Raw genomic sequence first — 121262 nt, 5'->3', positions numbered from 1 at the left:
TATCCCCTTCCCCCTACTTTCCTGTGGGGTGAGATACCCAATTGAGTGTGTGTGGTAGTCCCTCCTCAAGTCAAATCCAATGAAAGCAAGATTCACTCATTCCCCCTCTCCTGCCCCCTCTTCCCTTCCAACAGAACCACTTTTTCTTGCCACTTTTATGTGAGATAATTTACCCCATTCCATCTCTCCCTTTCTCCTTCTCTCAATATATTCCTTTCTTACCCCTTAATTTTATTTTATTTTTTAGATATCATCCCTTCATATTCAACTCACTCTGTGCCCTCATATTCCCTTCGACTACCCTAATACTGAGAAAGGTCTCATGAATTATAAACATCATCTTTCCTTGTAGGAACATAAACAAAACAGTTCAACTTTAGTAAGTCCCTTTTGATTTCTCTTTCTTGTTTACCTTTTCATGCTTCTCTTGATTCTTGTGTTTGAAAGTCAAATTTTCTGTTCAGCTCTGGTCTTTTCACTGAGAAAGCTTGAAAGTCCTCTATTTTATTGAAAGTCAGTATTTTACCTTGGAGCATTATACTCAGTTTTGCTGGGCAGGTGGTTATTGGTTTTAATCCTAGCTCCTTTGACCTCCAGAATATCATATTCCAAGTGCTTTGATCCCTTAATGTAGAAGCTGCTAGATCCTGTGCTATCCTGATTGCTTTTCCGCAATACTCAAATTGTTTCTTTCTGGCTGCTTGCAGTATTTTCTCCTTGACCTGGGAACTCTGGAATTTGGGTACAATATTCCTAGGAGTTTTCTTTTTGGGATCTTTTTCAAGAGGTGATTGGTGGATTCTTTCAATTTCTATTTTACCCACTGGTTCTAGAATAGCAGGGCAGTTTTCCTTGATAATTTCTTGAAAGATGATGTCTAGCGTCATTTTTTTTATCATGGCTTTCAGGTAGTCCAATAATTTTAAAATTATCTCTCCTGGATTTATTCTCCAAGTCAGCGGTTTTTCCAATGAGATATTTCACATTGTCTTCCATTTTTTCATTGCTTTGGTTCTGTTTTATAATTTCTTGATTTCTCATAAAGTCACCAGCCTCTCCTTGCTCCAATCTAATTTTTAAGGTGGTATTTTCTTCAGTGATCTTTTGGACCTCCTTTTGCATTTGGGTAATTCTGCCTTTTAAGGCATTCTTCTCCTCATTGGCTTTTTGGAGCTCTTTTGCCATTTGGGTTAGTCTGTTTTTTAAGGTGTTATTTTCTCCAGCATTTTTTTGAGTCTCCTTTAGCAAACTGTTGACTCATTTTTAATGATTTTCTTGCATCATTCTCATTTCTCTTCCCAATTTTTCCTCTACTTCTCTTACTTGCTTTTCCAAATCCTTTTTGAGCTCTTCCATGGCCTGAGACCAGTTCATGTTTTTCTTGGAGGCTTTTGATGTAGGCTCTTTGACTTTGTTGACTTCTTCTGGCTGTATGTTTTGGTCTTCTTTGTCACCAAAGAAAGATTTCAGAGTCTGAGTCTGAGTCTGAGTCCTTTTGCACTTCCTGGTCATGTTCCCAGCCAACTACTTGACCTTTGAGCTTTTTGTCAAGGTATGACAGAGTAGAGAGTACTTTATCCCAAGCTTTAGGGGCTGCGTTGCTCTTTTCAGAGCTACTTCTACTCCACTGTCACAGCAGTGCTTTTCCTCCCCCCAAACCTGCCAACTGGGACCACAACCCAGATCCAAGCAGGGTAAAGAGCTACCTGCACTCCTGCTCTGATTCACCACTTGATTCCTCCTACTGCATGGGCCTCAGGAGCTACCTGCTGCTGCTGCCACCACCACTGCGCCACCTCACCACCCCCAAGGCTGGGGCCAGACTGCTCTTACCCCCATCCAGCAGTTTTCCTGTTGCGGGCCGAGTTAGAGCTGAGCCCTGTCCTCCTCGGACCTCCAGGCCCAGGGGCCTGCTGAGATAAACTCAGGGCTTTGGGATGTAGGTGGAGCCAGGAGGAGGGGTCTCGCCTTTGTTGCCTCCCTAGCAATCCCAGGTCTTTGCCCGGGCCTGCCTGACCACGTGGAACTTCCGGCTCTCTGGCAGAGCATGTGGAACTTCCGGTTCTTTACCTGGACTGCCTGCCCGCAGGGAGCTTTGGGTAGTGCGGGAAGAGAAGGGGAGGAGAGTAGGCGGAGTCAGGGCGGTCCTAGGACCCAGGTGTATTGAATTTTCACCTGTCCTTCACCCACGTAACCAAAGAACGTACCTGCGTCACTAAAGCTATAAATGTGCTGCTTGCTGAAATAATAAACGGAGTCATTTCACCATCTTTCTCGGCTCCCGCCCCGTACATTGTCCGCGAGATCAGGTCCTTTGCTTAGGCAAAGGCCTGGGGCTTGGGGGGAACCCCGAGCATAGTTACGAGGCTTCGGAAGCTCGTAACATTTTCCCACTAACCTGCTCTGTGGTCTTTGGCGTTTGTGGGTTGAGAAGTCTGGTAACTGGTACAGCTCAATGATTCATGGCCCTAAGGCCTGCTCCAGCTGACTCCTGGTCTGGTCTGTCCCAGTGTGGCCCACGCTGGGCTGTGCTCTGCTCCCAGCATAGTGCGATAGACCCTTCCCAGAGACCATCTAGGCCATCCTGGGCTGGAGCCCTACTTCCCTCTGCTATTTTGTGGGTTCCTCAGCTCTAGAGTTTGTTCATAGCCATTTTTACAGGTGTTTGGAGGGATCTGGGGGAGAGCTTAAGCAAGTCCCTGCTTTCCAGTCGCCATCTTGGCTCCGCCCCTCCAAGTTGTTCAAACTCTTGAAGACAGATGTCATATATTCCCCAACTTTTGTCTTTGTCAAGTTGAACACCTCCAGTTTCTTCAAAAGGCCTGACTTTGAAGTCCTTCACCATTCTGGTTGCTCTCCTTTGGATGTTCTCCAGTTTATCAATGTTCTTCCTGAATTGTGCCCAGAAGTCAATACAATCGACTTGTTGTATTTGTCCTTGGTTTTCGAAGAGGACCATGACATCAGGGAGATGATGACATGACTTGCAGTTGACTTTGATTTGAGTGAGGGAGGGCTGTGTGAGGTCACCAGCCTCATTTTTTCCTCCAGAGCCATCTGGGTCCAGTGACCAGATGTTCATCAGGACGACTGGAGATGGCCCAGGATGCAATGGGAGACCCTGGCCCTTCCAGGCCTTTTCATGTACTCACTTTGAGTGAGGTAATGCCCATTCAGTGAATAGGTCTCTTTAAGAAGTTAATCAAGGGATGGCCCCTTTAATCAAAACTCAAAAAAAAAAAAATCAAACTGGGAGGGGAAGACCCTCAGGGTTCCTGGCCAAAAGAGAAGCAGTTACTATTTGGTACACAGTCCTCCAGGTGTGGTCTTGTTAGGGCAGGTTACAGTGGGACTTGGTCGTTTAGTTATTTCAGACATGTCCGACTCTTTGTGACCCCTCTTGGGGATTTCTTGGCAAAAATACCATACTAGAGTGATTTTGCGATTTCCTTCTCCAGATGAGGAAACTGAGACAAACAGGGTTAAGTAAAGACTTGCCCTAGGTGACCCAGCTAGTGTCTGAGGCCAGATCTGAACTCAGGAAAACCAGTCTTCCTAATTCCAAGCCCAGTGATGTATCCACTGCCCCACCTAGCTATCACAATGAGACTATCACGCCCTCATTAGCAGTTGTGTCTCAATGTAGCCCAAACACTCTGACTCATTTTGATCTCTCAAGTCAATCAGCTGTTAGTCAAGCATTCATTAAGCATCTGCTGCTGGGCATTAAGGATGCAAATAAGAAGTAATCCCTATTCAAAAAGAAGTATAACTAGAAGCACCCCCATCTGACCTCTCTTTTAATCTCCTTTGTGGGTCCCTTCCCCAGGTTCAAGCTAACGAACTCACTAACAGTCAGGCACCAAACTCTCTTCTCCTCTCCCTCTGTACTGCTTCCCTTAGTGATCTCCATCGCCAGTGCGATACCCACAGCGGCTGCTATGAATATGCAGCGTCTTCCCAGGTTTGGATCGAAAGATATAATGGACTGTCTTCATTGGAGACGAAACAAACACCAGAAAGCCGGATCCATCCTAGTAATAAAGAAGTCTATACACATTACCAATGCAGGGAGCACCTCCCAAGCCTTCCCCCATCAGGCCTCCATACAACCCCACAAACAAACTCCCTTAAGCAAAATCACTCCCTCCCTCACTCACACTAGCTGCTGCTCTCTCACTCTGACTGCTCCAGCTCACTTCCTGCTCCACCTGCTCAGCAAGCCCCTGCCACCACAGGCTCCAAATGACCCAGGCTCCTGTGACTCAGGCTTCTATGTGACTCTGGCTCAAAGCAGGTCACCTAGGCCTATTGATGGATGGGAAACATCTTCCCCTTCCCATTAACATTACATGGTCTCAGAAGCTCCCACAAATTTAATTATCACCTTTATGCCCATGATTCCCAAATCTACCCAGCCATTCCTAACTTCTTTGCAGACCTCCAATCTCCAACTGCCTTTCAGACATCTCGAACCAAATGTCCAGTAGATATCTTGAACTCAACATGTCCAAAACTGAACTCATCTTTTCCTTTAAACAATCCCCTTCCTTCCTAGGCTCACCACCCAAGTGCCGTCCTTGACTCTACACTGTCTTTTAACTCCCACATCCAATCTGATTCCAAGGCCCGTCACTTTCACCGTTGCAACATCTCAGTTCTGTCCTTTGATATGATCATCACCCTCATGTAGGGCCTCTTGACCTCATTCAGGCTGAACTATTACAGCCACCTGCTGGTGGGTCATCCTGCCGCAAGTCTTTCCCCACTCCAATACATGCTCCACTCAGCTGCTACAGTGATTTTCCTAAAGCACTGATTCAACCATGTCCCCACCATATTCAGTAAACCACATGAGGCCATGTTACTTCCAGGATCAACTACGAAATCCTCTATTGGGCATTCAAAGTCCTTTCTCTGTCCTTCTACCCCACCCCACCACTCCCCCACCTTTCCAGTTTTCTTACGTATGACACTCCATCAGGTACTTTTCAGTCCAGTGACACTGATCTCTTTGATGTTCCACAAACCCTTGGCTCCAGACATTTTCTCCGGCTGTTCACTCCTCATCTCTTCCTTCTGGCTTCCCTAGCATCCTTTGTCCCAGCTAAAATCTCTTTTTACAGGAAGCCTTTCCCAATCCCTTTCAATTCTAGTGCTTTCCCTCTGTTAACTATTTCCTGTTGATCCTGTTTGTACCTATCTATTCACTTGTCTCCCCATTAGACTGTTGGCTTCTTGACAGCAGGTGGTATCTTTTGTCTTTCTTTGTATCTCCAGTGTTTAACACAGTTCCTGGCACACTGTAGACACTTGACCAACACTTATTGACTATGTATATACATGTAACCTTGGCATGTCTTGGCATGTTGAATTCGCTTAACATGGCACATCTGAGGGGCCTTTGGAGCATGTCCGGATTGCCTAACGTGGAGGCTTCTTTGTCCTCTGCCATGTAAGTGAGCATAGCCTGCTTTGATTGGCTTTGCTGTTCAGTTACTTCAGTCATGTCCGACTCTTCAAGACTCCATTTGGGTTTTTTTTTGGGGGGGGGTAAAGCTACTAGGGTGGTTTGCCATTTCTTTCCCCAGCTCATTTCACAAATGAGGAAACTGAGGCAAACAGGGTTAAGTGACTTTGCCTAGAGTCACACAACTAATAAGTGTCTTAGGCCAGATTTGAACCCAGGAAGATGAGTCTTCCTTACTCTAGCCTGGTGCTCTGTCCACTTCAACACCTAGCTGCCCCACGTTGGGGCTACCTACATTTTTAAAACTGGCAAGGTTGAGCTGGTCACTTTTTTTTCCATCTTTTTTCTTGCATCCATTTCAGCCACTTTCATATGTTGTGTCCAACGGGTGAAGATAACAGCTCACACGCAGCATGGTCTCCATGAATTGAGCTGGTGGGAGAGGGGAGGACTTTCATTCCCCTGCTCTCCTTTTCCGCCTTCTTTGTGAAGCAGGCCTGGGAATGTTTGGGTTTTTTCCTGCACTGTTTGTCCTCAGTTTCAGGTGGTGTAGACATCCCGTAGGACCTGGGAGCCATGGACATCCTTGAAGCTGGGATTTCCCGGATGGTGCAGCCAGGCATCCCAGAAGGGAAATCCTGAGAAGCCAGAGTGCTGGGGACTGGAGCCTGTGGAAGTTTTAGACTTGGAGCTGGGACTGAGCTAAGCTATGGACCCAACCTTCCCTCCTCCCCAAAGACTGAGGTGTAAAAAGGGGAGGGGATTAGGCCTCCTACATGTTGGGGGGATTAAGTTTATATTTTTGTGATTATAACTTTTGAAGTAAATGTTTCTGGGTAAGAGCTAATATGACAGTGACTAAATGGAACTAGGATCTCCCTTTACCCTTGGGGGAACACCATGAGTGGTGGCTGGAGTCATCAGCAGACAGCCCGGACACCAAATCCCCCTAAGGCTAGCAGAGAACTTTAGAGTGAAATGTAACAAATGTGGCCTTTAGGCAGTGGGGGCAAGACAGAATAAGTATAAAGATAATAAATACAAATTATTTAGGGAAGGAGAGTATTAGCAGCTGGGAGAGATCAGGAAAGGCTTCATGTTACAAATAGTGTTTGAGGGAAGGTGTGTGCCCCTTGAAGGAAAAGAGGGTTTCTGTGAGGCCGAAGTGAGGAGGAAATTCATTCTAGGCTTGGAGGACACCTAAAACTCTCCAGATCTTTTTTGTTAAATAATTTTTTATTGATGTCTTTTGTTTTCTATATCAACAGAGTTATTCCCAATATCCTTTCCCCTCCCCCTTCCAGAGAGCCATTCCATGGAATAAACAGTATATTTTCATGACAAAAAAAAAAAGAAAGAAATAGAAGAGGAAAAAATCATCACAACTAATCAGCACATTGAAATAGCCCCCAAACCTGTGGAACGTACAGGAACTGCTGACACTCTGATGGTTTGGGAGCATCTTCTAGTATCTCTTCTTATACATCATGTTTATCTTTATCACTTTGTTACATGCACTTTTAGTTTCTTGGTGCATGGGCTTGTTCTTTCTGCTTATATTATTGTGGTCACTATGTATATTGTGCTCTGCTGAATTCATTCTGTCAGTTCACGTAGATCTTTCCATGCTTCTCTGTATTCATCACACTCATTACTTCTTTTAGCACAGTAATATTCCACTACACTCATGTACCAAACTTTGTTTAACCATTCCCCAGGTGATGGGCATCTTTGTTTCCAATTCTTTGCTACCAAAAAAAGTACTGCTATAAATATTTTGGTGTTGTCAGGATCCCCATGCCAAGACCACCCCTCTTTTTTCACTCTTAGAAGACATCCTGTTTTCCAGAGCTGAGGCCCAGCAAACAAGCCATGCCCCAAGCTTGGCATAATTAACAATCCTTTGTGCTCCCCTTCTGGATGAACTGAGGCACAGCAAAATCCCAGAATTGTTTCACACCAGCACCAGATGTTCTCTGAGCTTTAACAAGCAGCTGTAGTACCCATGTTCTGGTCATGAAAGCCTGCTATGAGGCAAACTTGTTTCGTGGTTGCTGTTACCCCTCATTGTCAGGGCTACAGCTCATTGTGTAGCCATTGGTGTTAAGTACTGAGATCTGCCCACACTAAAGAGGGTCTCCTACTGGGGGGAGGGGGCCCCCTCCGGCACATGCTTCTAGTTTCCCTCCTCCAATGGAATAAAGAAAGCTTTTTGCTTATAATCACTATTAGCTCTTTGGTTTTATTTTATTTTACTTTTATTGTTAACTGTGGTTTTGATAACCTGTGTGAGTTCTCTGGGTTTTTTTTTTTGGTTAGAGTTAACGGCAGTTGCAAAGCTGTTGTAATTTTTGGTCATTTGGTCAGGGGTGACAGCATACATGGGGACTTTCTTACGCATAATTCTAATTAGTTTTCCAAAATGGTTGTATCAATTCACAGCTGTACCCACAATGCATTAGTGTTCATCTCACAATCCTTCCAACACTATCGCCAATTTTTGTCCTCTTTGCCAATTTGCAGGATGTGAAGTTTCTGGATCATTTTTAGACAGACAACCACCTAATTAGGCTTCCTCCATCTTGTATATGGGTTGAAAAACTCAGCTTCACAAGTCTAAGACTTCACATTTTTTCACATTAAAGCTCATCTTAGTAGATTTACTCCAAAGTGTTGGCCTGTCAAAATCTTTTTAGCTCATGAGGCCATCATTCGTCGGCTTAGTTTATTTCCATCTTTGTCCCCTGTAAATTTGATAGATGTCACCTCTGCCTCTAAACAAATCATGTACAAACATGTTAAACAATAGTCAGTAATATTTATTAGTGACCTACTGTGTGTCAGGCACTGTGCTAAGTGCTGGAGACACAAAGAAAAGCAAAAGATAGTCCTTTTCCCTCAAGGAGCTCCCAGTTTAACAGGGCTGACTATATGAAACAAACAAGATATACAGGATACGTTCAAGATCTTAGAGTGATGGCATGAGAATCTCCAACACTTTGCTAAAATTTAGTTGCCGTAATTGGCCTGATTTTTGTTCTTTCTTTTCCAGATGTTCGCCAGCCATCTCTTCAATTAATCAATAAGCATTTATTCAGCTCCTATGTGCCATGCACTTACAAGAAAGACAGTTACTACCCTCAAGAAGCTTACATTCTGCTAGAGGAACACATGTTCTTTAATGAGTAAATGCAGGATATACAAAACAGTGATGTGGGGAGAGCTTTAACAATAGGGGAATCAGGAAAGGGGGAACTGAATGAAGTGGACTTTGAGTGGAGGCTGAAAGGGAGCTGCCAGAAGGGAAAGAAATTCTAGGCACGGGAGACTTCATGTGCAAAGGAGCAGAGGTGGAAGATGGGAACAGCAAAAAGGCCAGTTTGGTTGGAACATTAAGTACACAAAGAGAAGTCATGTGTACCTTCTGCAGAGATAGGCTGGAGCCAGATTATGAAGGATTTTAGATGCCAAATAGAAAAATTCATATTTTTTGCTGCAAGAAATAGAGACACTGAAGCTTTTTGTTTAGGGGAATGCCATGGTTAGGCCTGTGCTTTACGAATATCTGCTTGGTAGATATGCGGAGGATGTGTGTGTCATGAAAAATGGGGTGGAGGGTAAGGTACCCATGGTACCCTGGGCCCCGAACTTAAATGGAGGATCTGGGGAGGGCCTCTTTGATTTCCACCTCCCATACTTCTGTAGTTACAGAGAGGGACGGGCCCCAGGTGCAGAGGGCCCTGAGATGTGCGTTGTCCTCCTTTCAGGAAGATGAATTTCTAGAGATGGGAATGAATGAGAATGCTTTCTAAGATTCTTCTGGCATTTATGTCCATATATGAATCAGAGGAAGTAGGTTCTAGTCACCTGCTTTGACACACACACACACACACATATCCATGTACATTGTCTTAGAGATAGCAATGGCCCTCTCATGTTATCAGGCTGACAAATGACGCCCCCTTTCCCCGGGAGTCACCAGTTTCTACTCCTTTTTTCTCTGACTTTTCCTGGATATTGTTTCCTGATACTGCCAGTTCATCTTCTTTGTTATTCCTTAGATGATAAATGGCTTCATCTTCTCCATAGCATCTGGCTTTTTTTTTTTTCAGGAAAACTCTTTAATTTGCTTTTTAAATGCTCCAAGTGAACAGTAATTCTTCCCCTTCAAAGCAACATTCTTCCACGGGTCATGTTATCCTTTTGCCTCTTCAGGTTGTTTCTACTCCCCTCCTCCCAACTTAAGCCCCCTCTCCACTTTTTTTTCTTTCAGGAATATTTCATTGTTTCTGATAACCAGAAACGTGGAGAAATATTCCCTGACTTTCACCTTCTCTTCCAGTGTATACTAGCCTGAACCAGATGGCATTCATTTAGCTATGATACACAAAATTCACACACTCAGTGAAAGTCACCTCTTATTTGTCCTGCTCCCCATTCTTAATCGTGGTCAGATTTTCCATCCCTGTCATCCAAATGACTTGTCCATATTTACCACTCACCTCTTTATACCCTAAATAGGCCAACCCCCACACCCTCATGCCTTTTCTTTCTTTGATCTTGTATTTGCTTACTTTTCCACACATACCTTGCCTTCAGCTACCTTCTTCACTTCACTTCACTTCTCCTCAACCTTGCCCTGTCAGATTGTGTCATTCTTCAAGTTCTCCCAAAGGTCTCCTCAAATTCAATGCTTGCTCTTCTTCACAAGTCCAAAGTTCGCCTTTTTCAGTTTTCTTATTTAACTCAAGTCCTTCTTTTGGCCCTTTGGCCACACATCCTTCTCATTTAGAAGCCAGCAGAATTTGTTGGAGATGCCACAGAACAGAGATGAAGAGACTTAAAGCCCACTGCATTAAACTGGAAGGTTTAAAAGCAGCTGAAAATAGCTTTTGCGAATTTAACATAGCCACCTATTTCATTTTTTTTTTCAGTAGGCAGATAACATAAATATCCTAGCTTAGAGGATACTCACGAGGTGGTTGTTGCTGATCAGTGTAAGGAAGAATACTCCTTTTCTCTCTAAGCCTTTGCAAGAATGCATTTGAAGAAAGTATCAGGTCCTTCTTGGGAGTTACTTATTATGGATGAGAAATCTGTATAATCTTATGGCTCCCGAGGGATTGATCAATTACCAATAGAGCCGATCTACTGTAATATGAGACTATCTGAGGAAAGTTTCCCTCAGTGGGTGAGAATATGTAGGTAAGATTGAAGACAGACAAGAGGCGGACTTTATGAAACATGGGCAGAAGTGTGTGCCAATATATTTTGGAGAAAAGCCACGCTAAATAATGTCCAAATATAGCGGAAAGTGTTCTTGCCTGGGAAAAGGGCGGGGGGGAACCCAACTAAGTGAGCGCACATCACTAACTTGGTAGGGCCCGGCTTCTCCCATCTTCCCATTCCCTCCTCCATGAATACGTAAAGAATGATCATTATGGCTAAATCTAAATCTTTTACCTAAGGTTTTTTTTTTTTTTTGCTTTCTACCTAGTTAATTTGTATACAGTGCTTTTAAAACATGAAGTGGGTTATATTTGTGTATAAATGTGTATGTACTAATACGTATATAAATATAACAAAAATCCGACATATATATATACATGTATTTATGTATAGATATGTATTAGTATATGAATACATTTTTGGTCTCAACCTGTGGGGGAGGGGAATATTGGATCTAGAGTCAGAAGACCTGGGTGGAAATCCCAGCCACTACCTCTGTGATCATGGACAAGTTTACCTTCTCTTGCCCTCAGTTTACACATTTATAAAGTAAGAGGTTTAGACGATATAACCTCTAAAGTCCTTTATCACTAAAAAAGGGAGTAAGGAATAAGCATTTATATAGCACCTGTATGCCAGGCACTGTGCTGTTTTTTTAAAAAATGTTTCAGTTGATCCTTACAATAATCCTTCCAAACGTGGGCTGTTGTCCTTCCCATCTAGGCAAATTGAGGTTCAGGGCCTTGCCCAGGGTCACACAGCCATTATCTTAATCTGGATTAGAACTCAGGCCTTTCTAACTGAAGACCCAGCACTTGATCCATTTTGCCACCAGCTACCATAAAGCTATGATGCGGATTTCAGTGGTATGGGAACTCCCAGCCGTGACATTCCTTCCTACCTGCCCAAGATCTCAAAGTCAGGAATGTCAGAGAAAGGACTTTACTTGGGTCTTCCTGATGCTAAGGCTAATCCTTTATTTCAGGAATAATGCTTCTCTGAGTGATCTATTCTGACCACTTAAACATAGCTCATGTACTCTCTCTCTTTGCTGTCTTTATGAGAACTAGTATATAGGCTATTTTAAACTGCTAATACTTGTTAGTCATGTCCTTGTAGTATGCTTTCAAAAAGACCTCCGTAAGCTTAGATCAGTAACAGAAAAACCTTAGATTCACAAGGAATCTTAACTTAATGGCATTTCCAATTAAAAAATACTCAGCGAGAGCATCATTTATGGATAAAGCACTGGGAACTATGTAAGTACAAAGTGAAGCACACCAACTCCCAAGAAATATATTCTTCTGACGTCTGCCAGTAGCTACTTAACCTCTGCCTTTTTGCTCATCTGTAAAAATGAGAGAACTGGATTAATCTAAGGGCCCTTACAGTGCCCAAAATCTTTGATTCTACTAATTTTGCAGCTTACCAAGATCCCCACAAGCCTAACAGCTAATGCAAAATACTTTGTATTTTTGTTTGAGTTGTTCCAAAGAGAAACATAGTACATTGCAGTAACTTCCCTGGCCTCATTTTCAGCATCTGTTCAATGAGTCTGATTAGATGATTTCTAAGTGTTATCTCTTTTAAAACCTATGAGCCTGCTACTTCCAGATAAATGAATCAGAAATGCGAACCAGTTTTACCTTTTAAAAAACCAAAACCCAAACAACGTGGTCTTGTTTTACCCTCTAGGGCAAAATAAACTTGGGTTGTTATGCCAACAGTGCAACAGGTCAAGAAAAGCAGCTAATTTCTAGAATTTCTTTTTGGAGCTAAGAGAGGGGTTAGGTAAGAGGGACACATGAAAATCCAGGTCCCTCTATCATGGACTATGCTAAGCAATTGACGGGGGTACCTTTGCTTCGAATGAGTTTCCTAATTGGGAGTGCTTTAATAATATATTCAAGATGATCATAATTTTCTTTCCATCAGTCTTTTAAAAGCTAACAAGTATTTTAGCTACTCCTTTAGTTCAGGCCCTTAATATTCCTCACCTAGATTAATGTGACAGCTTTCTCTGCCAGTTTTTTTCCTCCAATGCATCTCTACATAGCTATTAAAGTGATATTCTGAAAGCCAGATCTGAATACTTTATTCCCCTACTTAGGAAGCTCCAGTGGCTCCCTACTTCCTCTAGAATAAAATACAAATTCCTGTTCGGCTTTCAGAGCCCTTTACAACTGAGTTCCAGTCTACCTTTTCAAGCTTATTCAACTCCCTTTCCTGCATCCCATCCTCCAGCCAACCTGGTCCTCATTCATGACATGCTTTCATATCTCAGTTGAAGTGCCATATATGAGGCCTTTGTTGATCACCACCCCAAATTTCCTTTGTATATACTCACATATGTAGATGTTTGATAGAACATCAACTCCTTGAGGGTAGGAACTTTTGTCTCTGTATCCCTAGCACCTAGCACACAGTATATATTCAATATGATTGCTGATTGATCTTATATCCCTACAGAAGAAATGAAAATCTATGTTTTTTCCCCCAATGAGTGGACAAGTACAGATCCTTCTGATTCAATGATACCACGTGCTGGAGGTCAGTGGTTTGGTTTTTTTTTCCTGATTCTAAGGGCTCTGCAATCTGCAATTCAAGAATACTTTAGATTCCTTAGTAATTTTTGATGTTGCCATTCTCTAAAACGTGTTTCCCCATATATTATGTACACTTTGTATGTTAACAGTTAGCACTTAACATTTTTTCAAAATATACATACATGTTTCTTGACTCCCTAAGTTAACTAAAGGGATTTTATTGCGGGGGGGTGGGGTGGGGTGGGGCGGAACATGCAGCGGAAACACACATTTGAAGTTGTTCTTCTGGCTTTGAATGGTTCACATTTTCTCATCGTCATATTCCTGCAATTATTTGTTTTGTCATAATGTCTTCTTTCTCATTTATTGTCTTGAATCCACCCATAATTTTCAGTTAACAACAATCAATCTTTATTCAACCTCAACATATTTAACTCAGTTATGCTCATGAAAAGTGACTAATAGGTATCCCACTTTAAGAAGGGAATAAGAACATCGCACTCTTTCTATTAAAATACACATTATGGGAAAGAAAAAAATACTGCTTTTTCATTTAAAGTACAATCTTGGGTTCTCCTTCGGATATATGCTTTTTCCACATGTAGGATAATAGTTATTTCCTACTCAAAACACAGGTATACTTAAGGCAAAGTAAATTTGAAGGATCACTTTTCCATTTGAGATCTCTAATTCAAATGTAAAAATATCCGAGTTTTATGTTTATTCAAAAAAGTTAGCAGAACACTAAGAATACCTACTTTGTGGGAAAGGCTTTGTCTACAAAACATTAACTAATATTTCTCATCAGTAAAATGCCAGAAGCTATTTTGCACAGCAAAGAATTTAATATTAATTTCAAAAACAATGCTTTTCTCAATCACTTTGATTTTATACACTTCTACCACACCCATCTCAGAGGACTTCTAATTAATTTAGCAAAGCTATTGTGAAATATGCCTTTGATCTTGCCGTGGAAGCAGCCATAATTACAAATTATCCTGTTTTTCCAAGGTGGTTGGTGGTTATTTCAGGTAACAAAATTTTAGACTAGTCTCCTCCTTTAGACTAGTAGTAACTCAATTTGTTAAAGATTAGAAATTTTAGCGAGACTGAAAACTTAATTAACTCAGGATCATTGGCAACTGGGCTTGTGATTAGCATAAACTTCATGTGTAAAACAAGTCATTCATTCTTGACAATAAATTTCTCTGGTTGATGGTTATCAAATATTTGTATACAGTTTGGACAAAAATCCTGGAGGCTTTCCATTGACTTAAAAAAACAAACCCAGATGTTCTACGCGTGAACCATTCCTAAATAGTATGATATAGAATCTCCCCAACAAAATTTAAAACATCTCACTGAATGATTATCTTAGGAGTGTTACTCAGTAAGCTTCAGCATATTTTTGCCAGGTTATATATTCAAACCTTAGGAGCCCCATTTCACAGACAAGAGTTAAGAGACAGAGCCTTACATGCTGTTTATCCAACTGGCACACAGTCATTAAAAGTTTGTGAAAAAGGTGGCATGTATATATGTATTTGAAAGTTTATTCATTGTATAAATTTTCATTTCTTTTAAAGATTACAAAACCTGACGAATTGTGCCAGGAATACAAGCAATATCTTTCCAGGGTTGTTGATGTATACAATTGAAATAGCTTAGATTACACATTAACAATATGATTGGAAAAATTCCTAGATCAGACTTGGGAATAATTGAATCATTTCAAATTGCTCAGTAATATTTGATCTTTTATGAGCATTTCATAATTATGGCAGTAGTGCTAAGCATCTGATGCTACTTTAACTGCCTAGTAAAAGGTACAATACATTATTAATTTATGATATAGTACCTTGGGCTTCCTGGCATGCCATACTAGAGAAACTAGTATAAAGTATAATTATATAATAGTAGAAAAATATTTATCTGATTTTTCTCTTTTTTAAAAACCGTTAAAGTACATACCCACCCTAATCCCTCCAACCCCTGCAAAACTGCAAAATAATTATATCCCTCATGTATACACCTCCCTTTTTGATTAGGATAAGGGCTAAGATAAAGCTAATAAATTTACATCATTTTTGAGTTAAAACTCATCACCCAATAATTTTTAAACTTACCAAGGAATGGCATACCATGAAGCTTATTGTTTTCTTCCAAATAAAGAAGCAAAGCTTTAGAGGTACTGTAAACTACATTTATGAAGATAAAACAAAACAAGCTATATATTCTTAAGTCTTTGCTTCGTACTTAAAATTTACTTTTAAATACATCAGTTGAAAATGCTCAATATGTGTTTTTGTTCAATACCATAATGATTACAAGAGAAATAAAAATCTTCACCCCACTAGATTACAGAACTAATCTACTTAGTATTCTAGCCAGCCTCTCTATACTCTTTCATACGCTTACATACAATAACTGACAACTTAGCTCTGAAGTTTTGTTTGAGGTTCCTCTGTGAATTATAGCCATTTTTTCCTTGTCCAATAACCTCTACTTGCACTCTGCTAGAAGATCTGGTAGTGATCACCCGGACAAAAACCTGAACTGTTGATCATAAACTTCAAGGTTATGTAGCAGTTATGAGAAAAGTGCCTTAAGAGGTAGAAGATAGGCTCTCATCCCAACCTTTACTATTCTTTTTAAACAAACAGTTAAAAGACTAGTCAAAACAAAGTGATGAACATGAGACTGAGATCCCAGAATTAAGAAAATAAAGTCGCTTGGTTATCTGGATTTCTTTGAGATGCACTGTGTCACACAGGAACCAAATGAAAAACTGCTTTTTCAAAGCACACTACATCCATAAAATTCCAGTGACAGAAACAGCACTAAGTTGTTTCTGGCTGCTCTGCTTGTCTAGTATAGCTATACAGATCCATCAGCTGGGAAAAAAAGTGGTCATGTGTAGATCCGTAGAGTACCACAGGTATCGATAACGTTATTTTATTCCTTCATTTAGAGATTGCCACAAATTCTCATTTAAAATTAGCAAAATATAAGCACCCTGGAGATAAAGAGGGTTACCCTTATTAACTGCAGTCACAATACTGATTTAAGTCATCTGTTAACACATCTAATCTAGTCTCTGAATTTAAAATTACAAGGATCAAAGCCTAAACTTAACCTGTTAGTCATAAGGAGCTCCATCTACCACAGTAACCTGGTAGGACTGAGATTTTTTGGGACAAGCACAAAATCAATCCTGGAAATAGTCATAATACAATTATACACATTTGAATAGAAAATACCTGGATGTGATGTCTAATATCTCTAATAAATCAGAAAAAGTTAAAAGTGATTTGTAAAAACATCTTAATTTTAATACAATCTCTTATAAAAAGAAAACGAAACAAATGATGGATGTGCTCCAAATAATCTTTAGAATGCTGGGGATAATATTTAAATTACCAGCACTTTGGATAGCTAACCAATGCTTTCTAGTAACTAATACTTTAATTTTTAAAAGCCTCCTATTCATTACTGGCAATGCAAGAAGACAAAAGAGGAAGCTTTTCCAAAACAGAATATTACCTTGTAGATTCTAAATGATAGCTCAGTTGGTGAGGGAGGTTAGATTAAATGTCCATGTTAATACAGTAAACTGGAGAAATGTGGAAGAACTGGATTCATAGCAATTAATTAAAAAGATAAAGTCATGAAAAAAAATGGGCCCTGAATTATTCTCATAACCTGCTTTCTAATCAACTGTGATAGCTTTGTCATTATGCGAATTGCTACTTACAGAGTTAAGACAATTTATTTAAATCTAGCAGGTAAGATCACATTTCTTTGATAATACTAAAATTAGATTATCCAATAATACAGAAGATACTTTGTATTATAGTTATTTGTGTACATAGTCTCCCTTATCAGCTATAAGCTCCCTGAGGGCAGGCACTCTATTACTCTGTGCCTCAGAAGATAATAGGTATTCAATAAATATTTGTTGAACAAATGCTAATCCTAAGAAAAATGTAACTCTTAATTTATTTGTCAAGTGGATTGACAAGTCTTAAGATTCTAGGGTTGGAGTGAACTTCTGGTAGGTCATCTAGCCCATCTCCCTCATTTTACAGATAAGGTAAATGAGGCCCAGAGAGGTGACACGGTCTCACAAGACTGACTTCAAATTCATTATACCACAGTTTGCCATCTTCCAAACAGCTATGTGACCTTGAACAGGTTATTTCAAATCATAGAACTTATAGCTTAGAGGGTCTAACCCTCTTTTTAATGTAAGGGAAATTGAGGCTTCAACTTTTCTGAGCTTGTCTCCTCATTTGTAAAATGAAAGAATGGGACTGGATGATTTCTAATGGACAATTTTATGATTGACGATTGCCTTTTAAATTTTAGTCAGTAAAATAACTTTAGTACAAACAAAATAATCTGCCTGAATTATATCTTGTCCTGCCCCAAATCATGAGCATCATTAAAAAAAAAAATGTTAAAGGATGTCAAAGTGAGTCATGCTTAGTTCAGTCAAGGCCAATGAAAAGTATTTCTTCTTTCCAGGCAACGGAGAAAACACGAACACTTTCCCAGATACCAGAATTACCTAGTTTCTTTTGGTGCCCCACCTGTGTTCTATCATTAGATCTTATTCCATTTGATTTGCTGCAGATATTTAATTCAGCTATCATCTTTCTTATTTAGTTTTACTCCCTCTTGTCATTTAACTCACTTCCAATCTATGAGATGTTATGGAAACAGCGTTATTTCTCTTTCATTCGAAATCATTAAAAACTACCCCATCTCTACAGAACCCAGCCTTGGTTTTGTTCTTGGTATTCCTAAACTCAAATCTACAGGACATCAATTAACAGGCTAGCTCACAAATTTAAGGCATGATAAGCAGCTGCCATAAGTCTTGTTTTATAAGCTTATATAGAAATAATTAAAGCTTTTGGCAGGAAAAAAGCTTCTGATTTATATGGCTTAGTGTGTAAGATTTAACTAAGCACATGAGGTAAATTAGCTTACTTCTTTCTTGCACAAGTATCTTTCATGATACTTATGACTGATTAGTTAATAGCAGAAAGGGAACTGAGTTAATTAAGCACTATCGTGGTCTGTCACAGTGACATTTGCAAAACAAGCATATATGACACCTGGTATTCTGACAGACATCTGCTTCAGCCACCTCACACGGGCAATCATGTTTGCATAAATTTCAATGGTGAAACAAAATGGTGACACCCGCCAAACTGTATCTCTCTGATGAACACTGACAGTCTAGGTAAATGTGGTAACCGACTAGTCAGAAGGAAGTATCCTGACTCCAGGTATTCAGGAGTATATAAAATCATTCATTAAGAGGAACTAATTCCTATTTTATCTTTCCAACTCAATACTGGATGGTCAAGAATACTTTTTGCTATAAGATAAAGTTTAAGTTCGATTTCAAATGAAAAGCAGTGATTTATACATCAATTTCAAACCAGCACCTGATATCATAGCTACAATGGACACTTGAGCTTTTGATGATCTTTTCTTATCCAACTGTCTTACTCACAGTTATAACTCCCAAATAAAATTCAAAACGAAAATTAAACTACAAACAGCCAATATTAACCAATACCACTCAAGATTAAAAAGTGCAAGGGGGAAGATTTCTTAACTAAGAAGAAAAAAACAAACCAAACCAACAGGGTTGTAAAGTGGATAGGCTGACTTTCTGGCACATTCTGGCTACCATGCCACACATGCACAACAATGCACTATTTCGACTTGCCCTATCACAACAGCTCCCTAGATCTGCATGACAGTGCACCTCACTTTAAGAACAAAATCAGTGACATAGACACAAGGAAGGGTTTGTACAGGATCATAGTATTACATTCAATAGCTGTTGAGCAATCAGGCAATCTTCGAGCTGTCCAACAATACTGATTAATCCAGGTGAACTGCTTAACCAGATTTAATCGTCAAATTGATTCATAATAAGGTCCAAGTTAAACAAGGCATGTATACATTAAAGAAAGCAGTACAGAAATGTACTGTATATGAATTGTTTACAAAAACATACAAAATGCTGGATGGCACAAAGAATACAGTGCTAATATAAACGGATTGTTTAAGTTAAGTGCTTAACAGAAACTGTCCATCCTTATAAGTAACAAAGAATATTTGGGGGGGACAAGAAATATTCCCTATAAAAATAATGCTATATGGTAGAGAGTACTTTATTATTCAGTGTGTGTATGTATATATGTATATATATTTTATATATATATATATATATATATATACACACATATAAACATATATGTGTATATATATTTGTTTAATGACAGAGGTGGTGTTCATGACTCTTCTGGTTGATTCAGTGAACATATCTTCATTATTTCCATTTTTCGTTCCATCCAAAGCTCCAGAAAAGTCTAACTTGCCAACAATCATTTAAAGCAAAAACAGATGAAAGCAGGAGCAGCAGGAGCAGCAGCATGATGGGTACCAGCTGGGACAGTGTGTGCTTGCAGGTATCTCTCAGGTATGTGCTACCTGTCGCCATGATTGTGCTATCATCTTATACCATGGTACCAAATAAATGGCTGAGGTCACTTTAGAGAGCTGTTGAGGTAATTTTTTTAATACCTCTCCGCTGAGCAAGTGTAGAGCGGCCTACTGGTTCCAAAACTGGTGACTGGTTGCGGTTTAGAGCAGAATATGTAGCTGCCATAGCACCCTAAAGGTGTAGAAAAAAATACATACATATATATATATCTATATATCTATATGTAAGGTGTATGACTAAAATAAACCACCAGGCTAAAATACCTCTTTTGGCTAAAACACAAAGACAACAGACGATCAAGTTTAGGGTGGGAAATGGAGCATATATTTTTTTTGGTGAGATGGCATTGGGAGTTATTTTTGTTGCAGTCACACTGAACAATCCTGACCCTTATTAAGGATTAAGGGCATGAACTCTCTAGAATGTCATAATCTTAGAAGCAGCAGTATGTTGTGGCTGTTTTTTAGGGGAGAACCTGTTATCACACTACCATTATGTGAAGGGAACTGGGGTTTCTTCAGAGAGACTTTCACTGGATAGTATGCATTAACCATCTGAATATGTAGATGGAGGAACTAGGGTCCCAGTAGTTGCCAAGAGTAAAGTTAATGATTCTGCCCTGAAAAGGTTTGGTTTCTATAAAGCTAGGAGCAATCTTTATTATGTTAAACAATCTCATATTCTTTTGTTTACTACAACTAGTAAATGAACCTTAAGCCGCTTTTTAAAAAACAACTGATTTTATCTACTGAGGAATGCTTAAATATAACTATATTAAATTCAAATTTCATTAATTTATAAAATTAACTCTGGCTAGACATAGGACTATTTCATTTCACATGAATCAGATTTAAGCATAAGAAGAATTAGGAAATCCAAAAACATCCACTACTTATTTTAAAATTGAAGTATACCTACTTAGAATTTATAGTGAATTCAGAAGTAGTTTTTTCCTTTTTTTTGGTGAATTTTTAAAAATTCTGAACTTAACCAACAACTATATAAAAAATAAACAGTTCCAAATTTACAAGGCAGAAAAAGAGTTGAAACCCTAAATACGTGAAACCCTAAATCTAATTATACCCAGCTTACTTCTAAAGTAAACAATAACTGTGACTTTCAAAGCTGTCCTGATTGCCTTTGATTCTTTCTGACTTTTCTTCGGTTTGAGTTAATGTTTAGATTAAATGTTCCTATTGATTTTTCTTCCTTATCTACTCATTATAATTTATTGAGATAGTTCCCACCAGAAGGCAGATACTCAACAGCAATGGAAGAGTGGAGGGAGAGGACAGTAAAATCTCTAGAAATCTGTATTTAGTCATCAGTGTCTCCTGGACCGTCTTAAAAATAGCAAATTATATTAGCAAATTTACCTTTACGAGGTGTGGAGCATCTTGTCTGTTTAGCTGGTATTGGGGCAACTGGTCCCAGTGAACTATCCAGGGGTGTCTAAGTACAAGGGCAGCAGTTAATCTTTGATGTGGATCTACATGAAGCATTTTTGAAACAAGATCCTGTAATCATAATAAAAGAAATTTAATGTTGTCTTTTGAGAGTACAAAAAAGAGAAATGAGCAGTGGCCAGGATACAGCCTTGGGGGACACATACAAAATTAGGGGCTGTAATAGGAACAATTACCTAAGAAAGGGGACTGACAAGGAACAGTCAGACAAGTAAAAGGAAAATCAAGAGTAAGAAGTCTTATGTAAATCCAGAGAGGAGAGAGAATCAAAGGGATCAGTACTGTCTATTTTAGCACAGAGGTAAACAAAGATGGGGATTGTATCAATTAGAAGATCATCAATCCCTTTGGAGAGAGCAATTTCAGCTGAACGAAGAGGTCGGATGCTAGACTGAAGAGGGCTGGGAAGTGAGTGAGAGCAGAGTTAGAGGCGGCGACCTTTGTAGACAGGAGGAGAGAGGAACAGGTTAGAGTTCTCTGAGCATTTTGTAAGAATGAGGACATTTAGACCCCAAACATATTTATAAAAATAGATACAGCATAAATATAGAGTTAAAAAGAGTGCACTCTAGGCGTGAGAACAGCTAGTGCAAAGGCACAGAAAGGTTGAAAAGGAACCCATACAAAGAAGGAGATTATTGGATGTATTTGGGTCAGTGAGGATTCCTTCCACGAATGAGTCAGATCAGATTGCTGTGGAGGTCCCTCTAACTCTCAGTGCTGTGATACTTTGATGGACGAGTAGCAAGAGAAAAAAGGCATGACTGTGGGGGTAATCTTTTGGGAGAAGATGGGACAAAAGGAACATGTGTCGGGGCTGGCCTTGATTGAGAAGAATGGCCACCTCATCGTCAAACATTGGAACAAAGGAGGAAATACTAGATATGAAGTGGTTTTAATTCACAGATAAAAGAAGAAGATGGAATTCATGGTGAATGGCCTCTACTTTCTCAGTTAAGTATGGGGGCACTTCTCTACTGATGACTGGGGAAGAGATGAGGTAGGAGGGTTGACGAAAAAAGACAAAGTGTAGAATAGTCACTGTACGGAGTGGGACAGAGTAGCAATTAGAGAGGAATAAAAGGAACAGCAATCCCTACTTAATATTAGATGGATGAATTTCTAATGACACTAGCCAGACAGGTGTATCACTATATAACTAGCTTCATTTGCAAACACGAATAAAAGGAAAAGCAGGCAGATGGTGGCACTAATACGGGATCATGACATAGTTGCAAGCAGGAAATATTTGTGAAATCAAGCAAAGACACAGATACATTTTATAGCTGCCATTATAACATACACCCAAGACTCAATCAACAAGTACTGATTAAAAGTCCACTCTATGCCAGATTCTGGAGCTACAAGTACAAAGAATGCAATAATCCATATGTGCAAGGAGGAAAACAAACAAGTACTTATAAAAAATATAAAGCATAAATATAGAGTTAATAAGAGTGCACAGGCACAGCAATGGGAGACTGAGAGACAGAGAAGGTGCCAGGGCAGGACAGACTGCAAAGTGAAGGAGGGACAGTAATGTTCAATGAAGTGGGAAGGAGAGGTCCACAGCCTGCAAGGCTTTATAAACTAAAAGGAGGAGTTTGTGTTTTATTCTAGAGCCAACAGGAAGTCACTGGAGTAGCAGCATTACTTGGTTGTGTCTGTGCTACAGGAAAATTACTTTGACAGCAGTGTGTAGGGCAGACTGGGGAGGTAAGAGTCTTGAGCCAAGACTATCAATTAGGAATACGTGACCATAATGCAGGTGAGAGACGATGAGGCCTGAATTAAGGGGACTGCTGCATGAGGGAGAGAACGGGTCAGAAGCCTGAGGGAAGGGTGGTTGTGGTAGGCTTGGGGTAAGTCTAAGAAGCCAGCAGAACCCAAAGCCTTGGCTCAGGTGTTTGAGAAACGACAACGGCATAAGATCATGACGACTCGGGAGGAATACATTATTTCCATACACCTTCTCTGGTAAATTAGCTGCAACGGGAACATCCTCACAGATGGTAATGTAGGGCGGTTAGGAGATTTAGTGATTAATTTGAAGACAAATTAATCCACGACACGGACTTTAATGGAACTCAACTCTCCTAAGTACAAGGGCTATGGACCAGAAGGCCATATATCAAAAAGACGAATTCCCTAGAAAGGGGAATTCTAAGTTGGGCATCAAAGGCAAAAGTGGCTGTTTTCAGTAACATTGAAATCAGGGAATTATCAGGGATCCTACTGATTTTAAGGAAGAAAAATCAAGAAGTTGGGTTGATAGCATATGAAACAGGACCAAATCGTGTGAATAGGAGAGAGGATCAAACAGGCTGGCATAAACTGCCAAGTCTGCCATGTAAGGCCCTCCACAATGTGGGCGTGGAGCTCAGGAGATGGATATCATGGGATAAAAGGCTTTTCTGTCACCTCTGTAGAGGTGATAACCACAGGAATCTAAAACTGCCAAGGGGGAACACATAAAGAAATGAGAGAAGTGAGTCAAGGACAGAACCTCGAAAAATCTTCTTAATGGGTGAAGAAGGAGACATTGAAAGAGAAGAAATAGGAATATATAGTTCCTTCAGAAGCCAAAGCAAGAAAGAACATGTAACATAAATATAAAATTACCAATATATAATTACCTTTGCTGTGTCTGAAACAGAATTCCAATAACCACCACTGAGTGAGAACTTTCCACTGCCTATTCGTGCCAGTATTTCTTCTGGGGTATCATCAGGACCATTTGCAAATGGAGTGTAGCTAATTTGAAATAAAATTGAAATGTGACTACATTTTAAAAATGTGGCTTGCTTGGAAATGTTACTTTATAATCAAGGTTAGATATTGCTCAAATGGGAATTACTGGAGACATTGTGTGCTTTGTCTGTATCTGAAGTACTAGAGAAAGAGGACCTCAGCCTGATCTCTCTCTCTATCCCTCCCTCCCTCTCCCTTACTGTATGTATGTATGTATGTATGTATGTATGTATCCATCCATCCATCCACCCGCCCATCCACCCACCCACCCATCCATCCATCTATCCATCCGTCCGTCAAGCAGCTAGGTGGAGTGCCAGTTTTAAAGTTAGGAAAGACTCATCTTCCTGAGTTCAAATCTGGCCTTAGATATTTACTTATGTGACCTTGGGCAAGTCACTTATCTCTGTTTGCCTGAGTTTTCTCATCTGGAAAATGAGCTGGAGAAGGAAATGGCAAACCACTTGAGCATCTTTGCCAAGAAAGCTCCAAATGGGGTCATGACTGAAAAACGACTGAATAACAACATATATCAATCTGTATAAACTCACTTGTGTGACTTGGGGCAAATCACCTAATCTCTTTGTGATTCAATTTTCTCACTTGTAAAATGAGAGATTTAGACTCATGTTCTCTAAGGTTCCTGCAGCTCTAAACACTCACCTAAAAGTAAAGCTTCGTAAATAAGAAGTGAATGTGTAAGTTAGAGGTAATTATCTTTCAAGCAAAACCAACTTTCCTCTTTTATATTAAAAAAAGATTTCATAGGGTCACTTCTATGAAGTTGCTCTTCTTGAATGTTCTAAGATCTCTACAGATCTACCCACTCAATAAACAAAAAAGGTTGGTTGTGCTGCTGGGATATGAAGCTTGTTACCATTAATTAGTATATAGAAGTGAAGGCAGGACATCGCTGATTAAAAAGCTATGGCTGTCTGGTGATTATTCACGGGATTTAGATTTCTTCAGTGTCAAACCAGTTGGTCACGTAACTAGCATTTAGTGAACAGAAAATCCTATGTAATGAGAGAATCCATAGAGCACTAGACTTTAAGAAGTAATTTCATCTATTTTACAGATGAGAACCTGGAGGGGCAGAGAGGCAAAGTGTTTTACCCAAGATCATACAGCTAATATAGTGGCACCCCTGGAACCCTGGGTCCATGTCACCTGGCCCCAAATCAAACATTATTGGTACTACAAAATACTACCTAATAAAACTGGGAACAGAAATTAACATTTTAAAAAAATTTATTCCAAGTTTTCTCTCAATTCTGTCACAGATAAACAACATTATCAATTCAAGGACTTTTCCACATAAACTAAAAAACCCTTTTTGGACGTAAAAAACATTGTAGACTAAAGTACCCTGAAATAGCATATATTTTTTACACTACACTTGTTAAATTTATTCAAGGAAGATTTAACATGCAGTATGTATTTTTAATTAAAGTATGGGAAATTAGCATAAACCAGGTACACATTCCATAGGAAATCATCAATGATAAACCTAATGACAGATGTGATATTAATAAAGATTTAGATCTGACAGATTTCATAAAAAAATTCCACTTCCACAGGAAGATTAAGTCCAAGGTTAAAAAAAAAAAAGGGCCAACATTAAACTTAAAATGTATAACAAGGATAAGGGGCAAAGAAATATTTATGACACAGGAACTCACCCAGTAAGCATCGTATAAAGAAGAACACCAAGGCTCCATATATCACATGCAGCATCATACCCTTGTCTTTTTAAAACCTGTAAAAACAAAGCTAATGTTAATAATTCAGAGAACCCTATTAGATTTAGATATGTTTTTGTTTGTTAAAATTAGATTTGTCATGGACTATTTACCTTCAAACAAAGCTACAAAGAAAAAACACTTGATATGACTAATTAGTCTATTTGCCATGTATTTGTGCTGTCCTTCATCACCACTGTTACAAAGTCTGACATAAATTAATTTTGACTGTAATAGTCAACACATTAAGTTCCAATGTGTACAGAAGAGATCAATCTAGCAAGTACTATGGAAACTGAGGAGTGTATATATGCATACAGATAAATATATATGAATGACTATGTTCTTTCACCAAAAGGCTTCCTTCCTTCTTAGAACTAGAGAGAATTAGACTGTAGCTGGTTATGAATGGAAGACATCCCGGAAGCTGTGAATTTAGGGCTGGGTTTTGAAGAAAGGGAGGGTCATGTATTAGTACAGAGAAAGGCATACAGGTGGAAGAAAGCTAGTAATGTGAAAGGCACGACAAACAGATCTGCTTAGTTGAAGCCGAAAATATATGCTGAGGACTAATTAAAAATTCACTCCACAAGTAAGGGTCCTGAAGGCCAGGCAGAGAATTTGGGACTCGATATACTAGGGAAACATTCTAAGTTCAAGCAGCTGGATGGCGCAGTGTGTAGAGCGCTGGACTTGGAGTCGGGAAGACGTGAGTTTAAATCCAGCCTCAGACACTTACTGGCTGTGTGACCCTGGGACAGTCACTTAACCTCTGCATGCCTGTTTGCTCATCTGTAAAATGGGGTAAGAACAGCATCTTACCTCCCAGGGTTTTTCTGAAGAAAAAAATAACATAATATTGTATTGGTAAAGCACTTTGCAACCCTTAAAGTGCTATAGAAATCCTAGTTCTTGTCTTCCTCCTCCTACTAATATTATCATACCATGGTGGTGGCTCAGTGGGTAAGGATTCTTTGCTCTACTAGTTTTGTGACCTTGGGTAAGTCACGTGTAAAGCTGCAGAAATGCCAGGTATTATTATTATCATTAGCTACTTTTCTTTGTATTCCCAGAGTCTGAGCGCAGTGTCCACAAGATGGTAACAAATGCTTGTTCATTGATTTTATCATGTACCATGCTCTAGCAGCCTTGTGCAGGACAGGCTTAAATGGGGAGACACTAGAGATAGATCAATGGAGAAAGCGTGGCAGAGAACACAAGTGAATATTCTCTGCTGAGGAGATGATGATTTTGCTTAGGATGGTGGTGAGAGTGCCACGGGTAAAAAATCCAGAAATACTGACAAGGAAGAGCTGGTATGATTTGACAATGAAATGGATGTGGGAATGGGAAAGAAATGATGCCAAGTTTTGGCACTGACAGTGATAGAAAAATGGGCAAGGGCAGTCTTTCTAGAGCATGCCATTCAAGTAGACATATTATATAGAAAGTCAGAAGTGTATTGTTAGAGAGAGATCAAAAATCTGTGGCTAGAGAAGTAGTACACTTGGTGGCGGAACAATGGCTCATTGTATTTCCAAAAACAAAAAAAAGGGGCATCATTCTGCTTAGATTACTCATTAAAACATTCCAGTTGTATTAGTAAAAAAAGGACTCTTTGCAACATATATTGAAAATGTTTCGTTAAACTTAAATCATACAAGGCATTAATAAATATCATAATCACCTCTGGAGCAACAAAATTTGCAGTATAACATGGAGTCATCAGAAGACCATTTTCTGCCCTTAGCTGTTTTGCAAAGCCAAAATCACAAATTCGAATAGATTCCGGGTTACCAGATTCATCTACATACAGAATGTTGCTAGGTTTCAGGTCTCTGTGAACAACCTATTGAAATACAAATCAAAATGAAAATTTAAAGTTTTCATTATCATTTCATAAATCCATTCACAAACAGCCAAAAAAGTAGGCTTAAGGGAGTGATCAAAAAAAAATAGATACGTTAATTAATGGAACAGAATAGCTAAGCAAGACCACAAACCACTGAATGAACACTTGTAGCCTTAGTGTCTGATAAACCCAAGGATATCTACTACTGGGGTAAGAACTCTCTATTTAATAAAACTTGCTGGGAAAACTGGAAAGCAGCAGGGCAGAAATTAGGTTTAGACCAGGAATTTGAATTATATGCCATAATAACCTTCAAAATAAGTATATGACCTAAATATAAAAAAGTCAAATCATTTAAAAAAATGTAGAATTGAAGGAGGTAATTATGGGGAGGGCAAGGTTTCTTAACTAAAGGGACAGAGATGATAATTTTAAAAGATAAAATGGATAATTTTGATCACATAAAATTGGAAAGCTTTTGAATAAAAAAAAAAATGATTGTACCTAAAATTAGAAGAGAAATATTTAACTGGGGAAAAAATTCTTTATAAATCAAATATATCTGATAAATGTCTTATAACCAAGACATATAGAAAACTGATACAAATATAAGAACAGAAAGTGGTTAAAGGATATAAATAGTTTTCAAATGAAGAAATGTATCAAAAACATGTAAAAATATACTCCAAATCACTAATAAGAGAAATGTCAAATTGAAGCAACTCTTTGAGGTTTTATCTTACACTCAACAGGCTAGAAAAGATGACAAATGACAAAAATTATTAATAAATGTTGGAGGGGATGTGGAAAGCCTCTGTTGGTTTACCTGTGTATTGGTCCATCTATTCTGGACAATACAGAATTATACTAGAAAAATCAGTCATCTATAACATCCTCCCTGACCCAAAGAAATCACTAGTATATGCTCTAAGAAGGTCAAAGACAAAGGGAAAGCTTCTATATACATACAAATATTTAAAGCAGCAAAAGAACAGGAAGAAAACTGACTGCCTGTTAACTGGGAATGGCAGAACAAATTGTGGTATAACAATGTAATATACTATAAGAAACGACGAACGTGAAGAATTCAGAGAAACTTGAGGAAACTTACAAACTGTTTACAAACTGATGCTGAATGAGGTGAATGACACCAAAAGAAAATGTTTATGTCTGCAATAATGAAAAGGAAAACAATGAAAGAATTCTTTCCTTCTGCGATTCCTCTCTCCAATTTATCCTGTATAAATCTTGTACATACTTCTTTTCATTACGTCTCCTCCATTAGACTGAACCCTTTGAGAGCAGGCACTGTTTTTTATTCCCTTTTTCTTTGTATCCTCAACACCTGGCACATAATAAACACTTAATAAATGCTTGTTGACTGACTTTAGAACCCTCATCAATGATTAATGGTTTCTGCCCTTTTGCATAGATTGGTAAAGAACAGGAGTGGAATAAGGCATACATTTTCAGAGAGAGCGTCAAAGGGTTATTTGCTTTGCTAGGCTGTACTTATTTTTAAAGTTTTAAAGGAGGGTTTTATTGGGGGGGAGTTATTTAAAAAAACTCAAAACCCTAAGTAGTAAATAACAAGATGCTCTGAACTTTCATTTGTCTCATACTGATCAAATATTTCTCTCCTCATATATGCAAAATATTTTTGTCTAGAAAAACTGAATACTTTTTAAAAAGACCAGAATTTCTCCTCTGATTTTGTTCAAATGGATATTTATTTCTTGTATCAAAATAACTTTCAAATGTTGTATAAGCAAAAGAATTTCACACTAAATTTTATGAGATGAACTTGCTCCAAAATAAAATGGTTGCTGTTTTTAAAAACTTGCTAGGGATGGAGTAGATGTTTTTTTCTTCTGATATCAGACTGGAACGTGGAAAACGTTGAAGATAATCTTGAAAGAGCATCCTCCTGCTGAGGCGCAGATTGCTACTGCTGTTCTTACTCTAGTATCTACTGCACAATACATTAGACAACTGATGAATTCTTAGCGTCCCTTGAAATCTAAACAATATCAGAATAAGGAAAAACTCAAATGAGAACAATGCTTTTCTGTGATACTGCAACTATAAATTCAATTTAAGTGTTCTATTCCTCATCATTATTAAGTAATTGAGGTTTTTTGGGCAGCATAAACACCCCCCCCCATATATTGCTGCCCCCTTTTTATGAACAATCCCTTTGGTCTAAACAACATTATTCTCAAGTGCTTTCAATCAAACTGTAAGCCAGACTTCTAGTCAATTCAAGCAAGTGCTCCCTTCCAGCTGCACTACCCTGAAGATTCATTTCCATCAAACCATTTCACTCCAAGTTGATGAAGCATCTTCCTGGGAAGCTCTAAGTCTATGTTCTTCCTGTGTTCCAAAACCGCTGCTATCTCCAGAGGATTTTGATGCCTGGTAAATCTTGCAAACATGGCAGGAGTATGCCACTTTCAACACTGGCACAAACCCACTTAACGGTGGTTGGGGACAAAGAAACACGAATGCTGGCAGCAAGAAGAATGTTGCTTTCAAAAAGTATTTGCCAGTGAGCATTATAATCTATTCTTTTTCAGTACATATTTGTGTATACTGAAGGTCACATATTACCCTGGTTAAGGATTTTAGGTTAGGTTAGGTCAAGATTCGATGCCTTTGGTCCAATCCCAAGTGACTGTGAATTTCAATGGGTGCCTACAGGTTACTTTAAGGAATAGCTTCACCCTTACAATGGACCCACAGTTAGGTGATATACTGTGGTCTAGGGGCGTAAGAACCACAGCACCAGGTTTCATTTCACAAAAACATGACGTTTATGTAAGGAGGTTTTCCCTACTCTCTTCTGGGGCACTGTAATGCAGGTTAGGGTTTCAGAACAGCAATGATTCAACAGCAGTTTTTGCTTTCAGATCAATGATATATACATGAAGAAGAGCAGAACTAGGTGAATAGGGGAGTTAGAACTCTTTACAATCACAGAACAGTTTGGTCTTCTTAATTCTAAACTTGCATATTAAAACAGAAAAGTCAATGAAGAATGTAGGTATTAGAGACATACATAAAATGTTTAAAACACTTACCCCTTGTGCATGAAGATATTCTACAGTTTTGGTTATTGTGAATAGGACAGCACTAGCTTCTCGTTCAGAGAAAAATTTCTGCCTAAGAATTTTATCCAGCAGTTCACCTCCTTTCATAAGCTCTGTTACTACATAGACATATTTTCCATCATCATAGACCTACAAAATACAAGTATCACAATATGAATGATTCTTTGAAGGTTTGGGTCCAAAAACAAACCTCTAAAGTGTCATACTCAAAATAAATTAGAGTTTATTTTATAATCAATGGAAAATTTCAAAAATTATCATGGTCCACAGAGAAAAAGAAATTTACAAATACTGGGCATAGATCATTCTACTTGTGCTATGATCTGATCTCTTCTAACTCATTCTAGACCATGGTCTAGCAATCAATCCCCTCCCCTCTCTCATGATCCTTTCATGTCTTCCCCTCTAACAGCTCATACCCATTTGCATACAGAAATGAAATCTACCCTTAATGATCAAAGCATATCTGTAAAAATACACTCCATTTTCTTAGGTTATTTCTATATAATTCATATTTAAAAGCCTCATGCATGTTCTTTTATTCGGCACCAGTGACCCCCTGTCTCTCCCTCACCAATTTTCCTACCCTTCCGACTAAAACAAAAAACTTCTTAAAAAACCCCCCAAACTCCAAAAAAACCAATAACTGAAAAACCTTCCATTGTAAACAAATCAGAATAGTCAAGGAAAAAACAACCCATCTTACTCTACACCTCTCATTCCATCAGCTCTCTAAAGAGATTAGGATGTGTCATCTTAATTTATTGTTATTCGCCAACATCTATTCTACATTGGAAGTAGCCTGGGCTATTAATTATTCCCTGACTTTTGTCCTGCCATCATCTGCCTGAATACATTACTCAGGCTGTCGAGAATGCCATCCCTCTTCTCTACTTGTTGGCACTCTTCTCTTCAGAAACACATTCAGGATCGGGGGAAGAAGGAAACCAATCAGCCCATGTGCCGTTAGCTCCTCTCATGAAGCCTCCCCAGAGTGCTCAGTTTAAAGTGTCCCCCTCCTTCGCTGTTCGCATACTACTCCTGGTATGAGGACCTTTAATCAGTCTATGATTAACGTTTACACAAGGCCTTGAATGTACATGCTTAATAAATGTATGCTGAATTGGTTTCTCCCATTTTCTCCTCCTGTCTGAGACAAAAGCAGGTCCATCCTAGACCAGCAGTGATCTACCAGACTCCTCCTATGTTGGGCTCTTCTCGTTCATGCTCTTTTCTGTCCACTGTTGATGGAAGGCAGCACTAACCAACTCTACTCGAGTCTTTGCAAACTCCTGTGATTGCACATATGGAACTATACACAGAGTACAAAATTCCTGGTTCTGATCAGAGCTACTCCAGTCTGAATGGTGGAGTCAGGGGGAAAAGTGGCAATAATAAACTTCTGCCCCCCAAACTGAGTAAAAACATCATCTAAATTCTTGACTTATAATCTGTTCTGTGGAGAGGTAGTCTTTGAAATTACTTAAAACTCTTGGAACATAAGAATTGGAAGGGACTTCAGCAGCCATCTAGTGCAACTCATATGCGAACAACAATCCTCTGTACAATAATAACCTCAACGATGGCCATTGGCCTTTGATTTGAGATGCTTCATATACTCTGGCCATACTGCCCTACCTGCTCTTCCCTGGCAGTAACATTCCACCTCCTGTCTCTGGGCTGGAGCATTGGTATCCCAGGTGTTTGAGGTTCTCTTGCATCACTACTGTTTTGTTTAGAACCCCCCAGATTGCTTCTTTCTATAGAATACCTTTCCTAGCCTCTCCAGGTGTTGGTGTTCTCCACTTTCTTCAAGTAAAATTAGTTTGAATATGTTTATCTGTGTATGTGTTGCTTTCCTCCAACAGAACGTAAACACCTTGAAAGTACACTTTCATTCTTCTATTTGTATCACCAGTTTCCGGCAAGTAAGAAGTGATCAGTACATGTTCGCTGAACTGAATCTCGAGCCTTTAACAAACTTGGCTGCCTTCCTCTGGACACTGTCCAGCATGTCCCAGATGTGGTCTGACCAGGGCAGAGGGCAGCAGGGTTATTACCTTCTTCATTCTGCACATGATGCCCTTTTTAATGAAGTCTAAGATGGCATCATCTTTTCTAGCACGATCTCAATAGTGCTGAATTTAATAAAAAACCCAGATTTTCTTAACAGGAATTATTATCTAGCCATTTCTCCTCATCTTGAATTTGTAAAGATGATTTTTAACCCAAGTATAAGACTTTATGTTTTAACCCTATTCAATTTCAGTTTATTAGATTCAGAAGAAGTTGTCAAGATCTTCTGGCCTAGTCATCTAAAGCATTAACAATACTGCCAAATTTGCTGTGATGTGAAAATTTGACAAGTACGTCATTTATGACTTTAAATCACTGATAAAAGTTAAACAGAGACCATCAAATATCTCAAAGGTGTAGCACTATAGACATTTGTGTAAGTTGAAATCAAATCACTGACTACTCTTGGTTTGGCCATTCGCCTAAGAATAGTATCATCAAGCCTGTAATATATATTTTGGTCCAGACTCACGATTTCATTGATGTGGGGAGCTCCCAGTGTGGAAACTCCTTTCACTAATGCAGATTAGCGACTGATTTATTGCTAGTCTTAGTCAGTTGCCAGATGACTTGACAGGGCAATTGCCCGCGATCACACAGCTAACTAACTTGAGACGTATTTCAGTCTTGAGAGAACCGGGCACTCTCTGGTTCTCCTTGATCTTTCCAAGAGAATGGAAGCAAACAAATCCACTGGCTTGGACACATCAAGAACTCATTTTCAATTCCCAATTAGCCAAATAATCCCAAATTATTTTTATTCTGTCTTTTTCAGTTCAAAAAGCATTCTTGGCAGAGAAAATATAAGCAAGAATTGAATAGATGTGCTTTCTTTCCATCATTAGTTATTATGATCTCATCTGTCCTGTAGAGTGGAACTCTTCTTTGACCCACCTTTTAAAAATATGATTTAGCTAATAAATCCCTTTGGCTGTCCTAAGTGAATTTAACTCAACAACCATTTATTCAGCACATACTATGCACCAGACTAGGTGCTTGGGATACAAAAGAGAGTGGTACTGCCCTCAAAGAGTTTATGTCCTATTGTAATAAAACATATTTACAAGTAAGTTCATCAAGATATTTGTCTTTTGTTCTCTAAGAGGACCATGATATCAGAAGGTGATACCATGATTTGCAACTGAATTGCATGAGAGCGGCTTATGTAAAAGGTATGGAGACAGGAGATACAATGTGACATATGGAGAACAGAAAGCAGGACAGCTTGAAAGGGAGTAACTTAAACTGCTGCTGTATCAGCATACTAAATAATCTGGGAAAAAATTTGCAAATGTTATTAAGATAAATCAAGCAATTTATCTCAGAAGGATCAACTCACATCTTTAAGAGTAATAATATTTGGATGCTGTCCATAACGAAGGAGGATTTCAATTTCTTCTGTTGGGTCTCTCTTGCTTTTATCAATAATCTAAAACAGAAACAGTAACACGTTAGGATTTATCTTGTATGAACACTGTAAACACGAGCCTTTGACAACATATTTTACTAGTGCAAGACTAAAATTACTAAGGATTTTTCTCTATTTTTTTTTTTTAGCATTTGCCAGCTCTGTGACCATACTGATTGGAATATTTTTCTTTTCTGTCTAGACTGTGTCAAAGATAGATTTTTACAAGTCTCCAAATAGAAAAAAAAAATGTCAGAAGTGCAATTTTAGCCTTATTTTATTATTACGGGGTTTGGAATTGGAACATGCGATAATTTTAGAATGACAGAAATAAGAGTTCCATAAGCCTAAGGAAAAGCTATATGAAACAGATAAAATATCAATTTCATCACTACTTCTGATTTTCTAAAAATCTGAGATATTGGAGTTAATTTCCCAGTATTTCCTTTCTGTGATATGGCTGGCAGATTATCCAAGTTCCTTCCCTTTTTGCTTTTTGTTCACTATTTGGGAATTTATTTGCTCATTTATAAGATGATGTTTATGGAAAGAAAAAAGTTAAATCAATTCTTCAGTTTTTCTTGTTCCCAGCAGTTCTTTTAATAGATTTGGCTAGGTGAGTGATGAAAACTATTGGTTATGGCGGAACTATTAGGTGATCTATGAATTTAACTTATACATGATATTCCTATCCCCTTTAATAAGTAATCTATATTGAGCCAACTTTCACAGTATCTTTACTATATTAAAGTGATGATTTTTACTAAGCTGAAACTAAAGTTAACCAAAGCTAGCTCTATTAAAATCCTAATGGAATTGTTCAACTCTTAAAAACTTGTGTTTCAGATGCTTGACTATTTTCCTTAATGATTTACTGTGTTTCATAAATATATTTAAACAGAATTTTAAAAAGAATTTTGATTAATTTTCAAATTAAACTTTTCTATTTGCTTTGTTCAAATGCTTTCCTTAATTTGTTTTCCTTTGTGGTCCTTATATTTTAACTGTAAAATAGTTCATTAATTAAGAATTCAGAATAAGTGCAAAACACGTATTAATTTTGGTCACATAAAACAAAACTACCATGTAATTTTCCACATAAACACATTGCTGCTTGATATATGTTTAGCTGCTGTGGAATTCTGTATTTAAAAACTATGGAAGTTAAATATATACATTAGAGGTGCCTTTCTGTTATTTAAATGTGTGTTTTTCCACAGCTGGGGCAGCTAAGTGGCGCAGTGAGTAGAGGACTGGCCCTGGAGTCAGGAGGACCTAAGCTCAAATCTGGCCTCAGACACTTGACACATATACTAGCTGTGTGACCTTGGGCAAGTCACTTAACCCCAACTGCTGCCGCCCCCCCCCCAACCAAACAAACGATATATGGATATATGTTTACACAACTGCCATGGTAACTTAAAAACAGACGACCAGGTGATTACTTGATAGTTATGCCGATTAGACAAATGGCCTAGGGCTTTGTGAAAACCAGAAATTTTCTAAAGTATACTTCTTCCAGAACTTCTAATAGATATAAATACAGCTAGAGCCTAACTGAGCTAGGACTACTACCTTCTCCACCTTGTTATCTATTTAAAGTCACATGCCACCTCCCAACAGCCCGAGGAGGAAATTAAAGGTTTGGGGCTATGCTCTTGATGTCTACAACTCCTAAAAAGGTTTTGACTGCTTAGTTATTTCTGAGTCAGCCGCTTTGGCTGGGTACATCCTAGTTCTTCCAGCTTGAGCCTTACTACTCTTATTTCCATAAAACACAAATTTCAGTTAGAGTAATAGGGTAGATGGGAAATTAAAATGCATTGTTCCCAAGGCTTACCAACCCAACAAAAATATGTCATAAAGTATATAATTAAATAAATGTAAAGAATTATTCGAAAATAAATAACTGGATCATCACAGATGCGGAGCTGGAAGAGACCTTGGAGGTCATCTAGTTTATAGATAGAGACAATTATCGATATAGGGAATGCCCCATTAAGAAAGTTCTCCCTGCCAAGGCAGGTTGGTATGTACAGTCTTACAGAACTGCCTAGGTTACCACAAAGAGGTTAAGCAACTTACCGGAGTTACACAGCCCGTATGTGTCAGAGGCAAGACTTGAACTCCTATTTCTTCCTGGCTTTAAAGTCAGCTCCCTCACACTATGCCATGTTGCCTCTCTGGTCTATATAACATCTAAATACAAATGTGGTGAAAATGAAGACCATCTCTAGTCATTCAAGAATTAGGCTTCCATCACCAAAATGTCTAAAACAAGCTGAGCCAAAGGCTTTAAATCTTTAATAACCACTTCTAATTAGATTGCTCCAGATGGAGAGTTAAAGCCTGCTAACCTAGAGGGGAAAAAGGCAGTAAGTTTGACTATAGCTTCATATTTACTGACTTCAAGTTAAAGGTTCAAATTTCAGAGGTATATAAAGCTTCCTTTCTATGTTTCAGAAATACTAAATAAGCCTCAGTGGTTGTGGGGTTAAAATTCTCAATGACAATAGGTTAATACAAATTTTAATAGTCACTAGATATCCAACTTGATCTTAACCTGCAACAACAAATGTAAGACAGCCTTTTCCAAGGAAGATTATAGTTTTTAATTACTACTGAACTACAGGGAAGAACTGAATACATACCTTAACTGCATATTCCATATTTGTGACTTTATGTATACATCTCTTGCAAATAGAGTATGAGCCAACTCCAATATCTTCTTTTACTTCATATCCATCAGTAAACTGAATACTGTTCCTGTGCAACTGCTACCAAAATAACATTATCAATTGATGAATGCTTCAACAAATATTATGATTCATTTGACAAGTAGGAAATTATTTCAAAAGGCTGCATCTACTGTTTGAGATCTTGACTTTGGGAACTGGATTGTGTTCGTCCTTCATTTTCAAAGAGGATCATGACATCAGGAAAATGATGACATGACTTGCAGCTGACTTTGATTGAGTGAGGGAGGGCTGAGGAACTGGATTGTGCAGCACTTCAGTACTTCAACAGCAAGCGTTTAAATAGCACTAGAGATTTCCGAAGTGCTTTACAGAGATCTAATTTCGTCCTCATGACAACCTTTCCTCATTTTACAGATGAAGAAACTAAAGTAGACAGAGGGTAGGTGACTTGCTCTGGGTTATACAGCTGGTCAGTGTCTGAGGCTGGAGTTGAACTCCAGGTCCAATACTCTCTATCCACTAAGCCACCTGGATGTCTCAATACTTCAAGTCAATGAATTTCAACAAATAATCCCTCTGGAAATGCACACTATACATACATCCAGCAAACTGTACTGCAAAGGATACATTTTAAAATGGGGAATTAAAAGACAAAAGTGAAAAAATTGATGTAAATTAATCAAAAAGCAACAAAAAGTCAGTCTTCCCCAAATGAGGGTTAATTTACAGACTGCTATTGTCAATAAGCAAAATGTTTTACTTATTTTTTTAAAGTAATTCCCAACTAGGCTAACAAATGAGCGCAAGCTATGAGTCAGGAGTCTGGGATTTGTGTTGTCTCTCCCTATTATCAGCTGCAGGAATAAAAGGTTATGGGAAGCTCTTGCTCCTTAGCTATATGCGATGTGCATTATCTTCTAAGCATCTAAAGCCCTTCGTAACGTGAGCTCAATTTATCTTTAGACTCATTATACATCTTCTCATGCACTTTACACTCTAGTCAAACTGGCCTTCCCTCGGTACGTATCTGCCACCTCTTTGTCTCCATGCCTTTGCAATTACTCTTCACATGCCATAAATGTACTTCTTCTCCAGACTTCTGCCTCACAGAGTTCCTCAATTCCTTTAACACCTAGCTCAAGTATCACTGTATACGTGAAGCCTTTTCTGATTTGCCCCAACTGTTAGTGCTCTTTCTCTTTTTTCCCTATCTTGCAATGATTTTGTATTTATTCCAAGTATCTATCTATCTATCTATCCATCTATCTATCCATCCATCCATCCATCCATCCATCTATCTATCTATCCATCTGTATCTGCCTAACTATCCACATGCAAACGTGTGTGTGTGTGTTGTATGTTGTCTGACAGAATGCAGGCTCCTTAAGAACAGAGACTCCCTCCTTTTTTGTGTTCCCAGGGCCTAGGACACTGCATGTTATGTAATAGGGGCTTAAAAATGCCGACTGTCAATACAAGTTTGAAAATTGTACCCTTTGAGTAATACTTGCTGGAGGTTTTGAGCCTTCAATCTAAAGTTGTAAAGACAAGCAAACTGAATTATTACAAAATATCTTTAAACACTGGAAATCAGAATTTTCTAGGATGAAAAATATGCAAATTTATAAAAACCAGTATTAAAAGTGAGCCTTGCTGCATGGCTATTGTGCACTAAGCAGCTATCTACCTTGTTTATCCATAGTCTAATCTCCGGGGGAAAAATCTACCTACAGATCAAATATATGTAAAAAACAATTTCAAAAATAAAAAACACAGAACAAAGTATGATAGCTGGGATGGTTTATGGACCTTATTAACAGTTTTTGCAAACTATAAAACCTTAATTCTGATTCCAAAAATCAAATAAGAAATTGTAAAAAATCAAACAGTAGGAACTCTTTATGTAAGCAGTGAGTTGGATTTTAAGCTGTAGAAGCAAGTATCAATTTACACAAAACAATCTGTACTTCAAAAATTTTTAATGACATCATTTAACATGACAACCTAAATGAATTACTAAAATTCTCACTTTTAAAAGATTTTCAGCTATACTTGAGGCTTTTGGCTTTAAACAATTCATAAATTCTCATTTGTTTAAAATTTCAACTTTCACAATGAAATTAACCAAAATACTTGAGAATGTTAATTAAAAAGCTACAATTCTAACTATGTGCCCAGTTAAGGACATTTCTACTGCAAACTAAATAAATCTTTCTGTTTGTGCAAGTAAATAATACAGGAGAAACGATTAAACGTTAGCAAAAGGACTTTTACACACATCCTTCTATGCTTGTTTACTCATCTATATATGTAAGCTATTATTTATGCTAAATGCTCAGGATACAAAAAAACCAATTAGCACTTAGAACCAGATTTAGACTTAGAAGGGGATCTACTAGTATTCCAGTCTAACCCCATTATTTTGTGGTCAGAGAGGTTAAGTGACTTGTCCCAGATCAGAGGGGCAGCAGGTGGCAGAGTTAAGATTTGAAACCAAGTTCTCTCATTCCAAAAGTAGCGCTCTTTCTACTGACCATGGAAGCACTAAACAATCACAGAAAACAAATAATTATTATGACAAGATAATATGTTAAGAAAACTTTAACATACTTTATACCAAGTAATTCAATATGATTAGTTGTGAAGCTAAATTAAGTGCTTAAGTGTGTGTGTGTGCTTTAAAATCTGAAAGGAAGATGGAGGAGGATTCTAGATTAAGGGAGTTTGGGACATATGTATCAGCCCATATCTAGAGAGACTTATCACCAATGTAGCTCAAAAAAAAGGCCAGTGTTTCAAGTTAAATTACACGTTCATGCTGAACTGGGAATGCCAATCCCTAGATGCCATGCCCTCTTATACATGAATAAAATACACGCTTTTAAATTAAAAAATTTTCCCCTGCACATAAATCACATGCTGATTCATAATACTTCCAATGATGAAAACTCTTTTGTCTTGAAAAACTTGCCTACACTGCACTAATCCTGTGAATAATTTACATAATAAGCAAACAAAAAACACAGCTAAAATTCAATAATAACTTCATGGAACATATACACTATTTTTATGGTGAAATTTTAAGTTAATACTAAATATCATATTCCTAGGCTATAGAACTTGCAGATTAAACAGAATTACATGTGCAATGTTTTGTAGTAAATTATCAAATGGAAAGTGCTGCTTCAAACCCCATAGACAAAGAGGTATTAAGCACGCATATGCAATCCCTTGCTTGGTAGGGTGGGGGGGTCTAAGGTAAGTAGGATTAAGTAAAGTTGACTGGTACTAAATGGTGATAAGCTCCTCAAGTCAAAAGGTGTCCAATAAGCTACTGAGGAAGAGTTCAGAACAACTACAAGTAGCTCCAGTACTGATGAAGCTACTAAGCCAAAGCCAAAAGGAAGCTCAGCTGAGGACGTGTCTAGTGACAAAAGGAAAGTCTAATGATGTAAAGATCAATATTGCATAGGAATCTGGAATTTAGGATCTATGAACCAAAGTAAGCTAGATGTGGTCAAACAGGAGATGGAAAGATTAAATATTAATACCTTGCATGTCAGTGAACTTAAATGGATGAGAATGGTTGAATTTAATTCAGGTGATCACTACATACACTATTGTGGGCAAGAATTCCTTAGAAGAAATAGAGTAGCCCTCATAGTCAATTAAAAGGTGAGAAAAAAGTACTGGCGAATAATATCAAAAATGACAGAATGATACCCGTTCGAATCCAAGGCAAACACCACAGTAATACAACGCTATGCTCTAACCACTGATGCTGAAGAGGCCAAAGTTAATCAGTCCTATGAAGAGCTTCAACATGTTTTAGAAATGATACCCCCCAAAAGATGTCACATTCATCACGGGAGTCTGGAATGCTACAGTAGGAAATCAGAAGGTAATTGGAATAACAGGCAAGTTTGGCCTTGGAGTACAACATGAAGCAGGGCAGAGACTAACACGGTTTTGTCAAAGTGACTTGCTGGTCACAGCAAATACTATTTTTCAACAACCCAAAAGGTGACTCTTCACATGGACATCACCAGACGGTCAACAAAGAAATCCGACTGCTTATATACTTTGCAACCAAAGGTGGAGAAGCTCTACACAGTGAAAACTAGACCTGGAGCTGACTATGGCTCAGATCATGAACTTCTTACTACAAAATTCAGACTTACATTGAAGAAAGCAGGGAAAACCATCAGACCATATAAGTATGACCTAAATAACATCCCTAATAAATAGGAAGTGGAAGTAACAAAGAGATTTAAGGGATTATAATCTGGTAGGCAGACTGCCTGAAAAACTACGGACAGAGGTTTACAATATTGTACAGGAGGCAGCAACAAGAAACATTTCAAAGAAAAAGAGCAAGAAAGCAAAATGACTGTCTGATGAGGCGTAGCTAAGGAAAGAAGGAAAGTGAAAGGAGAAAGGGAAAGCTATATCCAAATGAATGCAGAATTTCAGAGGATATCAAGGAGAGATAATAAGTTAAAGCAACGTAAAGAAACAGAAGAGAACAATAAAATGGAAAAGATATTTCTTCAAGCAAAATAGAGATATCAAGGGAATGTTTCATGCAAAAAATAGGCATCAAAATGGTAGGGACTTAACAGAAACAGAAGAGAGTAAAAAGAGGTGGCAAGAATACAGAAAAGAACTATACAAGAAAGATTTTAACATCACCAATATGGGTGTGGTTACTGATCTAGAGTCAGCCATCCTGGAGAATTATATCAAGTGGGCTTTTAGGAGGCATTGCTAACAATAAGTTGATAATAAAGTGATGGAATTCCCAGCTGAGCTATTTAAAATTCTGATAGATGATGTTGTTAAATGTTTCACTCAATATGCCAGAAAACTCAACAGTGGCCACTGGATTGGAAAAAAATCAGTTTATAACCCAATACTCAATAAGAGCAATGCCAAAGAATGTTCAAATTACCAGACTCATTTCACACACCAGCAACGTTACGTTTAAGATTCTGCAAACTAGGCTTCAGCAATATGTGAACTGAGAATTACCAGAAGAGAGCAAGCTGGTATTTGAAGAGGCAGAGGAACTAGAGACCAAATTGCCAACATTCCCTGGATTATGAAGAAAGCAAGGGAGTTCCAGAAAAACATCTACTTCTGCTTCACTGACTACACTAAAGCCTTTGACTGTGTGGAACACAAGAAAATGTACCAAGCTCTCAAAAAGATGGGAGTACCATCTTACCTGTCTCCTGAGGAACCTGTATGTGGGCCAAAACACTAGTTAGAACCAAACATGGAACAACTGATTGGTTTAAGATTGGAAAAGGAATATGACAAGGTTGTATATTGTTATTTTATTTATTTAACTTATATGCAGAGTACATCATCCAAAATTCCAGGCTGGATGAAACAAAGGTTGCCAGGAGAACTATCAACACTCTCAGATATGCAGATGATACCACTATGATGGCAGAAAGTGAAGAGGAATTAAGAATCCTCTTGATGAGGGTGAAAGAGGGGAGTGTAAAAGCTGGACTGAAGCCTTACATCAAAAAACAAAAAAACAAACAAACAAACAAAAAAAAACCCTAAAATCTTGGCAACTGGTCCCATCGTTTCTTAGCAAATAGAGGGATTAGAAATGGAAGCAGTGTCATATTTTTTCGTAGGCTCGAAGATCACGGCAGATGGTATGTGTAGATAAGAAAGCTACAGCAAATATGGACAGCATATTGTAATATCAATTTGGATTTGAAAGTGTTTCCCACCCATTAATAGGCCATGTGACATAGGAAGCCTAAGTCACATGTGGTGGGAAGAGCCTACTGAGAGGAAAAGGAAGTTGCATCACAGGAAATGCTGAGAGACAGAGCCTTTATGGCTGTTATTGGCCATAGTGATAGTTAGAACTGAGGTGAAGAAAGTTGACCTGTGATGATAGCTGTACTCCGAGTTTTTGGGAAGATCCCAGCAGGGGGTAGGAGAGGTTTTGGGATAACCAGGCTCCCTGCTGTGATACTGTGTTTTAAGTTCCTTGCTGTTATGGTAAAGTGGGCTCACTGGTTGTGGGAGCAGATTGTTTGGTTATGGGATTTGGTCCTCTGGTGTCTGAATAAATGTTTTACTTCTTCTACCTTCTATATGGAGAGTCTCTCATACTTTGCGATACAGAACCACATAGGCATATTCGTGATTATTGCTGATGTCGTGTTTATTGCCTTGCTGTTACACTATTAAAAAGCAAAGACAACACCTTGCCAACAAAGGTCCATATAGTCCGAGTTACGGTTTTCCCAGTAGCAACGTACGGCTGTGAGAGTTGGACCACGAGGAAGGCTGAATGCTGCAGAACTGACACTTTCAAATTGTGGTGCTACAGTAGACTTTTGAGAGTTCTTTAGATAGCAAGGAATCACTTAAATCAACTCAGGGTATTCACTGGAAATCCAAATATTAAAGCTGAATCTTAAAAATTCTGGCCACATGATGAGAAGATGGGACTCACTGAAAAAGACCCCAATATTGGGAAAGATTGAAGACAAAAGGGGATGGCAGTGGATGAGATGGAAAGATAGCGTCAAGGAAACAATGAATGTAGACTTCAAAAGAGAGTGGAGGATACAAAGCCTGGAGCCTTATAGTCTGTGGGGTCACGAAGAGACAGACATGACACAACAACATCTGTAGTCAAACTGAAACTCAGCAATCCTTATCTCATCTCTGATACAAACAGACTTCAGTGAATAAACATTTTTTCAGCACCTAGTATGTTCCAGGCATAGACTTGGGGGTATAATGAAAGGCAAAACAGTTCAAGGAGCTCATAACCAACCTCTTTAAAAGGACCTGAGAAAAGGTTTTACAGAAATATTTCTTTTGAATAGAATTCATTATAATCATTTTCTGGGTAATATTTATTATACAGAGATTTTATAGGAGTACAATGGAGTTTCTTGTTACTGTTAGTGTTGGGAAGAGCCAGACTAACATTTTAGGGTAGTAATGTTATAGAAAGCTTTTATTTATATAGTTATAATAATGACAGTAATACTAACTAAATTTTCCATAGTGATTTGAGGTTTGCAAAAACTTTACATATATTTTCTCATTTGATTATCATAATAAGCCTGTGGTGTGTTTTCTGTTGTTCAGTTGCTTCAGTCGTGTTTGACTCTTTGTGACCCCATTTGAGGTTTTCTTGGCAAAGATACTGGAGTGGAGTGTCATTTTCTTCTCCAGTTCATTTTGCAGATAAGGAACTAAGGCAAAGAGGGTTAAGTGACTTCCCCAGGGTCACATAGCTAGGAAATATCTGAGGTTGGATTTGAATTTAGGAAGGTAAGTCCTCCTGACTTCAGGCCAGGCACTCTATCCACTGTGCCACCTAGCTGCCTGTGACAATGCTATCAATATCTCCATTTTACAGATGAGGTAACTGGGACAAAGAGAAGTCAAGTGACTTGCCCAGGACCACACAGCTAATAAGTGTCTGAGACAGGACTTTGGGTCTTCCTGATTTTAAGTCCAGGGCTAGTAACTAATAGGCCATGCCATCTCTAGTTATATTTTAAGACCACTAAACTGATGAGCATAGGATTTGAACCTACATAATAAACTGGGCTATAACAGGATTCTACTATATTTACTTCTAATAGCTCTAGCTTGTGGCTAATACTAGCATAATACCTTGCATAGGTACTCAAATATTTATTAAAAATAGATTAACAATTAAAAAAATTCTTTAGGGAAATGCTATCTATAATTAGCTAGTTTATTATTTTAAATTTCTCTGTTCAAACAATTGCCTTAAGAAATGACAGCATTACTTCAAAGTCTGAAGTCTAAGTTATATTGCATTTACTTTAAAGAACTGATCTTAAAACTTAAATCATTATAAAACTCAGACTGAACTTCAAATGAAAATGTTAAAGTGAAATACTGTTTCTCAATACTAGTAGCAGTTGAAGTTCAACATGACAACATAAAGAGGAAAAAAAAGATATCATAAAACTCACTTCTTTTAACATCATTCCTTCTATGAGGACAAGTTTTTAATTTATTAGGCTAGTTTCCTATTCCTTTAAAAAAATAAAACAAACTACCACTTGTATTGCCCTTGAGTGTATGGACTGGAGGTGGGGAGGCTTCATGGTTCAGGTACCTCATTCCTCTTAAGGGAATGGCTTCATGTGAACTCGATGACAATCTTGTGCAGCTCATATCACTTACTTTTGGTTTTTGCATAACTTATTAAGAGCAAAGGGACCAGGGGAATTCAGCTAATGAGAATTTTCTTCCTGAGCGTTGGTAGAACAAGTAGAAGTTAATCTAATCCTTAAAAAAGCCTTGGAAGGATGGTAGAGGTAATGCTTGCTGCAATTCTAAAGAAAGTCCACTCTGCAATCAAATATGTGTTTCACATTTTGGCTGGTGTAGGTTCCTACAGGTCTCTCCTATGTTAAATGAAGTATTTCCTGGAGGATGCCAAATTTTTGCACAATTGAAATAAATCTAATTTTAAGCAGCTCATCTTTATTATGAAGGACAAGATAAAACCTAATTTTTATTACTTGTATATTAAATTTCATTTTATCCAAGACTGAATCTGTTATTTAGAAACGCACTTACCTGCACAATTGAATGTACCCCCACTGTCTGCATCGCTTGGCTTTCATCATCTGATGTGATAGCTACAAAACTGAATCCTCGAAAAAGTTGATGTGCATTAGCACTAGGTGGAATGCCAGGTGAATCTGAGGAGGAGAAAATAGTTACTAGGAACATTCTTTAAAAGTTTTAAAATTAAGGAAGAATTATCCTGGGTTTATAGGGTTCTGTGACTAGAACAGGCCTATATAAAATGTTATATGAAAACCACAAAAATCTCAATTGTTGGTTTGGATCAAATTGTTAAGATACATATACCCCAACTCTCCCTTCCTCTCCATCAACCCACACTCACAAATACATAATTTGATAGAGATGGACAGGATTTGCATCAGGGGAGGGACTACCCACACTGATAACATCAGGAATTCATGAAAGTATATTCACCAAATATTTCAATCAGTCAACATTTATTAAGCACCAACTATATGCCAGGCCAGGTACTATGCTAAATGTCAGGGATAAAAAGAGGCAAAAGACAGTCCTTGACTTTAAGGAATTTACAGTCTAATGGATGAGGCAACATACAAACAAACAGAAACATAATAATATATAGGGTAAATAGGAAATTATTAAAGGGATTGGGGAAAGCTTCCTGTAGAAGGTAGTATTTTAATTGGCACTTAAAGTTTGGAGATCAGTGCCCAATGTGGGAGGTGACACGGATACCAAGACAAAAAAATGAAATAATCCTTGTTCTCTAAAAAGCTTCCAAATTCTCTCGGGAAAATAACATGTACAACATAAATATACGTATACAGAATAAATATAAGGTAGAGAGTGAGGATACCAGCAGTTGGGAGACCAGGAAAGGCTTAGTGTACAAGACAAGATGGTGTTTGAACTATATCTTGAAGGATTTTATGCAGCACAGGTGAGGAAGAAGTATATTCCAGGCAAAAAGTGCACAGGCGTGGAGACTGGAGCATTTGTGGGAAGAATGGAGATAAGGCATGTGTGAAAGGAACAATATCTCCCAGTGTTTCCCTCCCACATGAGTCAGACCCCCTCTTCTCCTCCCTCCTGTGACAGAATTGTTTACCCTAAAAGGACCAAATTGACCCAAGAATCATATTGGCCCCTATTTCACTAAAGCAGTTTTATGGTCACCTAAGGGTATAAAAAGGCCCAAACAAATAAAGTCAAGGCCCCTTCCGCTTGGTGGATCTCTAGAGATTGAGTCAACATATCCTTCACAATCCTGCCCTGATGACTAGATGTTCTTCCATATGAAGAAGGGTCCAGAGAAGCTAAGTGTCAGCGTATCCTTACTGCATTATCTTAGTTGTGTTAAGTTCAAGTAAACTTCCTTTTATTAACTGTTTAATGACTTGATGGCGCCCCAATTTGTTTCAACATCAAACATGAAATGAGAGAATGCTGGCGTTCGAGAAGTATGACTGGACTGTAGAACGTGGGAAGCGCAGTAATGAATAATGAGGCTGGGGCCAGGCTGCGAAAGGCTTTATTTCTCCCCACCTTTTTAAATGTTATTTTGTTTTTATATCATCTACGTTTTCATTGGATCAAGAGTGGACGGGGGACGGGAAGAAACCAGTTCCGCTAGAGTACCTAATACAACAAAAAAAGCCAGCATTATGTGCACTGTTCCATACACAGCCCTCACCTGTGCATAGAAGAGGGCGGGGAAGCTGCCTTCTCATAAAGCCAAACTGTGGAGTTAATATTTTATCTCACAGATCTACAGTCTATTGATGGGGAGGCATGGTTGGATCTAGGCTCAAGGAACATCACTTTTGGCATCTGTGTGGTTGACATAACAGAGTGGTCATGTCTGATAACCATGGGTGTCCCTCAGGGCTGTGTCCTGGGTTGTCTTCCCTTCTCTCTCTATTACTTCACTTGATGATACCATCAGCATTCACGAATTCAATTATCATCTCTATGCTGATGATTCTCCAATCTACTTATCTGGACCCCACCTCTCTAACATCTCCAATAGTCTATCGGATATCTTGCAGGCTTCTGAAACTCAACAGGCACGAAATCAAACCCGTTATGCCCTCTCTACCTCTGAAATCTTCCCTATTACTGTTGAGGGTACCATTATTCCAGTCACCCAAGCTTGCAATCTAGGTGCTATCCTCAACTTCTCACTCTTATCCTCCATATCCATCCTGTTGTCAAATCCTGCCAATTTTATCTTCTAAGATCTTTCATACATACCTTCTCTCTGACACTGCTGCCTACTCTCGCGCAGGCTCTCATCACTCCACCTCTCAACTATTATAATAGCCTGCTAGCTTGTCTCTCTGCCTCAAGTCTCCACTCTCCACTTAGACGTCCAAGTTATTTTCCCAAAATGCAGATCTGACCATGCTACTCAATAAACTCCACTGGCTCCCTATCACTTCCAGGATCAAATATAAAGCCTTCTATTTGGTGTTCAAAGCCTTTTATAACTACATTCCTGCCTCTCTCACCTTCCAGTCTTCTTAGACCTTACCCATGTCCTCTTCAATCAAATGACACTAGTCTCTTTGCTGTTCCTCAAAAAAGATACTCCATCTCCAATTCCAGGCAAAGTTTTTTCCCCCATCTCTAATTCTCTCAGCTTCCTGGCTTCTTGGAACTTTAAAGTCCCAGATAAAATCCCACTTTCTACAAGAAGCCTTTCCCAATCCCTCTTAATGCCAATGTTTTCCCTTTGTTGATGTTCTCTAATTTATCCTGTACATAGCTTGTCAGCACACTTTGTTTGTATGTTGTCTCCCCCACTAGACTATGAGCTCCCTGAGAGCAGAGACTGTCTTTTGCTTTTCCCTCTAGAGGGGACCAACTGCAACAGCACAGACTGGACTAGATGAGTCTGGTTCCCTAGTCAGTCCTACTCAGATATCAGACTAAACTGAGACCTTGTTTCTGATCATTTCTTCAATTATCATCTCCATAAGAGATATAAGAGCTTGAATCATTTTAATATGGGAACAAAACAAGATTTTACAGAATTAGACGATTTCCATTGTGTGGAAATGTGTGTGTGTATACATAAATGATACTCATCAGTAAGTATTTAGAATCTATGTAGGGTCTTATCCTCTTTTCAGTGATTAGCATAGTGAAACTATGCATTGAAATAATTAAGAGGGCATGAATATAATGACTAAAATTAAGAAAAACAAATTGATACATTAACCTTCGGGTAATTATCTTCTCTTTGGCACCCATGCTCAAAGAAAGCAACCACCTCTCCCCTCAAACAACAAAAGACAGAACACCTCCAGAGAGAGAGCTGATGGAGTCTGAATGCAGACTGAAGCATAGTATTTTTTTTAAATTTTCTTAAATTTCTTTTGTGATTTTTTTTGGCGGGGGCGGGGGGGGGGGCATCCTAAGTTTTCTTTCACAACATGACTAATATGGAAATGTGTTTTGCATGACTGAACATGTATAAGCAACATCAAATTATTTACCATCTCAGGGTGGAGGGGAGAAATGTTTTTATATTTTTTTCCATAAATTTAATATTTTCCCCCAGTTACATGTACAATTTTTCACATTCAACAGAGTTTTTTGAGTTCCAAATTCTCTCCCTTCCTCCCCTCACTGAGAAGGCAAGCAACGTGAGAGGCAGTACAGGTGCAGTCAGGCAAAACATATTTCCATGTTAGTTATGTTGTGAAAGAAACACACAAAAAGAAAAACAAAGTAAAGAAAAAGTATGCTTTGATCTGCATTAACACTCCCTCAGTTCTTTCTCGTGAGATGTCTAACATTTTTTCATCCTAAGTGCTTCAGAATTGTCTTAGATCATTGTATTGCTGAGGATAGTTAAGTCGTTCACAGTTGATTATCATACAATATTGCTATTACTGTAGACAATGTTCTCCTGGTTCTGCTCATTTCACTTTGTACCAGTTCATGTAAGTCTTCCCAGGTTTTTCTGAGAGCATCCTGCTTGTCATTTTTTATGGCAGAATAGTACTCCATCACAATCATGTACAACAACTCGTTCAACCATTCCCCAATTGATGGGCAATTCCAATTCTTTGCCACCAGTAAGAGTTGCTATAAACGCTTGTACATATAGGTCCTTTTCCTTTTTGGGATACACAGCTAATAGTGGTACTGCTTGGTCAAAGAGTATGGACAGTTTTATAGCCATTTGGGCACAGTTCCAAATTGCTCTGCAGAATGGTTGAATCAGTGTGCCACTTCAATGGTACATTATGGTCTCAAATTTCCCATATCCTCTCCAGTATTTGTCATTTTCCTTTTCTGTCATATCAGCCAATTTAATAGGTGTGCGGTAGTACCTTAGAATTGTTTTAGTTTACATTTTTCTAATCAATAGTGATTTCAATCATTTTTTCATGACTATAGATAGCTTTACTTCATCTGAAAACTGCCTGTCCATATCCTTTTGACCATTTATCAATTGAGGAATGGCTCTTATTTCTATAAATCTGACTCAGTTCTCTATATATTTGAGAGGTCTTTATCAGAGAATACTGCTGTAAAATTTTTTCTATTATGATTACTATGTATTTTTCTCCAACCTATTTTGCCATTGTTTATCCTAATCTCTCCTTTTACCTTGTCCATTCTCAAAAGAAATTAACAAATTTTAAAGAATGAATGCTAAAAATTATTTTTACATATAATTAGGGGAAAAAAATGAAATACTATTTTTAAAAAATGAGTTTATTTAGTCTAGGCAAGGTAAAGCACCTGAAGAGTAATAAGGCATATTCTCGACTTAGACAATGAAGGGCTCTGAATGCTAAAGAGTGGAACATATATTTTATGCTATAAGTAACAAGACAGCCACCAGAATTTTCTGAGCAGGGCAATGACCCAGTAAGACCTGGGGTTTAGTGGTATGACTTTGGCAGCTGTGTGAGGATAGCTTGGAGAGAGGAGAGAGATCAATTAGAAAATAACGTAACAGTCCACATGAGAAGTAATGAAGGCTTGAACTAAGACAGTGGCCTATTAGTTGATGAGTAGATGCAAAAGATGGGGAGGTAAAATCTGAAATATTTAGCAGTGGTTTGGGCATGAGGGATGAAGTGGATTGAAGAGTCAAGGATGATCCCTACTTTCTGAACCTTGGAAAGATGATGACAGAAATAGTAAAGTTAGGAAGAGAGATAGGTTTAGGGAGAAAGGTAATACATTCTGTTTTGGATGTACTGAATTTGAGATACTTATGGGACACAAAGAAATATGTAGAAGGCAGTTAATAAGCTCGTGAGAGAAAGTAGTGGTGGATGAATAGAACTTGGAGTCATCTAGAGAGATTTCACAGTGAGAGGGGAGAGGCTCCAGGACAGACCTGGGCAGGAGGCAGGGGAGAGAGACACACCAACAACTAGGGAATAGGTCATGGATGATGGTCCAACAGAGAAAACTGAGGAAGAAGTGCCTATTATGTGTTACTGTGCTATGTAATGGTAAGCACACAAAGCTACTACTCTTTTCTCCATAGTTTCCATTTATTTTCACTCCTCCCTTGACAAAAATTCTAAGAGTAGTTTAATTTTTTTGGTTGTTGCTTTAAGTGGCTGTTCAAAACATTCTAAGAGGATTTTGTAGCTTAAAACCAATTGGAGAAGCAGTATGGTATAGTGGCTAGCAAGCCAGCTGCAGAACTACGAAGTCATGGGTTCAAATCCTATAGCTGACACATACTGACACTAATCCTCCACAAATTTTTTAAACTTTTCAGTGCTCTGGGCAATTCTCTAAGACAGTAAGGGGAAGGGAGGTTGAGGACCTACCTTGATAGAGATCCATACCCAAGAGTTTCCTATACCAATGAAATTAAAGTTTTGTCCCTATTTCCTAAAATTCTATCATTGAAGCAGGTTTTGAAAGAATCTCTTTCCACGAAGTCACGTCAGGTGGGTTCTGAGACCCAAAACAATTTCTGAAATGTAGTTCATCTTTTAATTTTCACTTCTCAATAAAGCACCGTATAGGCACTTGAGAAATACTGAGAATTGTATTACGATTTATCTTGAAGTTATCTCATCTCAAAATAAAGTTGAAGTAGTAGTTGAAGCTTGAGCTTGACAACTGCTTCCATTTTTAAAAAAATTGACCTATGATTTTATTATTAAAAGGAATTCTTGAAGAAACATCATCATCGCCCTTTGGCACTTGCTCTGTCATTTAGAGGCTCAGAGAGCTGCTCAGGGGACTGGGAAGGTCACAGAAGCAGTATGTTAGAGATGACACAGAACCCCAGTCTTCATGACTCTATTTGCTACATCAAACCTTTTCTTCAAATTATACACTGTTGTTATCATACACATTTCTTCTGATTCTGCTTGCTCCACTCTCTGTCACTTCATGTAAGTCTTCCCAGGCTTTTCTGAATCATCTCTTCCATAATTTCTCACAAAATGATAACATTGTATTATATTCATGACAGTTCAGCCATTTTCCTAATTGATAAGGTAGCACTTAACTTTCGGCTCTGCCACCACAAAAACGAATTATAAATGTTTTTGTCTGTATGGGTCCCATCTCTCTTTGGTCTGTTTGGGAGTACAGATCTGGTAGTGGTATCATTGGATTGTAGGGTTTGCACAGTTTGGTAACATCTGGGGCAAAGTTCCGCAATGCTTTCCAGAATGGTTGGGCCAGTTTACACCTCCACCGATAAAGGACACTGCTATGTGCTCAATTTTTTTTAATGGCTAGAGGTTAATTATCTATGACCAAGTTTTCTATTTAACAGTACCATAGTTTTGGTAACTGAAATACTACAGGTGAGAACACAAGGCATTGGCTGAAATATTTTCCAACCAGTTATTCGTATATAATCAAATGAATAAGGACAAGGAAAGTAAGGCATCAATCAAGCACATTACATATGAATAAAAGGTAAAAAAACTGGTTCTTCAGTACTCATCAAATTTATACAATTGCCTGGGAGACTATTTAATTGCAAATGAAAATAAATTTTGAAAAGAACAAGGCTTGCAGTTTATCTTCTGTCTGTTCCTTCCACATCTTCCCTTTTACCTTTTGGTGTTTTTGCAGTAAATTCAGGATCAAAATAAAATGTATCTTCAGGTCTACCAGTTGCAGGCTTAAAGGGTGGAAGAATTTCTCTTCTATACAATTTCTAGAATAGAAGAAATGAGAATTATACTCATATATGTAGTTAACTACAAAAAATATTTGGAACCACACGACATTAAGAGACAGAAAGTATAGTGTTCAATCTCAATTATGAGTAAGGCAAAGGAAGGTCAAGGGAAGTAAAAAATAGTTCAAGAGTCAATTAGCCCAGTAACAACAAATGACAAAGGAGGTTACATGGTATCATAAAAAAACAAATAAACAAACAAGCAAGCAAGCAAAAACTGGATTTGGAGTCAGGAGAGCTGAATTTTGATCCTAACTCTGGCACTTATTAACTTTGTGACCTTGAGTCATTGTATTTCTCAGGGCCACTTCTATAAAATAAGTGGGTTGAATTAGATGATTTATAAAGTCCCTTTCCAGGGAGACTTAAATGCTATGAAAAATTACTCTATGAGGTCAGTGAAGCGAGGAAGTCAAAGTTCAAACAGGAAGGGCAGTCTGAACCAAGGGTGGAGAACAGATGGACAGGCATGAAGTAGAAAGCTAGAAAGCTGAGATGGTCTAAAAATACTCAAGTGATTCAGCCAGTATTTTTGCAAGGTCTTTTACTTTGAGTACTGCATACTCCCAGTTCAACAAACACTTATTAAGCAACTATTACGTGTCAGGCCCAAATCTCTAGGCAAGAGATACAAAGAAGAAAACAAAACTGTTCTTGCCCTCAAGAAGCTTAGAATTTACTGGGGGTTGAGGTGGGAAATTATATATTGGATAAAGGCACAGAATGGAATGTATAGTAAGGAGGCCAGTCTGGGTGGAATACAGAGTACCTGAAGGGGAATAATGCATTATTAGCCTGGAAAGACAGGTTGGACATTGAAAAGGGTTATAGGAGCCATACAGAGACCCTTGTGTTTTATACTAGAGGCAACAGGAAGTTATGGAAGCTTCTTAAGAAGGGTATTGACATGGTCAGACCCATACTTTAGAAATATGACTTTGGTAGCTCTGAGGAGGATGAGTGGAGAGGAAAGTGACTGCTGGATACAAGGAGACCAATTAGGAGTGAATTAGTCCACACAAGAAGCGATGAGGACTCCAATAAATGACATAACAAAAAGAAGGGGACACAGCCATGTAAGAGATGTTGCAGTGGCAGAATAAAAAAGACAGTAACTGGATAGACATATTATACATATCGTTCTTAAGCTGTACTTATTCTAGTAGAATGTAAGCTCCTTGAGACACATTATTTTATTTTTTGTCTTTCCAGGGCCGAGCACAGTGAATGCCACTCAGCATGTGCTGGATAACTCACTGGTATGTTGAAGGGGGTGAGTGAGAATGAAGAGCAGAAGATATAATCCCTGCGGAGTGACCTGAATGAATGGAAGGATGATGGTGCCTCTGACCTTGATAGGGAAGTTGGGAGAAAGGCTGGATCTAAGAGGAAAGATACTAAATTCTGTCTTGGACATTTTGGTCTTCTGAGGCAATGGGACACATATGTGGCAATGTCTGGGAGACACGTGAAGAAGTGGGATTAGAACTCAGGAGACAGAAGCAGAGTGGATATATAGATTTGGGAGTCATCTACTTAAGTATAATATTTGAAATCATGGATGCTGATATGATCATCAATAAAGAGAGCATAGGGAGATAAAGAAGGCCTAAGATATACCCTTGTGGTACACTAACAAATATGGGGAAGTACAGGGATAATGGCATTGTCATTCTAGTTGATGTGGCGTAAATGTTCTTCACTGAGCCTTGTATAGAACTTTGACGTAATCTATTTCAAACCCCTCATTTTAGAGATGTGGAAACTAAACCTTGGAGAGTCAAGTGCCCTGCCGAAGGTCAGAGCGAGTTATAGCAGACAGTCAAACCTACATTCCCTGACTCTTATGTCAATGTTCTTTCCACTTACAGTGGAAAGTGCACTGTGTTTTCATATTAAGTAAGGTCTTATTAGATACTTACATTCCAGTCTATTGTGGAGAAAAATGAATGCCTTTTAATTTCTTCAACTCCATCTGGCCCCGCTCCTATCAAAAGTCACCGAGATTAGATGCTTACTTCTCATCAAGCAAGTAAAATTTATTTATTATTATTTAGTCAATCAAATGGTTGGCTTGAAATTAACATAAGAGTTTTGAGAAGCAAAAAAAAAATTACCTAATCTGTTTGCAGGATTTCGTTTGAAAAGCATACGTAAAAGACTCTGTGCTTCAGGGCTTAAAAACTGTGGCATTCCAAGTTTGGCTCTAAAGATTCAACAATAATAGAAAATTTTAGTAAATAATCAACTATTGTATCACTCTTTCTCAGAAATTCTTCAAAAGCTACAAGTTAGGGAAATTAATGGCTTTGAACATTTACTTGGACTTATGTAAAGATTTTTCAAATTGTGTAATACCTTTAATTTCAATATCTGGAAAAAGGACACAATTAAATACAATTCTTTCACTTGTTTAAAATACTCATTGCAAGTTACATATTTTTAAAACGTGATTTTGCAAAAACAGAGGAAAAAGTTACAGACACTTCTATTTTCAAGAAGGAAAAAAGGTAGATGCAAGAGTTCCTATGTGAATTAATGCAGAATTTACACTGTAGGGTTTGGGTATGTACTTTACGTACCTTGAACAAATTAATATAATGCTGATTTCTGATTGGGAAGTGTTTGAACTTAAGAATAAAATGGTGAAAAGGTTTTTTAAAAATGGGGCCACACAACAAATTTGTTTTTGGATGGGACCTACGAATTCAAGGATGTATAGACAGCCTTGACGCCAGGGTCAGCTTTCTATATACTATACCATGCTGCCTCCTAACAATCCTATAGAATAAGACAGGGCTATTTTAGGTGTCATTAACAGCACTATAAAGCTATGGACCTTATTCTTACTTAAAAAAAAACCAAAAAACAAAAAACAGTGAATGTAATATTCATTTCTCTGCTTCTTTTTAATATACCAACTGGAATTTTTCTCAATACTTCAAAATTTCCAGCCTGAGGCATTTATTAAGGTAAAAATACTTTAATGAAGTTCTATTATGCAACATTCAATTTGACTCTGGATACTGGAAAGTCTTGCCAGTGGAACATAAACATTTGTAGATCCTATAAAGCAGGCAAGGAGCTTGTATTGTACTGGCCTTTGGATGGACCATGTCTGTTTTATGATGATCACTGTAGCTCAAATAAGAGCTGTAACTCAGAAAGTTGGCTGCAGCTTGATGGATTTTTGGGTGACAGCAATTTCTGGAGATTAACTAACAAACTGTAAAGGAATTACAATTGGCATTAAAGGGAGCGCCCACAGCAATGAAATCATGGACCTGTGAAGTACAAAACATACATTTTAAGCTTATAATGTAGGATAAATAAGAACACTTACTTGAGAATCATAGTCATAGTTTCTTTTCGGTCTTTCCCTTGAAATGGTAAAGTGCCAGTAAGCATTTCAAACTGCAAAAATAAAACATTTCGTTGGATCAATCAAATGCACAAACCTAAGAATGCCACCACGCAAAGAACCAGGAAATCAATAATATAATTATATCTATTACTAGTATACATTTGCTAGCTATCTTAGAGAAATATCTGAACCAAATTTATTAGTCAAAAGTTTTCAAATTTTAAAAGTTCCTAAGTATTTCTGGAGCATTTAGCAGAAAGATTCATCTATTCGATGACTGGAGAATGGCTTGTGATATGGCCAATGTGTGAATTTGTTTTGCTTTACTATACATATTTATAACAAGTGTTGGAGAGAATTAGGGGGAAAGAAACTACATGTGTATGTATAATCATTTCTGTTGTTTAAATACAAGTTCATAATAAATTACTTTTTGCAAAAGTACTTTGTAACCTTATGGAAAAGGAATGTTTGTGATAGAGAATACTACTCCAAGGAAATAGAACTAAGTGATTAAAAAATGGAAAAACTTAAAGAACTAAGAAAAACCTAACATGAAGGGAAGCGCCATGAAAGGAAAATGAGGAAAACATAAACATTATGAGTGTACAGACTTTATTACATGGTGAATGAATAGAGTTGTAAAACAAAGTACTTACTACGTGAGATATAAGAGGAAAAGGCATTACTGAATGGGGGTGACTCAGGGAAGTTTCATGAAGAAAAGGGCACTTGGGTACAATGGGTAAGATGGAGGACAACACTCCAGGCATAGGAGGCAGCAACATGAACAAAGAGGTAACAGGCATGAAAGGGCAGGGATGGGGAGAAGCGAGTAGACTGGTTTGGCTGAAATGTAGTGTATGGGAGGGGAATACTATAAGGTAAGACTGGAAAGGTAGTGCCAGATTATGAAAAACCTACCTTGAATGTCAGGCAAAGGAGTACGAACTTTATTCAGAATATCCCTCTAGACTTTTAAGTGGAGAAATGACATTACCAAATCTATGCATAAGAAAGATTATTCTGACAGCAAAAGGAACGTAGGATCATAAATTTAGAGCTGGAAGACACTTTAGAAGTAATTGTGTGTCCAAATCTCTACTTTTGCAGATAAACAAACTGAGAGTGCATTGAGGACAGTGGATAAGAGAGTAAATTAGCAGGACCATCTGTCTACTAAACTGGTCTAGGTACCTAGTAATAAGAGCATTTATTCTGGCAATAGGTAACAGAGAAGGGGTAAGGATAGGATCAACCTTGTTGAGATGCAATTAACAGGACCTGTTGGTTGGCAATTGATTGTAGAGGGAAAGGAAAGGGCTGAAGCATATATAACCCAAAGTGACAAGCCTGGGAGTTTACGTAAATGGTGACAGAAGTTAAGAGAAAGCTTGGTTTGGGCCATGCTGGGTTGGAGACGCTAGATAATGGGTAGAAATGCTCTATAGGTAGTTGGAAGTGGGAATCTGAAGCTCAGAAGAGAGTTCATTTATGAGACATTAACTCTCACAGTAATTGTAACCACGGAAATGAATGAAATAAGGTGAAGAATAGAACAGGCCCAAAAAGAGACATCTGAGGAACACTCACATTAAAAGGCTGTAAAGAGAATGAGACAGGGAAGCGGCTATAAAGACAAGAAAAGAACCAGAAAAGTATAGCTTTCATGGAATTCAGCAGGGAGGGAATATTCAGTAGAGAATAGCAGTCAGTAGTATCGAAAGACACAGAGATATCAAGAAGATACATCCCAGTGGAATTTGAGGATTAATTTCTTTCTTGTTATACACACACACACCTTTTCAAAGAAATACCTGGTGATTAATTTAAAATACAAGAAAAGACTCCTTTTGCCTCTCCTCAAAAGGAAACGATAAGTCTTTTCATCAGGGTCCTCACAAAAGAATTTTAAAAGAAGAGGAAAAAGCTAGTAATTCATTGGACAATTCCTGTTTCCTGACAGCCTGAGTAGAAAATTCCCTTGTTATATGCTCCTGATAATAAGTTCTATCTGTGTGGTATTGTTGAAAATATTCACACAGTGTAACACAATGGATTGTTCTTTGTTATTGGCTACAGCCATTATTTATAGAGCCTGTTATTACTTATGACTGTCTCTTACCTTAGGTTAAAATAAGGAAGGCTTTTATGGAAGGACTAACTTGTATCAACCTAATATAACAATAAATTTAACTATTAAATCTATGAATACAAGAAATCAAAATATAAAATATTTGGCTTTTAACAAAGTCTTATTCTCATCCCTAGAAGTTTATAACATATTCTTTTGGTATGTTTGCTCTTATTTAACATATAAAACCTTACCATCAAAACACCAAAAGACCACCAATCTGCACTCTGTGTATGACCTCGTCGATTAACTACTTCTGGAGCCATATATTCTACTGTTCCACAGAAAGAATATGCCTTCTTCTCATGATCAATAGATTCTTTACTTAGGCCAAAATCTGTTTAAAAAAAAAATCAACATTATTTTCCTCAAGAACTTGTCATTTGAAACAATCTCCAATTTATATTACTTTCTACTTAGACACATAATTATTTTCTATTTTAGTAATTTTCTTTAAAAAGGCAATGTGAATTAATGGAAAGGAAGTAATATTTTAATAAAATTAGGATTTATACTTACCTGTTAACTTGATGTGGCCTTCTTCATCAAGTAGTATGCTAGAAGAGAACACATAAGTCTAAAAATCTTTTACCACCTTGTTTGCAGAACAAATGAATATATTAAACTAACTTCACAGAAGAATTTGTTATACAGTAGCTAAAATTGAAACTATCTTTATCTACAGAAATAAATGATAAAACTGGGTGGAAAACATCACTTTAAACTGTACCTGGAAGACAATAACCATGAAACCACAAGATTGGGGAGGTAGAGTGGTATTGTGAAAAATAACTTTGGACTTGGAATTAGAAGACCTCAAATGGAATTTTGGCTCCATTATTTACTGGACTGTGGAAGTCAATCAACTTCTTTACCTGCAAGGTGGGAAAGCTTCTTGCACTATAGCCATCTTACACTGTGGTAAGCCAAGGCGCTACACGAATGTATGCTATTACTATTCTAATATAATTTTTGATAAAATTAAATGCCAATTTGGTTACTAGATGCCAAAGGTAAAATTATAGCATTTTACGAATGACCTAGAAATACTTAAAATAGCTATCACTAAATACCAATGCATCTCTGGAATGCTGTTAGTTACACATTCAACTACCAGTCATTTACAGCTAGAGCCCAAAACTTCAGTTCAAAGAGTAAATCTTCTCTAATCATGTGTTACTGCATCTCCTATGACATTGATTGCCAAATTAGCATCACTAGGGCTCTGCAGAAGGGTCTTTAAAGGAGCCTTAGAAAGAGACACTGTAATTTCCTAGTTAAGTCCACAGAGGGGCAGAAAATGGGAAACTTTAAATGTGAAGAGGACTTAGTGCCTTTCCCTACCAAGTTAAATCCATGGCAGCAGTGGGGATAGCATCTCCTAAGCCATAATCTCTCAAATCCCTTTACAGCTAAAAAAAATTTTAACCCCGAAGTCAGTGGCTCTTAGTGCTAACAATTTATGTCTTTTGGACAAAATTTACAATTATTAAGTAATTTGGAATAAGTATTTCTCCCCTATTTAACAGCTATTTTTTGTGAGAAAAAAATCCAACAACTGACTGTGCGATAATGGCTTATGTATAAAGTAATATAAACCTATTCACTGACTAGTCACAATAGACCAGTCCACCTTCTAGGCCTAAAAAAAAAGTACAGTGCCTGTCTACTTGGGAGCCATAATACTTCTGCCTTAATACATTCTACTGCAGTCTTATCACAGGATTGTTATTTAAATCACATCACTAACTAGAATTAAGTACATAAATACAAACTTAATAACAAAATTCCAGCACTGTAAGCAGCAACAAAAATGATTCTGATGAAGCACATAATCTAGAACCAGTGTTATTAACCTGTTATTAAACAGAGCTCTAGCAGGGAATGCTTTGTAAGTTAGTACACCCAGCCTGTGTTGTTTAACAACTGGCTAATAACACAGTGGCATCTTACATGCATAACTGTAATCACTTTTTAGTATTTTGTTTTGGTTCTTAATTCTCGTTGTATTGTCCCTTTTAAGAGTTGTGTTTGTATGTTTACACAAATCAATGGAAGTTAAAACAATTTATCAATAAGTCATGTTGGGAAAATTAATCTAATGAGAATGAAAGTCATTTTTAGCAACTAGACTGTCAACATCCCAAAAAATGCTGACATGTCTATTAAGGGCCACACTGTTACTATGCAGTGCCCCTGGGAAGGATTTCAACCATATAAATGTTTAGTTTTATCTCCTTGGAAATAAAAGTAAAAAAAATTGACAAACTGAGAAGAAAAGGAACTTGTTAAGAGTTCACATAATCTGTAGTGATGTACAAAATATAATCCCAAGTGTTAAATAGATTTGCAGGGTGTATAAGACCTGGTGCTTGCTTGCCTATATATTTTAACTAGCTTACTCCAAAGGTAAGAAAATTTTTGGATGGTATTTGTTTTTGAGAAAGGCATAGTTCGATAGAAGCTGGCAACTAAGGTAAAAAATTGTACAGATGCTGAAGGAATCCTGAGGACTCAGCATTTACTCATGTTATAATCAAATACATTTGGTCATTTGAGGACTTACACCTTTTAAAACCCTTTAAAAATTCTGTTGACATCCTGACAGATTATAATATTTTAAGATGAAGAAAAAAAATGACACATACATTAACATACTGTCACAATAACTAGCCAAGCAATAGCACTTATTAAGTGCTTACTATGTGCTAGGCACTGTGGTAGGTATTGGGGATTCAAAGAGAAAAGTGAAACAAACCCTTGCCCTTGATGAGCGTACCATCCAGAAAAGGGAGAAAATGTGTACATGATAGGCATGTGCAAAACAGACACAAAATAATTTGGGCGGGGGGGAGGTTATTGCCAGGTGGGTAGGATAGAGAAAGGGTTCATTGTATAAAGTTGTAGTTAATCCAAGCCATGAAGGAAGGGATTCTACAGAGTGGAGATTAAGAGGGAGTGAATTCTAGACATGAGGGGCAGAAAGTCAGTGCAAAAGCATAGACGTGAGATGGAGTACTATGTACATGGAACAATAAATAAGGCCATTTTTGTAGGACCACAGTATTTATGAGGGGCAAAAATGTGGAATAAATCTGGAAAAGACAGGATGCTACAGCCATAAATTACTACATGAATCTAATGGTCTTGAAATTCTTCAAAATAATTTCACCTGGGATTTACCATTGTTGGCATAAATGATGATAGTGAATCAAATAAGGATTATTTTATTTGCACTACTATTAAGTATTAACTTATAATTAGCAACAAAAGGAAATTCTAACATAACTGGACATTCTCTCCAAGTGTGAGAAACACCTGTTTGGCACAATGAAAATGTTCTGATTTAACATTTGATTTAATATTTTTTTTTTAGTTCAGACTTCTAATTTAATCAGTGTAGGCTGATGAAGAAATTCCCTCTACCAATGCAGACTGACAACTGTTTGGCAATTTAGTCTTTGAGAGTAGGGGCGCTAAGAAATTAAATGACTTGGTCAGGGTGATGAAGTCAGCATATATAAAAGGCAGAGTAATAAAGCCAGTATGCGTCAAAGGTAAAATCTAAACCCAGGCTGTCCTGACTTCAAGACCCTCTACCCACTACATCAATGAATATTAGTTGAGTATATATGTGTCTGCACACATATGTATATACGTATACATACAATATCTATCTTATATATGCACATATACAGATAACACACTCACACCCACATATGTTCCCTTCTCTCTGTTCATATAGCCACTGGACTACTGCTGCCTTCTCACTGTTCTTCCTAAGTCAAATGTTTTCCCCACTCGAATCCACCCTCCAATCAGCTATCAAGGTGATTTTTCTAAAGTGTAAAACTGACCATATCAGCTACAGGCATGCGTGCGTGCGTGTAAAACTATATCAAAGTGCAGGTGGTGCAGTGGATAGTGTACTGGGTCTAGAGTCAGCAAAACTCATCTTCCTGAGTTCAAATCTGGCCTCAGATACTTTCTAGCTGGGTGACCCTGGGGAAGTCACTTGACTCTGCTTCACCACTCCAGTATCTCTGCCAAGAAAACCCCCAATGGGATCACAAAGAGTCGAAACAACAGGGTTCTTGAACCTTGTCAAACCTTCCCTTGAGCTCCATGACATAAGACCTGTGTTTATGTGATTCTATGAACACAGTCTGCACACAGGCTTTACACCCGAGATATATATATATTATATGTATGTATATATCTTTTATTCAATAGTCTTCTCTTCCTGAATTCGTTTTTCTTCTGTTGTAATGTAGAAGAGTCAAATCTCTCTCCTATGATTCCCAGTGACCTTGTTTATTCTTACCAGAAGTCAAATTTTGTGCTGTCACAATGAGATATTACGGAAATGATCAAAACAAAAACCAACAAAACTAAAGAGATGTTTCAGGAAGTAAACAGAAACAAATGAAGCTCATGTAGAAATAACACGCAGAGAATGAAAAACAGAAAATGCAGAAAACACAATGACTTCTTAATAGATCAGACCGAATCTTCTGAAAAGGTATTACAGAAAATAAGCACTGGGAGGGAACTCAGAGATCAAGCCTTTCATTTCTAAAGATGAGGAAACTGATTACCTAGACATGTTAAATGCCTTGGTCTAAGTCAAACATCTTATTAGGGACAGAACTCAGGTCTTCTAACTGCCAATTCAGTAATCTTTCTATCACCACATACTGCCTTCAAGGAACCTTTGTTCTGTTAGGCTTGTGTTGTTGAAATTGAAGGGATTACTTTTGTTTTTAATTTATTTCTCAAGATGTAGTGAATAAAAAGTTCAGCAGGGGAGTGTCCCCTCCCACACTTCCAGTCACTTCATTTCCCTATTACTGGCTGACGCTGGCCTTCCTGCTGCTTCTCACATACCACACTCCATCTCCCAACTCTGTGCATTTTCACCGGCTGTCCTTCATCCCTGGAAATCTCTCCAGGGGTAAGAGAATCTATTTTGTCATCTCTGCCTCCTGGTTCCCCAAGTTCCTTGAAGGCCCAGCTAAAATCCTACTTTACCACGAAGATTTTCGTAGTCCCCATTAATGCTAGTGCCTTCTGCCTGAGATTATTTCCAGTTAATCCTGTACATATCTTGTGTATACATGGTTGTTTTCGTGTCATCTCTCCCACTAAAACTCCGAGCATCTTGAGAATAGGGACTGTTTTTGCCTTTCTTTGTATGCCCAAAGCTTAGCACAATACCTAGCACATAACAGATGCTCAATAAATGTCTGATGACTTCACTTGACTTTCAAACAAAATACTTTCTACCAAAGCAGAATGGCAGTATAGGAGAAGCAGCATGGTACAATGGACAAGACTTTAGATCTGGAGTAAGAGGACCTTCTTTCAAATCTGGGTTCTTGTTGCCTTATGACCTTGGCCAGATCACTTTGGGTCACATCCTTGGAGCTTTTTGTCACAATTCTCTCCCAAGCTATTTCACTTTATACTGGCAATACTCTTCCCTTCCCTATTTCACAGAGGAGGCCAGCCACTAGACAGCACCCTCCAACCTTCATTCCCTTCCCCCACCACACCACAGATCATGCTTAACCAGACCCCACCCCTGGTTTACTGCTAGCATCTACCTCCTAGACGCCTGTTCATTACCTAGCCTTAATCACAAAATGGGTGTTGCCTCAGTCAAACTGACCTGGGAAGAGGCCAAGGTATCCCACAGCATCTGGGGCCATCTCTAAGTCATTCTGATCTATATCTTGCCACTGGGTCCAGATGGCTCCCGAGGAGGCAAGTGATTTTGCATAGCCCTCCTTCACTTAAATCCAATTCACTTGCAAGTTATGGTGTCACCTTCCTGATAACATGGTCCTCTTCAAGGACAAACAATAAGCAATGTGCTGCTGAATGAAACTGGAGGAAATCACAGAACTGCTGACTGGGGCCATTACAAATGTATATTCTTGAATCCTAGCTGGGTCCTCCCTGTTGCAAGGTAAACAAACGTTCTAGTCTTTTTCAGTTGATTTGCTGTCCCATTTCTCCACAGTGGTTTGGATCAGATGATCTATGTTGTAGATCCTGTAGATTCTACAAGATTGCTTCTAGCTAACTTTCTTTAATGCTTTTTGGGAAGGTGCTGTTTGAGCAATTTAGAAATCATCCCGCTTATACATCTTCCATTTCTTCTCTTATGTGTAGCATTTCTAGGTGAGTTTCCCTTATTCCCATTTACTTTTCAAAACATCTTTTCAAAAAAATTCCTAATATCTATTTAAAAGCTTGTGCTATCTCACCTGGTAATCCTACTGGCACCCATGAGTTCAATAATTTCCAGATCTATAGATCCTGATCTCTCTTCTGATCTATAGTCACAAATGTTCAATTTTATCTTGGAAATCTAGAACTGGAAGGCCCATAGGTATCTCAAACACAGTATGTCCAAAAATATCCATAATTTTTCTCCCTTAAATTCCCTCCACCTCTAAACTTTGTATTACTATAGAGGGCATGATCATCCTTCCAGGCTTTCAAGCTCACAACCTTAGGGTCATCCTCAATTGATCATTCTCAACCATCTCAATGTTTTTAACCTTTTTGACATTTCTCTTATATTTTCCCTTCTCTCTGTTCATATAGCCACCACCATAGTAAGGTCTTTACCATCTTCTTCCCTAACACTGCCTTCTAACAGCTCTTCCTAAGTCAAGTGTCTTCCCACTCCAATCAGCTACACCACGGTGATTTTTCTATGGTGCAGATCTGACCATATTACAACTCTGCTCAATGGGCATCATTAGCTCAGAGCAGTGACATCAAACTCAAATAGAAATGGGGGCCACTGATTTGTACACAAAGATCTCTGTGGGCTGCATACTGACTTGGTTTTAAAATATAATGTCATCTATGTTTTAATGAATTTTTAATTTATTTTGTTAAATATTTCCCAATTATGTTTCAATCTGGTCTGGGCTGCAATAAGGAATGATCACATGCTGCATGCAGTCTGACCTAGAGGATCAAATAGAAAGTCTTCTTTTTGCATTTAAAACTCTTCATAACCTAGCCACTTCCTGCTTTTTAAGTCTTCACATACTTTACAGCCTTCCTTGTACTCTATGATAAAGTGACATTCCTATTTGTAGCTCCTTGAACACGGCACTTCCTATCCTGTATCTGGGCCTTTGCACTGGCTGTGCCTCATGCTGGAATGCTTTGCCCTCCCACCTCTGACCACTGCTTCACAGAACTGCTGACTTCAAAGTTCTCCTTCCTGGGAGCCCTTTCCAAGTCCATGATGGTGCTGATGCCTCCCTTTTTTAGATCACTTCCTACCTTCTCTGTATACAGCTTTTACGTGCCTAGTTTCTTTTTGCTTTTCTTTGTCGCTCCAGAGGTGTGTATACATCAAACCATGTAATAAATGTTTGTTAGGTGACTTAACCTCTCTTAGCTTCAGTTTGCTTATCTGCAAAATGAGAACCAAAATCTACAAACCTGTGACAGTATGAGTTACACACACCAGAATTTTAGATGAAGCCAAAATTGGTCATGTCAGCTACTGTTGACAATTATGCTCTAAAAATTTAAGCTTGAAACATTAAGTCTATTAACTGAAAATTTTGTTCCTGTTTTAACAATATTTTAATTGCCTTATACATGACTATAGTTAAAAAGGAGAACTGCTGAATTTAATACAAGTTATTCTTACTTTTCGGGTTTTAGGTCTCTATAGATTATTCCAAGACTATGTAAATGATCTAAAGCAAGCGCAAGTTCAGCCAAGTAAAATTTGACATCCTCTTCTGTGAACATCACCTAAAGAAAGAAACAGCACTTTGTTTAGTTCTCATTTTTAGTTTGTTCTTATGCATTAAAAACAAACACAAGTGTTTTCCACCCTGTGGCTCTGGTATTAAAAGGCAATTTGCAAACAAGATTACATTACCATTTATCCAATCAATTATCAAGCCTTTATTATGCACCAGGGATGTAGCCAGGGATGGATTAACCTACACTCTTGGTTTTGGAGAAGCTTGGAAAATTAATTCAACTGACCAAATATTTATATTTCTTATGTATCTAGTACTATGTGAAACACAGCAAAGATTTTTATGTCATATATAATTGAACTCTGTGATGACTTAACTGTTGTCCTGTCATTCATTCAATACCCATTATAAAGTTCTTACTATATGCAAAGTCCCTTTCTTAAATAGAAAATCACGTTTGGATTACTGAAATTGTACCATCACTCAAAGATAATCTTTTTGATGTATCTTCCCACCTACAATTGTTTTTTTCCTTGACATCACTAAAAGAAGTGCCAGCAGACAGGCTTTAGTCACTCACCTTTTTAGAGGTTAAGATCCTTATTTTCAGGACAAAACCAAAAAGTAAGAAAATAATTCTGGGTCACTGATTCTTTAATGAAAATCTTGTGTCACAGATAGGTTATAGTACAGTGGAAGAATAAAATATAGACTTACTTACTTCTTTGGATAAGCGTGTAAACAAATCTCCACCCCTGAGAAAATCCAAAATAAGATATAGTTTCCCTTCTGTTTGAAAAGCTGAAAATATTAATTTAAATGAAATAATGTCAATAAACAACAATTGATATAGTTTATATTTTTAAGTATTTAGGCAATTTATTCAGAGCTTTTTGAATAAAAATGAATAAATAATAAAGAAAAAGAAAAATACAAGTCATTAATTTTTCCTGACTGAAATATAAAATTCAGTATTAAACAGGAAATGATAAGAGCTTCTGTTAAGTTTTGCTTCACTGCAGTTCTTGCATTTAATTTTCTGACAGACAAGTTGTGAAATATCAAATTTATAAAATATGATTTTCTTCTGTTATGGGAAAAAAGCTATTCTACTCTTGAAATGAAGAAGAAACACCCATATGTCTAAAATGAATCATGGCTAGATCTAGCCACACATCACAAGAGCCATTATTATTTATTTATAATAAGGAAGCAAGACGGTCTGGAGCTTTGAGAACAAGGTTACTCTGTCTCAACAGTCATCTCTGGCATTCTTATTTTTTGAGACTGTATCAATTTACAGCTATTATTCAAATATTATTGTATCTTTAAAATATCTTCCTGAAACAGTCAAGATGAATTTAAATTTTAATCCAAAATATATTTGGTAACCGAGGTCAGCATAAAGCAAAAAACTAAAACATAATACAAAAACACACAACAAACTTCTCTACATTAAAATATTCCTCTCATTACAAATAGTACCTTGTAACTGGAGTTAGGAACAGCAAACAATATATTAAATTTAACATAACTAAACATAGAGGGAGAAAGAACAGTAAAGAAGAGATCAAAAAGTTGTTCTACAAGAATAATATAAAACAAGTATTTCTGTAGGAAAAATGGTAGTGTAAATTTAAAAATTTAAACATATATATACGCCTCTTACTGCTTACCATTTAGGCACTATATTTCAATTTGTCATACTTTGTGTAGTAAAACATACATATTGGCGAATATACTTCTGCATATATTTAATTTTTACATATTATTAGTTGCATTAAGCAATTGTAAAGATAATTTTCTATTTATAACAAAGATATTTGAGAATTACTTAGAAAATATTTCAGTTTCAGGAAGGATAAAAATAACTACAAGTCTAAGCTTAAGCAACTATAGTTACAGTACAGGCAAATGAAACTAGTTAAAAATCCAGCCTATCTTTAAGTCTGATATATAATAACTTCTCTCATTCCCCCAATAACTTACCATAATGCAACTTAACAATAAATGGATGGTTAACTTCTACCAGGATATCACGTTCCATTTTTGTCCGAACACGATCTCGAACTGTAAGACACAGTCCATATAACTGAATCAGAATAGCTTTGAAATCTTTAATAAATAAATCCTTAATTACTTTTCTTAAAAGTGCGTGTATATATAAATGTGTAAATATATAATCTGTTGCCTTCTGAATTAGTAGAAAGTAACAAAATACATTTAAATACATTCAAGAAGAAGTCACTGGAAGCTTCAAATATGGCCTGGGAATGCTTTTTCCCTTCTTTTAAAAAAATAAGCACATTAAAAATTGGCTTTAAAATTGATTAAAGCATCTCTGGGAGGGATTGTTAACACAGTGAATGACAAGAATCAAAAAGCTTTTGTATGATAACTCTATGTGGTTGGTCAAACCTAATAAGATGAAATTTAAGAGAGCTATATGAAGGTTTTATATACTTGGGATATGAGGAATTTGAAAAAGAACAGCCTTGGTTCACTGACATATTCTTTTACTCTGTCTTATATAGGACAAGAGGGCTGAACTACCAAGTTTTGAGTCCTGATGACTAGAAAAAGTTATGCCACTGAGAGAAATTTTAAAAATCTGGACAACAGGATTACTGTTTTGTGGTGGAAAGAGGGTAGATTTGGTATTAGTTTCGTTGTTTTTCAGTTGTTTTCAGTCGTGTCTGACTCTCTGTGACCCCATTTGGGGTTTTCTTGGAAATGAGAGAAGGAATGGCAAACCACTCACATATCTCATTTTACAGGTGAGGAAACTGGAGCAAACGGGGTTAAGTGACTTGCCCAGGCTCTCCAGCTAGGCAGTATCTGAGGCCCGACTCAAATTTAGGGAGAGGAGTCTTCCTGACTTCAGGCCTGGCACTCTATGTGCTATGCCACTGCAGTAGAAAGCTGCCCTTTCTACTTCCTCTAATTATCCCCATTTGAGTAAAAGCTTCTAGCTCCCACCCTATTTTACATGTGTTAAATTGTTAGTATCACATGTTAGTAACTTGGTTACAGAGGTGACTTGGGAACAAAAACACAGATAGAAATGAGGCAGACTGAATAGTTAACGTCCGAGCCTCTCATTCTGCAACCACTGACCTCGTTTAGGACCACGATATAGTGCTCCTGATAGTAAAGGGCAAACAGGGAAAGAAGACGAGCTCTTCGCTCTCTTTAGACAGCACTGCCATTCACTTGGAAGTCCTGCTGTATCTCAATCTCACTGTATTTAAACCATGGCCCTGCATATTTTCCATTATTCTCTACCCTATCTATCTTTCCTATTACCATCTTTCCATTAGCTTCATTGTCTGAGGTTCTCCTCTTTCACTTCTCCCATTTGTTAACAACAAACCTAGCTGATCTGTTATTCTCTCACATTTCAGCACCACCTCTTGTCCAATGCAACCTATAAAAAAACCTACATCTAGGCCTTTGTTACTTTATGCCAAGATCAGTGCAACAGTTTCACAGCAAGACACGTTTTTACCTCTTTTGATCTATTCTACACAAAGCAACACGTAGCTTCTTCCTCAACATTTATGATCATTTCAGCAGTCAGGAGACAGGTCTTGCCTTTGCTGCCAATTAACTGTGTAATGCCGAGAAAGACATTTAATCTCTCTGAGCCTCAGTTTCCTCATTTACAGAGAAGGGCGAAGGGGTTTGTCTAGATATTTCTACTCTTTCAGGTTTCGACTGTTGTCTTAAAGTCTTATTTTCCACATTTCCTTATATGTAACATGAGGAGACCTTGTTTATACAGAGAGTTGAAAATTAGCAGAGTCTCATTCACTGAAGTCTTCCTTTACTTCTTCTGATGTAAGATTGTATAAAAATTCTTTGACCCAGTTTCTTTTGCTTATGTAAAAGTACTAGGAGCAAATATAAATCACCCTATGCTCAAGAATTTTAATTAGCATACTGGTTCAGAATAGAATAAGAGCTCTCTTTTGCTCTGGTAAACTACAAATCCTAAAATGGAATTTGTTATACTGATCTATGCTGGCAAAGTTGCTACATTCTTTTGAATACATTTTTCCTATGTAGTAGTGAAAAATCTAAACCTTGCCTAGAATAAGGAAACAGTTTTAAAGCCTTATAGTTCAAAAATAGTTTATATTAATGATTTTAAAATTTTTTTAGAAATACATGCCACTCAGGACAAAAGATTATCACGGATCTTTAATTTCTACCAAATTAATGAGAAAAATGGTGCAACTTTTGATGAAACTTCAAAGAGAAATACAATTTATTCCAGAAACAAAAATGAAGAAACCATCAAATTGTAAACATTAATACAAGAGACCAACCTATAGATCAACAGAGCATATATTTTTTTTTGGAGGGGGGAAGGCAAGGCAATTGGAGTCAAGTGACTTATCCAAGGTCACACAGCTAGTAAGTGTCAAGTGTCTGAGGCTGGATTTGAACGCAGGTCCTCCTGACTCCAGGGCCAGTGCTCTATTCACTGTGCCACCTAGCTGCCCCCAGAACACATTCTGAAAATCAACGTTTTGGTCAAAGGCTACAATCAAAGTAAAAGTAGACCGAGTGCAGACTTGGGAGTTAGGAAGACTTGAAGTCACAGTCTATACTAGATGTTTCTACTTCTTTTCATTAACCCCTTTGAGTGAGGCTTTTGTCTCCCACTCCATAGTAACCCGGAGCCGAGTCCTCATGAATTCTTACTCAATCTTTATAACTCTTTTGTCACCTCCTCTCATGAAGCCTTCCCTGATCCCTGCCTATCTCTACCCCCAGTTCCTCACCCAATAATGATCCTTTCCAATTATTTTTATGAAATAGATATGAAATATGAATTCTACTTAAGATCTGTCAAGAGTTTAAAAAAAAAAAAGATAGCCAATGCTTCTCCAAGTCTCTATCACCTCTCAAGGAATACTCCTAAATAATTTTCCCACACTAAGAAAGAAGATTCTTTAAAAATGTAAGATAATTTATTCCTCTATGAATTAAAAACTGTTTTAAGAGAAGACAAAAATCCACGGGGTTTGAGAGGTAGAAGACAAGGGTCACAGAGGAGCTCAAGGTCCTAACTACCTTGCAAGACATCCTCCCACTTTCCAGAAGGCTATGTTAAAAAGTAGTTAATGTAGTACAAAGTACATACAAATTACTATCATCTATTCAAGAGAAAAATCTGTAAACTTAATGCCTGCATGGGGGGGGGGGGGAGAATTTACTTTAAAATTAGCTCAATTTTGTGTCTAAGAAGAAAGATGATAGAAGTGTATCGTGTTACTCTCCTGAAATCAACTACCATGTATTCACTGTTCCTTTGTCCCTACGTTCATTTAGCAGCCAAATTCTATTTTCCTTCCTCATAATGCTGTTCAGTTGTGCTTCCTGGCACTCCCATAACTATAACCTCACCCTGGATTTACCTAATACCTGGACTATTTCAACAAGTCCTTGGGCCAGCTCTCCCCCTCTAATCCATTGCATGAACTACAGCAAAAATCACTTTCCTTATAAAGCTTTAGGTACATTATTCTTAAGAAACACTACTTAAGGATTATGATCAGAGTGCCCCAAAGAAAAGACAAAGTATAATGAAGAGGAACAGTTATGATATTGGGAGCAACACTACAAGTTACATGGTAGTATATTAGAGATAACTGTCATTAAAACAGCAAAAAGAACTATGTTATAACAGTTATTTCAGAGCTCCAAAGATCAAGTGTAATGATAATAGTTATCACAGAATTCTATTTTTAGAGCTAAAATAGAGTTCAGATACAGATGAGGAAACTGAGGCTAAGAGGTGAAGGAACTTGTTCAAGGTCCTAGTGGATTTGTGATGGGGGCCAGGTTTCCTGACTTTCACTGTAGTTCCTTTTCCATTCTATGGCACTGCTTTCCAAATTTTCAACAGAATCATCATTAAAGGCTTTAGCCAGAACCATTAGATAAGAGACCAAAAACCTCCAAAAAAGAAATCTATGGAAGATGTATATATACTATTTTAACCCAGATTATAAAAACTATACCTTACTGACAGTCCCTGGGTACACAAAGAAGTCTAAACAATCTAAAGAAAGTAAAACATGATGAATCAAACCCAAAGATGTAGTCTTGTAGGCTGCCAGGTCTACATTCAGGGGTAAAAGCACAACTTATCAGTAGCTGGAACTTCTAGAGCCAGGCATCTGCATTCTGACTTTTCATATGCCTTCAGATTATCCTGATGAAGACTTATAGGAAAGCTACATCAAAAGAAAACTGTACTTAAGAAGGAAAATAAAAGCAGATTATGAAAAGCTGGTATAAAAATTTTTACGGTTATTAAGCAGGAAGCCATGCTAAAAAAAATTCAGACCTTCAAAAAGCATTATTACTTACCTTTCAGGGTGGCCTTTTTCAATACTTTCATTGCATAAAGCTGTCTAGCATCGGATCCTGAGATTTTCTTTACTAGAAATACCTATTTGATATAAAAAAAAACCCCAGAAAATTGTTTAAAATAAGCATTATAAAACATTGCTCTTCAATACAGTAACTCAAAATATAATGTAACCTAATTAGGATATATTGTGGTTTATTATTAGGTGGATTCAGATAAGTTATGGATAGAATTACATCTTTTCAAATTTAAACAATTACATACAGTAAAACCCTATAGCTTTAGTCTACAAGACAATTTGATAAAGGTTATACTAAAGAGGTTTCTACTTTAATACTTTGTCTGTTGATAAAGAAATCCCCGTACAAATGGATTACTGCATACAGTTTTCATTTATAATCTCTTACTGTAGGACTACAGAATGTTTCTGTTATTAAAAATCACTTTTGTATTTGTTTTCAAATATTTAATTAAGATTAAAAAATCATCTTACTGTTTTAACAAATAAAATATGCAGCCAGTTCTGGCTTAACATAAGTGTACCATTCTGCAGACCTTCCCCTCCCTTTGAATCCCCTGTTCCCTTCCCCCAACCCCATCTTACCTGGGGCCTAGGGACTGTCTAGGAGTGAAATGTACATAAAGCAACAAGTGTCTATTTAAAACAAGAGAGAAAGAGAAAGTGCTGGACTTGGTGCGTATATTTATTAATATTGTGTGGCACTTAGTCAACCAATTATGTGTGAATAAAGCCTACTTTACATGATTCATGGCAATAAGATATCCCAGATAATCCAAATCCCTAGTGAGGATTTGTCATCACAGGGAGAACCTTCCTAATATTAGCAGAAAAGTTGTTATCAGGAGTTAATTTCACAGGAATAATGTTACAAATAAGCAATTGGTAGAATTTATAGCAAATTTTAAAAATAATATATTGATGTTATGAAATAACAGTGGTTAAGGTGACAGCTTGTGGGGCATGTCTGATGTTTCATTCTTTTACCAAACTATATCCAGGATTGAAAACTTAATTTTTAGCTTTTTTTCTTGTCATACAAAAAGAAAGTGAGAAAAGGAGAAGTAAAGCGCCAATATACCACCAGTCCTTGAAAAATAGGAATGAATTTTATTACCTCTCAAAGGTCGACAGGGAGGGGCTGTTAACAAAAAGTGCTCAAATAAGCTAATTAAGAATAGAGCTTTAAAAAACTTGCCATAGGCAACGGGGCTACAGCCTTGAACAGGTGGAATGGCACAACCTACAAAAAGACTCTTAGGAATATTCCTCAGTTTCCCCAGGTCCTTTTTAGTCCATCTGCAGGAATCAGATAGCTAAGAAACAGGTATTTCATCTCTAAATTATCCAGCCAGGCAGATCATCTAGGGAGACCCATCAGGAGTGGATGATATTTACAAATCCAAAGTTCAACAAATCTATGTAAATTAAATAACAGAGAAAATTGGCGTATCTATCTGATGGCTCTCTTCTCTTGAGGATTCTTTATTAGTTTCGCTCTGGCCTATAAAATAAGAAATCCTCTTCCCCATTCTAAACCTTTCCCTCCCATTTTTTAGTACCCCTGTTTCTAGACTCACTGGGCTGCTGGCATAGTCAGACAAAGTCTGACAAACAAAGCCTTGGCTTAACTTTTTTGGTGGAAGGAGGCAATTGGGGGTCCAGGGCTGGTGCTCTATTGATTGTGCCACCTAGCTGCTCTGGCTTAACTTTATAAAGTAGTACAATTTTCTGTTTCTCCTTGCCAGACAACTAGGTGGTGAAGTGGATAGATCACTGAATCTGAAGTTGAGAAAATGAGTTCAAATACAGCTTCAGTCACTTACTAGCTATGTGATCCTGAGCAATTCACTTAACTGTGGTCTGCCTCAGTTTCCCCATCTGTAAAATGACGATATTCATGGCACTTATCTTCCAAAGTTGTTGTAAGGATAAAAGGATTAACTCTCTATTTGTAAAGTGCTTTGCAAACCTTAAAGCACTAGGTAAATACCAGCTATTATTATTGTGCGACTTGTCTAAGCCTTGCACGGTTGTTTTCACTATAAAATATTTTTTAGCCTAGATTGGTTAAGTGAGATGGATGACAAAAGGTTTCTGTATTTGTAATAAAGTATTCAAATTTTAATCTAGGGAGAAAAAACCACAACTCCTAAGGTGTTGGATGTCGTCTTTCCTGAAATATATATTAAACCCACTTTGTAGGCTAAAATAAAACATTAAGTGACAAAACAAATGGGCACTCAATTCAAGGAGATTTGTTAACCAGTGTCTTTAGACTTTTATTCATGGAAGATGGTTCTACATTGTGCAAGCTGATGTATTGTCTCAGATATGCTGGCCTGGAGAAATCAAGTAATGTAAAATATATCTACAATTCTGCATGAAATAAAGAAGCTGGACCAGAAGAAATGGAAAATTCCTTCTAACTCTTAAATTCATTTATTTGTACATTACAGAAATAAAGGCTGCAAAAAATTAATATCTATCAGCCAAGATGGTATCCTGGTTGTTTATTTTCTTTTCGAACCTTTTTTAGAGAAGGTCTATAGAGATCATGCTTTCTGAAGGTAAAATGTAAGGTAGGACACTATTTTGAGGTCCTCAAAGAGGTTCCAATGTACTTGTGGATGACAGTCACTTTCTCTTATTTGATAACTACATACTGGCACAAAAGTCACTGATATAGGCATATGGTGCTTTTCTTTTAAACAAAATGTTTTCTTTTTTTTTTTTTAAATTTCTTTATTTATTTTTAGTTTACCACATACAGTTCTACATAGTTTTGAGTTCCAGATTTTCTCCCCTCCCTCCCCCCTCCCTCCCCAAGACGGCATGGAATCTCATATAACTGTCATGTATAACTTTGCATTGAATTAATTTATACACTAGTCAAGTTGTGGAGAAGAATTCTGACCAATGGAGTGAATCATGAGAAAGAAGAAACCGAACCAAAAAAAAAAAAACAACCCAAAAACAAAAACAAGAGAGAAGCAAAAAAGGCGAGCATGTAGCGCGCCTCGATCTGTATTCAAACTTCACAGTTCTTTCTCTGGATGAAGACAGCATTCTCCATCTTGAGTCCCCTGGAGTTGTCCTTGCCCCTTAGGTTGCTGAGAAGAGCGCAGTATGTCAGGGTTGGTCCTCACGGGATCCATATATCTGTGGCTGTGCACAACGTTCTCCTGGCTCTGCTCCGCTCACTCAGCATTATGTCATGTAGGTTTTTCCAGGTTGTTACGAAGTCTGCATCATCCCCATTTCTTATGGCACAATAGTATTCCATCACCTTCATATACCACAGCTTGTTCAGCCATTCCCCAATTGATGGGCATCCCTTTGATTTCCAATTCTTGGCTACCACAAAAAGAGCTGCTATAAATATCCTTGTACATATGGGTCCTTTTTCCGCTTGTGTGATTTCTTTGGGATACAACCCTAGAAGTGGTATTGCTGGGTCAAAGGGTATGAACATATCTATAGCCCTTTGGGCATAGTTCCAAACTGCTCTCCAAAATGGCTGGATCAGCTCACAACTCCACCAGCAATGCAACAATGTTCCAATTTCCCCACATCCTTTCCAGCATTTATCATTTTCCTGTTTTGTTATTTTAGCCAATCTGACAGGAGAGATGTGGTATCTAAGAGTTGTTTTGATTTGCATTTCTCTAATCAGTAGTGATCCAGAGCATTTTTTCATATGCCTACAGATAGCTTTAATTTCTTCCTCTGAAAACTGCCTGTTCGTATCCTTTGACCATTTCTCAATTGGGGAATGGCTTGTATTCCTATATATTTGGCCCAGTTCCCTGTATATTTTAGAAATGAGGCCTTTATCAGAGATACTAGTTGCAAAGATTTTCTCCCAATTTTCTGCTTCCCTCCTAATTCTTGTTGCATTGGCTTTTTTTGTACAAAAACATTTCAATTTGACATAATCAAAATTATCCATTTTGCATTTTGTAATGCTCTCTACCTCTTGTTGGGTCATGAATTCTTTACTTTTCCATAAATCTGATAAGTAAACTATTCCTTGCTTTCCCAAATTACTTATAGTATCAGCTTTTACTCCTAAATCATGAACCCATTTTGACTTTATTTTGGTATATGGTGTAAGATATTGGTCTATACCCAGTTTTTGCCCTACCATTTTCCAATTTTCCCAACAGTTTTTGTGAAATAGTGAATTATTAGCCCAGAAGCTGGCCTCTTTGGGTTTATCAAAGAGTAGATCGCTAAACTTGTTGATTTTTCCTACCTGTGTACCTATCCTATTCCACTGATCCACACCCCTGTTTCTTAACCAGTACCAGGCAGTTTTGATGACTGCTGCTCTGTAGTACAGTTTAATATCTGGTGTGGCTAAGCCACCTTCTCTAGCGTGTCTTTTCATTAATACCCTAGATACTCTAGACCTCTTGTTTTTCCAAATGAATTTTGTTATTATTTTGTCCAGCTCAGTAAAATAATTTTTTGGTAGTTCGATTGGTATGGCACTGAATAGATTAATTTAGGTAAAATTGTCATTTTTATTATATTAGCTCGGCCTGACCATGAGCAACTGATATTTTTCCATTTATTTAGATCTGATTTTATTTGCGTGAAAAGTGTGTCATAGTTATGTTCATATAAGCCCTGGGTTTGTCTTGGCAAATAGACTCCCAAATATTTTATAGTGTCTATAGTAACTTTGAATGGAATTTCTCTTTCTATCTCTTGCTGTTGGGCTTTGTCAGTAATGTATAAGAATGCTGAGGATTTATGTGGGTTTATATTATATCCTGCAACTTTGCTAAAGTTGTTTATTATTTCAAGTAGTTTTTTTTTACTTGATTCTCTAGGATTCTCTAAGTAAATCATCATATCATCTGCAAAAAGTGATAATTTAGTTTCTTCTTTGCTATTCTATTTCCTTCAAATTCTTTTTCTTCTCTTATTGCTACAGCTAACGTTTCTAGTACCAAATTGAATAATAGGGGTGATAATGGACATCCTTGTTTCACCCCTGATCTTATTGGGAATGCATCTAGTTTATCCCCATTACAAATAATGCTTGTCGATGGTTTTAGGTAGATGCTATTTATAATTTTGAGGAAGGTTCCACTTATTCCTATGCTTTCTAGTGTTTTTAATAGGAATGGGTGTTGTACTTTGTCAAAGGCTTTTTGTGCGTCTATTGAGATGATCATATGGTTTCTGCTAGTTTTGTTGTTGATATGGTCAATTATGCTAATAGTTTTCCTAATATGGAACCAGCCTTGCATTCCTGGAATAAATCCTACCTGGTCATAGTGTATTATTCTCGTAATGAGTTGCTGCAATCTTTTTGCTAATATTTTATTTAAAATTTTTGCATCAATATTCATTAGAGAAATTGGTCTATAATTTTCTTTCTCTGTTTTGACTCTACCTGGTTTGTGTATTAGTACCATATTTGTGTCATAAAAAGAATTTGGTAGGACTCCTTCTTCACCTATTTTCCCAAATAGTCTACAAAGTATTGGAATTAGTTGTTCTTTAAATGTTTGATAGAATTCACCTGTAAAACCATCTGGCCCTGGAGATTTTTTCCTAGGGAGTTCATTGATGGCATGCTCAATTTCTTTTTCTGATATGAGGTTATTAAGAAATTTCACTTCCTTCTCTGTTAGCCTGGGCAGTTTATGTTTTTGTAGATATTCATCCATGTCTCTAAGGTTGTCAAATTTATGGGCATACAGTTGGGCAAAATAATTCCTAATTATTGTTTTGATTTCCTCTTCATTAGAGGTGACCTCACCCTTTTCATTTTTGATACTGGTAATTTGATTTTTTTCTTTCTTTTTTTTAATCAAATTGGCCAAAGGTTTATCAATTTTATTGGTTTTTTCATAAAACCAGCTCTTTTATTTATTAATTCAATAGTTTTCTTGGTTTCAATTTTATTAATCTCTCCTTTGATTTTCAGTATTTCTAATTTGGTATTTAATTGGGGATTTTCAATTTGCTTTTTTTCTAGCTTTTTCAGCTGTATGCCCAGATCATTGATCTCCTCTTTCCCTATTTTATCCATGTAGGTATTTAGAGATATAAAACTTCCCCTAAGAACTGCTTTTGCTGCATCCCATACGTTTTGGTATGTTGTTTCATTATTATCATTCTCTTGAATGAAATTATTAATTGTTTCTCGGATTTGTTCCTTGGCCAACTCATTCTTTAGAATTAAATTATTTAGTTTCCAATTAGTTTTTAGCTTATTTTTCCATGGTACTTTATTAAAAATGATTCTTATTGCATCATGATCTGAAAAGGATGCATTGACTACTTCTGCTTTTCTGCACTGGACTGTGAGGTTTTTATGCCCTAGTACATGGTCAATTTTTGAGTATGTGCCATGTACTTTTGAGAAGAAAGTATATTCCCTTTTGTCCCCATTCAGTTTTCTCCAGAGGTCTATCATATGTGCCTTTTCTAAAATTCTGTTTACCTCCTTCACTTTTTTCTTATTTATTTTGAGGTTAGATTTATCAAGTTCAGAGAGGGGGAGGTTGAGGTCTCCCAATATTATAGTTTTGCTGTCTAATTCTTCCTGTAACTCCCTTAACCTCTCCTCTAAGAATTTGTATGCCTTACCACTTGGTGCATATATGTTAAGCAATGATATTGCTTCATTGTTTATGGTACCTTTTAGCAGGATATAATGTCCTTCCTTATCTCTTTTAATTGAATCTATCTTTACTTTTGCTTTGTCTGAGATTAGGATTGCTACACCTGCTTTTTGTAGTTTAGCTGAGGCACAATATATTTTACTCCAGCCTTTTACCTTTACCCTATGTGTATCCCCCTGTTTCAAATGCGTTTCTTGTAAACAGCATATTGTAGGATTATGCTTTTTAATCCATTCTGCTATCTGCTTCTGTTTTGTGAGAATGTTCATCCCCTGCACGTTCAGGGTTATGATTTCTATCTGTGTCTTTTTCTCCATCCTAATTCCCCCTGTTTATGCTTTTATTTCTCCCTTTCCCCTTCTCCTCAACAAAGTTTTGCTTTTGACCACCGCTTTCCTCAGTTACCCCTCCCTCTTTATTCCCCTCCCTTATCTTACCGTTACCCACTTGCTACTTCTCCTCTCCCTTCTGTCCACCCCCCTCCCTTTTACCCCCCTTACCCTCCCACTTCCCGTAGGACAAGTTAGATTTCTAAACTTATCAGAGTATGTTATTCCCTTCTTGAACTAGATCAGATGACAGTAAAGCTCAAATACTGCTCTTCTCCCTCCCTTCTTTCCCTCTACTATAATATGTTTTTGTGCCACTTCATTTGGTGTAATTTACCCTTTTTTACTACCTCCTTACCGCTTCTCATAGCCCTCCCTTTATATCTCTTACTTATATTTTATATCTTTACATCAGTTAATTTATACAGGCATTCACAACCTATGTATATCCCTTTCAATTGTCATAATAGCTGTACCATTCACACGAATGACTTATATATGTGTGTGTGTGTATATATATATATATATTTAACATGCATCAGATGATATAATCCCACATAAAGATGTAAACAACCTAACCTTATTGGTTAATAAGGTTTGTGGGGTTTTTCCCCCTGGTTACCTTTTTATGTCTCTCTTGAGTTTTGTATTTGGAGATCAAATTTTCCATTGAGTTCTGGCCTTTTCATCAGGAAGGTCTGGAATTCCCTTATTTCATCGAATGTCCATCGCCTTGCCTGGAAAGTTATGCTTAGTTTTGCTGGGTAGTTGATCCTTGGTTGTAGTCCCAGCTCCTTTGCCCTTCAGAATATCATATTCCAATTTCTCCTGTCTTTTAATGTGGAAGCTGAGAGATCCTGCGTGATCCTGACTGTAGTTCCACCATATTTGAATTGCTTCTTTTTAGCTGCTTGCAGTATTTTCTCCTTGAGTTTATAGCTCTGAAATTTGGCTATAATATTTCTTGGTGTTTTCAGTTTGGGATCTCTTTCAGGGGGTGATCGGTGAATTCTTTCAATGACTATTTTGCCCTCTGGTTCTAGGACCTCTGGGCAGTTGTCTTTGATAATTTCTTCGAAGATACTGTCAAGGCTCCTTTTTTCATCGTGGATTTCCGGTAGACCAATAACTCTCAAATTGTCTCTCCTGGATCTATTTTCCAGGTCAGTTGTTTTGCCAATCAGATATTTCACATTTTTTTCTATTTTTTCATTCTTTACGTTTTGTTTTATTACTTCTTGGTGCCTCATAGATTCATTAGCTTCCACTTGCTCAAGTCTAATTTTTAATGAGTTAGTGTTTACATTTTGCTTTTGAGTCTCCTTTTCCAATTGGTTGATTTTGCCTCTTAGGGTGTGATTTTCTCTCTCTAGATTCTGAATCTCCGTAGCCATTTCGCCAATCTTTTTTTCCATATTTTCTTGTAGCTCCCTAATGTGGTTTTTAAAATCCTTCTTTAGCTCTTCCAGCAGTGCTTTTTGGGCTGGAGACCAGTTCATATTACCTTTTGAGGTATCTGATGTATCTACCGTATCATTACTTTCTTCTTCCATATTTGTATTTTGATCCTGCCTGTCTCCATAAAAAGAATCTATTGTCCTCGGTTTTTTTTGTGTTCTTCTTCATGTTGGTTTGCCTTTTGCTGGCTTTACAATGAATTCCTATCTGTGGGCCTCAGGGCTTTCTGTCCCAGCTTTCTTATTCTGGGGGTTGTGAGTCTAGAATTATAACCTTCAGTTTCCTGAGGTGTGGGGGAGGGGTCTGGCTCCCTGGCGTCTCACTCCCTGTGGGTGCTCTCCAGCACTTGCTTTTCAGCAATGGTCTCAGCTGTTTGTTGTTTGAGCTGACGTCTGGCACTTCCCCTGGGGGAGCAAGGTTACGTCTGGGCTCCTGGCGTTGACCCCTGCTGACTCTGCCCCTCTGGGACTAATGAACTTCTGCTATTTGACCACTGAAGCCCCACTACTTTCTGCTCAGTTCCAGCGTTCTTTTTTTTTTTCTTCCCGAGGGATTCTCTGGGTGGGAAGGGGAGGGATTAGAGCTGTTTACCTGGTCATTAAGGCTCCCGGAAGTTCAAGAAGCCTCGGTTCATATGTGTGGGCTGAAAACTTCTGGAGACGATATTTCACGGCCAGTGGTGTTGCGCTGCCTCTCGTCGCTCCCACAGACTGCCGTCCTGGGTTGGGAGGTCTGGGGATCTCTGCCAGTTTCGGGCGCCCAGCTTTCTCTCAGCCCGTCTCCCACGTGGATTTCCCGGCCAGCCGCTTCCGCCTTGGTCTGGAGCAGCTCCGCACCGAGCACTCTCCAAGCCTACAGGATCGTGTCTTCAGCCTTTCAGACTCTCCCGGCTCGGAAATTTGCCCCACGCAGACTGCTCGCGGTTTCTGACTCTCTCAAATCTGCCCAAATTCACTTTTTTATGGGAATCTGACAGACCTTGTGAGAGAGCTCCGGTAAGACGCTGCCTTCATGCGGCCATCTTGGCTCCGCCCCCCAAACAAAACGTTTTCTAAATCCCATGGTCTGTGTTACTTAATGTTCATTAACATACATAAGGATAACGTACCTTTCCAAAAGATCCTTGCCCTAGTACTTTTAGAAGTTCAAACTGGGAGGGATCTGCTTTTTCGTGTCCTTCTTTTACATGATGTGTGATTGCAATTTCTTTGATACTGCCTTCTTCCTGTTAAGGCAAAAAAAAAAAAAAAGACCTCTGTTATAGCCACTAGAAAACAACACTTCAAAGTAAAGTTTTATCAAGTTGGTAGACTTTTAAGGAAAAAAAAAACCCTCTCAAATTAAACAAAGTCACCTTTTACACAGAAAACCTGGTTACAACAAGGGACAAGCCAACTGGCAGACAAGGAAATAAGTAACGGTATCAATACCAAAATTTATACGCAAAAACCAGTGGAAAAATGAGCAAACTTTACAGCAGCTAGGTGGGGCCATGGATAAAGCAAGAAGACCTGAGTTCAAATGCAACCTCTGTGATCCTGGACATGTCATGTAACCTCTAGTCTGGCCTCTTTCCTCATCTGTAAAATGGAGACAGCAATAGTAACTTCTCCCTAGGGCTGTTGTGAGGATCAAATGTGACAATGTTTGTAAAGTGCTTAGCAAAGGACCTGGGATATGGTAGGTGTTATTACTATTAAGTGGAATGAGGGCCAATTCAGAAAAACTACAAGAAAGCGTATACTGCTCTGTAAGTAGATACATCAAATTAAACAGTAAAATAAGCTTGTAATTCATGTAGGTATTTAAAATATTTCTGGAAAGTAGAAATCCTACTATGGACAGTCACTTCTATAACGGAGCTAAAAAAATTTATGTAAAACTTTCACCTGAGGTCCCAATCCTACAGTTTTAAACCTGGTAGAAGTTCAATAAATAACACTTTGAAAAACTTCCATTTCTACTAAAATTATAAGCAAAATATTTTAAAAATGAATTAAAATCAAACTGAAAAACAATTAAAAACAAAAACCAAACCTATTTAAAAAATTCATTTTGTTGTATAATTTTGTTTACAATAAACTGAAAAGTTTTTGCACAAAGCCAATGCAACCAAGATTAGAAGGGAAGCAGAAAACTGGGAAAGAAATTTTACAACTAGTGTCTCTGATAAAGGCCTTATTTCTAAAATGTATAGAGAACTGAGTCAAACTTTGAAGAATATAAGTCATTCTCCATTGATAAATGGTCAAAGGATATGAACAGGCAGTTTTCAGATGAAGAAATTAAAGCTATCTATAGTCATGAAAAAATGCTCTAAATCTCTATTGATTAGAGAGATGCAAATCAAAACAACTCTGAGGTACCACTTCACACCTATCAGATTGGCTGACATGACAAAACAGGAAAATGATAAATGTTGGAGAAGATGTGGGAAAATTGTAACACTATTCACTGTTGGTGGAGTTGTGAGCTAATCAAACCATCCTGGAGAGCATTCTGGAACTATGCGCCAAGGGCTGTATCCCAAAGAGACTATAAAAATGGGAAAAGGGCCCACATATACAAAAATATTTACAGCAGGTCTTTTTGTGGTGGCCAAGAACTAGAAATTGAGGTGATGCCTGTCAACTGGGGAATGGCTGAACAAGTTGTGCTATATGAATGTAATGGAATACTATTGTGCTATAAGAAATGATGAGCAGGCAGACTTCGGGAAAACCTTGAAAGACTTATATGAACTGATGCTGAGTGAAGTGAGCAGAACCAGGAGAACATTGCACACAGTAATAGCCACAGTGTGTGAGGGCTGATTTTGATAGACTAAGCCCTTCTCAGCAATGCAAGGACCTAAAACTTCTGCAAAGGACTCATGATGGAAAATACCATCCACATCCATAGAAAGAACTATGGAGTCAGAAAGCAGAGTGAAGCAGACTCCTTTCTCTTTTGTTTTCTTTCTCACAGTTTCTCTCATTTGTTAAAATTCTTCTATGCAACATGTCTAATGCAAAAATGTGTTTAATAGGAATGTATGTGTACAGCCCATATCGAATTACATGCCGTCTTGGGGAGCGAGGGAAGAAAATTTAAAGCTTATGGAAATGAATGTTGAAAACTGAAAATACATTGAATATTAAAAAAAACCTCATTTTGTTCCTTAATGGCAATGTGATACAGAACACACATGATATGTCCCACAATCTCCAAATTTGGTGAATTTATATAAACTTACATAAAAAACTCACAAATATAAAACGATGGCTTTTCACTTTTTGAAAAAAAAATTATTATATATATTATGTAGTATATATTAATTTATTTTGTTATATTTTAAGTTCCAAACTGTCTCCCTCCCTCCGCACCCCACACTAGAGAAGGCCACCATTTGACACAGATATATATGTGTGTACACACACACACACACACACACAATCCTACGCATCTATGGATAGTTCTATTTATCAGTTCTTTCTCTGGAGGTAGATAGTGTCTTCCTTCATATGTCCTTTGTAGTTGATTTGAATATTTGTAATATGCAGAATGCTTAATTGTTCAGTTTTTCTTCAAACAATATTGCTGCTACTATGTACAATGTTCTGTGGGTTCTGCTCATTTCCCTCTTCATTATTTCATAGAAGTCTTTCCATGTTTTTCTAAAACCAACTTGCTCATCATTTCTTATGGCATAGTAGTATTCTATCACAATCATATACCATAACTTATTTAGCTATTCCCTAACTGATGGTCATCCCCTTAATTTCCAGTTCTTTGTCACCACAACTAGAGACGCTATAAATATTTTAGAACATATAGGTTCTTTTCCTTTTTCCCTGACCCCTGGGAAAGAGACCTAATACCAGTATTGTTGGGTGAAAGGGTGCATATATATACACGCATGTACACACACACACATCTTTGGGCATAATTCCAGACTGCTCTCCAAAATGCATGGATCAGTTCATAGTTCCATCCACAGCATATTAGTGTCCCAATTTTTCCACATCCCTCCAACATTTGTTAATTTGTCATTTTCCCCTTCTATCATTTTGGCCAGTCAGATAAGTGTGAGATGATTGTTTCAAAGTTGTTTTAATGTGCATTTCTCTAATCAATAATGATTCAGAGCTTTGATTTCTTCATCAAAAAGCCACCTCTTTATATTCTTTGACCATTTGTAAATTGGGGAATGACTCATATTCCTATAAATTTGACAAAGTTCTCTATCTATTTGAGATATGAGACCTTTATCTGAGAAACTGTCTATAAAAATTTTCACTCCCCCCCATTTTCTACTGTCCTGTTAATCTTGGCTATGTTGGTTTTATTTGTACAAAAACTTTAAAAATAATGTAATAAAAATTATCCATTTTACATCACACAATGCTTTCTATCTCTTGTCGATCCACAAATTCTCCCATCCATAAGTCTGATAGATAAAATGTTCTATGCTCTTCTAATTTACTTAAGATACCTCCCTTTATATTTAGATCATGTATCCAATTTTGACCATAACTTGGTAAACAGTGTTAAGATACTGGCCTATACTCAGCTTCTGCCAAACGCTTTCTAGTTTTTTCCAACAATTTTTTTTTTAACCAAACACTATAGTGAATTCTTATCCCCAAAACTTAAAATCTTTACATTTGTCAAACACAAAGTTACTATTGTATATTGTATGTCTACTCTGTTCACTGATCTCACCTTTCTACCAGAGTTTTTGATTATTAATATTTGATTATTATTAAGTTTAAGATCTAGTACTGCTAAAACTCCTTCCTTTATATTTTTTCAATAATTCTTTTGATATTTTTTGATCTTTTATTCCTCCAAATCAATTTTATTATTTTTTTTCTAGGTCAATAAAATAATTTTTTGGTAATTTAATTAGGATGGCATTAAATAGGTAGATTAGTTAAGGTAAAATTGTCGTTTTTATTATATTGTCTCTGCCCACCCACGAACAATGAATATTTCTCTAGTTATTTAAATCTAACTTTATTTATACAAAAAGCATAATTGTGTTCATGCAGTTCCTGGGTTTGTCTTGGCAGGTATATTCCCAGATATGCTGTCTATGGTTATTTTAAATGAGGTATCTTTTACTATCTTGCAGGGTTTTGTAAGTGATATATAGAAATGCTGATGATTTATATGGGTGTATTTTATATCCTGCTATTCTGCTAAAATTATTCACTGTTTCAACTGGCTTTTTAGTTGAATCTCTAGGATTTTACAAGTACATAATTTTCAAAGATATAATTGTATTACTTCAATTATTGCTATAGCTAGCATTTCAAACACAATATTGAATAATACTGGTAATAATGGGCAACCTTGATTCACTTCTGATCTTGCTGAGAGGGCTTCTAGCTTCTGTTAATCTGAGCAGTTTATATTTTTGTTAAGTATTCATCCATTTCACTTAAACTGTTAAATTTATTGGGATATTATTGGGCAAAATAACTCCCAATGACTGCTTTGATTTCATCTTCATTAGTAGTATATTGACCCTTTTCATTTTGCCACTAATGGTTTGATTTTCTTCTCTAAAAATCATATTAACCAACTGGTTTATCTTTATTTTTTTTTCATAAAACCAACTCCTAGCTTTATTTATTAATTCAATGGTTTTCTTACATTCAATTGTATTAATCTCACCTTTAACTCAGGATTCCCAATTTAGTGTTTAATTGAGGATTTTCAATTTGTGCTTTTTCTAGATTTTCTTTCATTGCATACCCAATTCATTGATCTGTTCTTTTTCTATTTTATAGATGTAAGCATTTAGAGATATTTTTACTTCATCTGTATCTCTGATTTTTAAATGTGTTTCCTATAAGCAACATATTATTGGATTCAGGTTTTTAATCCATTTGTTTTTATGGGTGAATTCATCTCATTTACATTCAAAGTTATAATTACTAGTTGTGTGAAATAGCATTCAAGAAAAAGTTGGGGAAGAGGGGACGGGGCAGAACAAGTACATGAGAAAATCCATGCTAAAGGTAAGCTGATCTTTAAAGTATCTGAGGGCCAATTTACAACTTATTTAAGAAAACTGAAGATACCAAAAACAATGGAAAAATTACAAATGACATTAATGACCATCCTCAGGCAAACTGGAGGTCATTAATACCAAATTATATGTCGATTTTCTCATCTTTAAAATTTTTCTTCATGAAAATCATTTATATATGCATTAAGGTTTATCATTCATGAAAATATGAGAAGGGAACAGGCAGGCTCTAATAAATAGTTTTCTATCACAGACATCTTCAGGGTCAGAAAATTAACTGAAAGGAAAAGAGAATTTCAGATCCTTATGAGTTTAGCTAAAATGAAAAACTCAAGCCCAACTCAACTTAATAGAGCATTCACCTTAAAGACTATCTTCTAATAAATGTTTCATGCTAAAATAATACAAAATTTCTTGACAGATGAATGTATCTATATAGATAAATGCTCAGTGACCATCTGAATATTAATGTCCTCCCCACAAAAGGTGTATGTACATCTGCTAAAGGTATTGACATTGTCACAGAGGGTATCCCCCACAAAGCCCATACAAACAAGATCACATATCTAAAAGCATGGACTGTCATTTTAAACCTTTCCCAAGACAACAAATAATACTTTAGTAACAGGAAATTATTTCAATATCTTCTGTTGGTACATGAACATAAAAATAACTTATTTATTCATTTAGTGAATAAACCTACCATGTGCAGAACTCTATGCTTGGCACCACAAAGAGTTAAAAAGGAAGATAAGGAGGAACAGTTTGGTATAGTGGAAAGCACTAGAATTTTAATATCTGCACCAGCTATTTCATGTTCTTCCAACCTCAGAATATGCATCTCAAAGGAGATCCATGTCTTTCTTAGTAGCTGGGTTTCCAGGTATGTTATACATTCTGTAGTTATTTTGAGTGAAATTTCTTTTACTGTTGTTTCTTGTTGAGTTTTGTTGGTAAGATATGGAAAGGATCTTGATTTTTTGGATTTTATATTCTGTTATTTTATTTATTTAAATTACTTTTTAGATGACTTTCTAGGGTTCACTAAGTAAATCATATCACTTGCAAAAAGTAATAATTTTGTTTCCTTTCTTATGCTTATTCCTACAATCTCTCTTATTGCTAGCATTTCTTTCTTTTTTAAAATTAATTTATCTTTAGTTTTCAACATTCATTTCCACAAGTTTTTGAGTTCCAAATTTTCTCTTCATCTCTCCTCTACTCCCCACCCCAAGATGGCATACAGTCTGATTACCCCTTCCCCCAGTCTGCCCTCCCTTCTACATTGGTAGCATTTCTACAAACACATCTGAGGTATGTTGATAGAAACTAATAAATTCTGAAAGCTGCAGATCAGGAAGGAGTAAGGTTCTCTATAGATGGAGCTTAGTATTTTGGCTGCTCAGTCTTTTGTCTAAGAATCTGGGAAGCAAGACAATGAAATATCAAGGCCATGTGGCATTCTCCCTTTCAGATAAGAGCGCATTAATGTATTTCTCTGGCTTTTAATCTGTCTGTACTAACAAGGGATGGTTACTATATAAGATTAGTGCATAGTACTTATAAAGACAAGGTCTCTGTGGACATTAGGCTCTTTTGCATTTGAGACATAATATTTCCCTGTCAAGTTAAAATTCTAACATGTCCTAAACTTTATGCAGTCAAACCCTGACGAACGATATATGTGAGAACACAAAATAGGTTAACAGTCAAAATATCAGGCTAACCTTTTATCTGTATACCCCAAATATGTATACTCTAGATCAATTTTTCAACTTTAAGCATCTTTAGTCTTTTAGATAGGAATATGAAGCAGTCAGACTCTATTACCCTTAGGTAGCTATAGATTCTACATAAAGAAACAAACCACTGTCCCATCTGACCTCTTATATAGCTGAAACTTGGAGAGGATCCGGAATTTCCAATGACATAAAAGACCTGACAAAGATCTGATACGTGTGTGTGTGTACATACATACGCACACACACACATATATACACATACACACGCACACACTGTAAAAATAAAAATAGAAGCATTTTTACCTCTATAAAAGAAATTCCATATACATACACACACACACACACACAAGTTTAGATGCTTCTCATTTCTAAAGAAGGTAAAGTCTAAAAAAGAGTTTGAGGCACTAATGTAAATTTTGATTACTGTTGTGCTTGACCACTCCTGAGAGGCAGTGTACATATAGTGGACACAAGCCAGGAGGACTAGGTTCAAGTTCTGAGTCTGATCCCTACTAGCACTGACTTTAAGCTAGTTACTTAATCACTTGGTACCTTAGATGACTCTAAGACTCTCTGAAGTAGGTGTTGATCTACATTGGCAGAGAGAGCTTCCAGGCACAGGCCAATCACTCTTTTAGAAAGTTCACTTTCATTTGGTTTTCTCCATCTTATTTAGGTACCCGTCCATTCATTACCAAGCAGGATTTGTTGTTCTTAGTGTGTACACCACAGCTACTAGGCCTCTTGCTGCCCAGAATCTCTGGGCCCTCACCAGAGCCTTCAGGCCCAATTAGGAGCTGAGTGCATTCTCCATGCGCAGGCTTCTTTTTGGTACTGCCTCATTCCCCCTTATCTTGGTATGGAGAGTCCGCATCCTAAGGATTTTGTCAGCAGGTATCTACTGAACTCTACAGACCCTAAGCCCAAGCTTGCTGCTATCTATACCTCCAGTTCTTTCAGGAAAAATAAAGCACCTATCACCAAAGGGTTTTTAAAGAATGGCGCCCTTTGTCAACTGGTACTTTTTTAAGATGACTGGTCAAGTGCCACGTGCTAGTCCTTTAAAACCCTGCGATTCAGGGTTACCAGCCTGCTCCTTCTCCTGCTATACCTGACTTCGTAATTCATCTTCTTCCTCAATTCTTCCATTTTATTGGATTCTCTGGAAACCTGTGCTATCATCAAACTTTCCCACTCACACTCTATTTTCTTGTGCTTATGGAAACCTGACTCTTTTTTTAAGATGTATTATCTTCCCCCACCCTGCCCCCACGTTGGCTGTATGTCAGTATATTATTTGCTTTTCCACTGTCATTTCCAGACCCTCTCCTCTGTTGAGATCACTTTATAATTTCTCCTACTTTAACACTCATTCCAACCATGTAACCCAGTCTTGTTCCTGGTAGAATTCTGCTTCAGAATCATTATCTCTTTCTAAAAGATTCAGTTTAGATGTCACCTCTTCACTTATTCTCCCTATTATGCACTCTCCTACCCTAAGTGGCCTTACACTTACTTATCTGAGTACCCCTCTCCACCCTGTCAATAGGATATAAGCTCCTTAGGACTGGGACTGTTTCCTTTTTGTCTTTAAATCGCACTCAACACTTATCATTACAGGACGCAGGCAGACACTTAATGTACACGTAGGCTACTGAGGCAGCGCAGCATGATTCATTAAGCGCTGGACCTGGAGTTACAAATGTTGTTATGCTACATACATGGTTTATTATTATAGTGAGCTCTCTGCATTGTTCTATAATGCACATATTCATCTGAAAAGCGCTTATCCCAACCTAGGCGAAACTGAAGTTGGCAGAGGTATTGACATCCTAATGCTTTCAACTTCCAGAACCTGAGCTCTTGGGGCTTTCAAAGTGCTTGGGGCACTCCATGTTTCAGATCTCTCCCAAACATATGGTTCTATCAATAGTTCTATGTCCTGTGTCACATTCTATTTTATTGGATAAAACAGTCCATGCTGCTGGTCTCTGTGGAGTCCTAATTTATTTAAAAAGCGCACATATTCAGAAGACCCCAAAGAAATGACTAAGAATTTTAAGGATGATGAAAAGATGAGGGAAAGGACTGTTTGGAGAGTCTGCTCTCCAAAGCAGGGATGAGGGTGGCGATATGCCCAGCCAAGTCATGGAAGTGGTTTTGTAAACATTTGTACACTCTAATGAAAAACATATAGCCACACATGTATGACCAAATGTTCACCTTCCAGAGCTGTAAGACAAGGAAATGTATTTTTCTGATTTTAAAAGCTGTTAAAGAAGAAAAACTTAAAAAAACGAGCAGCTAAATCCTGATTACTTGGATTACATAAGACTGATTCTGGTATGCGGATATTAAGGGCAACAAACTTACCAGGGGTGATATTAACTGATTTTAAAAGAATGACTCAACATTTGGAATGGTTCCCTGCCTTGTATACATAATTTCCTTTTTCCTCCCCTGCCCAGAGTCAGGAAATGTTCTAGATGCATTTACGTTCTATAATAACTTGCTTTATTTTTTTAAAGCATCATCAAAGTTCTAAGCAAAACATTCAAGTGCTACCTAATAAAGGGCTTTAAATAAATGCAATAAAAAAAAACCAGTCGTTTACTCATTTTCTAGAATAGCATAATATACAAAAAATCCCATACACAAAAAGACTTCACTGAAATGTACAACTTTTACTTACATCCTAACTGTAATGAAAATACCTATTCTCCCCACAGACAAAATATCTAATTCCAGAATGTGACCTATCTAGGTTTATAACACTCCAGAGGGAAAATCTTAACTTTATCAAAACAAAAACACCTTTCCTCTCCCCAAAGCACTCAAAAAGACTTGGCTGTAAAATATACATACACAACTTAAGCTGGCTGGTTACTTACAAAATAGTGAGAAGGGAAATCAAGTTACCTTAACAATGAGTTCAAACTACCTTATTTGGGGAAATCTTATGTTTGGCTTTTTCCTTCAAATGGATATTCTGAGATATCATTAACTAATTCCTGGTGTCTAAAGTTAAAAAAACAAATCCACAAAAAAGGCTGTGGAATAGTAATTCTAATAACTGCTATGTTATGAAAAATATTATTCCTAATAGTAATACCTCTCAGAAAGCACTGTTCTTTTCTTTAAGATACAGTTCTCAAAGAAGACATCAAGGAGAGACTCTTGGATAAATGCAATTTAAATTGTTGTTTTGTAAGTACATTTTAACGTTAAAAATATCTTCAAGTTATTTTTTCTGTACTCAAAGCATATTTTGAAAGTACAAAAACACCTAGTTGTTTTCAAACTTTTTTTTTGTAATTACCAATTCTAGAAAAAAGTAGGGTTTGAACTTACCCATGAAGTTTAGAGCTATGTTAAAAACAGATCATTTCGAGAAATACTTGAACTGTATTTTAATGTTTCATGCTGAGAATTTTTAGTATTTATCCATGTTTACTGTTTAATGACAATACTGGTTAAAATTACTTCACTACGAAATAAATGAAACTGCATTATAAGATTTATTACAGAATATCACAAATTACATGCCACCGTAAATAAGTTTAATAAAACATCCATATATCTGCACCGTAACTGATGTCTAAAACATATTACTGGGTTACTTTCAGTAAAAGAAAACACAATTTTTTGAAAGATTTTTTAAAAGTTCACTGTTTAAACAATACTTAAATGCCAAACAAACTTACCTGAATAGAACGAATTCGAAAGGCCCAAAATTTAAACATGGCTAGGAAACCATGATGTTAATTTCTGACTGCAAAGTTCCCAAATTAAAAAGGGAACCAAGCCCCTAGAAGTTCTCTCTCCTACCAACTATTCCGGCAATTAGAAAATTTCCTGTCAGGCGGGTCTGAAAATGCTTGAAAAGGACCCAATAGTTTTCCTGTGGTAAAGCAAAGGGAAACTTAAAGGCAGGGTAAGTAGATAGCTGATAACTGCAGGGGACTGCTGCAGGAAACCAAAACAGATTTGTTGATAGTAAAACCCTGTCACAAATGTTCTTCAGTCCATGTTCCCAGAAAAGTCAGAAAACTTGTAAGATAACAACAAATTACTAATGACTACAGACACCATAGTTTACTTACAAATCTTCAGAAGTGGCAATACTTTCATGGTACGTGGCACATTTGTACAATGATACTAAAGCAAATCACCTTTATTTCCTAATAAGCATATAAATTGGATTTTTCTGAAATAATACATATGTGTAAAATAAACTAGTAAGACTCACAACATGCAAAAACCGTAACTGCTTGTTATTTCTGCTCCTATATGGAGCTATTTAAAATTAGGTTAAGATTTTAGGCTTGCTTTAGGAATGTTCCTAGTCTATGAGGAAAAGTTTTAAAATCATTTTTAGAAGTTTTATTTAGAAGCTGAAACACAGAATGTCACGTTGTTAGCTGGATTGCACCTTAGAGATCAACTATATCAGTATTTGATAAAATGGTATGGATCAACCAGTTCCTATGGAAACTTGGTCGTCTACACTATATATGAAGAGAGGTTCTATGAAAATATTGCTAGCAATATATTTCAAACTCAAAAGTTTTCAGTGACTTTAAGGAAAAAAAGTGACTTTAGAAAACACTGATTGAATCTAACTCCTCAAATTATAAAGAAACAGGTGCAGGTGCCCAGTTCAAAGTCAGAAAGCCTAAGTTCCTAATTATTTCAACTAAAACTAAAGGTCACAGCCAAGAGGTCATATGAGTTGATATCTTACATAAAAATGAGTACTTTCCTCAAAATAACCCTTTGACATCTGGTAAAGCAAGAATTGCTATCTCGATTTTACAGATAAGGAAACTGAATTTAGAATAATGAAAAGAACACTGAATTTGGAGAACTAAGACTAGCATAGCAGCACAAGTTTCTTAACTTCAATTTCCCCACATATAAAATAAGGGGGTTGAAGTTTAGAGTTTTAAGTCTTTTCCAGATCTAAATTCTACGAATGGAAGATGCCTTGGTTATGGTCACACAGATGTTTAAGTTTTGGAATCAAGGCTTGATTCAGTTATTTTATTTGACTTCAATACTAGTGCTTTTCCTAGTCATCACACATACTGAATCACTGAAGGGCAGGTGTTATATTATTCCCATTTCACAAAGAAGAAAGAGAGGCTGAAGCCGTAGTGGCAGTGACCAGAATGCCATAAGACTGGGACAGCCTAGTTCCAGGACCTCAAACCCTGTGTCCTGAGAGAATCAGGGCTCTATCCTTCAAAGATCCGGGGTGTGTGCATGGTGGTGGATGGGGTTTCTAATGCTGGGAGGTGGAGGTCAGCACCAGAAGATCCAGGTCGAGATCAAAGAAGGCTGAATACTCCAGCCAAAAGTACAGCCTGGGGCAAAGCTCTGCCACAAAGACCCGGTAATGAGTAAATCAAAGAAAACATTCACAAGTATAAAAAATGATCACAAATCTAATTCCGTAACAATTGCAAATGGAGATTCAAAAGAAAAAAATGGATTTCCAAAAGGACTACATGAATACCTAGAATAAATGAAGCGAGATAGAAAAATTAAATAAAAGCTCTTGAGTAAAGAATTGGAAAGAGAGTAACTTGGAGACAAAGTAGTAAACCTTAGGCAAATGGACTCTATGGAAATTGGAAAAGACCTAACAGAAATCAATGACTCCATGAAACAAGAAATATTAAAACAAAAATCAAAAGATTAGAAATAATAATTTAAGATAGTTGATATTAAATACAACAGACTTGGAAAACAGATAAAGGAGAGCTCTTTTAAAATTAACTGAATTCCCTGAAATTATTAAGTGAAAACTGCTCAGTTCTATTAGAATCAGAGGGCAAAGTGTCCGCTGATTACCTCCCCAAAAGAATCCCTTTCAAGAGTATCATAGCCAAAATCAGATCTTCCTATGTCAAAGAAAAAAATACTGCAAACATCCAGAAAGGAGTTAAGAGCCAAAGAACTACAATTAGGATTATATGAGACGGGGCAAATTCTACTAAAAAGCTAAGGAGATACTGGAATACTCCAACAGGCAAAAAGATATAGAGAATCAAGAATAAAACCAAGGATAACTTACCCTGCAAAGCTAAGTGTAATGGGGGAAGTGGGGGGGAAATGAAAGGGACCTTTAATGAGACAGAAGACTTACAAGCATTTTGGATGAAAAGTCTTCAGCTAGTAGAAATTTATCTGAGCAAGTGGAAGGAGCTATATGATAACGTACTGTTTTAATGGAGGGGGGTAATGGTAAAAAAAACAAAAAACAAAAAAAAAAAACCCAAATGTTTTTTTCAGGACCTTAATGTCTTCAAAGGATATACTAAAGGAATTAATAAGGAAAACAGGTCCCGAAGGTGGACTAATTTGAGGGCTTGAAGAGGGGAAGGAGAAGTGAGGGTAAAAGAAGGAATATACTGGTAATAGAAGAGGTCAGAACTTAATATTTCTTATAAATAGTGTGAGAATCTATAGACATGAAGGAAGGGGTGGAGGGGAATGGACAACACACACACACACACACACACACACACACACACACACACACACCCACCCACGCCCACAGCTTGGTATAGAAATATATCAAACTCAACAGGGAAACAAGTGGGGGGATTAAGAGGGAGGATAATACTGAGGACAGAATAATAACAAGCAAAACAAACTTTATGAGCCTTAAGAGGGATTTAAAAGGAGATTGGGATGGGAGGAGGGGAAGAGAAAAAATAACAGAATTTAAGGAGACACCTTAGAGTGTTTCTTAGAAATTTGGGAATCGCTGAACAAACTGTGGCATGTGAAGGTACTGGAATATTGCTGTACCATAAAAAATAATTTTAAGGAATTCTGAGTGGTAGGAACTGAAGCAGAGGGAAGTGAGTAGAATCAGGAGAACAATTTCTATAAGGACAACAGTGTAATGAAAAATTTAAAAGATGAAAGAACTCTGATCAATGCAGTTACCAACTTTGTCCAAAGGATTCTTGATAAAGCATGTTACCTACCTCTTGACAGAGGGATAATGGACACAAGGTACAGAGACATACTATTGTATGGATTTGTTTTTCTTGACTATGTTTATTAGTTACAAGGGTCTTTTTTTCTTTCTTCTGTTCAATTATTTGGATAGGAGACAGAAGGAAGGAAAGGGTGTGTGTGTGTGTGTGTGTGTGTGTGTGTGTGTGTGTGTGTGTGTGTGTGAGCAATATTGATGCCAAGAAAAGACCATTGTAACATTTTAGAAAACTAACAGAAGAGAAGGAAATTCAGAAAAACTCAAACAGGGCTGTTTTGAAAGTGACATGGATCATACACGAACATATTTTTTGAAAGCTAGTGAGTGGCGTGAAATGGAGATTCATGGTTTCACATATAATCCTCTTTTTTGGGTTTTGCCATGTGCATGAAATACTCTTTTAGTATTTAAGTTCAGAATAAAAAAATTTAATCAAATGACTATAAAGTCACAAAAAAAATAATGCAGTTTAAGAACTATATTGCCAAGGAAAAGGGTACTGTCAACTTAATTATTCTCAATGAAAAGGGGATTTTTTTTTATTCCATTTTCCTCTCTAAACACAATATTATGCCCACTTCAGTTGTTTTCATTTAATCCAATTTAAGGTAGCCCTATGCCCACCAGTTCTCTCCTCTTCACCCTGAATCCTGTCCTCCCATTTGTTACTCATTTCCCTCATTTTGGAGTTTTGCTTATTAATTCTTTTTCCTTTCTTGCTTTGATCTTGTTATTGAATTCTTCCTTCCCCACCCCCCCCAGTTAAGTACTCAAGTGGAACTCTCCTTCCTTTCCTTCCCTTCAGTTTGTTTTGTTCATTATAAGCTTTTTAAAATTAATTTTTTGTACCTTTTTTAAAAAAGGACTTCTCTCCCCCATTCTCATTGTTTATCTTCCCTTTCTGTCTTTTCTAGACAATCCATGGCTCTTTAGTCAAAGGGGCCAATCGGAGGTGAAGAGGGTACTGATGAAAAAGATGTGAGTACTAGGAAAATTCAATCTTGCAGCACCAAGGAGATTTCCCAACAAAGAGTTTCCTGGGGAAGTATGATAGAGAATTCCAAAGAAGTCCAAAAAGCAATGTAGCTGGTGGGAAATGGCTTTGCGAAGTTCTGCTGCCTGGAGCCTGGTGGGAGAGGAGAAGACCTTTCCTCAATCGCCATCCAATCTGTTGCCAAGACCTACTGATTTCACAACCAAAGCACCTTTTAAATATGCCCTCTTCTCTCCTGTGAAGCTGTTAACACTCTAGTGCAGGTTCTCATTACCTCAAGCCTGCTGGTGGGTCTGCCTGCCTCAAGTCTTTCCCTCCTTCAATACTTCTTTCATTCAGCCACCAAAATGGTTTTCCTAAAGCACTGGTTTGACCGTGTCACTCCTCTACTCAATCAACTTCAATTCATACCTTCTGAATCAGTGATATTTCTATTAGGTCTTTATCCCAAAGAGACCACTTACAGAAGTTAAAAAAAAATAGTATCAAAGTACTGGAAACTAAGGGGGGTGCTTGTTAACTGGAGAATGGTGGAACAAATTCTGGTATGTAATGGTAAGGCATGGTGAATGTAATGGAATACTACCATAATTGTAAAAAATGATGATAGCAATGAGTTCAGAAAAACCTGGGAAAACTTGTATGAACTGATGCTGAATAAAAAGTAAGCAGAATCAGAACAATTTACACAGTATCAACAACATCGGAAAGACAAGCACCTTTGAAAGACTTAAGAACTCTGATCAATACAATGAACGCCCATGATTTCAGAGATCTGATGAATTATGTTATCTGCTCCCTGACAGAAAGGTGATAGATTCAAGATGCAGAATAAGGCACAGTTTTTGAATATGGACAATGTGGGAATTTGTTTTGCTTGACGATGCATGTGTTACATGGGATCCTCTTTATTTTGCTTAAAGGGAAGATGTGGGAGAAGAGAGGAAAGAGAAGAATCAATGTTTGTTAATTGAAAAAAAAAAAGTCTTCCCCAGGGATCCTTATTTTTTACTGACTGAAGTAAAACTCAATTTTCTGCAGTGACAAAACTTAAAGAAAAAAAAAAATCCAAGCCCCCCAAACCCAAGGTATTAACTAATGTCGGAAATTATACTCAAAGTGTTCACACGTATGTATGTGTTGTGAATCTATCAATACAACACTGTACCTTGCTTTCTGTAATTTATCAGTTCCTGAAGTGGGGGTAAAAACTGGAAGAGCTCAGCTTCTACTTCATATCAGAAATTGCTCATAGAAATGACTGATGGGACCAAAGAAGGTACTTACTTATAGGATTATTTGCTGTTAGCAATTTCATCTTAAAGCAGAGCCAGAACAACAGTGGAGATGGAAATTGCTTTACAAAACATGTATGATAGTAATTGCTGAAATGCATTATCTCTATACCAGAAAGGCTCCAACTTACATAACTTCATCAAATAGAAACTGTTACAAAAAGTGACTAGGTTCCCAAATTCTTACTCAAAAAAGAGATTCAACTCATAAATTTGCTATGAAAAGGAGAAATGTAACACTAATGGTCAAGTAAAATAGACACAAAATTGAATAAAAACTACATAAATTTAAAATGCTGGTACTTCATGAGAAATGTCAACCAGATGGACCATTCAGTAAACAGTCGTATTTACCTTACTCTAAGGAAACTTTATGGCTCTAATTTTTTCTTTTTGGAGGGGGGAAGGGCAATTGGGTTTAAGTGACTTGCCCAAGGTCACACAGCTAGTAAGTGTCAATCGTCTGAGGCCGGATTTGAACTCAGGTCTTCCTGACTCCAGGGCCGGTGCTCTATTCACTGCACCACCTAGCTGCCCCTAAGGAAACTTTAAGAGTTGGCATAGAATGGCCACATCTGCACGGAATTTGCTAGGGACTGAGGGTCAGAATAAGGCTAATGACAAGATAGGAAATAGGCAAATAGATAAAATACAAGAGATTAAAGAAATAGAATAGGAATGGACTCAATAATTGTATATGACAGGGAAGAGAAAAGGGAAGAATCAAAACACTAAAGGCAAGTCTGTTTATTTGTATATATGTATATTCTTTTGTACTTAAAGTTTTCTTAATAGTAGATAAGTTACTAACCACCACGACTGTTTCAGTTCTCTTATTTATAGCTATTTGTCAATAATTCATGGCCTAGATAGAAAAATAAGACAGAGAATTCCAAATAGTTTGTAGCACCTAGCAAAATGAACTATAGATGCAGCTTCCTCCCACTAGAGGTCTAGTCTAGAGTGGAAAATAATCCACTCTTCAGTCTTTGTTCCACATATTTTTCACTTTCCTCTTAGTCTCTTTGTGGTTCTTACTTTTTCTTGACCTTGAAACAAAAATGGTATGGCAGCATGAGCCCTGGCTTTTTAAGTCAAGTGTGAATACTAATTCCTACACTCACTAGCTGTGTGCCCCTCATCAAGTCACCTGAACTCTGAGACTTAGCTTCTTAAACTGTAAAAGGGATATACAGGGATGTTACGAGGAATAAGAGAGACTATATATACATAGCGTCTGACATGCCTTAAAGCTGGATTTGTCAGCTATTATAAGATAGTTGATCTTAATGACTAGCAATCTCAGTTACAATTATTTCACTTAACTTCTCATTTGTTTAAAAAGGGGGAGGGGGAAAAGCAAGGACAGCACTTTCAATATAATAATGCATTATTAATTATGAGTTCACTAATTCAGGCCTTTTGGACTGGCCTAAAATTTCCCCTTGACTTACTCAGGACTGGAGTTAGAAGGAATTAAAGTCATACATAGTCATTAAAGGTCACTTCGCATCAGAGGCAAATGGGGGAATTCATCAGAAGAAGAAGAAGACGACGATGACGATGATACTAATGATGATTACTGGGGGGCCACAATTATACACCAGGAGCTTGTTATCTAACATAAACCGACAACAAATTCCTGTAGTCCAAATGCAGACCCTTATATATACAATATCTTTTTTAATTCAACAGAAACCTGCTGGAACTGAAGCATTATTATAGACAAAACTGTTGTCAACAATTGCCTGAACATAACATTGGTCTTCATTCCAAATATTTAGCCTCTACACTAAGTGAAATGAAAAGCTTTTAAAAATTAGAGATCTAGAACAAAATAATAAAAACTATGAGGCAACAGGATGTAGTACACACATCCTCATTATCCTGATTGCTACTGGAACTATTCTAAAGGCTTTCAGTGAGCCTATAGAATATGAACTTGCATCTAAACACTTTTATTCAATTACAAAAAAGCAACCAAACTCATCCACTTGTGCAATAAATAATCTATTAAACTTTGAAGAGTAACAGCAGAATAGTGATTTGTCCCAGTTCTGTTTCAGTCTAAACTACAGACTGTATCTTTGGCCAGAAGATGAGATTAATAATAATATTAATAAATGGCATTTATATAATGCTTTAAAATTTGCAAAGCATCTTACCTACACTATGTTATTTGCTCTTCCTAAGAGTCCTGTTACGTAGGCACCATAGTTATCATTATCCACATTTTACAAAGTAAGAAACAGAAGCCAGAGGGGATTGAGTGATTTGTCTAGATCAAACAGATAGTGTCTTTGGTGGGATGTCCCTCTATCCTCTGTATCACCGATGAGACCACCCATTTACCACAGTCCTAAGGAACCACAAAATAACTAGAGCTAGCAGCAGAGAAAACTGTGGTCTTGATCTGATGTTCAAAAACCACGTGTCTTGAAAGGCAATTTCTTGTTTATGTTTATGGTCTAAGTATTATATACGTACGAGATCAGACAGAGGCTATGAAATGAGAGGATTTTCTTAACTCACAACAGTCAAGGAATTCCAGTCCTATTTATTCAATTGTGTGCTTTTGCATTTCTCCCTGGCCTCCTGCGCTTCTAGGTTTGGCCTCGCTGGAAATCTGTCTGATCCATGTACTACTGGGAAGACAGAGCCGGTTGAACAGAGGATCTACTAGTCTGCCTTTGTCTGAGGGCTGAGGAAAGGAATTAAATGAATGAGACTGATGTAGCCAAATCACAAAGTATTAGTCTGCTTGTCGACGTCAATATCGGAAGATATGTCTCTGCAGCTTCACAGCAGATTTAGCATCTGGAGAAGGAACAGTTTCTTCACAGCTTAGTATTTCAAAAGAAAAAGGCTCACTAAACAAATTATCAGCGTAAACTTTTTTTAAGAGGTAAGTCTGCCCACTAAAAGACCAAATGTACTGATGTAAGGACTTTGAAACTACATGAGCAGGGGCGGCTTGGTGGTACAGTGGAGTCAAAAGGACTTGAGTTCAAATGTGACCTCAGACGCTCGACACTAGCTGTGTGACCCTGGGCAAGTCACTCAACTCCAACTGCCTCGCCAAAAGAAACTGTATGAGCATATAATTTATGTGTAAATCACTACTTTTTCTAATCGGAATGGGGAGGATAAGAGGACAGGTTTGGGTAGAGTGCATTTAGGGTTGGGGACTCTAGAGACTACAGTGAAACAAGAAGGTACTTGGTAAGAAAATGTAGAATGAAGGAAAATTCAAATGGAAAGAGACAAAAGCCAACTTTGCCTAAGGTTATCCTCAATAGTGTGGAAGTGCAATCTTCCACTTTTCTCTAATATCCATTCTGTCTTCCTCCTGTTAAGAAGGTACCGCCCCCCCCCCCAAATAAACAAAGAAAAAGAAAAGAGACACAAAAATATATCTTCTCTTCTGCCTCTTCCTTAATGAGTGCAAATTCTGGAGTGTTAGGAGGTTATTTTGGGGGTGGGGGGTGGGGTAGAAGGAAGAGATTTCCTGCTTGCCTTGATCTTTATAATAGAAAGAAGAGAAAGGACCAAGAGTAAAAGAATGGTCAAAGCTGGCTGGCATGTGTGTTAGGGTGAGGGGCAGATTGGTTTTTTAGAGTACCAAGATGAAGATACTAGATCATATTCTGGAAAACAGAATAGAAATAAAAAGGAGATGACAAAGTGTTTGTGCAGGACTGGTTCCCTTTCTTCCAGAAGCCAAGTCAGTAGTCATATAACTACTAAGACCATTAGGTTCTGTGTTTTCTGCCTGAAATTTTCCTAAACCAAACTTCATTTGCAGCTGGGTGGTGCACTGGGCCTGAAGTCACTAAGACCTGAGTTCAACTCTAGGCTCAGTCACTTACCAGTTGTGTGACAGTTACTTAAACCCTGTCATTCAAACTTGCATATTTTTTTGGAGCTAAAGATCAAGATGACATTGTTTGGTGCACATGTTGATTTATGTTAGCATCATGAAAGTATTCAAATGCCTACAGCAGTGAATTTAAACTACTTTTGATCTTCTGTTGTATGATGACCAGTTTAATTAACCAAGTATGTTTATTTTATGTTGGAGACTTCTCTAGGAAATGGTTCACTTATTTTCAGTTCCACACTTTTTGTCCCCCCCGCCCCCAAGTTAACTAACATTGTACAACCTCATTTGCCTCTATTGTTGCCAAGATCCAGAGAACAACTGCATAAATTTCACCCACTATAGCCCTTGAACTGCAGTGCAGGTCCTGGACCATGATGAGGTATTTGCTGCACATACACCACCAACTCAGTTATGTAAATGTTTTAACCGTGCCGACGGGGCAGCACAAGTAACATTATCCCTATCTTGCTGCTGATGAATGTGAAGTGTAAAGCGCTTGGAGTGGACACACAGAGTAAGTGTCTGAGATACGGTTTGAATCTAGACCTTAAGTCCAGTGGACTGTACTGCCTTGTACGGAATGATCTCAATCTTTACAAAACATTCACCAACTTGATCAAAGTAGTACTTTGAAAAACATAACACCCTATAAGAAACGCAAGACGATATTTGAATAAATGAGCTCAGTCTGCCCTAAAAAGGTTAAATGAATTTAGTTGCCCTTTCCAATCTACTTTCCAGCACCAGTAAAATTAAGCCACATTCCTGATCTCACAATCTGTCTAGTCATGTTCACAAATGGAAAAAGGAATCCAAAAGACATTTCATGTCTTTTTATAGCTTCACCTATCTCAACAAAAGTCATCTGAACTCTGAGACAGATACTATTCTGTAAAGTTCTTCTTTGGATAAAGAGAAGAGTAAGCCATGAGTTCACTTACTGACAAATGAGAAATCTTAATTAAAAGCAAGTTTATTATTTTTTGAAAGATTAGGAACAGAATGTGATTGCCAACATGTAACGTATCTGAAGACCCAGAAGGGTGGGATTATCAAAATTTCTCTTTCTGCTATAGAGTCATGGAATAGTTAAGTCATAGAACACGAGAACTGCAAGGAACTTTAGATTCATCTATAAGACCCTCAGGGCAGCTAGGTGGCACAGCAGACAGGGTGCTGGGCCTGAACTTTGGAAAACTTATCTTCCTGAGTTCAACTCTGGCCTCAGAGACTTACTAGCTATGTGACCCTGGTTTGCCTCAGTTTCCTCATCTGTAAAATGAGCTGGAGAAAGAAATGGCAAACCACTCTAGTATCCGTGCCAAGAAAACTTCAAGTGGGATCACAAAGAGTCAGACGTAACTGAAAACAACAACAACAAAATAAAACTCTCAATTTATACACGAGGCAATTGAGGCCTAAAGAGGCAAAATCCTTCACCCAATGTCACACAGTAAGTTTACATGCTAGGATTGGACACGAGATCTCCTGATTCCTATCCTAGAATTTTTCCCATTAAACTGAAAGATGGCACAATCGACTTGACAAAGTTCTATTAGGAACACCTGTAAACTAAACTTAACGTTAAATGGCACGTGAGATTTCCTATGACATGTTGAAAAACTGCCAATAGACAATGAAAAAGGCTCCATGAAATAACTCCACTGAGCTGGATATTGTGGTGTTGTGTTTGTCTTTCATTCTCAAAGAGGACCATGGCATCACGGAGATGATGACACGACTCAAAGTTGACTTTGATTTGAGGGAAGGAGGGCTGCACAAGGTCACCAGCCTCGCTTTCTCCTCCAGAGCCATCTGGGTCCGGTGACCAGATATTCATCAGGAGAAGTGGAGATGGCCCAGGATGCACTGGGAGACCCTGGCCCTTCCAGGTTCTCACTTTGAGTGATGTTAACGCCTATTCAGTGAATAGGCCTCTTTAAGAAGTGAGTCAAAGGGTAGCCCTTTTAATCAAAAAAAAAAAAAAAAAAAAAAAAAATCAAACTGAGAAGGGAAAACCCTCAGGGTTGCTGGCCAAAAGAGAAACAGTTACTATTTACATTTATTCTGAGTCAGGAGGGCCCAAAAAAATAGCCATGAAGTGGTGCTTGGGGAGTGACCTACTGTGGTCCAATCCATGAGCTCCAGAGTGAAATGGGGGGAAGGAAAGGCAGGAGAGGGGAAAGGGAAGGAAGAAAGAAATCTAGCCAGTAAACCCCAAATTAAGTGGGCAGCTTTCGGACACCAAAATTTACCTTCCTTTGGAGAGGAGATGGAGAGCTGGATATAAACAGGACCTGAATAATGAGAGGGTTAGGCTAGATGACCTCTAGGGTTTCATCTAACTTTAAATCTATGATCTTATGACAACAGGCTGTTGTTATTCAGGCAAACAGGATTAAGTGACTTGGCCAGGATCACACATCTGCCAAGTGTCTGAGGCTGGATTTAAACTCTTTCTGACTCCAGGCCTGGGACTCTATCCACTGTGCCACCTAGTTGCCAACAGGGCAGAAAAGCAATTATTAGCTAAAATAAGAAATGGCAACTATAAATCCTAACAGCATGGTACTAGAGACAAATAGGAAACAGGAGGCTCAGAGATTCGTTTATTGATCATGATTATAAATGAAACTTTTTTTCTTTTTGCAAAGGCATCAAGAAAAATATGAGTCTAAGGGGCCGTCATTACAGTCAATTAAAGAATATTCTTTACCACACAGAAAGAGGTGGTCACAAAGCCATCTTTTAGCTACATCTGGATAGCATTCATTGCTAGCAAGTCACTTGTTTAAATCCACTGCAGTGCTTTGGAAACTTTTCCCAGGCTGAGCTCTTCACAAATTTATCCTTTCCCCTATTTTGGCTACTGAATTTTAATTACTGAATTAGTTCAACAGCAGACTACATGTAACACACAAATACACACATGAACAGCACCTATAAATTTATTTTTTTAAAGTTAATTTTTAATAGAATTTTTCTCTCCTCCCCACCTATATCCCTACCTCTGAAACAAAAAGAAAAACAAAACCTTGTAACAAATACACAGTGAAGCAAAACAAATTTCCACATTGACTGTGACCAAAAAATATACATCTCAATCTGTACTAAGTCCACCACCTATCTGTCAGAAGGAAATCAGCATACTTTAATCAACAGCTCCCTGGAATTTCAGTATAATTTAAAAGTACTAAACATTTTCAGGAAATACTCCTATATTCATGAAATTCCTCTTTAAATCTTTAGTTAACCTACAGATTTGTTATGAACATATGATTATGACTGTTTTTTCCTATTCCACATTATATTTAGACCATGCAGCTAGAAATCTTTCAAGCAAAGTGCCAACAAGGTTTTGACCCCTGTTCCTCTAGTGTATTTATGGGGAGTTGGAGAGGAAAGGCAAGTGGGTCACAAAAGACTGATTAGGATGGAAAGGGTACTACAGGTGATACAGGAATAGGTTAAAATATGGGGGCAGTTAGCCTATGTGACATACTTTAATAATTTACAACTTGACTCCCTACCCCAAATTATTTCCTTTATAATGCCTGATGGTCTTCATTTTACTTAACTGAAATTTGGAAAAAAAAAAGTCATCATTCTAGTGGACACAAGCTATAATACTTCACATTATTTAGATGGGTTTAGTTGTAACACCAAAGAAAATTTCCTGAAAAAACAAAAGACAAAAAACTCAGCAGCACAGTTTGTGAAAGAGTAAACAATCATTGTTAGCATTTTAAATAATTCTATTTTAGACTCACCATGCTTAATGAACCATTTCTGGCAATAATCACATACATATTAGGGGAACAGATTCAGAGCCAAAAGTGACCTTGACACTTAATTCAACTCCTTTTTTTAATATATGATTTTTTACTGGTGATGAATATGAGGCTCAGAGAAGCTATGACTTGTTCAAGGTCACAGAGGTATTAAGTAGTAGACCCAGGATTTGGACCTAATCCCCCTATCTCCAAACCTTGCATACTTCCCACTAAAATGCTCATTCATCTGTAAAACTTTTATCCAAGTTTCTAAACTTCCACTCTTTCCAGCTTTCCACAACTCTAAGGGGCTCTGGGCTGTACTGATTTATTAATTTCTACATCTATTCAAATATAATTCTGATGCTACTGTGTTAGGGGCAATAAGGAAAAAGTGTAAGCAGAAGCCTACCAACAAAAAAGTAGGAAATAGTAATTTTTATACCAGGAACAACCAGAAACTTGGCAGCTTATCCTCTAAAAAACAACTGCAGGGAAGAGTAGTACGCAATTAGGTGGTAGAACAATGCATGAAAGCAAAGATTCCTCATCTAACACCCCTCTGCCATCATTCTCTACCATCTCTTCCTTCACTTTTGTCCCTAACAAAGAGGTAACCCTTCTCGTCAAAGGTAATTCTTCAGTACACCCTTGATGCCATCCTTTTTTTCCCCAACAGACTGGCTGTAGGCCGGGGCCCAGTGTGGCAGGGGCTATAATATAGTTCTTTTGATATAGTTCTGCTACCAACAGAACATTTGCATTTATCCTTCTTGCCACTAGCCCACCTCTTTTTTTTTCCCAGTCATACATCTCTTTGATGACATCCTTTACAAGTCCTCTTGATCAATTCTTGATAAAATAATATAGATTACTCACACCCCCCAGGAACCATGACTGTATGCTTCAGGCAACCCTCAACTTTAGATTCTTTGGAGAATATGGTATTCCATGACTACCACCATATAGTAACCCCAAGAAGAATATTACTATTAAAAAAGAAGTACCTTTACTGCAAGGGAACATTGGAGTCATTAAAAGCACTGCAACATTTCTCAAACCAATCCAGCTTACTCTTCTTAGAATACTTAAGTTTAATACTAGGTCCAGCTCTTTGCCCATTACATTGTCTGCTCATGAGATATATACTGACAGATGAGATGTAGAAGCTGTCCACTGAGCAGTTCCCTATTGCATATTATATTTTGGACAATTCTTCACAAAAGCGATCTTGACACTTAATTCAGCTCCTTTTTTATATATGATTTTCTTCATAACCTTAGAGTTGTATTCCATTTGAAAGCTAGGAGGAGTGGAAGTTTAGAAACTTGGATAAAAGTTTTACAGATGAATGAGCATTTTAGTGGAAAGTATGCTAGGTTTGGATATTGGGGGATTAGGTTCAAATCCTGGCTCTCCTACTTAACTCGGCATTCTTCATTCATTTAGTTTTTTCCATATGAATAGTTAGGCCAAACTTTTGATTAGTTATGAATCTCATTTTGGAGGCTTTGCAATATTCTGGCGATTAGTGCAATCAGCACAATGTCATGTGCAAACAGAAGCATCTAGATGGTGTCATCCTTCTCTAGGTAATCCCCACTTTTTTGGACTCTGTGTTGACCATTTTCCATGATTTTGGCAAATACCTCTGGTAAGCTTGTGTGGGACAGCTAGGTGGCAGGCCCAGTGTCAGGAAGACCTAGGTTCAAATCTGGCCTTAGACACTTATTAGATTAGCTGTGTGACCCTGGGCACAACACTTAAAGCTGCCTCAGTTTCCTCATCTATAAAATGAGATGGAGAAGGAAATGGCAAACCACCGCAGTACCTTTGCCAAGAAAATCCCAAAAGGGTTCATGAAGAGTCAGGCATGGCTGAAAATGACTAAACAACAACTAGCATTTGTGTCCTTGTTTTTTATGCCTCACGCGATCATCATCAGAGAATCAAATAAAATTCTGTTGTTACGTTTTTCAAGGTAAATTCTATGATTCCAACATATGTATAGGAGACAATACAGAACCTCCATCATTCTTATTAAGAAACCATACTAATAGAGTGCTTTAAATTTACAGAGCACATTCCTCGCAATCCTATAATGTTTTATTAACGCCATTCTGCAGATGAAGAAACCATGGCACAGAGAGGTAAAATAATTTTCTAGTAGTCACCAACTTTGTCAGTGCCAGAGCTGGGACACAGGCCTTTTGAGCCTGAGTCTTGCACTCCATTTACTACACCATGATGTTTATTTCTTGGGAAAAAACCAAAACATTTTCCCAGTATGTCAGACATGTATTCTTACTAAATCTATCATCAGTTTGAATTTTCTTTAAACACCTAACCCAGTAACGAATATCATGAAATAAGTAAATTTTCCCCACGTATCAAAATCAGCTAGATGAAACATTTTAAAAAGCTTATTAGAAATGGATTTTAAAAAGAAGTGGACTGAGCACCAAACCTGGGGACAAAGGCTTCCTAAAGTTGAGTTTCCACTCTGCAGCCAACTAGCTGCACAGATTTGTACCACAGAAAAAAAATATTTGACAACTATAATTTCTGAAAGCATAAATTACTTCTTACTACTACTGCTACCAATAATGTAATATTAACATTACAATTATTAAACCATGAATATTACTTGAAATTTTGAATCCTGGCATTTCCTTCTTATAAATTAAAGCTAACCAAAGCTGGTGATCTCTTAATTACCCAAGATATATTTTAATAGCATTGGTTTTACTTACAGTCTGTGGATTAATTTCTTCTTCTCCCATAGGCTCATCCATAATTTGCTGCCCATTCTGTGAAAAGGGGACCAAGTATAACGTTACTAAAACAGTTTTCAATTCAGTTAAAAACATATGTGGGCATATATGGAAGCTCTTTTTCTTCCCTACAAGTTGTCTACAGCTTGAATGACACAGGACTATAGAGGTGGTTCCAATGAATCCATCGGCTGTGTTACAAAAGTTTGTTTCGAAGTTAGCTGCAGGGAACTCAGAATGCACTCTCCTACAGAAACAATATTATAAATGGCAGCAATAAGCCAGACCACGAGCACTTCTTATGCTAGGTGTTTGGGATTCAAAGACACAGATAAAAGTTTCTGCCTTCAAAAGGCTTATATTCTATCAGGGGAGATAACATGCAGTACATAAAAGCACATATAACATTTATGAAACGAAATAAATATAAGTTAATGGGAGTAGGACACTTAATTGCTGGGGTGAGGTGGAAATCAGACACAGCTTCATGTAGAAGGTGGCTCCTGAGTTGAAGCTTGAAGGAAGCAATGGTTTCTAAGGGACAGAGGTGAAGAGGAAATACTTCTCAGGAATAAGGAACAGCCAGTGCAAAAGCACTGATGAGGGGGAATGTAACATGTGAAATAATAGATATAAAGTGCTTTGCAAGTCATAAAGCCCTATATAAATGCTAGCTGTTATTGTCATGTGTGAGGAAGAGCAAAAATAGCCAGTCTGGCTAGATCGTGTGCAAGATGGAGTAATGTACAACAAGTCTAGAAAGATAGGCTGGAATCAAGGTTTTAAATCTCAAGCAGGAGATACTATATACTGAGATGTCTATGGGACATCCAGTTTGACAAGTCCAATAGGCAATCAGTGATGTGAGGCTGGAGATGAGGAGAAAGATTAGATCTGGGAGTCAGGTGCCTAGAGATGTTAATTAAAGCCACAACAGCTGATGAGGTCACCAGGCAGATTTAACTCATAACACTTTAACTAAATTACAACATTTCAGCAACCAACCAATTACAAAAATGCTCCTATGGGAAAATGCATTTCAACTTGGATTTCCAAGAACACATAAGGATTTCATTGAACAAGCACTAATTAAGTGCCTACTATGTACAAGGTAAGCTAGGTACTGAGGATACAAAAACAAAATGAAACAGCTCAGTGCCTATGAAGCTTACATTGACAAAGCAGAAGGCAATAATAAAATGTACAGAGATAAGACGAGAGAAAGGAGATGGCAATGACAACTTGGGGCAGGGATGACGTGGCACCTGACCTGAGGCTTGAAGTAAGGATTCTTCTGAAGGGGAGATGGGAAGAGTGTCTATGACAGGCCTTGGGTGACAGCTTGTACAAATGTACGAAGGTGGGAGATGGAATCTCAAGCTTGATGGAAAGCTGAGTTGCTCAAAAAGTGAATGGGTTGTAACAGGAGGCAATGAGTTTTTCCCTCTCTGAAAACTTTCTCCAAAAAAAGCTGTGGGCAGTGCTGCAAAGGCGACTCTTAGGTATGGATGGAGTGGATGGCCTCAGGGATCCCTTTCCAACTATACTATTCTGTGTGGCCAAAATCACACAACTTTTAAGTGGCAGAGCCAGGATATGAACCTAGTAGGATCATGGAGTTCTGTGACCTCAAACCAAGGACTCTCCCCTCTAGGTAACATTGCTGCTATAAAAAAGTACAATGAAAATAACTACGTATGGTAAAAAAAAATTCTCTAAAAAGCAAACTTACTTTCAAAGTTTTATGATGACAAAGTGGTCAACAGACAGATTATAAAAAATTCACAATTTTGCAAACTATCATATGTAGAACTTCCATTTAAGTCCTACACTAAGAGGTCTCATCACTGTGGAATTAAGCCCGAGTCCTAGGAACAGCATGAGGCAGTGGAAGGAACACTGGATTTGGAGTCAGAAAAACTGGGTTCAAATCCTATCTCTGCCACTTAATGACCTATGTGTCCTGGGCAAGTCACAACCTCCCTAGACCTTGGTTTCTTCATCTGTAAAACGAGTGGGGAGAGGTTAGATGATAACTTACATCTCTTCTAGTTCTAAATCTATGCTCCCATAGTACTGAAAGCTGAGCTAAGTCAGTAACTTGGGGGAACCGGTGGTGTGTTTATTACTGCAGCTGACTAAAGGTAGTTTCAGAAGAAAAAGAGATATAGGAAACATACGCTGATTAAAATGGCATCTGAAAAATGCGATTTGATTTTTGGGTTATAGTTTGAAATACAAGAATGGTAAACATTTGATCAGGGATAGAGCACACATGAAAAAATATTTGCCTAGGGACATGCATACCTGATCATTAGGCTTTTAAAATAAAAATGAAGGGGAGAAGAAAACTATCCACATATGTCAAAGATCATTCGTTAAGAGCCTACTATGTGCCAGGCAATATGGTAAGAGCACAAAGACAAAAGAGAAATATCTTTTAAGCCACTTATCACAAAGAGTGGCAAGTATAACAGAAGGAGAATAGACAAGTCAACAAGCATTCATTAAGTGCCTCAGAGCTAGGGAAACGAAGAAAGGCAAAAAGTCAACCCCTGTTCTCAAGGGGCTCACAGTCTAATGCAAACTAGAGAGAGCTAGGTGGGTAGAGTGCTGGATCTGGAGTCAGAGACACCCAAATTCAAAGCCTACTTCAGACATTTACTAGCTTTGTGGCATTGGATGGGTCACTTAACCTGTCTGCCTCGTTTCCTAATCTGATGACAATAACAGCACCAACCACCAGCGCTGTTGTGAGACTAAAATGAGACACTGTATTTGTAAAGCACTTTGCAAACACTAAAGCACTATATAAATCCTAGCTATTAACACTATGTACAAACAAGATAACGTTCAGAATAAATTGGAAATAATCTCAGAGTGCAGACACTAGCATTAAGGAAGACTGGAAAAGGCTTCTGGAAGAAGGTGGGATTTTTAGCTGAGACTTGAATGAAGTTAGGGAAGCTGGGAGGTGGAGATGAGGGAGAAAGTTACAGGAATAGGGGACAGCCAAGTGAAAACGTGGATTCAGGAGATGGGAGTATCTTGATAGTTCAAGGAACAGCAAGAAAGTCAAAGTCACTGATATCAGTTTGAGATTTGCACTGGTAGATTTAAGTTTCCTCAGCTCACCTGGAAACCCCCTACAATGAGGAAATCCTAGGCCCACACTAACAAAACAAAGCAAAAAATTACTGAGACACCCTAGGCTGGAGGAGGAAATAAATGATGGGTTTAGGAAAAAGAAGATGAACTGAATGGAGGCAGGACATAACAGTGGTGTGAGAGGAACTAATCAGACATCTATTGGAATATTCCAGCAAAAGCAAAGCAGTTGATAAATTCTTGACTTTCCTTAACAATGAAAATGTATTTATTCAAATAGTAGAGGAAATGATGAGTGGAACTTCTAGATCTGATTCTGATTAATAAAGAACAGCCTGCTAAAGAAAAAAATTTACAAGACCTTGGAAGGAAGTGACCACGAAATCTCACAGATCATTATTTAGACTGCCTCCAAGAGTCCTTAAAGAATCTATGGACATGACTGCTGAGGTGTCTGCCGTCAGTAATCTTTGAAGAATCATGGATAAAAAAGAGAGGTGCTGCTGATCTGAAGATACACAAAGTTGCAGGTTTTGTTTTTTGTTTTGTTTTTTTTTAAACTGGGAAAGAGGGCAGAACATTTTAATTATAGGCCAATGAACTTGACTTTTGTTTCTTGGCAAATGTCTAGAGCATATTTAGAAGGGGGGTTTGCCAACACTTGGAAAGGTCAGTAGTACTCATTTAGAGCTGGAACAGCCCATAGAGGGAGCTGAAAGAGATGGCTTCTACAGTCCCTTTCAGCTCTATAGGATCCTATAAAATTCATGCTGTATTTGTGGACAAGATGGAGAGATGAGGGCTACTCAATAGATAGGAAACTAAAAATGGTAATTTATGAAGCACAAAATCTGAGTTGGAAAGGATCTCAGCAGCCATATAGTTAAACACATACCTGAAAGGATTCCCCACTCTTAACATACCCAACAAATGGTCTTCCAGTATCCATTTAAAGACTTCCAAGGATAAGAAATCCACCACCTCTAAATACAATTCATTCCACTTTTGGATAGCTGTGTTAGGTAGCTTTTCCTAACATCAAGAATAAATTTACCTCTTTGCCACTTCTCTTCATAGTTCCTGGTTCAGCCTTCTGGGACAAACAGAACAGTGCTAACCCTTCCTTAGCTCTTCAAATACTCTGAACAACTAACATCTTTGCTTCTTGAGACTTCCCCAATTCCTTCAACCAATCCTGGTATGTCATGGATTCAAATACTCAGCCATTCCCCTATTGATATGCACCCCCTTAATTCTTTGCTACTACAAAGAAAGCCTCTATAAATTTTTGTACACTGGGTCCTTTTCTTATGTCTTTGATCTCTTTTAGAAGTATAGTATTGCTGGGTCAAACGGTATGTTAAAATTAGGGTATGAAAGTTTAGTAACTTTCTGGGAATAATTCCAAACTGCTTTCTAAGATGACGATAACAATTCACAGCTCCACAAATAGTTTATTAATATGCCTGTTTTCCCACTGCCCTAGTAATATTTGTCACCCTCCCCAACTTTGCCAATTTGATAGATGTGAAGTATAACCTCAGTTGCTCTAATTTATTTCCCTATGTATTAGTGATTTTGAGCATTTTTTTCCACATAGCTACTGATAGCTTGGATTGCTTTTGAAAACTGCCTGTTCATATTCTTTAATCAATTATTAATTGGAGTGGCCTGACTTATTCTCAATTGTCATGGCATTTCCTTATAATCACCACTTCCCTTTTGAGATGCTCACCAATCATCTTTTTAAGGATCTGTTCTAAAAATTTCTCAGGAATAGAAATCACACTCACTGGCCTATAGTTTACAGATTTTGTTCATTTCCCTTTTTTTGAAAACTGGGCTATTTGCCCTTTTCCAATCTTGTGTTATCCCTCTCATTTTCCATGATCTTTAAGTATTACTGACAGTGGCTCAGAAATCACATCCACCCATTTCTTCAGTACCCAAGAATGTAGTTTATATGGGCTAGGTGACCTGAAAACATGAAGGGCAGCTAGGTTTTAATTTCCTTATTTATCCTAGGTATCAATTTCATGTTACTCATTTTTGTTCTGTCATTTCCAATGCAAAGGTCATTCTAGTCAGCAAAACAAGCATTGAACATCTCTGCCTTCCCTCTGTTGTCAGTTACCACTATCTCATCCACCCCAAGCAAAAGTTTGGCAAATAAATCAGTGACAACCACCAATGAAAGAGGAGCCACAATCTCCACAAGAACAAGAAACTCAAAACTAATTTCCAATCAACTAAGCTACAAATTGTTTGCTGTACTGCTACAGAAGCATAGGATATTCTTGCTTATAGACACAACTCATTTCCATGTATCAGTATTCTCAATCCTGTTCTCAAACAAATCCAAAGCAAGAAGTGAACCTGGAAACTGAACTTGATATGTGGATCTCTTCTAAAAACTAGAGGGAATAGAAAGAGACTGTAGCTCTGATTTCATTATAGGAAGTTCTCAGGAATTTCCTCTACCAATTAAGTTGAACCTTCTCTGCAACCCAAGAATCTTAGAGAGTTGCCTAGGGTCACAGAGATGTTAAAGGACTTTTCCAGGATCACATTAATAGTGTATCTCATAAGCAAGATTTAAACCCACATCTTCCTGACCTCAAGGCCATTTCTCTATACTTTACACCATACTAGCGCTTCAAAAACTATACCCAGAAGTGGTTGACAAAAAACAGAACCAAACACCTCACCAATTAGGCTACTCTAACATATAGCAACTTTATGATACCAAAAACAAAAACTATTCTGTACCTAATACAATTCTTTTTGTGAAAATTAATTTTTTCACATTATAGCTTCTGTGAATATGCACAGTAAACTCTAGAATTTATACCTTTTCATATTAAATAGGGGGCATGGGTAGGTTTTCCAAAAAGCAGAGATATGGAGACCAAAAATTGTTGGAAGGATAATGGGGTCCTCCAGATCTTCCTGTTTGCATTAAGCCCCAGGTCATCACAGGACCTCCCTCAACGAGAGCCAAAATAATTCAAAACTGGCATGACCAACAACTCATGCAGAAAAAACTAGATAGATGAAAATTGCATGCAAGTTCACTGGGAAGTTCAGTTCTTTAAGTTGGTACATCAGCACACACATCTGAGACAAGCATGGCAGATAGCCAATGAGCTTGGCTCAGAATTGAACAGGAAGAGATTGGCTAACATTCTCCATATAATGTAACCCCTCGACCTCCAAAAAATCATTACCTTTCCAAACCCGTTATTCTTCCTAAAATTTTCTGTTTCTGTTAGGGTACCACCATCCTTCAAATTACTTAGGTTTACAAGAAGTTATCTTCAACTTTTTTCTCTCCTTCAGTCCTCATATCCAATCAGCTGCCAAAGTTTGCTAAATTTCCCTCCAGGTCCTGTTCTTGAATTCTAGACTTTTAAAACCCTGTCTCTGCTGCTACCTCATCCAAGTACCATCCTGGGCTATTTTCGTTGGAACATCCAAAAATCACAGGGCCTTTCTTGAAGGCCTGTTCCATTCTCCCACTGGTGAATTCCTACTGGGGCCTCCATTTTGTGCAATGGCCCAGGTAAACCCTCACTCCCCTCCTGGACCAACTGCAAACTTTTGGACTTCAAACTCCAGCCTTCAGCCTTTAGTTCTCCTTGGTTCCCAATTAGAACATAAGTTCCCTGGGGGAAACCTTCACCCTCACAAAGCCACCACTATAGTTCAGGCCCTCATCTCCTCTCTCCTGGACTACAGCTGCCAAACTGGTATTCTTAAAGCATATTTGCTTAAAGAAACTCCAGTAGATCCCTTTTTCCTATAGCATAAAATATAAACTCCTTTGTTACTTAAAGCCCTTCATTATGTGGTTCAAGCCTACCTTTCCAAGTTAAGTTCAGGTGCCACCTTTTTGAACACGTTTTATATTTCATTTTCTGAGTTTACATTGCTTCACCCAATAGGACACGGATTTCCTGAGGACAGTGTTTATTCACTTTATCTTTGCCTTTAAATCCCAGGGCCTAGTAGGTGCTAAATAAAAGTCTGTTGTGTTTGCTTCCTTATGGCAAAGGATATATTACTGAAGAGGTATACGGTGGCTGCAAAGAGACTGCAACATATTTCCAGTGATGATCTAAGTGTAAGAAGTGGAGCTAAGGGATATTAAGGAGGAAATGCATCTATTAAGGGAAAATAGGTAGGGCAGTCATGTATTGAAAATGAAGCACAACAAATGGATGGCCTGAGTACTGTGTTGACACCTATGAAACGTAAAAAGTAGAGGAAAGGTTCCTGTACACTGGAGAGCTCTCTTGTCTACAGATTTACTTATGGAAGAACATGGTTATTCTTGAATCCTCAAAGATGTATCCCCGAAACATACTAAGTTCATTTCATATAATAATGCAATAGATTTCCATGTCTAACTACTCTAAACCATTTTGGAAATTATTTTTTCCAGCATGTACTTATTCTTATTTTCTACTCATTGATGCTAAATAGCACTTCCGTCATGTTCCCAAGTTTGACATGTGAAAGCTTTAAAAACAATAAACATACTTTGTCTCCAGCCCAAATACCACTGGGTGTCCCAGGTAGGAATTAACATACGCTGGACTAAATAATAAAGCCTTCTTCCTGGTTTAAAAAAGACTGCATTTTGTTGTTGTATCTTCACTGTATAAAAAGGTTTTACCCATTCCAATCAACATTTGTTAAACAAGGAGTACAGTACTGGGGGTGGGGTGTGTGTGTGTGTTAAACAAATAAAAAGCTTGCTAACATTTGGTCCTTTATTCTCTAATATGAGTGTACAGGGTGCAAGGAGAAGAGTACTCAAGCTGGATGAAAATCCTTGTACCTGGCCTTGCAGTCTAAATCTGTATCAGAATAAATATACCTGAAAATCATGGGATGTCCAGATGAAAACAAACAAAACCTAATGGCAAATGAAGCATTTGGTTTTACCATAAAGAAAGCTATCAAATTTAATAATAACAGCTGTTATCTATATAGTGCTTCATGGTTACAAACTCTGTGAGTTAGGTAAAATAGCTTATTATACACATGAGGAAACTCAAGTTCAAAGAGGTCAAGTGGTCTAAAGCAGTAGGTGTGAGATTCTAAACCTGATGGTCTTTCCTAAATGTTTATCACTCTCTCCACTAGATATCATGCTCTAATCTAAATAGCGGATAGTTGGCCTAGTTTTTAACTTCTGAGAATTTATGAGATGAAACATTTAAAGCCCAACCTCTCATATTTAAAGCTTATGTAAGAATTTCAAGAAAAAATTATTCTAAGGAGGTAAGGCATGATTCTGTGTGACTGGTTTTAGAAAACATGGCAATAACTAAAATAAACCAACTGATTTGGTTAAACGCTTCACGAAAACGGGCAAGATTTCTGAATTTCTATAGGATTCCAAATCTCTACCAAGTTTACCAGAAATAAGATAAAATTGACATTTAACACATATTTGGAATCTTTAAATGAAGATTTTATGAGCGAAACTGTCATACCTAGATCATACATGGATTGAATTAAAGTTATATTTTTCATAATACTTGTTAAGGGACAAATCATCTTAAATTTGATATCCTTAAGTGACTGTATATTTTTAAAACATTGGAAAAATCAATGATACTTCATAAATTCTATTTAAGGTTAGTACTGTAGCCAATACTCGAAGATTTCCCTTTTCTAGGTTGAGAGCACGGTGTTCTTTTTTCAAAAGCAGCATTTAAATGAGATTTTTTAAAAAGTATGATTCAAGCCATAAAATTTACCCAAAATCAGTATTATCAAAACTTACAAGATTTGTTTTTGAACAAGTAAGTGTGCAAAGAACATTTTATGGCAGTGGAAATAACTTGGGGGAAAGCCCCCTCTAATTATGTTCGCATCTCTCCCCTTACCCCCTTCCCAGCCGGAGAATACCAATATCCCATTGGGGATTCAATTCAACCACGGTCACCCTGACGTAAACTGTAACCCAAGCCGTCCCTCTCACTGCGGAGCCCGGCACGGACCGGAGCCCGGCATGGGCCAGAGCCGCTGCTACACCGTACCCTAGCCCGCTCCGCCCCCGCACTTCAGCCCTGCTTTCTAGAAATGGGGTCAGTCAGTAACTACTACACACGCACAGTCCCGTAATCTCCCAGTCAGCAGAGTGCGGAAAGGACCAGAGACGCGGCAGAAGCAAAGAGGGGTGAACAGCGATGCCCCACTATCGGAACTCGGCCCGATCACAGATCAGAGCGCGGCCCGCTTGGATTACCATGGCCACCACAGAGGGGATCCCGGGACAGCGACAGCAAGCGGGTGAGAACCCACGTCCTGCGCTCCGGGCAAGGACACGGACCAGAAGTGCACGATCCCGGCGGTGGGAAAGCAGAACGTGCCTCGCCGAGGCTTCAGTTCCTCCACCCAGGCTCTTATCTCCGCCGCGGCCCGGCCCTCTCCCCACCCAAGCGGCAGGAAACTCGTTAAGCTCCCAGGGCCAGGGAACTCGGGGTCAAAGATCTGAGAAACTGATGCAAGGCGTGGGGGCGGGGGAGCAGAGACCTTAAGAGTCAACTTTCTCCTTGGCAGCACAAGTCACCATTGCGGCAGAAGGCGAAATTCCTTGGGGCCAGAGGAAACCCCGAGCGGCACAAAGCCCAGGGGGCATCGGAGCAACGCCCCCCTCCCCCCGTCAAACAGCCCCCTTTCCTAGGAGTCACACTCGGTCAACTCTCCCCCCCCCCAACCCAAACCCAACTCCGGCAAACAAGCCCGGAGGGTCCCGAGGAGCTCCGCGCATCCAGCCAGGGTCAAACTTCCCAGCTGCAGGTCGAGACCCGGCTCAGTCTCCCTCGTCCCCCTTCAGCCCCCCCACCCCGCCGCCTTTGAGCCCCAGGATGGACATGGCCGCCCCCCGGAAAAGCCCCCGACCCGTACAGACACCTCAAACAAAATCACCGATCCCATCCTAAAGCCGGGCGAGGAAGTGGGGGGGGGGTGAAATTAACACACACACACACCCACAAAACAAGTAACCGACCCGGAATCTCGGGCGAGAGGAAGGAAGAGCGACTTTGTGGGCACTCGGGGAAGGACCGGGGGAAGGGAAGGAGCCGGGCGCGCTTCCCCGCCCCCGGGGGCAGCCCCTCACTCACTTCGGCGCTGTCGCTCGCGTTCTCCACAGCCATCTTCTGCCACGGGTCCGCCAGCTGCGCCAGCGGCATCTTCCCCCCGGACCCGCAGCCGCCGGCACCGTCTCCTCCTCCTCCTCTCCCGCCTCCTCCTTCTCGGGGAATCCTGCTCCTCCGCCTGAGCCCCACAGCCCCGGCGCGCGGCGGCCGCGGGACCCCGGGGGGCAGGCACGGGGGCCGACACCCCCCCCAAACGCCGCACTCTCCCGGCGAGGCGCCCGCACCGGCGGGCGGCGAGAGGGTGGCCGCGGCCGCCGGCGGTGGGGATCTCGCCTTCTTCTTCTGTTCCTCCTCCTTCTCCTCCTCCTCCTCCTCCTCCTCCTAACACTACTACTGCTGCCGCCGCCGCCGCCGCCTGTGCTCCTCCTCCCGGCCCCGCTCCCTCTCCCTGCGCCGCCGCCGCCGCCGCCACCGCCGCCACCGCCGCCGCTCGCTCCCCCACTTCCGCTCACAACATGGCGCCTAAACGATACCTGTCCCTCAGAGCGAGGCTCGGGCCGCCGTGCGCAGCCCCCGAGGGGGCGGGGCCTCGTAGCCCCGCCCTCGGGCACCGCCTCCTCTCCCGGTTCCCCCCCTCCCCCTCTTTCTCCTCTTGGCCTCTCCCAACCCTAGGGCGGGGTGAGACCAAGGAAAGCAAGTGGGTGTTGCGCGAGTGGGATGGATAGGGAAAGGAGGAAGGGGCAAATGTTTCCAAACCGGAAGGTGTGGGAGACCGGGAAACCCTCTTACTGTAAGAGCTGGGCGTAGCGTGCGGGAGGATGACATTATCCCGGGGATTTTGGGCACCCCTCTCGGGTGGGAGAAAATCCCCGGGGAGTTCGTCGCTTCGGCACTTTTGTCCGTCCGTCTCCCCGGAGCCCGGCGTCTAGCAGAAGAGGCGCCGTACCGGCTGATCAGCCCTGTGCGAGTGACCTTGACCCGCGGTCTGGCTCTGTTTTTCGTGCTAATAAAGCCAACTGTTACTGTGCGTATGTGCACGCAGCATGGGAGACTAATAGCATCCCGTCATCCGTTCAGTTCCGAAGCCGAGCATCTGCCCCATCGCCTTGTTTCTAGAGGCCTCGGATGAGGATGTTCGGGGGTCCTCGGAGGTGCTAGCTTTTCCAGGCTCTGAGGCGAGCCTACTCTCCCCAAAATGAAATGGCCGAAATTTGGATTTCAGATAGCCAGCAGGAACCCTTGTGGTCCACGTTTCAGTCCCCCGTCTCTATCGCCCCCATCGCATCCCCCCCACCCCGACATTCCTCCAATATTGTGCAGCCCAGGGCTTACTACTGTGGCCGGCGTTACAGAAGGGTGATATTCTTCCACGGAGGCGGAAAGCACGAGATGAATTGATCCTGCCACTCTCCAAAGAAGTCGGCATAGGGAGTTATTAAAAATATGTTGTAGGCAGGAAGAGCGGGGTTCCTATCATTCCGCTGATTTAAAATAAAAGATGAGATTGGAAAGTAGGTCTGGTTGGGGGCGGAGAAAGTGGGAGTGAGTGAGATACTCGAGAGGACAGAGAGGGTCTGACTCCCCCTTCTGCCATAAAGAGGAAGGACCGCACCACACAGATCGAATGCTACTAGAAATGTTATCTCCCAAAAGCATTAAACATTTAAAAAAAAAATCAGAAATTCCAGGGTTGGGTAGGACTGGGAAGTCGTATCATATATATTTGAGTGTATGATTGCCTAGGTCAGCCCGGGTTATAGGAACTTTCAAAGCACTCCCACAGAAGTGTATAAAGGCAACACTGTACAATGAAAGGCAACTGGAGTTACTAACTGCCCTTTAAGGAGGAAAAAAAAAATAGCAGCGTGCAAGTCACTGTTGCACACTGCATCTACTTATTTCTCTGGTGCCATTGTTTTCAATAGCATCACCTCGGTTCCTTCCCAGCCAAAACTCCTGCTCGGTCCCCGCCCACACACTATGCCAGAAGCCATTTCACATAATAGATTAGCTCTTTGTCGACTTTGGGGGGAAAAAGTTCCCTTTCATCTTACACAAAAGAATCAGTCTGTTTTCTGGCATCGAGTGCCTGACAGGCTTATAGCTTCCTTTCTAAAGCAGGTGAGAATTATTACAATTTGCTAACAGGTGTCAAGCATTACCAGCGTGGTTTCAGAATCAACACCTCATCAGAGGAGAGGCACCAATGTCAGGGTTACTAGGGAGAACTCGTAACTGCATAGTCGCGAGTATGTAAAGAAAACCAGTACACAGGGTTCTTCCTGAACCGCCAATTTTTTCCCCCTCACCCTTAACCTGTACTAGGTGTTTATTATCTTCTCTCCATTCCCTCTACCCCCTTCCCCAACTCCCCCAGCTCACGCTACAACTACGTGGTCACAACAGCAAAAGCGAGATAAGCAAGCCCTTTGGCCACCAGCCTGTAACTGATCAGACTGCAAACCAGCCACTCAACTTTTGGAAGCTTTAAAAGGTTGCTATTTGTCCTTCTCCTTACAACGATGCAGGATTGTCTGGGGGCATCAGGCTACATAGTCAGTCCCCTATACCTGCACCTTTCCTTAGCATCTAATAGGTAAACTAGTACAAGTGCTTTTGTGTATATCAGTACCACCCTCCTCTCTTGTACTCCTTCTGTTCCATCCCTACTGGTCTGGATAGTTGGGACAGTGTAGAGGTAGATAGTAAATAGAGGTCCTGGGCTTTGAGTCAGGAAGACTTAGGATCAAAGCCTGCCTCAGTCACTTATTAACTTTGTGATGCTGGACAAGTCCCTTAACTTTTGG

The 121262-nt window shown here is 38.1% G+C and overlaps 1 protein-coding gene across 3 annotated transcripts; it reads right to left on the bottom strand.

Annotated features, from left to right (window-relative positions):
* Positions 1-13632: 13632 nt before the first annotated feature.
* On the bottom strand, positions 13633-118737 carry RPS6KA3 (ribosomal protein S6 kinase A3). 3 transcript variants are annotated; one of them, XM_036742611.1, is made up of 22 exons: positions 118480-118737; positions 108209-108265; positions 81846-81962; positions 72284-72365; positions 67889-67969; positions 66621-66700; positions 65839-65945; positions 58671-58708; positions 58346-58488; positions 55997-56067; positions 54771-54859; positions 54576-54640; positions 52527-52629; positions 45492-45616; positions 36831-36956; positions 34111-34200; positions 30666-30824; positions 27421-27582; positions 25674-25750; positions 23877-23994; positions 21151-21291; positions 13633-19945 (listed from the first exon to the last, which is right to left on the bottom strand). In XM_036742611.1, the coding sequence occupies exons 1-22, from the start codon at positions 118546-118548 to the stop codon at positions 19823-19825; spliced, it is 2223 nt and encodes a 740-aa protein (XP_036598506.1). In that variant the 5' UTR covers positions 118549-118737; the 3' UTR covers positions 13633-19822. The 3 variants fall into 3 exon arrangements, with proteins under 3 accessions (XP_036598506.1, XP_036598507.1, XP_036598508.1); XM_036742612.1 differs by having other exon boundaries at positions 36831-36953; XM_036742613.1 differs by lacking the exons at positions 108209-108265; positions 118480-118737 and adding an exon at positions 92203-92214.
* Positions 118738-121262: the final 2525 nt, after the last annotated feature.

This window comes from Trichosurus vulpecula, chromosome 2, assembly GCF_011100635.1.
Source record: "Trichosurus vulpecula isolate mTriVul1 chromosome 2, mTriVul1.pri, whole genome shotgun sequence".
NCBI lineage: Eukaryota > Metazoa > Chordata > Mammalia > Diprotodontia > Phalangeridae > Trichosurus > Trichosurus vulpecula.
The sequence above is the reverse complement of the archived record's forward strand: the minus strand, read 5'-3'. Positions and strand labels throughout refer to the sequence as shown.

Excerpts from the sequence above, each read along its gene's own strand:
- RPS6KA3 (XM_036742611.1), bottom strand. The coding sequence starts at position 118,548 with ATGCCGCTGGCGCAGCTGGCGGACCCGTGGCAGAAGATGGCTGTGGAG. Across the intron at positions 65,946-66,620 it reads TTACACGCTTATCCAAAGAA|GTGATGTTCACAGAAGAGGA; the intron begins GTAAGTAAGTCT and ends TTCTTTCTTTAG. Across the intron at positions 21,292-23,876 it reads CTGTTTCAGACACAGCAAAG|GATCTTGTTTCAAAAATGCT; the intron begins GTAATTATATAT and ends TTATGATTACAG.